Below are 144,179 nucleotides of genomic sequence, written 5' to 3'. Positions count from 1 at the left end.
AAGAATAGAAAAGTCAATCTTAGGGTTTCCAGAAGATGTATCAGTGGAATTGAGTTGAGGTGAGCTGCAAACCATCTCAACTGTAAACAGTGTTTATGGCGCACTGCCTCCTCATCCTGAGATGCTAGATGGAGGGCCAGAATTTCCTTGAAGCCGCCCAGAAGTCATTTTCCATGATCACCAAACTCCCCCCACCCCATAGCTGGCTTTTTGACTCGGCGACCGCTGAAGCCCCATGCTGCTTTGGCCAGTCGGTACCTGTCAGCCAGTAACTCCAGAGTGGAATAAAGTACAGCCCTTCTCGAGAGGACTGGTACCAGAATTCAAGTTGTATGTGGGGGCGAGTTTGACTATGTCAAGTCAAAAATGTTCTGCCTCGTACACCCACTCAGGCTTGTTCAGTCAGCGGTGACATTCCATGTCCCTAGAGCCAACTTCTGCAGCCCGGGAATCAGACAGTCAACGTCTACGCCTCTGGCCGCCACCCAACTCACACGACACCCAACCCCTATGGCCCCTACTTCAGGTGGTGAGCCCATGGGGGGAAAGACCCATGTTACTTTTATGGGCGCACCAGGCGCTGGGCAACAAGGCTGACCCCTAGGTTTGGTTCTAAAGGGTGGCCCCGGTGACGCGTGTCCAGGTAAGGGAAAACGCCATCCAAATTCATCACTCATCATTAAGGGTCTGTGGATTAGGCTTAGTCTGGTCCCTCACCTAGGACCTGCTTGCTATGGCTGAGTAGGGTGACCCTGCCAGGGGCATAAAGCCCCAGACAACTTAGTTTCTCCATCGTAGTAAGGTCAGCTATTGGAAGAGTGTATGTGTGTGTATATGCATCACACCCTTCATTTCAAAGAGTAGAAAACACAAGTGAGATAGCAATCGTCTCATTGTGAATCAGAGGCTCACCTTATTTGGTCCAGGGAGTGGTGGTAAAGTGTCCGCGGGCAAAGTAGCAGCATGGTCTAACCCGGTAGGTAACGTCTACAAATATATGCAAAAAATGAGGAATAATTTATGAGCGTACATATTAAAAATAGCATTAATCTTAAATGCCTTGCACAAACATTGGCCTTTCTTAAACTTTTTGACCTTTTTAAACATTTCAGGCTTCAGACAAAATATATAATTGGATTTGAGGGTATTCATAAGGGATGCATTTATACATATACCAACGTATGTATATAGGTGTCTGAGATAAAAAAAAAAAAAATAAATCATGCTCTTCAATATGGTAACAACATAGAATTGCTTTCGGAACTCAAAGTTGAGTCCTTGACCCGCAGGTTCCACATACTGCTTCTGCATCTGTAGTAACTTGTATCTTCAAGTTCTGTAATGTTAAATACTTGGTCTAAAAGTACTGGTACATCCCTTGTATTTGTATGTTGCATAGGTGTTTTTAAAGGACATGACCTACTAACTGATGTCAGGCACTGGAGTTTGTTTTGCAACTTTGTCAACGAAAGAGCATTTGGCTGTGCCTTGTGGTCTACAGCGCCTGTCAGACTTGAGTGACTACTTCATTATTCACAAACCTGTGCCCTTGGCTTGGACGGAGGAGTTTGACTGTGTCCAGCAGGAGTTAATCCCTGTCCTGGGGTAGTTGTAGACAGCGGAGTGACGGCCTGTACCCCAGAAGTAAGTGGTAGGTTTGAGGGAGGGACAAGAGCGGCACCGGGAGGAGGGGAAGATGTTCCTGTGGGAGGGGAAGAGGTCCCAGTGTTCTGACTAGGATCCACTGATGTGCTTGAGGAACTTGCACTCTGATCTTTAAAAAGAGATCGCAACTTTTTGTCAAGTGCTTGTATGTCATCTCGACCTGCCGCTTTGGTCTGAACCTCAGCACCCTCTGACTCTCCTGGCTGGGCTTGGCTCTGACTGGGCAATGGTTGAGATGCATGTGGGGTTGAGTTGATGGGTTGGGAAGATGCAGCAGCACTATTAAAAGGTTGCGGCTCGGAACCAGAAATAGGGCCTGTATTAGCATTTAGCTGGGGCACGGGCGCTGCAGGGACGGAGGCCTGCACAGCTGGTGTAGAAATGGAGGAGGAGGAGGCCGGGACACCAACGGCTGGAGCGATCTGCGAGGTGGCCGTCTCCTGGGAAGTGAATGGAGGTGGAAGGGAATCACTGGTGGTGGTTGCTGGAGTCTGAGAGTGAGTAGGTACAGCCGGAGGAGAAACTCTTCCGTTGGGGGGATGCATCTGAGGGGTTACAGTTGATACGAGCACCATAGGGTTGGTGGAAGTTTCAGGAGGCGGATGACCACTCTGCATGTTTGGGACCAATCCAGCATCACTGGATGGGACCGTGCCAGCTTCCTGATCACTGCTCGGAGGATCAATCATGCTGCTGCCTCGCTCTGCATGATCCTGCCTCATTTTGCTGAAAGCCTGCTGCAGAATCCCAGATGGCGCAGACAGAGAAAGGCCTGATGTCATCGTGGGCCCTGGAAACAGAATCAACGTGGTTAAAATGTGAGAAATAGGCATGAGATGATGACTGGATTCCTGTGGTATTAAAAAGTCAAGGTTTCAGTCACCATGCAGTTCAGTGATATAGTATCACTAGTGCATGCAGAGCTGTTTCAAGCCACAAATTATAGATAACAGTCGCCCTTTTTTGTTGTTTTTGTTATCTTCTAATCATACTTTGAGTATAATGAGGAGTTCCTTGTCTTGTTACACCTTTTCCTCATGATTTGAGCCCTGAAGCTAATAGTCCAGTGCATCTTATCTGCAGGCTTTTTTCTTCCCCCGCTAGCCACCAGGAGACAATCCACCAGTAAAGCAAATATGTATGTTTGTTCTATGTGCGAACTATGAAATAGATCTGAAAATATGTTCATCAATGGTTATGCTCAAAAAGGGTTTTAAAAATATATGAAAAAGTATAAAAAATATCTATAAATTGAATAAGATCTTGTATAAGTTTGTGGTGCAAAGTTGATAATTATACAGTGCTCCCTCGCTATTTCGGGCTTAATCTTTTGCATCCACATTGCTTCTTTTTTTTTGTCCTAAAAGAAGAAAAAAAGCTATATTGCAAAGACATGCTGTGAAGTTTCCCTGCATGCCAAACAGAAGAGTTAACTCTAAACGCAATGCCATGGTCACGCCTCGGAGGTCGACCTACTCCAGTGCACATATTCACTTAAATCTTAATGTATTGAACCTTATTCAGTAACTGTACTGTGTTATTCCTTCCCGTTTTCCAACTCTTGGGTATATTCATCGAAGACAAAGGGCCCGAGTTGCCCTCAGAGTAACGGCCCTCAGACGTTAAACTAGAGCGGAACCTGTAGCTGAACAAACATGAAAAAAAAAAAAAAAAAAAAAAAAAAATATATATATATATATATATATATATATATATATATATAAATAAATAATTGTGGCTCAAAACATACACACTATTTGGAAAAACGTAACGAAAAAATATTACTTAGGGCACTTGCAATTGAAGACACTATTGTATACTCGTACCTGGGCCAGGCTCATCACCAACAGAGGTATTAGCTGAGGACGGACCAAAAAACTGCTCTCGCAAACGGGACTCCGGTACAGGGCTTACGATAAATCTTCGTCCTGCTGAATGCACCACCTGGGCCGTAGTGCTGGGGGAGATTCCTGCGGGAACGTGCACAATGGAAGTAAGATGTGAAGTGGTAATGAATGCACATCATTGATATGGAAGAGATACAAGTCTGCATACCAGGCAACATGGGAACTGAAAGCTCTGGCTGCTGTTGAAGCTCACTCATCTGTTGAAATACAAAATTTACATGCGATTGGTGATGAACTTAAGTTGCACTTTGGTTGGACTCGCACTGCATACTTCGAGCGAAAACAGATTTTTTTTTTTTTTTGCTCACAAGTGGTATAATTGGATTGAGTCACAGCAACAACAGAAAAACACAGATATGAAATCAAATTTGGCTAAAAATCAGATACTTCTCAAATACTTGTCAATGTGAGTGAACAGATACTGTAAGTAAATACACAGATTAGATATTTAGTCTGTCAAAAATAAAAATTCTGTCAGACTTGCCTCCTTTAAAAGACAGTGTCAAATTGGTCTTTAAGGGTTGGTTCACTAGATAGTAACAAACAGATTTGAATCAGAAAATTGGTTTTGTGATTTAAGAGATCCGACAGCAATCTTACACCAACCAATAGAATAGTCTTGATGTAGCTTGTTCGGGTAGGGAACAAACAAAAAAAATGATACAAAGGTATAAAGCGGTTTAATGTTGCTGATGAATTTACATTTTGTTACCTTATAACATTGAAAAGTTACAAATACACAGCTTTTGTGTTTGATAACTCAATTTGAAGGATTATGACTGTCTACGTTCAACAAACACCGAATTGTATTATACTTTCTTGAACTAATCCATACATCATGTTGAGTCATAGCCACTCTGAATTGAACGGTTTCACATTAAAACATACAGTTCCTGAGACTGTATCGCACCCCCTGTATTGCGATAACATATAAAATCATCTTTTACTGCATAGATGCACACGTTACCGTTTACCTCCTAAAACTATAACATTACCTGAGGAAAGGCTTCTTTCATGCCATCTCCTTTCTCATCGGCCATTTCAATGACTTCACGAACCTGCTCGATGAAGGATTCTCGCTCACTTTCCAGAATGAACTCACTCTCCACCTGAAGCAGCAAACAACCATAAGTAAATTTCTGTGTCATTGTACCCATTAGTTGATAACAACCACAAGTATGGCAGAACCATTACCGTATTTCTCTGAGTACAGGTTTTTCCTCATTTTCAACCACCATATTAGGGGGGTGGACTTATAACCGCATAACTCAAAACAGACCATTTTTTTCCACATATCTGTTATGAATGACATTAATTTGAATGTGAAATAAGTAATGTAATTTAAAAGGCTTAAAATGATTATATATACCTCTAATTTGATAGAGTATGCATGTTTTAAGAGTGTTTGCACAGAACATTGCAAAAATACACTTTCATCAAGCGCCACCTAGTTGCTACCAATGATGGGAAGTAATGAAGTACAATACTTCGTTACCATACTTAAGTAAAATATGCCTGTACTTTGTTCTTTTAGAAGTATATTTTTTCCTGACCACTTTTTACTTTTACTCCCTACATTTCTTTCTTTCAAATATCTTTTTATTGATTTTACAAAACCTCAATGACAGAAATGTAACAGGATCATGTACAAATAACAAGATTTCCATGTGTCTTAACAAAAAACTCTAATTTCCCCCGACACCATACACTCATTCACGCACATGAATTGTATAAGTGTATGGCGAGAACACATAGAGACTGAGTATACCTGATTAAGAATCAACTCCAACACCTCATCAGAGAATGTGATCTGCGAGTCCTTCTCCCAGACAGCCTTGATGGCAGCCAGAGATGTAAATTACAATGTAATTTGCAGATTAAATTATAAAGTTTGGAGAGAACAAGTTTTGAAGTAGGATCAACAGACAGAAAGAAATCCAGGGGATTTCCTGGAGGTTTGCGGGGTAAATGCGCCATCACACTCTGCATATCGAGCCTGATCTGAAGAAACTCAAAGTGTGTTTATGCAATTCCAAATTTTTCACTCAGATCAGAAAAATGAGAAAACGTCCCATCAGAGTACAGATCTGCAAAGCTTCTCATACCCGTCTCAAGCCAGACACGGAACCCTGCTGATGGAGCAAATGAATGATTATCCGCAATGAGGCTTAAAAGTGAAAAAGCATGGAGACCAAGAGTCTTCCTGAATTAAGACCAAATTTTAAGAGAATGTTTTACAACTGGGCCACTGGAGGGAACTAAACACGAGATTGGGAGTGGAGAACCCAAAATAGCACGCAAAGATATTCCAGTACCAACAGCATGAGCTTCCATAACATCCCAGGCTGGGGGCGACGTCCCTAAATGAAAATGCTTCCAGTAAAGTAAACCCTGGATGTTAGAAGCCCAGTAGCAATTCTAAAAAAATGGCAAGGCTAATCCACCCGATTGTCGCCGCCATTGAAGGAGTGCTCCTTATTAAAGGGTGTCTACTATTCCGAACAAAAGACAGGATTAGTGATAAGAATAGATTTAAAAGATGATTTCGGGATCAGAACGGGAGAGACACTGAATAAAGTATAAATATTTAGGGAGCAACGTCATTTTCAATGCATTAATTCTACCTATCAGGGATAGTAATAATGTGGACCACTTTGATAAAAGCTATTTTGACCGCTCCAGTAATAGGAGAAAATTGGCTTTGAATAGATTCTTTCTAGTGACACATATGCCCAGGTATACAAATTGGTCATTCACAATGGTAAGCTCGTAATCCTTGTTATTTAAGCAAAAATAATTCACACTTGTGTCAATTTTTCTTATAACCTCAAATTTGTCCAAACTCCTCCAAAACCTGGAGTATTGCGGGTAGTGACTTAAGCAGGCCAGAAATATACAACAGAAAATCATCCGCGTAAAGTGAGACCCGGTGCTCAAGTCCACCCTTTCTAATGCCCCGAATCTCCACACTGTCCTGGATCCAGATGACAAACGGCTCAGTTGCTGAGGCAAATAACATGGGTCTTAAAGGATAGCCCTGCCTCATTCCACGCCTCAATCTAAAATATTCAGGGTATTGACCATTTGTTAAAACTGAGGCCAGCGGAGTAGAATGCAACAACTTTATGCAAGAACAAAATTTAGGGCCGAAACCAAACTTCACCAGAGTATAAACAAATAATCCCAGTTTACCCTTATCAAAAGACTTCTCGGCATCCATGGAGACCACACATTCTGCCAGGTGATTATGAGGTGTATAGACTATGTCAAACAAGTGTCTAATGTTATAAAAAGGGAGGCGGTTTTTAAATAAAGCCAGACTGATCCGGCAAGATAACAGTGACGAGCACCTTGTCCACTCGATGGGTCAGCAGCTTCGGCAAAATCTTGACATTGGTGTTCAATAAAGATATGGGCCTATAAGAGGAACAGTCCAATGGGTTCTTATCCTTCTTTAAAAGCAAAGAAACGCAAGCCTGAATGCATGTAGGAAGGAGGGCCCGCACTCACTAACATTGAACCCGTTTAACCAAAAAGAGCAAGCAACAACAACCCAAAGGGTTTAAAAATATGAGACCAAAAGGAGAAATAAAGAGAAGATGCATACAAATACAAGTAATAATAATAATAATAGAATTTACAAAAGACTATATAGGATGCCACAGTCACATAGTAAAGAGCAACAGTCATTGTGAAAACATTGATTAAAAGGTTGGGCCTATAAATATGAAGCTACAGTAATCCTGATCTCATCCAGAACACAGAAGTGTGGTGTGTAAATAATAAATGCATCTAATGCTGCTAACTTTATAGAGAAGTACAGTATTATCTTGGCTGGCAGGTCTTCTTGAACATCCACGCATCCATCCATTATCTGTAGCCATTTAGTCTCACTAGAGTCGCTGGCTTGCTGGTGCCTATCCCAGCAGTCTTCGGGCAGTAGGCGGGGGACACTCTGGACTGGTTGCCAGTTACTCGGAGGGCACACAGTGACAAACACCCATTCACACACCCAGTCACACAGAAGGACAATTTAGATCAGGGTGTTGTCAAATTTATGGCACGCGGGACGGTTCTGGCCCGAAAATGTTTAATCTGGCCTGCAAGGTGATTTTTTTTTTTTTTTTTGTAAGTATATAACTGAGCTAAATTTCAGAAGAGAGAACCCATGCGGGCTTGGGGAGAATATGCAAACTCCACAAAGAGCGGGCTGGATTTAAACTCGGGACTGTTAGGCGGACAGGCTATCCAATTAACTGTGTACATGGTTACCACTTTGTCGACAATGTGGCTCTTTTATTTTCATTTTTTTTAGAGGTTTTGTTTTAAAATTACCATTATCTGTGCAATCTCCTCTGGATTATCACCATCCAGATCAAATCTGAAGGTCACCATCTTTCTATTGTGCGTTTCTAGCTGGCACTCTGCCACCCTGTCTCCTGCATTTGAGATCTGCAATGAAAAAAAAAAAAAAAATTATATTCAAATAGTGTTACATCAAGGTGCTTAACAAAGAAATCTGACAAAAAAAAAAAGATTTTAAAAAAGATGCCTACACTTAAAACATTCAGTTTGGCTTTGGAACCCTTGTCATGCCGAGAGCGGCTTCGGACGGACCGCCGCTGATACCGCTTTAGAGAGCGGCCCTCGTGACGCCCTCCTGATGTTGGCATGCCTTCATTGCCATCACTAAGACCTGAGGCTGCGTCTGACAAACAGCTAAAAAATACATAAAGGGGGGGGGGCATTCATTAGACAAATTTACAACAAACAATCTTGCTTCGATTGTGAAAGTAAGAATCTGCTGCTCACCTTTCCACAGACGGCGGAGCAAGAGACGAGGTTCCTGCAGACTGCTCAGATGGTGTTGACTGACTGACAGAGGCCTGAAACAGAACAATTATCCATAAAGCTCATGGCCTCATTAACTTAGATGTTTTGTCTCGCAAAGACGTTGCGGTCGTTGTGGGGAATCGAGAATGAAAATGCCACCCAAATTAGTCAGCTGTTATCAGAATTACTAAATATTGATAATGAGGAGTTTGCAAGATAGTGTTACTTTTATCAGATACTGTAGAGACCCAGTGATCTAATTCATGGGGTGGGGGGTGGGGGGATTTCAAGTTCTAAACACTCAGCAGAAGCTATAAGGTCAGGGAAACAGCAATAATTTTAATGCATATCTTTCATACCTTTAACAATTAATCTATGTAACAACAAAGCAATGTGTGTGAGGATATATATATACCCATACACACACACACACACAAACACACACACACACACACACACACAAACACACAAACACACAAGGGATGGGAGGAGACACAAATCCCATGAGCCGAGATGTCGCGAAATGAATGCAATGTAATGTGCAAATAAAAAAACGGGCTCATAACCAAAAAACACATTTCCACTTCATCAACTATGAATGATGAACTTTTACTCTTTTTTTTTTTAAATAAACATTTATTTAGTTAAATATATACTGAGATTTTAAATAATTCTCTGCCCATTCATTTTGGTCGAGACAAAGTGAGGTCAAAACCACAGAAGACACATTTGAGTCAGGTGGTTTGTTCAAAAGTATGAACAGCAACTGTCCGAATCAAAGAGTGCAATCATCCGACCGCTCTCGCCAGCCAATTTTAGCACTCAAGTGCTGCTAGCTAGCGGCTAATTTATGCTTGAGGCTGTGCTGAATGCTGGCAACAGTCACAGTACAATAAAATACTAGCGTAATTTAGTTGTTTTCTTTTAGAGTCCTGAATTGGAAATTGAATGTGATTTTAGGACATTGCTGTGTTTATCAAGTCACCACTTGTGACTCTCCTGACGCGGTATGAAATCACCCATTATGGCGTGACATACTTTTCAGTAACAACTTCAAATTAAAGTCTTTGGTTCAAATTACAAGCAATTGTGTCCATACATTATTCAGTACGGGAATGTTTATTTTTGAGTCTCACCACAAATGGTGGCCTTTCCTGTCAGAGCACTAACAATAAGTGCATTCTTCCATGCACTCCATTGCCAAAAAACAGATGAAAGAAAAAGGGTCTTGTGCTGTGCAGGGTTGAGAAATCGATTAATAGTACAATGTGGATTCTGTCCTTTCACGTTGATGAGTTTTTATTTTCTTCAAACACACACACACGCTCACGCATACATTCCAGTCCCGCTGCAATGTTTCTGAAAGATTATTAAAAAAAAAACTGAAAATTAAGAAATTTTATCCAGGAAGTTAATTTCTATATGTTGTTAGCTCTGTGAACGCACTTTGTTCATTTCTTTTTTGGGGGGAAAAACATGTACAGTATAACTTGAACAACATTTAGGCGATAGTCTGCATGTTATACCAAGTTATTTTAGATATTCTAAATGACCCCTATACTAATGTCTGCTAAAATGAAAAACAAAACAAAAAAATGATTAGACATTTTGCTTTTTTTCCCCCCATACTGAAACTGTACCAAACCGTGACCCTAAAACTGAGGTATGTACCGAAATGTTACTTATATAACCCATTACACTTCCGTGTGTGTGTGTGTGTGCGTGTGTGTGTATAACCGATAACTCCTTCTAAATGACTTCTTTTTGTCTGCTTTCATTGAGAACTTAGAGAAACCTGATAAATGTTAACCTGAAATTAAAGAATTTGGACACTTTTAAGTTAATCAAGGTCTTTAAACAGAGTTATTAAAATTGTGGTCAATTTAATGAACTGAGTAGTTCTCAATCATTAGTTGCACCACCAATCCATGTTTATATATTTTTAATTAAACCTTCTTTAATGGACACATAGTAATGAGTTGGAGCCAAAACGTTCACACTTAAAAAACGAACGCCGAACCATACATACAGACCCGATGCAGTGAGTACCTGTAGCGGAGAGAGGCAAGATGCCTGATAGAGGAAGAATAGATGCTCTGCATTAGGCGGTGGAGACAGGATAAAAGAATTTGGACAAGTGGCCCAAGACTAACAGCCATGCAGGAAGTGAGCAGCATGGAGAGATGACAAACAAGAAGATTAAAAAAAAATGTGATGAGCATCACAGACAATCATACAAACAATGGACTGTGTCAAATGTATGACATATAGAAGGGGGAGTGGAATGAATTAATAAATGAATGCAAAATGTGTTCTCTGTCACCTGTAATGGTTGCATTCCAGCCTGTCCCTGTGGTAGGGAGGAGCTTTGAAGAACTGTGTTGTTCTCTGGTGGCTGCTGTTGCTGCTGCTGTTGTTGCTGTTGCTGCTGCTGCTGCTGCTGAGGAGGAGGAGGAGGGGACGACTGAGAGGATGGAGGGATTATCGCCTGCTGGGTGGGAATCTAGAAGGGCCAAAGATTAAAGATGAATTAGGCAAGTCCCCCCAAAGGTACTTCCTGAAACAGTCTTTTACAATTTAAGCTTCATATCGAGAAGTCAGATTTTATCTACCTGTATTTTTGTTTGTGTAAACGCAATGTCCTATTGAAACTAATTTCCGTGAAAATAGTTACTTGAAATCAAAACTTATTTGGAGGCTGTTAAGTTTAAAGCTTTTAAAAAAAAAAAAAGGCGAACCAGACATCAGATAAACGTATCCACAAAAAAAAAAAAAAAAGGGAAAATGGGGCATTTAATGTACCTTAGGCGGAAGTGATGGTTGGTAGTATACTCCATACTATAAGAAAAACAACACAAGACAGAGTAAGAGAGGGAGAAAAACGCAAACGAGGACTTGGGGATTCGGAGCTGCCTCCATCACTGCCATACGAGGCAGCACACAGAAGGTTAAATCGTAAATGTAACATTATTTGAAAACGACGTAGCGCAAAAACTGACCCATCTAAGTTAATGAACTCTAGTAGAGAGGAAAGATATGACCAATTTCCAAAAATGCAATTGTTTAAACGTTAACGTAACATTATTTGAAAACAACGTATAGCAAAAGCTGACCCATCTAAGTTATATGAAAGCTATTATAGAGCAAAAATATGCCAAATTTCCATTAGTGCAATGCAGTGCTGGTATAATTACTGGTATAATTACAAGTGAGTATACACTTAAACTATTGCGTTTACTTGCTTGACAATTATCAGCTTGGCATTAAATGGCCCGGGGGGAAAAAAAACAAAACTATATAAGCCTGTGAGTTACCTGCTGTGGTGCCACTGGGAGAGACTGGTTGCTCGCAAGAGTGGGGACAAGTTCGGCGTGGGCACCTGGCATCTGGGGTTGAGCCTTTAACATAAGAGAAAAAACATCAGCATGACCTACAACTAAAAATAAGATGACTATGAGCTGTGTCCACGCAAAGGAATGGGGAACGGATTCATACTTATGCTACTGCATGATCAAATGCAGCTGGTTGAACAGGTGTGGAACAGATTTAGAAGCGAAAAGTCCACACGAGTGGAAAATACATGAATAGATATGGATTGGTGCTTTTGATTCACCATCAATGGAACCAAACACATTTAGAAAATGACTCACCACTGACACATGCTGCTGCATTTGGTCATTTTGTGTCTGAGGGCATGGCACTTGGGGCTGAGGCTGTTGGCTGGGAGGGGTGCAGTAAGACATTCCAGGCTGAGCAGGCTGAGCTTCAGCGGCGATGACTGAAGAAGCAGATGCTCTGTCACCCATGTGTACGACTGTCACAAATGGGATTGTGTGGTTGACATGTTAATTGCTGATTGTACAACAGGTGTAATGTTGAGCTAGGAGAAATTCACATTACAGCCTGTTATTCTTTTATGTAACAGTATTATCACTATAGTTAAGTGTCAAAGTTTTAAATGAATGGGGAAAATTTCACTTAGCAAAGTTATTTTCTAACAGAATTCTGCTATAAAAAAAAAAAGTTTCTGAATTTTTACTGTTCAGATCTCTAGATTTAAAAAAAATAAATAAAACTGTGGTTCCGAATCGTGGGGAAGAATGCATTACTTTGCTTTAATAGGAACATTTAATACTTTTGACCTTATTGGCTTCTAGTCCTGGCGGATATGACAACATTATAAGCAAGTTATTACAAGTGATCACCAAGATAGGCCACATTTATGCGTCTAACAGTTATTTGTTGATACCTACCTGCGCCACTATGCTGATGTTGGTCAGGCTCTAGCTCCTCTGACTCTGGCTGGCCGGTAGACAAACTTTGACTCTGAATTGGAACTTGCCCGGTTGATGGAGAGGTATAAGAGACCCCTTGTGTCAAACCAGTCAGCTGGTGGGTGGTTTGAGAAGTATTATAAGAGCTGGGAAGGCTCTGTTGGGATGCTGACTGAGCGGGCAAGGGTGTGCTGTGTTGGTTCACTTGTGGAGGAGGAACATAGGTGGATGGCTGCGGCACAGACTGAGAGAGAGGCACCTCCTTGCTTGGTGGGTGGCTTGGTGGAGGTGCTGCTGTCTGTAGCTGTTCTTCTTCAATTTTCTTCTCTTGATCTTCTCTGACCTTTAAAGCGATCAGCAACAAAAGTATTACAACCCCTCTAAGGGAATTTGGGGTGTGAAAAATTTATAAAAACATCTAAACAAAAACAGTGTTTAAGACCACACCTGCTGCCGTTGTGTTCTCTTGCGACTTATGAGCGACACTCTGTCCTTGATGGCCTTGGCAATAGTTTTGTGGTCACCTTCGCATACATACCCTGACTCGACCTAAAGCAGACACAGTGTCATCCTCTATAAAAATCATATACGAGTTAACGAGTTTAATGGTTGTCTAATTTACCATTTCCTGAGCCACGTCATCTGGGACGTCTTTATTAAGGTCGAAGGAAAACTCTATTGCTTCATTGTCTTTGTATTTTCCCTTTAACTTCTTGATGTCCTCAATTCTCAACCACAACTTGATCGCTTCCATCTCGCCATCATCCTCTTCAGCCAACTCTACACGCACACCTGTGTCCTCCTGGAAGAAGGCATGATTCAGGAGGTCCTTGATTGAATACCTAAATAGAACAAAGGGGAAATATTAGAAGCTTATAAGGACTGTATTTAAGTAAGAGATTCTCCTCTAAATGCCAGTTGCTCTTTGTCGATGTGACACCTCTCATCCTTGTTCTGCCGAATGCATCCCTCAATGATCTCCTTCACCTCAGGAATGGCCACTTTATCGAAGCTGCCCGGCTTCACCCCCTATAGGAAACACAGAACACTGAAGGAGAATGGTTTTCTCCTAAATGTACTAGTTCCAATTTTGAAAGCTTAACCCATACCTTTTCTTTGAAACCAATTATACATTTTCAATATTACCTTGGACAACCAGGTGTTGCTTGAAAAGCAATTGTTTGGGTATAAAGGTCTCTCTTGCCAAAATTATACAAAAGGTTCAGGGCTATTTTTAACTGAAAACCTGAAGATCAAGCAGTACGCTATGGTTTTTACAGCAGGTTCATTTTTTTTCCTCTCCCTGTTATAAGTGACTAAAAGTGACTAAGGTAACCCGCCCCCTTCCCCCCAAGCCTATTCGATTAGCTTCAATGGATCAGGGCAGCTTAAAGCTCAGTAACTGTCAATGTTTTAGAATTTTAATTATAGGAAGGGTTTTTACGTTAAAATATTGTCACCACTAATGACGACCAACCATATTGCATCCGTGGGCATCCAAACAAAGGTTCAGCCTCCTTGTATCCAGGACTATTGCAATGGCTCAAGTATGAATCATGTAGCTGATGTATGAAAATGGGGAGGTCTTGAATTCTTTGGCTGTTACTACTTTTTATTGATGATCAACACAAAGATGAGTCACTCAGTACCTGGCAAAACATTTTTTGTTCAGCCTCTTATCAGCGATCAACACCATGCTTTTCCAAAATGCATCACATTTAGGAAGGAAGAAAACTAAGCACAGGGCTTATTGTTCATCTAGGACATTTACCGGTTTGTGAGTCAATATCTGGAATGACAACTAATCTTATTTTTTAAGATGTAACAATTCAACAGAGAGATGAAATACACAGCTTAAACTTCAATAGTATTAACCCAATCCTCGTAATTGAGGGAAGAAAAAAAAAAAAAACTACAAGAGCTAAAATGACTTGGACAATAATTCCAGAATGGGACAATTCCCTTCTTGGCACACAAGAAAGCAGAGCAAACTTGTGAGACTTGAAATGAAGACTTACGCTGGTCACTCTGCGGTAGATCTGTGCAGCATTCTGGCACTCTGAGTACGGGTACTCTGAGGTGGCCATCTCCAGCATGCACATTCCAAAGGCATACACATCCACTGACTCGTCGTATTTCTCCTCATACATCTCAGGCGCCATGAACTCAGGGGTACCTTAAATCAAAACAACCATTCAGAACTATTTTCCTTACTGACAGCGTGGGCTTCTCAACCCACTGCCCTTTCTCTGCTCCTCTAACCCATGAGGGGTTGAGGAAGCGGAGGATGAGAAGAGTGACCAGCCCAACGACATCTCCTGGGGAAGGCCCTGCGAGGTGGAAGTTGGAAGAAAGAGAAGAGAGAAAAAAGGGGGGAAGGCAAACAGAGAAAAAACAAAAAAGGGGGGGAAGCTGAACTCAGTTAAACTGTTGAGTAGAGAGCACATGTTTGTCTGTGTAGAACCTTCAATTTTGGAATTGGAAAACTTGTCTTGAGGTAGCTGCTGAGCAGAACGCCACAGTTTGGGCCAAGGTGGCAGTTCGAAATCTTTGAAAAATAAATTTGAGAATTGTGAAATAGCCAAAATACAACTTATTAAAACCCCTGTCAATGATCACGTCCGTAAAACAGAACTAGCTATGAAAGAGCTTAACTTCAAACAACACACACTTTGCATTTTATAAACACACTTACCTTTTGAAGTCTGACTTACCAGTTCACTACGACCTGCAGATTAAACATGTTATTCTAAGGCCAAGGCTGAGTGAAGCATCTTCAATAGCTAGTTACTATTCCCGGTATGACGTCTCTGAACATCAGCTCCTAGTTATAAACAGCTCACCCTCAATTTTAGGTCATACACAGAAAAACCATTTTGTTTATTTGAATGCATTTTTTGTTCAAATTGATGTGTGTTCCAGCACACTGTCAAGACTTACCAGGCCCAAAACAGTTCAAACTTTTCTTCATTGACCAGCAGTACCCTATTTATTCCAAACAGCAGAATGGGGCACAGCTGTAGCTAGAGCCTACATTTTAAGCAAAAGGCTAACAAGAGAGAAAGTGGGGGGAACTCCTTGAAATATGAATGACAGAGAAAAACAAAAACAAATGGGCAGTCCTGGAATATATTAACAAGACAAACACTAGTGGGGAAACCTGTTGAGGCAAACCGATAGAAAGATTTGTTAAATAAAATGTGCCTGATTGGCAAACAGACCACATATTTCCAAACCACAGAACAAGACCAGTCAGTCTAAGACAGAGACAGCGGCCATACCTTTAGCCATGGCCAGGTTAGCCTGCAAGAAGCCATAACAACTATTATAGTAATATTATCGTTTAACAGCGGAAGAAAATTAGGCGCTACTTACATTCAGTAGGTGCCTGAAAAAAAAAAGGCTATTTTGGATAAACATCAAAGTATTCTGTACAATGACCAAAGAGTGAAATCCTTGTGGTGATCTACCTAAGATTACCACAGTAATTGGCCTCCATTTGAGCTGTGGTTTGAGGGACAAATGAAACGTTGTGGTCTGTTTTTGAACCACATCTTCAAAAATAAGTCATCAGGTCAAAAAACACCCCCCACATTAGACACAATTTTCAAATCAACATTTCCTGACCCCAGAAATGGAACTTCCCCGCAGCAAGTGAAGCACAAGTAGTTAAAAATGATGTGGGTTCATACCTATGACACTCTTGGCAAAAGAGGCACGCTTCAGTGTAGCCAGTCCAAGGTCTCCAATTTTTACAGATCCTGTTGGGCCCGTGATGAAAATATTGTCACACTTCAGGTCGCGGTGGATGATGGGAGGTGCTCGAGTATGAAGGAAGTGGAGTCCCTTGAGGATCTGTCGACACCAGCTCCGCAACACCTTAATCTTCATCACCTTGAACCTCTTCAGATAACTAAAAGAAATTATGTGGAATTGAAATATTTGTACGAAACAGCATTTTGGATCAGAAAAAAAGACTTGTAGCAGACATTATGTAAGGATTAATTTTTTGAGCTCGCTTTATTAACTGAAATGAGGTACATACGTTTTGAGTGTTCCAGAAGTCATGAGTTCAGTAACCAGAACAATGCACTTCTTGCCTTTGGATGGACCCTCCCAGGAATCGTAAAACCGGACAATGTTGGGATGCTGGAGTCCTTTAAGCATCCCCGCTTCCTCCTTAAAGCGCTGCCGTTCAGCCTTTGAAAGTTTTCGGTCCTGTGGGAATTGCAAGTAGAATGCTTGATATGAGACCAAATACAATTAGACGATTCGTCATGACAACTGCACCAAGGCATTCCGGATGAAAAATTGATTACAACTTGTGTTCCATTATCAACATTTCAGCCATATGTGTACACACATTCGTAATTGAAAAGTCCAAAGGTTGAAGATAAGAGAGGGGGAGAAAAAAAAAAATCAAGAACATGTGAAGCAATTTCAGAGATGTGTCGATTTGAATATTGTACAAGTAGATTTGAATATTGTCATACATTCTAAGAACCACCTATATGTGGGTGATTGCCCTGAGCGGTAACTTAATTGCGACTGCGTCCACATAGTTGACTGAATGACTGAAATTTAAATAAATAAATAAATAAATAAATGTATCATCCCTAACCCATTTTTTCTGTTTTGACTTGAATTCTAGCCAAACCAAAATGTAAGTTGTACCATAGGACTTCTTAGAACTTACAGAGAATGCAAAAGAATAAGCTTTCTTTGAAAAAATAAATAAATAAATCCTATCTATCCATTTGAAGCCAAATTATTTATTGCCATAAATTAAAGCACTGGAATACAAGAGATTTGCACAACAACAACAAAGACAGAACTTGAACGGATATAGTATGGCAGTGCTCTCAAGGAGCTTAAAACCTCTTGTGTAGACCCAGTAACTGAGGCTTTACATTGTGACAAAACTGTGGATGAAAAGCAAGCATTGTGTAAGGTAATGGGCTTGATTCCACAAGTAACGACTTTAATATCTTTATTATGCTGCTTGTAATGTTATCAGCACATAAATAGGAACCCACAATATTACTGTCGGTAGTGCATCAAAAATCTGGAATGTGAATAACCACCCGACTCAAGTTTCCTGAGTAATTCCTGGCGTGACCTACATTTACAACATGTGGAACTTTAGAGTAAGTAATGGGAGTCCAGTAAGACTGGCCCACCGAATCCCGTGTTCCAAAGACCTCCCCTGAACACCCTCAGAGACTTGGCCACCTGCCAGACTATCCAGGAAATTCAACCCACAAGTAGAGGAGAACCCATCTCCCACAAAAAAAAAAACAAAAAAAAAAAAACTTGGGATCGTGACTGAGATCTTTGGTATTTGATTGCGGAAACTTTAGTTTGTTGTTTCAAAGATGAATGTTTGGAATGTCAGCAGGACAGTTAATAAAAAAAGTAGAGTATAAAAATGACAAAAGTCGAGTATAAAAATGAAAAGACCATATTAAATCAAGAGTTGGCATTCAGACCCACTGACCTACTTTTCAGATTGTTTATCTTGTAGCAAAGTAGTTCCTATTTCTCTTTTGACACCATGACAGCCATGTCGAACAACCACAGCACACACAGGCTTAGGGTTCCGACACTAAGCTTGACAAATACCAAAGTTAGCCCATTAATGGCTGCCATTCCAATGCCTGCACACTTTTACAGATGCTTATAAACAGAACCTGGCCAAGCCCAAAGCTGATGTTATAGTCTAATGAACCAAAAACATGAGGTAATGTTATGTCCTACGAAAAGATGATAATGCAAGGTAATGAGGCAAAGATTGGCAAAATGCTTATCCATGAATGACCTAATGCAGTAATTCTCCTATATGTCTTTCACTTTACTTCATCCGTGTTTCATCGTTATTACTTTTATCCCATTTTCAAGTGTCAAGCTTGACTCGTCCACGACCTCCACGCAGCTCCACACGTCAAAATAACGCTATTTCTAAAATTTTCGCAACACATATCTTCCGGAATTTCTTTATACACGGACAACATGGCAGACAAACTTTATGATTCGTCTGAAAAGAAATACTGTCATCTAAAATATCGTGAACAACTCCTGGTGAGCAACACGTTGGGAAGAGATGAGGAGTCTGTTTAGATCATTTGAATTGACTAGGATTTATATTGCTTTTTTCTTTTGTTAATGTTAAAAAGAATACAGGTTTGGGATACAATTTTTATAGTTAGTCAGCGTGTCGAGTAGGGTGGGGTGAAAAGTTTTCTCTTTCCTCGGGGGAGCTTGACAAAATATAATTTAGAAGCACTGAACTAATGGAAGCAATTGCCCTGTGGTTAGCAAATTTAGGGGAGTAAAGATTTTAGTGCTTTCAGGATTGTGTTCTACAAGTTTCCCCCTTCAATGTTCTTCAGACGGTAATCCAGCACATCTACAAAAAGATTTTGCAGTATTCGCTTCGTTCAGTGCGGGACAAGAGGAGAGAGTTGTAGCTTCTTCATGACAATGCTCTGAGCATCCCACAGTTCCTAACAGACGACATCAACATGCAGGAGTAACCTTGCTACTGAACTGTTCTAGCTCACAATTTTCTTTTTTCATTTCCCAGGCTCAAGTATATGATCATGGGACGTGCATTCAAGACATGGATGACATCAAGCTAGCAGTGACAAGAGTTGTAAAGATCCCAGCAGATGCTTCCCGTGAAAATTCCATGTAGATTACTTTAGGGGGAAACGGGTAGTTTGTAGCTTGGATTTGAAATCTTTTACAGAACCAGTTCATGGAACTTTTTCAACACACCTTTTTTGTGAGTAAAACAGTTTAAAAGGGTGTTATTGTGAATTGAGCAGTGAATGAAACCAAGTGGCAAAAAAGAACACTTGATTGCAAAACTTGTTTTAAAAAAAAGAAAGATAACTGGTCTGGGCAAGCGAATGATCAGGCATGGGGTGATGTCTGTATCACATGTCAGAAGCGTGACTTTGAAGATAAGCAAATCACAGCTGAACACAAGGAAAACTTTCACCACATATAAACTAATATTTTTTAGCCTGCCATTTGATTTGTTCTACTTAATGGCCACTGCAAGTCTCTTCTGAAGAGAGTGAACATCAGCAGAGCAGAAAATGCTTCTAGGCAGAGACCATCATAAATAACTCAACAACCTCTAAAAATAGATGAGTGAAAAAAACTGATCATGTCGAAGGCTGGCTGTGTCAGGTCCTTTCTCTGAGGTTGACACTGAGGGCTAGGATGGGGGCTTCAGGGTAGATAACATTAGGTAGGTAATGGCTCAGACAGGTCAACAGTTTTTTTTTGTTTTTAAGTGTTACTCTGACTGCTTATGTGCAATATTGCAAGGAGTGACGCAGGGTAATGGAGGTCAAAGATTAGTGGAGCGGTCAATCAAAATCAATATTAATGACATGGCAAACAAGGCATTCCACAATTGACACAATGACATGGCATCTGCTTATCACAAGGCAGCTAGACTTTTACATCAACGTCTTAAGGTTGGCCTTGGAAATAGTCACTTTTTTTTTTACTCCAAAATTCTGATTTGATTAATTTTCTTTTCTTTATTCCACTGCCCTTCAAACGTGATCCTTAATGAATAAGTCAAGAAAAACATTTTCCAGCATTTGAGTAAACAGCCACATCAGTATAAATAGTGGTCTGTTAAACATTGCATCTGCCATTTTGCCATGTCAACTGAAAATGACAAAATGACAGTAGCTCAGGACATGACCAATCACAGATCAGTTTGCGAACATCAAAACCAAAATCAGAAATATGGTGAAGCATGATTGATCATTGCACGAGCCCCAAAATGTTGTTTCTAGTCGACGGCAAGTAGCAAAATGGCTGCCCTTTCTAATGGATGAAGTAAGTCACATCAGCTGGCAAGATGACTCAAAATACCCAGCACATGGATATTGTAATGTGATTTGAGGAGAACAAAAAATACACATACATATATCAGAAGCAGTGAGGGCAAGCAAAACATTGTAAAAAGGAGACATGGAACAAATACTAAAATTTATGGTGTAAATGTAGGTCAGATATTTTGATTATTTGGGCTAGCAGAGGCGTCGCCTTCCCTAACCACCCACCACTGGGTTTCATCATGTCACAAGAAATAGCTCTAACCCAGCTGCATCTTGAATCAAGCATTGATCACAAAATGACTATCATTCTTAAAGACTACAAAGTTTGTTAGTTTTTTAGCCTCAATGATTAGTGGTTATTTTCATTTGCATGCCAAGTTCAAAATATGCAACATAGCATGTAGTTAGTGTTATAATCTGCTGACAGTTATTGGAGGAAAGTGTGTGTGTGTGTGTGTGTGTGTGTGTGTGTGTGTGGTGTGTGTGGTGGTGGTGGTGGGGGGGGGATTTTGAATTTCCAGTATTTTGGCTTTTAGTAGTAGAAATCAGACAGAAAAAAAATGCAAACAACAAACTGATGGACGTAGACCAGCTGGGCAAGGAACCACAAAAGCCTCTGGGGGGATGCTTGGTGCTCGCTTCCTCATTTTGGAATATTTGGCATTGGGCAGAGCATGTGAGGAAACAGGTGGGAAAGGGGCATGAGCATTGAGCACATGGATGAGGATGCACGAGTGTTGGATGGAATCGGGAGTTCCCTAACTTTTATTCTTTCCACTCCCTGACGGATGTGACCTACTTACTGTACAAACGTGCCTGCAATGTGAAATTCAAAACAACTCAGTGAAGTCATTGGTATGTTAATAGGGTGGCACTTGATAAACTTTTGCTTGTCAGAGTTTTTGCAGTTGTTCTGAATGGAAGACGTTAACAATTGCTACATTCCACAATGGGCCTTTAAAATGGTTTAGATTACTCCTGTCAGCTGGGGTTTACTGAGGTTAAAGTGTTAAAATATTCTCCATTCCCCGTTTAGGGTCTTGGTGCGTCAGAGACATTTTCAGCATGTGGCTGTGTAGAATAAGCATGAAACGCTCACACACCTGCTGCCCTTTGACCGTTTGTTAAAGACATTGCCGAAGGATCAACGGAAGCAAAACTGGTCAAACTTGTTGCATTAGCAACCACTGGGCCTTCATCTGGCAGCAAAGTCCCAGGACACATATCAAGCCGATTTGTTTCTGCATCACTGAATACAGTATCAACAGGAATCAAAACAGCAAGCAAATTTGACAAGGTGCTGCATGTTTTAAAATGTTTAATGCCCAAGAACTAGTTACACATTTTCCCAGTCAAAAAAAATGTTTCAAAGTAGAACATTAAAACCTGCAGCATAAATATGTCCTTGGGATGTGTCAGGAAGTAAAAACAAGGATATGGGTGATCATGTGACAGCTTTAACAATCATGTGAGAGGATTTTAGTTTCACATGTGCAATTGGAACGTTTCCAGTAAATGAAAATCAGCACAACCACAAATATTTTAATTGTGTTTTCATGCTTCTAGATCAGGTTATGCCGGGTGCAAATGTGACACGTGATTATTATTGAACCATGACAACATCTTGGAATATGGTGAGAATCAGTTTAGTAATGTCATCATGCCTTAAGAGTTAGTCAAAATAAAGATGTTCTTTACATTACATGCACTCTCACAATTCTTAACATGGCATTCAGATTTTAAAATGTGCTTGTGGAATATGAATGCAAAATATACACATTATTATTCATCTCAAAAGGAACCCATTTTGTCACTTGCAGTCAACTGCATGCACACACGCGCGCACACAAGAGCTTTATTGATTGGCCTTGGTGAAGGCCATAGTCGCTTGATATCCGCAAATTTTGGTTCTTAAAATATGACTGAGATACAATTGGAAATGTCTGACTTGCCACAACATTAGCAATCTTGCGACACCATTCACATACAATTAAAATTTCAAATTGCAATGCTCGTGCAACTGTTCAGTCATGATGCTAGGGTACAGGCAGGCCTAACCTGACAATCCAGCTCCAACTCCTCACAACCATGCCCCTTAAATACAATACTGTAATACAGCAAAAATATTATTTCTTTGCATATTTTTTACATGGATTTATACAATAGAGTGCTATTTCTATTCGACAAAAATTGCGGTGGCTTTGTGTGGCTGCGACAGGTTAATGGTATTTCAATGGAGTCCAATATTTAAAAAAAATAAATAAACGTTTTTCCTAAGTAAATTTAGTGTGGTAAAGGAACATCTTAACCCTTTGCTGGGCACAGTGTCCGCTTTCGGCCGATAGACTAAACAGGCAAAGCAGCCAAAAGCACCCATAATTGCCATTGTTTGAATTCTAATTGTCCGCTTTCGGGCGATAGACTTAACAGGCAAAACAGCCAAAATCGCCCGTAATTGCCATTGCTTAAATTCTAACGCACCCCTAAATTTCTCTAAAATCCTAAAAATTCAGGTGGTAAACAAAATGCCCCCACATACAGTATGTATATGTCTATGAGTTAATAAAACATTGGATATTTATCAGGAGAATATTGCATGTTCATTGAGTTTCCAAATACAGTGGGCCCCCGGGTTACGAACTTAATCCGTTCAGCGGCTACGCTCGTAACTCGAACTGCTCGTATGACGGGCAATCCAAACCTACGTTAATTCGTGAATGCGTGTAAAATCCTTAGGTAAAAACATCACAACTTTATACACATATTCAAAATGAGTAACATAATCTATTGTACAGTTAAATTAAATAACATATTCAAAGGAAAAATGACATTTACCTTTGGAGCGACGTGACTTGAGCTGTGTGGAGGCGGAGGGGAGCAGAGACCAACCCGCAAAGTTAACACAGTTACGCTGATATGCTATTGCTCTTACAATGTCCTCGTCACTGTTTCAGTCATGGTGTCAGTCACGGAGATGCTAAAACATATCACCGGCAATTTCCTTCTCTTTAATCCATAATAGAAGAAGCCTCTCTATTTTGTTGTCGAGCGAGGTCCGTACCCCGGCAAGGAAAGTCTTGCCCTTAGAAGATTGCCGAGCGGTTCCGTCCATAGTCACGAGCAAGGTTAACTATGCGTGCGCCTCCCTCTTTTTTTTTTTATTATCTCCTGCTTCGTTTCTATTGTCATCCTCCTCTTACTTCTTCCTTTACCGCTACTAGCAATTTTAGAAGCTATGTCTAACAGATAAAGTTTGCAAAGTCTTCACAACATTCCTTCCTTCCGTTTTTCACTCATTTTCTCTCCTTCCTTCCATCCCGACCAGCTGTGCCATCAAGCTAGATAAAGGCGTTCGGCCAATAGCATATCGGCATTTCTGTGATTGACGTGACACCGGCCAATAGCATCTCCGTGAGTGAGACCGGGTGACCCTAATCGACCAATAGCATATTGGCATCTCCGTGACTGACTCCGTGACTGAGACAGTGACTGAGACAGTGACTGTGACGTTGTAAGAGCAATAGCGTTCACGTTACTGTCACAAGCGTCAACTGCTGATTTTGTTGACGCAGCTAAGCGAAAATATATTTGCATACACAATGGCCGGCATGTCGGATTGTTCGTAAGACGAAAGGTTTGCTCGTAAATGGGGGACAAAAATCTCCGTGGTCCACGCTCGTAAATCGAATTGTTCGTAAAACAGGGTGTTTGTAAACCGGGGGCCGACTGTACTCAATTACCAAACATTGAAAGCTTGCCACATTAGTACTACTATAATGAATCAGTGGCTCCTAAAATGACTCATAACATGTTGCACAATTGCATTTAAAAACATACACAATGCAGATATTAAGCTATCACTGTTTGTTTGGTGTGAATTTACACTTTTTATTCAATTGTCCAATGTCATTTCAATCTTATTTATTCATGATTGTTATACTTTTGCATAACAATGTGACAACATGCCGTTATAAAATGGAAACGTACATGTCTGCAGAAGGAAATGCGAGTTATGACTTAAAAATAAAAATTGAGGGGAAAAAGCGATGCTGGATAATAAAAACATATTGGGGTGAAAAAGAATGAAATGTGAACTGAGACCTTTCATAAGGAAGAGAAAAAAAAAGTGGGAGGAGGAGAAATAGGCTGAAACAAGCCCAGGCAAGCCAGCCTGCTGTGCTTCACACAGGAGATTCTTCAGTGAGCAATGTGACCCACTTTACATTCACACAAGCAAGAGCGCATTGAGCATGCGCACCATCCATGTCATGTTGGGGGGAGGGGCGCGTGCCTGTAATCTTCACATTGTTAGGAAGTGTGCATGTGAAGCTATGGCTGCTGTATATTCACTGCAGTCGGGACAAGCTGAGAGCGTGACAGGAAAAGCCAACAATCATGTGGCGAATGAGGTCAAACTTTGCTCAGGGCCATCATGCTGCCTCAGCTGAACACAGAAGAAATATTTTTCTTCTTCAGAAACCTACTTTCATCCTTTATTTTTTATTAAATACTGCCTAGCTTTTTCTTTAGTCATGACTAATTAGTCCAAATATAATTCAAAGCTTATCGTACATTTGGCTCAATAATTAAAATGTGGTCAGTAATTAAGCAACAAGTTTAAATTGCTTTTGGAATTCATTGCCACAAATTCATCCCTTCTTAATATCCAAAAATGAGCTTAAGCACACCTGTGTTAGTAAATCAATACAGGTAGTTACTGTCACGAGGTGATTGTGTACGGTCCACCATCAGTGCAACAGTTGTACACTGGCTTCTGTCCAACACGTTTCCCAATTACTTTAGAGTATGTGATGTTTGTCATAACAACATTATTTTTGTTGACATATCTGGAAGGGGGGAAAAATGAATACTAATTAATCAGCTGATTAACATATACAATGGATAATAAGTTTGTTTCCTTTTGTAGTTTTCTTTAAAGGGATAATGTGTAAAATTTGACCGTTTTTCCATTACAGACAGCCGGAGATAATGCATTTCCCATTGTCCATAGCAATAACAGACATGGCAGCCATCGGAGGAGTGCCACCCCACATGTAATATATTTTAATGATAACTAGACCTACAATTATACTTAAAACATACCGTTGGTTGTTAAGAAGACATTGATTTGCAAGTTTTTTTAAATGTATGATCCTTTTCAATGAAAAACAGTCTAAATCACACAAATTTCCCCTTTAAAGCTACATCAAACGATCATTTATAATTTTGTTTTAATTGGGTTGGTGTTTTGAAAGGAGCATGTATTCTAATGCTGCTCACTGTGTGAAACAATCAAAAAGGAAATGCAAGTCAGTGTGGTGTCTCAGAGGAAGTGGCAGCGGATGTTACTCAGGTGACTGTGAAAGGGTATTGTGCGGGACTGTATTGACTCTACACCTATATATATATATATATATATATATATATATTCATATATATATATTCATATATATATATTCATATATATATATTCATATATATATATATATTCATATATATATATATTCATATATATATATATTCATATATATATATATATATATATATATATATATATATATTGTTCTTTTACAAAACTGGTGTACAAATGTTTAAATAATTTTTGACACAAGACAAAGATGAACCCTTTACAAATCTGAATACACTCAGGCTGTCTCTCGAGGCAACTTAACTCAAAGATCCTGTCAATTTATCAATTGCCAGAAGACCATTACCCCATCGCCGCCATTAATAGCAGTTGAGTATAGCCATCTCCATAATGCATCGTTTCAAATGTGAGTAAACATAAAGGTAAATAAATCATGTGATGTTCAAATCCATTTGTGCATCACATGACTATAAAACAGCTGTCAGTATTAATGTAGTGACATGAAAGGTGGGCCAAAATAGCTCACATGACATTTAAACATGTGACAATTTTATTTTTATATATATATATATATATATATATATATATATATATATATATATCTTTAATCTGATTTTAATTTGAATAATGGGGGGGAATATTCCAGATATTTCCTAATTTTTGACGTGGTAAGAAGAAAACAAGTAGAACCTAGATACCCAATTGATCATTTCAGTTGTACATTTTCACAATAAATTAACCTTACATACAGTATTAAACTGTCCACTAGAACCACAGAACAGATTGTGGTGGACTATGAAGGTGGTTTACTGTGTCATAAACTTTAACTGTCTTATGACAGAACAGACTGTAAACCAAGAACCCCTGTATATACAGGTTTTAGTGAAAAGTCATGGAAAAAAAAAATGCAGCTATCCAATTTCTTACCTGCAACTCACACCAAGCAACTTCCACGGTGGTTTCTGTATCCAGGCCCTTGTAGACGGTCTTGAAAGAGCCACGTCCAATTTCAATGTCAAACTTGAGGAAACGCCCATCAGGAGACGTTCCCACTGCTTTTGTTTCAGCCTCTTCGATGTCCTCCTGCACTTTCTTCTCTGCTTCCCTCTGCTCTGCTTCAGCACGAGCTTTGGCGGCGTCCTTGTCCTCTTCCTCCGCATCTAATTCAGGCACTACCTTTGAGTCGGCAGCATTATCCGTCTCAATTTGACTCAAGCCTGGCATCGACTGAGTCTCTACCACCAACTCAGCATCACAAACATCTTGTATGATAGCAGACACCTGTTTTGTAGGCACTACATTCACCTTGGCAATTTCCAGGTCTTTCTGCTCTTCCTTTTCCAGAGTCTCAGTGAACTCCTCTTTTCGAGGGGCACTCTGTTCAACTTGGGGCACACGGGCAACGGAGGCCTGTTGCCGCTGAACCGGAGCTTCTCGCAGTTGGCTGCGCTGAGTGGAAGGTATGGGGATCCTGCTAGGCAAGGGGAGGGCCAACGCAGTGGCATTGCAATCGCTGATGACACTACGGCGGAAGAAGCGATGTTCGGAGTTGCCGCGGTCACGCTCCATGGTGTGATGCCGCCGCCTCGCTTCGGCTGGACGGGATTCGGTGACCATCGAATCAGACCCAGAGCTGGGACCATTTCCACTCTTCGGAGGGGGAGCCAGAAACTTTACCATTTTATCATCAGGCTTTTCCGACATCCCACACAAAGAGTACAAGGAAGACTAGAAATGAAAAATTAAAATAAGGATACCTCCATGTTGGCTAAGGGCTTTTGGATAAAGCAGTGTTCTGTGATCTTAAAATTAAAAAAAAAAAAAAAGTTTAGAATTTCCTTTCTTGTATCTTAAAGTCTGTTATGCACGTAGTGCAGAGATTGGAGGTGGGCGGGTGGTGTTCTTTTAGAAAAGGTTTGAACACCACAGCAGGGAACAGTGTGTTGATGTTGGTATCCAAAACGCTTTAAGTCTGCAACTCCCATTCTGTAAGACACAGGCTGCAGCTTTTGTCAAGCATAGGGACTCGCTGGTGGAGAACAAACAAATACACCCCTCTTACAGACGCTTGACCTCTGAGCAACTGCTCACCATTTAAATAATCCAAATTTCCTCGTCCAATTTCACTGCAAGAGAAAATGAAAAAACAAAGAAATGCTTCAGAATGAAAAAAAAAAAAAATCCACACAAAATGTAAAAAGTATTGCAATACGACTTGGCAATATTACTGGTATACTGTATGATACAAATCTAGTCTAGAATGTTTTGAATGACAGCCATGTGCGTTAAAGCAAAATAGCGGCGACGCAACAGTTGAACACTTTGAACAGACTGTCATGTATTTTTGGGACTTCATTTTGCCACACAGAATGTGCTCACGCTTCTATATTTTATTGCGATTACACTGACTCATCACATTAGGTACAAGTGTGCAGGAACCATATCTTAAAATTTGCCTTTACTAAGATACAATAATATCAAGTTAATTGGAGTAATGGATGTGGTTGGACTTGGCAGCCTGGAACTGTTACTGCATATTCATTTTGTCTTAAAGCCTTTCTGATATCTTGTTATTTAACCATAATGAATGTTATCCCACTATAAGATTTATTAACAAGACTTGAGGGCTAGGCATAGATTAATTACACAAAATGGAATGACAAAGTGGAGTTACACAATTATGAGCTTTTAACGTTTTGATGACATGGTATAAATTTCTGTTAGTAACTGTTACTGCATTCTAAATACACCAATAAAGCTTGATTTGAGGAAAACCATGATTAGAAATCATAATATCCACCAGAAAAAGAAAAAAAAAACAGATTCAGGTCTTTCCCTAAATTCACTCAGTTCTAACCTAGAGAAGTGTCATATACAGACAATGTCAAGTGTACACAACATTATGCACCAGATTATTCAGATGAAGAGGTCGACAGTTCAATCCACAACGAGAAAAGGTGCAATTGAGATTATCACGTCGCATAAATTGCAGAACAACAACAATAAACCCGCATGGGACAAAAGGGAATAACGTGTACTTGAGATCGTATCTGTCACTGTAACCACCTGGGCATTGCATGTAGTCTGGCACCAATTTAAACACGCAATCAATGGCGATAGATTTGGCTAATTAATTCACCCACAGCCTACCGTACCAGAAGCACAACACGACACGAACCGAGAGGCACTTATGGCCGACCGCACGTTTGAAACGCAGAATAATAAACAGGGGCAGCGTAAACATTTACATATATATATATATACATATATATATACATATATATATATATATACATATATATATATATATATATATATATATATATATATATATATATACATATATATATACATATATATATATATATACATATATATACATATATATATATATATATATATATATATATATATATATATATATATATATATATATATATACGTGTGGTAAAACTGTTTATTTAGCGCTCACTCGCGTTGTGTACCTACGTTTCTTGAGACTCTATGTGACGCCGAAAACACCTTAAGCAATAACATTTTCAAAGACACAAAGCAAAGAAGCAGAAATCGGTTCTTTGTTAGCTTCCTAGCAGCGATGAGCTAGTTAGCTCCGAGAAGCTAATCCCGTCCCCCGGCGGCCTAACCGGTAAAACGTCACGTCGCAGATTTTACTCAGGATGCCCCGCGTCGTTTGGCTTTTTACATAGCCGAACCGGTGTACGTGAAACTGGACTCATGAACATGTAGAAAATAGACGGCGTTACCCGATTGGGGTCCAGTTTCCATCCCTGAATGTGTACCATTGCGTGCCGGCCGGGTGCGTTCAGTCGGTGTAACGCCGGCTGGAAAGCTACCAGGCAGACAGGCTGCCAGTGACAACTAGCGTCATTTAGTTAGCTTAGCGTGCTAACCATTAGCTAGGCGGGTCTTGCAGATGGCTGTTATAGCTAGACCCGCCCCCTTGTGTGCCCCTACCCCCCACCCTGGGCGATTCAACGTACAGCATGCAGTTTGTATTTGTGATCGAATATGATAAAAAGGATTTGTCGTAAAAACACGGTTCCTACAGTATTCGCTCTGCTGTTACCCGAGTTCGGTTTTACGAAGCAGCAAATAGACGGTGACCTACCTCGCATCCACAGCGCAACTGACATTCGCCGGAGTTGAAATGTTTCTCGCAGCGGACGTCGACTAAAAATGAACACATGGTCGGTATCAGAGTATTGTCAACAAGTGAGCGGTCAGAGGGCCGAGAAACTAAGACATTTTTGGGGGCCCTTAGGGAAAAAAAATCCCCCAGCAACGCAGTTCCTCGGAATTGACGAAGAAACAGGGTTTTCCGCTTGCGCATGCGCGACAGCCCAATGACCTCATAACCACCGCGCTTGCATATTCGAATTTGAACCAAGTCAACGTGGTAGTACGACGGAGAGTCGTTTACACGTTTTCGATTGCTATATTGACAACATTTGTTTATTCGGCATAAATTAGGTTAGTAATGCTCTTCGTTTCAGCAGATAAAATGCATGCAATCAATTCCGATTGCACATTGTACTTACAGCAGAAATTGGAAGATTGGGGGCACACCCGCTCTCTAAATTCTGATTCGATTTGATGTAGATTACTCCTCAAGACGGTTCCTTTCATCACATTCAAATAATAGTATACAAAACAATGAATAAAAATTAAAACGATATTTATGTACAAATTATTGATTATAATTAATACACAACCAACCCTATAGTCAAATAAACTTTAAACATAAACACATGTCAAACACATACCCAAACATAAACACTTACATGTCAAACACAAACCCAATCAAGTACACTTCATTGCTCCCTTAAAACCAGTCTCGCCCCATACACAATATTTCACAGAATTACCTATATCTTCATCATGATATACAGTATATTTTATATACCATACACAATTTGATGAGATTAATTTAGCCCATCAGAAAAAATAATAAAAGACAGAAGCAGAATGTTTGGTAATGAAGTAAATACTAGATAGTTGTCATGACGGTGAGCATGGTCGCTTAAAACATTAAAATAAAGGGGTCTTTCTATTTGTAGTTGAACACTGCTTTCTAGCGGTGATGTTTGGTAAAACATACTCCACGTGTCGTCAAACGTAACAGTTTCTAATTTTCGCACAAAAAAACACCACCTAAAAATGATCAAAATAACCAATCTTAAAATATTTAAAACAACAGTAAGACAGTAATCTTGAGTCAGTGCACACCAAACTTTTTGAAAATTAGATCTACTTCTTGGGCCCTATTAAAATTTAAACGGACTGTAGTCATAGATTCATGCTCATGTGTTTGATTGTATTTGCGGACTGTGCGGTGACTGAGGTCACGGGTTCAACTTCTGGGTCCGACCTTCCGTTTTTGGAGTTTTGCATGTTCTCCCTGAGCCTGCGTGGGTTTTCTCTGGGTACCCCTGTTGCCACATTCCAAAAAAAAAAAACATGCATGGTACGTAGGTACAGTATATTGAACACCCTACATTGCCCTCAGGTGTGCTTGAGTTATGAGAGTGAATGTTTGCTCGTCTTCGTGTGCCCTGCAATTGGTTAGCAACTAGTTGAGGGTAATGCACGCCTAATACCCAAAGACAAGGGATAGGGTTAAGGTTCCAGCACACATGACCCTTGGATGGATGGATGGATGGATGGATGGATGGATGGAAACACAAACACAAATACTCATAAACATGCAATACTAAACAGGTTATTGGACTTCAATCAAATTTAAGTTGTATAGCCCTGAATCACTGAAGTCTCAAAGGGCTTCAAAGGTGAAAAGAGGTCCTACAGAGACTTCTTTTGCAAAAAAGAAGTCATACAGAGACTTCTTTTCGTTATATGTATCCTACAGCATCGCCTGCTCAAAGCTCCCAGAAGGGGAAGAATGGACCACAGGTGGGAGCAGCCCCCTTACAGCCAGTTTGAAGTGGATGCTGCATATACCAAATATAGACAAATACAGATACACAATACAGATTACAGAAAAATATTGTGCCATATAGGCAGGAAACATCCAGTGCAAAGATGTCTTAACAGCAGGTGAAGCAATTGGGCAGGAACCTCCCCACAGTCCAGCCAGGTGGTCACCCCCCAAAACAACCAAACAAACAAACAAAAAAAAACAACAGCAGTTCATTCATTCATCCACTCATCCAGTTTCCTCCCACAATCCCTACTCGCCGGACACAGCTGGGATAGGCACCAGCACGTTAGCGATCCGAATGAGGATAAGCGGCCGTAGGAAAAAAACCCTTCATTTTTCTAGACAAATATTAGGTGTGAACTGATAGTGTGTGTGTGTGCGCGTGCGCGCGCGTGTGTGTGCGTGTGTGTGTGTGTGTGTGTTTGGGGAGGAGGCAGTTGCATGCGTATTGGATTTAGGACAAAATTGATTCGTTTCTTTGTTCGTGATATGATGTTAGTGGTAATACGTGAATTAGATTAGCTAAATCCGCACTGAAGGCCGTGTTACCAAATGCATGGCCGACATCACTATAAATAATAGCTGCAAGTCTCCTAAATGTTGCGTTTGTCTCCTTCTCGTGAACGCGCAGTTGAAACAAGCGTGGCGCGGACAGTGTCGGGAACGCGTATCTGAGCCTTGCTTACGTCACGGAAGCGCCTTGGCTGGCTGGCTCTCGTGTGGTTCTGGCATAAAAAAGATGGCATGATCTGATAGACAACTGTCGAGCTACTAGCATTTATTATCCGGTCATTTTGCCATCGGATACATATTGCATAGTTGTTTAAGGAGTCGTGGCATATTTGGTATGCTTACAGACGGCGAAAACGTAGTTTTTCGCACCACTGGCTATTGTGTTAGTAGCGAAGGAAAAAAAAGAAGACAGCTTCTGCTGGCTTGACCGCGTACGTGGAAGACACCAGCCTCCATATGCCACATTGAACGTGTGTTGACGGGAATGACAGGTATGTCAAACCCTTTAATGACAAACTAGCATGTCTGAAAAACGCATACGAAGCTGCCAAGGATAATGGTTCGATTATAAGGGAGTCTCCATCATGACGGACCCTTGTTCGGTGTCATGGGATTGTGCGAAATACGTCTCATTCTGCTTTCGACATTTTGATTGTGTGTTGGCGTTGGATGAATGACATTGTCCAATCAAGTGGTTGATCGGTGTTTAGAACCATTTGTACAATGATGGAGTTTTCCCTTCCTCCTCCTCGCTCCCCTTTCCTTTCCCTCCCTTGCTAGTTTACACGTATACGTCAGCACATCGTTATTTGCTCTCATCGCTTATTATAAAGCAAAACTAATCGTGAAAACGCACACACTTATAGCCAGACAACGTTTGTTGTTAAAAGTGGGGATTTTTTTTCCATTTGAAAAAGGTTTAGTCGTCACCGTTAGCCGGTAGTTTGACGAAACGCTAGCCGCTAGCAAGGCCACGCAGGCTGGTGGTTGGCACTTACATTTGGGCAACAAAATCGACTTTTACCGTACATTCTCCCTCACCAGCCAGGAAACATACTGGGGTTTATAATGATGACAGAAAAATAAATACATTTTGTTAGATAATGGAATTTGGACCATTTCCTTATAGATTGGTTGTCACGCCTTAAAAACAGCATGGGAACTAAGGGTTTATTGGCAAGATTTTTGCAAGGATTTGTTATGAGGTGGACATAAAGTTGCATGAGTTTGCATGAGGTGGACATAAAGTTGCACCTGAGTTTTTCTGGGAATGCAGTTGCAGTGTTACCGGTAATATTTACTTTTTTCTTCCAAGAAGAGAACAACCAAAGGAGTTAAGTAAAGGGCCTCTTTGGCATTCTTCACTTTAAGAGACCTATTTACGCTTAAGATGGAACGTTGTATTACACATGAATACAGATATAATACAATTATTTGCCAATGGTGTTCAACCTATATTCAATTTAATACACTAAAAAGACAAGATATTATTAACTTAGAATTTTATTGCTGCAACTCGTTCCAAAAAGCTGGGACAGGCTCATGTGTACCACCTTCCCTTTTAACAACATTCAATAAACATTTGTGAACTAAGAACACGAATTGTTGAAACTTTACAGGAGGAATTCTTCCCTCTTCTTGCTTGATATACAGCTTCATTTGGTCAATAGTCCTGGGTTTCCGTTTTTGGATTTTATGCTTCGGAATGTGCCCATATTTTCAGTGGGCGACAAATCTGGACTGCAGGCAGGCCAGTTTAGGATCCACACTCTTTTATTTCAAAGCCGTGTTGTTATACCAAGTACAAATTGTGGTTAGGCATTCTCTTGCAAAAATGAGCAAGGGTGTCCATGAAAAACCAATGCACGGTATGCACAGTACCTTTAAACATTGATAGTGCCCTCACAGATGAATGTTACCTGTGCCATTGGCACTTACACAGCAGCCCTATACCATCACATATGCTGGCTTTTGAAGTTTCCTAAATTCCTTTTAACTTAATATTGAGGAACATTTGGCTTGTGAATGACCAATCAATTTAGAGAAGCTCTTTTTTATACCCATAGCACCCACCTGTTCCCATTTAGGCTGTTCACCTGTGGGATGTTCTAACGAGGTCTTTGATGAACATTCCTCAACTTTTTTGGTTTGTTTTGCCTACTGTCCCAGCTTTTTTGGAACATGTTCCAGACATCAAATTCCCAAGAGAGCTAATATTAGCAAAAAAAAAAGAAATATTTTGTTTTTGTAGTATATTCAGTTGGGTGAAAAAGTATTTGCAAGTATTTTGTTTTTATTTTCAATTTACACATCCCAATTTTATTGGAATTGTGTTTGTAATTTATTTTAAAAGCAATCCATCATGTAGGTAAAGTTATAAGAGGCAAAATTTTTTATCCATATGCAGCAAATATATATAGAGATAGTCTATAGACCATTAGTCTCAGACCAGAACTTAATAAGTCACATTTTGGTGAATTTCACATTTTTTTAACGACATTTTGGTCTTGGTCCATTCACACATGCGGGAGTTATTTATTTATTTATTTAAAAAAAATACATTTTGACCAATGTAGTGTTGAAAATCGTTTGCTATGTTTCACAATGCAATGCTGAATAATGGTTGAAAAAAAAAAATAGTGATATTGGGGTCTCCTGAAAAGTGATTTTGGAGATACAAGGATTCCAACCAATTTGTTTGCACAAATGTAGATATCAACCTACTTAAGTGGCATGAAATTCTGAGTATGACAAAAATTCATTAAAAGAAAATAAAAAATAGAAAGACAAGCTCTACTGCTATCTTATTTGAGTAACACTTATTATACTTATACATGGGTAAGCTACTAAGCTTGTTAAGTCAAAATGTAATACCTGGTACTTGATATGATATGAATCTATGCAGTCACAATGTATACAAAACTTCACTTAATGGGAAAGGGCTCTTTATTCTTTGCAGATCAACGTCACGTTTAGCAACGGCGGCTGCGTCGGCTCCTGTTGGAAACAGAATATCTGCGTATTGTCACCTGCCAGAGAAAGAGTAGGGACATCTTCCATCATGAACATTGTGCCTTCTGCCTCCAGTTGAGCAACTATAATCACAAGCACAAATCAGCGTGAACAATTACACCCATCAGAGGCTGCCATCTCCACTTTTGCTGCTTGCCTTTAGTCTCCTTTATAGAACATGTATGGTAGTGCCCGCTCTGTTGGCAGAGGGGATGCCAACCATAGTGGAGGCAGGGATGCAGGCGGGGGAGGTAATCAGGGATCTGGTCGCTCCCCTCGGCTTCCTCGCTCCCCTCGCATGGGTCACCGACGCACTAACAGCACTGGTGGCAGTGGAGTAGGTCCTGGAGGAGCGGGGGGAAAGACACTTTCTATGGAGAACATCCAGTCCCTCAACGCAGCGTATGCCACCTCGGGACCAATGTACTTGAGTGACAATGAAGTGGCCATGGGAGAGCACCTCCCCAAAAGTACAGGCGTGGCCATGACCACCATGGGGCGGCAGCGGGTGACCTACGGATCAAGGAGCAGCTCTGGCATGGTGGCGGCAAGCACACCCAACATCTCCACCTCGGTGCCTTCGAGCACAGTATTGCCTGTGGGCCTGATGGCGGGTGACGCTTTGGCTTTTGGGGACCACCACCTGGCATCCACAGTACCCCATTCTTTAAGGCAGGCGAGGGACAACACCATACTTGACCTTCAGGCCCAACTCAAGGAGGTATTTCTTCTTCTAAGTCTGGTTGACTTTGTCTTGATTGAATATGGGTAAAATTGATAGCTCATCTAGCTTTAATCAATACAAAAAGGTATGAAATGTGCTGTTTTCTGACGTAGAGGTTCCAGATAGTCATTAACATGAACAAAGCCAGCAATATATAAAAAATAATCAAATTCACATTGTACTATAACCCTGCTTTAATGATCAATACCATCACCTGAAAATGACATTTTAGAGTGTGTGCTGTGCGTTCGCATTTGTTTGTCCGTGTCTTCCAATCATTCTCACTATCAGATAATTGCCATTGGTTGGCTTTAGTTGTCAATCAACACCAAAATTGAAAGGTCGTACCGGTATGTCAGTTGAACGGAGCTGAACACACATCAATACAATTACAATTTATCATCTGGCCATTGTTCAGGATAACCGTAACAAAACCACTTTTGTCTTATTATCATATATGTTTAAGCCCTTGTGCAAACTAGTGAAAACTTCATTGCACAATGTTTGTAGCTTAGACATGTTTTTCAGAGCTTAATCAGAGGTACATACCATTATTGTCACATCTCAACTGTCTTTATTTCTGTGTGTCTTAGGTTCTGCGGGAAAATGAATTGTTGCGGCGGGAAGTGGAAATCAAAGAGAGCAAGCTGAGCTCATCCATGAATTCCATTAAGACATTTTGGAGTCCAGAGCTGAAAAAAGAACGAGCACTCCGCAAAGACGAGGTGTCAAAAATTTCTGTGTGGAAGGAACAATACCGTGTGATTCAAGACGAAGCTCAGGTGAGTTTTAATTTTTTTTTTTTTTATTTTTTTTTTATGTTGCTTACTTTAATACTTTAGGCCATTGGTATCAAACTAATTTTCATAGTCAGCAGCTAGCTGCTAAACATAGCTAACAATTCAACTAGCCAATTCAACTCATACTTTTTTACTTTAATATCGATCGCCAGGCCAGCAACGTCCATTTTAAATGCCCACACATTCAAAGTTACATATGCTGCAGTATAGAAGGTGAGAATGATGGCATTAAGTGAAAATAATACATGTAATTGTCATGCATATTTGTTGTTGTATTATGTTTAATCATTATTGTTTAATAATGCAAAATAATTTTTAGATGGGATAGTCAGTAGAATAATTTCCTCTAAAAATATTATCTTGCTGGATCCCTAATGACACGATACCATCATATGGTTATGTATACACAATTAATCACTTTATTGAATTTCATTGTTGGAACGTATGTTTTGAACAAAAAATTGAAATTCACTGAAGGCACGGAAGAGAATACACCCAGGATAAATAGTATTCTTCCAAAAATGTTCTGAAAGGACTTGTGAAAAAAAAATGCTTGTAAAATGGTTAAAAGGGAAGAGAATTTGCAATTTTGCCTAGCGCTATAGCCAAAACGCAAAAAACAAACCCATTTAGCAAGAATAACATGAGTGTGAAACGCTTTAGTGTGCCACAGGAAATGCTGTGCTCTTGAGATTGACTTTCCATCTACATGCAAAAGTATTAATTTTCTACAGTCGGCTTAAGTGCTCTTTATATGGGTTTCTAGTAGGTTCAACACATCTAGTTAATCCTCTTTATATATATATATATATATATATATATATATATATATATATATATATAGTACGAATTTAGTGATATTCTTCTGCTCAATGGATGAAATAGGTTGCGAGCTTTAACTTCTCTATCTTTATGCTGTACTCTTCCCAGAAAAAAGTTGATTTATGTCCCTGACCCACCACCATATGATTGTTGGACTAGCCAAACCAAGATAAAATGAGGCAACCCTCTTTGTTGCGCTGGGATTCTTAATAAAAAGGCAGATCTCTTTAATTTACCCCCACTGAGTCTCAGAGGCAATTTGGACTGTTTCCAGTCATGCCCAAGCAGCTGTTGGCTAATCAGTGGGTGTTGTAATTTAAAGATGTCTGCTTTCACATGTTGTCCTCGCATATTGGCAGACTCATACCTTCAAGGCGTTTTGTTTTTTTTCCTAATTACAACTATTGTCTGTCATTGATGTTTGTTTACTTTTGTGGTTTATTTCAAATCCATGTTATTTAAGCATCTCTTTTATCTCCTATTCTCATTACCTAATAATTTGTTCACTCATGGGCGGCTCGGTGGAAGGGTGGTTAGCACGTCTGCTTTACAGTTCAGAGTCCCGAGTTCAATTCCACCTTGCTCTAGCCCTCCTTTGTGGAGTTTGCATGTTCTCCCCAAGCCCGCGTGTGTTTTCTTTGGTCACTCCGGCTTCCTCCCGCACTCCAAAAACATGCATGGCCGATGTATTGGACACTAAATTGTCGTTAGGTGTGATTGGTTGCCCATCCCTATGTGCCCTGCAATTGACTGGCAACCAGTTCAAGGTGTCCCCCGCCTACTACCCCTACTACTAAGACAGCTGCGATAGGCACCATTAAAAGCCAGCAAACCTGGTGAGGAGAAGCGGCTAGAGAAAATGGATGGATGTTCCTTCATTCTTTGCTAAATGTAATGTGTTACCTCTTGGCATAATATTTAAATTTAGTTCAACAATCTTTGTGTATTTAATAGAGATGTTCCAATCATGTGAGCAGAGAGCAGGGCCGATCACGTGGTTTCCAGCAGAACGGGATCGGGGCAAAAAGTTTTCTTTGTGAGCAGAGTGGCTGCTATCATTATTGCACTCTGCAAATGATGTATTGTTTACCATTAGGTCAGGCCGGGGTGAAAAGTCAAATGGATGGGGGGCGGGCAAATGAAAAAAATGAACTACAAGCCGAGAGCTGGCCTGATCAAATGGTGATTAAACAAAAAATAAATAAATAAATTGAAAAGTGCACTTAGTCTAGTGAACCTAATATTACTCAATGATTGGATAGAATGAATATAGCACTATTGTCTTCTTGTCTAAATGAATAGTTTTTCATTTCCAACAGTCACAAAAGACGAATTTCCTTTAAATAAAAATCCCCATAACATGTATATTAAATGAATGAGGCGATTTTAGTCATGACACCATCAGCATATTATCAGAGCAAATGTAGGCAGATTTTTATTCAAACAAATAAATTGTATCACCGATTTTCTATCAGTCACTCAAGTGAAATATTTTAAAAACATATTTGAAACATAAATTGGTATTTAGCGGGTTCAGACTTCACAGAGTAAATTTTTCACACCTACCTGATAGAATCACCTTTGGCCGATACGGTGCTTCGGTTCCCCCTGTAGACCTGGGGTTGGGGTCTTGACACCTCCAAACAGATCATGTCCTGTAGTTGTGCCATGCATAGGACATAATGCTAAAAACTCAATTGTCACGCTCTGGCTGGAGTTCACTCAGTGGATGAAAAAATATAGCTAGGCAATGTCAGAAATGTGCTCTCGTCCATAGAGTCTGAATATGCGATTACATTTTTTCCCTTTATCACAAGCTGCTCTTTTAGATTGATGGACATGCTCAAGAATGGTGATTCTGCTCAGACACATGTATAAAAAGAGTTGCCTTTTGTCTGGGAAAACTGTGTCACATACATTAAGCATAATGTTTTTGATTAAATCCCCCTCCTGTGACTGACTGGTGTAATTTCACAAGCTCTTCTGGCACAATAAAACAAGCCTTGACAGCAGCCTCGCTTGGGGGATTCAGCATTTCTGAACAGAGAATGCTGAGGTTTAGGACCTCATTTTAATCCTCCCACCTTTTGTAGCCTTTGTTTCACGTCCATATGTGTGTTAAGTGTTTCGTTCCATGATGGCACCTCATATTATACGGTTTCATTACCGCCACACTTTATTTACACAGAAGACACACAGGTTTTCCAGCAACCCCTGTGAATAGTCATCCGTTGTTTGAAACCCCTGTTTTTCAGTGTCTACCTTCGATTTTGTCATTTTTGATGGGTAAAGTTGACTTTTGCTGTTATGCTAACTAAAGACTTCTGATGAATAATGAAGTGAAGGTGCCTATCGCTGTGGCGTGCTACCGTTGCAATGTGGGAAATGTAGAATTGATGTGTATAAAACACCTGTGGTCCGCAAGTTGCAGTAAGCCTGTTCTAATAGTATAGTAGAACAGTATCATCCCGCCGGCCAGAGGAAACCTTCTTGCGGGTTGGATCCCGTGGGCCGTGACTTTGACACATGTCCATTAGATGAATCAAATTCATTCAACAAATCCCGCATTCTATGTTAAAGGGACACTGTATAAGATTTGACAGTTTTTTATTACGGACAGCAGGAGGTGCTGCATTTACAATTGTCCGTAGCTATAACAACCATGGCAGCCTCCAGAGTAGTGCCGCCCCCCATGTAATATAATTTAATCATAACTAAACCTATGAATATATTTAAAATATACTGCAGGTCATTAGGAAACACATTCATTTGCAAGTTTATGAAATGCACAATCATTTAATTTATTCCATTTTACTGAAAACACTAAATCTTATACACTGTCCCTTTAACGTTGTGTAAGGATGTGAATGTTGGGAGCGAGGGGAGGAGGTGAGAAATAAAGAGCGGGGGTTGAAACTGGGAAGGTGAATGTGTCTCTTTTGTTGTGCCTTGTGAAAAGCTTCACAGTGTCTTCAGACCAGTGCGTGACACGACCTTGCTTTACGACAGCCAAGTGGACCGGCATCAAAAGCAACAAACAATGCAACACTACACTGGTCTGATTAGGTTTCACCACTTGCTTTGTTATTGCTCTGCAATGTAAAACCACTCAAAATTGCGTCACTGTTGGGATGACCCGACTGCTGGTATACAGTATATCGAAAAGCAACATGACCTCATATTACCTCTGCCAAACCATTTGTTGATGGTTAAGCTTTTGACTAACCTTTGGCACTTGTGTGCTGAGATTTTTTTATTTTTTTTTTTTTTTCATGATGCACTCAGTACTCATTTTACCTTTGGAAACTGTTGGGTCCCCGGGACTCGCAATATTAAAAAGTAATGGGTCCCAACAGAAATGTTTGGAGTTCCAAAAATTGTGCAGTAAAAATGACGAAGGTTCAAACTGCATATGCAAAAACCAACAACCTATATTATCAAATGTCACAGTAAAATTTACTGAAATAATAGAATGAAATTATATGTAGCGTCTGTCATCATCATCTTCATATTGCAACCACTAATATAACTTTGAAATTGTTACCTGAATGTGTATTGCTTGACTTGTCACTATTACTAAAAACATTGCTGAGTTGATGTTTTGGGCCTAAAGATAGCACCTTTAGGAGGCTTGTTTTCTTTAATGAGATCCTGCAGAGAAAATCACACGATAGCGAGATCTCGGGAAAAAATAGACAATGTGACCTGGCGGACAAAGTTGTAAAAAATGTTTGGAAGTGGTCAAGTTTCAAAGTTATATACATATATCCACAGTATTGGTGCTTGAAGTGCTGTCAGTGTTGGTTATGACCAGTAATGTGCGAACTGATGAACAGTAAATATGTATCATTTGTTCGTAGTATGTTCAAATAAAAATATGTTATGTATTCTCAAATCATTGTATTCAGTTTTTTCTTACACTTTCTTAAAATAATTTGCAAAATAAATGGACAAAATTGTTTCACCAACCGATATGTGAATCTTAAATTTGATTTCAGCCCTTATAGTGGGCAGGCGATACTCTCATGCACATTGTTCAAATAACAACCTAAGCTAAATTTAGCTCCATCTCTTTAGACAAAGTTTGCCTCTGTTTTTCTCTTCAACATGGTTCCTTGACACCAATGTATTACTTCTCTATAATCTTGTCATCCCATTATCCCCTTTTGCAGCATCTCCAGATGACCGTGCAGGCACTCCAGGATGAGCTAAGGATTCAGCGAGACCTAAACCAGCTGCTCCAGCAGGACCCAGCTAGTCAAAGCCGGGATCTGGCCCTGGCATCGGAACCGACTGAGGAGAACTTTAGGCGGCTGCATTGCGAGCATGACAGGCAGGCCAAAGAGCTCTTTCTCCTCAGGAAAACTTTGGAGGAGATGGAGCTGAGAATTGACACCCAAAAGCAAACCTTGGGGGCCCGAGATGAATCCATCAAGAAACTCTTGGAGATGTTGCAAAGCAAAGGTGTGTGTGGAAGCTCTAGAAGCTTTTGTTTTCCACACCACATTAGCTAAGAATTGTTTACTGTGAAAGAAGTTGTTTTTTGGTGTCCACCGCTATATGTTTTGAAGATATTTACAGATACCTGGGAAACCAAAATACTTGTCTAGTTGTTCATTTTAGAGCTTTTATCTATTCATGGTGTGAAATTGCGTTGCTGTGTGTCAAAACAACAAAACGTGCAAGTCACATTTGACAGGCTGGGTTTATGTTATGCTGCTGTAAATCCTGAAAATAGTGTCACCTTGTGTTTTTGCCTGTAATGTAGTTTTGAGACAAAGTGACAAAGTAGTTTTGAATTTAATACATCATTTGCCTAAATTATCCCAAATTTCCTCTCATGTATTAGCAGCTTCTAGTTCACAGGGTTGCTATTATGTAATAGCACTATCACAATGTGTTCAGGTCCATCTGCTAAGGCGTCAGAGGAGGACCAGGAGCGCACCAGGAGGCTGGCCGATGCAGAGATGCACCGGCATCACCTGGAAAGTTTATTGGATCAGCGAGACAGAGAGATAACTGCGTTGAGAGAAGTAATGTCATGTATTGAATACTTTAGGAAGTTCAACATACAACTGTACTTCCACATTTGTTACTCAGAATAATACTGACATACTATCAAAGTGTTGATCTTGTTTCATACCCATCTGAGTACGTTTAACAGATCTTAGGAGGTATTCATATTTTTCTACACTAATAAGTGCCAACTGTCTCTTAATTTTACATTATGTAAAATACACCACGTATTTACCCAAATGCGGAGAATGTATAATTGGGTTAAGGCATATATTTATACTAATATTGGTTCTTTTTTTTATTATAAATGATGTTTAAATATAATTTGCATTTTAAATATACTGTAGTTGACATAGTTATAATGTGCTACAATATTGATGGTATAAAAATATTTTGTTTGCTTGTTTTGAATTATGGTTCCCCTTAACAATAGCAGTATAAAAACTTAATGTTGTGATAAAAATAAATAAATAAATAAGGCAATTAAAGCCCTGCAATTGGTTGGCAACCAGTTCAGGGTGTCCACCAGCAAGCCTTGTGAGGATAAGTGGCTATAGAAAATGAATGGATGACGCAATGTGTAATGTTCTGTCTTTTTCTGATTTTTCTGTCTGTCAACAGGAGTTGCATCGCAGATATGAGGGAACACCAGAGTCCACGAAAACTAAGGCTTTACAGACAGTCATTGACATGAAGGTGAGTTTGCATTGAAAAGAATATTCCTGAATTCTATGGATCCTGTAATGTCACTTGCCATCTGAACATGTTCATCACCTCCAGGATGCAAAGCTCAACTCGATGGAAAGAAGTCTGAGGGATTTGGAGGAGGAGTTGCTCATGATGAAGTCAAATGGCCTTCTGAGCTGTGAGGAGCGTCAGGAGGAGATGAAGCAAATGGAGGTCTACCGCAGCCACACGAAGTTCATGAAAAGCAAGGTAAGATAAATTCTGAGGTTCTTAGAGGGGGAAATGAACTTAGCAGTTTATAAGAAGAGTCAGACAATTCTATGAATTTTCAACGTTGAAAACTTTCCATAGGTGTTTACAGGAATTGTAGTAAATTTCCAATTGAAATGGGATATTTCCCTCCTGTTGCAACCCTAATAAGGAACTGTTATTGAGTTTTGTCTCCTCTTGCCACCCAGATGGAGCAGGTAAAGCAGGACCTCTCCAGGAAGGACACAGAACTCCTTGGCCTGCAGACAAAGTTGGAGACACTCACTAACCAGTTTTCAGACAGCAAACAGCACATTGAAGTCCTAAAGGAGTCTCTTACTGCCAAGGAGCAGAGGGCTGCCATTTTACAGACAGAGGTATAGCGCAATCACATTCAAACCATGGGATAGAAAGAAATAAAAAGAACCATTACCTTCCTGGTTAGGTGGATGCCTTGCGTCTGCGCTTAGAGGAGAAGGAGGCCACTCTGAATAAGAAGAGCAAGCAGATCCAAGAAATGTCCGAAGAGAAAGGCACGCTCAGTGGAGAGATCCACGACCTCAAGGACATGCTTGAAGTGAAGGAGCGCAAAGTCAATGTGCTTCAGAAGAAGGTGATTTCATCTTAAAGCTTATCATCTTAAAAGCTAAAAAAGTGCAGATTCCACACTGGTCAGTCCAATCTTTATCCTTCAAGGGCCGCATACAGAAAAAAAAGCTACAAGGCCATTCAGATTTTCTTCATTTTAAATTTATTAGACACTTCATTTTCTAGCGCAGTTTTTTTAAATACCATGAAATATATACAGTGGTACCTCGGTACTCGACCATAATACGTTCTGAGGTGGTGGTCGAGTACCGATTTGTTCGAACACCGAAACCAATTTTCCCATAAGAAATAATGGAAAGTATGTGTGCACAAGTAAATGTGCACAAGCAGTACATGATAAAGATAAATAAAGCATTATAAACCATTTTGTATAATTTACTTACGTTTTGGAGAGTGGTTGATGGCATACAGGAATGGATGTGGAGAGAACGGGAGGGAGGGTTACTCCTTGGAAGGGGAATCCCCTTCCATGATGACGCTAGGTAACTGCGACGCGAGGTTGGACACTCGTACACCACTTTCATATTTTGCTATAATTTCCTTCTTCAGTTCAATAGTGGTCCTCACTGTTTTCCTCTTTGCCTTCCCCTTATCACTGTCTTTCTTTGGACCCATTATTAAGGGCTAGAGCAACACAAAAAAGTTTAAATCCGGGAAGAAATACTCGAACAAACTGCGTACGTCTTACTCCGCTGGCGGTCTGAATTGAACTGGCGCTTACCCGCTGGCCGAGAAGGGCCGAGGAGCGCGTTCGGGTCGGCTCGGCTAGTCGAGAACCGAAAATCTGTTCGAGGTCCGATGCATTTTCTACTTGAATTTTTTGATTGAGCACCGATTTGGTCGAGTATAGAGGCGGTCGAGTACCGAGGTACCACTGTATTATAATAATAGTTTGAGAGCCCCTTTTCCACATTTTAATGATGCCATGGCTGATTCAGTATGTTTGCTTCAAAGATTGAGAACCTGCAGGAGCAGCTGAGGGACAAGGAGAAGCAGATGAGCAGCCTCAAGGAGAGAGTAAAGTCTTTACAGGCTGACACATCCAACACAGACACTGCCCTCACCACACTGGAGGAGTCTCTTGCTGAAAAGGTAACAGATGAATGCTTTCTTAAACATGTGATCTACAGATGATGAAATAAACACTGTCCCAAAAACAAAACATTGTTTGTTGTAATGGAACATATTTCTCCCAAATGTACATTATTATCATGTTGGGTATGTTCGTCTGATATTAAAAAATAGAAATGACCTGGCTTAGTCAGCTTTGACTTGCCTGTCCACACCTGAGCTTCAACTACAAATAAGCTGAAGTTATTAAACGCGATTAGAAAATGGATGGCTGGATGAATAAAATTGCATTCAGGATTCTTTTTTAAAGCTTTACACAATCAATTTCAATAAATGGATGTCTGGAATATGTGTTTTATTTTCTTTACTGTTTTTGGTAGGAACGAATCATAGAGCGATTAAAAGAGCAGCGAGATCGAGACGACCGAGAGAAGACAGAGGAGCTGGAGTGCACCAAGAAAGAGCTGAAAGAGCTGAAGGAAAGGCTGAGCTTGCTGCAGGGAGACTTGTCGGACAGAGAGGTGATAATCATTTATTTCCAAATTCAGTTCATCACCCACGTTATTTTCATTATGAGTCACAGTTGCTGTGTTTGTCTAAAAAGATGAAAATGCTTTGTTTCTGTTTTGGTTTGTGTGCTCAGACATCTCTGTTGGACTTGAAGGAGCATGCATCATCGTTGGCCTCCTCCGGTCTGAAGAAGGACTCCAAACTAAAAAGTCTGGAGATTGCCCTTGAGCAGAAGAGGGAGGAGTGTCTCAAACTGGATAACCACCTTAAGAGAGTAAGATGCTCATCTCGCGAATTGCATGACTTTCAAAATCACTGTTGTTGCTCTTGTGGGTATACTGTTTCATATAATGATAACCTTGCAGGCCAAAGCTAAAATGCATCAAATCCTGCTCATCACATTCCTTTCTCATTTCTAGGCTCAGAATGCAGCCCTGGAGGCCCAGGCCAACACAGAGTTGGCAGAACGCATTAAGATTCTGGAGCAGGAAGTGGCCCGCCACAAAGAGGATTCTGGGAAAGCACAAGCTGAGGTGGATCGCCTACTTGAGATCCTCCGGGAAATGGAAAATGAGAAAAATGACAAAGACAAGAAGATCAACGAGCTGGAGGGGTGGGTTTTTTGTTGTCTGAAATTTGTTTCCATTGATGTTGCAGAGGATTTGCTGATTCAGTAGCAAGATGTAAATATCACGATAGACAGGTGATCAATATCAGTTAAAAATAGGTTTGATAGAATATTTGATTCAAAAAATAAAACCCGAAACCCGCTGACTCCATAATCAGGTCAGTATGTCAACAAAAGAAAACCTTTTGCAACATACAAGCCTTCTAAAAGGTTAAATATGTTCTAAGATGTTGGGTCGACTGAAAAGAATGCGTTTGTGAGGGGTTTTTTTTTGTGATGCTACAATTAAATTTTATGAGCGGTGAAAAAAGGTAAGCGCATACTTGAGTGTCAGTCATAACTGAGAATAAACATCTAGATGCACTTTCACTTCTCAATAGCATCTCCTTTTATCTTGAGCTTTGGTGGCGCCGAATAAATTGATGTGTCTGCTGGTGAGGTAATACAGACCTGTTTCACCGGAGGACTTCAAGTGTGTCAAGTCAATTTTTAAAAGTTTTCCCATTTATTCTTTCCTTCTCCTAATTTGTACACACCGTCTTTTAATTCTTGCTTGCCTTTTCAATGGAAATCCTTCATCCTGACAGTATGAACTCCAGGTTAGTACTTCTCCTTTCCAATCTTCTCGTGTTTGCTTCATCTTTTACATATTCATCTTTTACATCCACCATGATTAATCCTTTTTTTAAAGTACATTTTTTCAAACTTGATGTGCTTTAATAAACTCTAGGAAGGCATCACTTGTAGGTTGGCATAAAGTGTGCATTTTACCACATAGTGCCAACACGGGAAAAAAATTAACACACAGTTGAGACTGAATATAGCGGCACGCTACAAGTCCTTTTTGGAGAGCCAAAACTTGATTGTATTTTGACCTCCAAATATCCACACCAAAGTAATGGTTACATGAAAAAAATGTAACCTTGTGTAATTTTGATGTAATGTTAGACACTGAAATATAAACTGAATTCATTGGTCAGCGTATTTGACACAGAAAGAGTATTGACCACAAAAAACCTTATCCATCCATCCATCCATGCATCCATTTTCTTCCGTTTGTTCGACATTGGTTCATGAGGGTGGCAGGCTGCGTCAGGGAAGTCTGCATTTCCCTCTTCCCCAACAGAAAATTCCTATCTCAAATTTTTGCTTGAAAGTAGTTGGCCAAATGACTCCTCGTGTTACAGAAAATGCTGTGAGTTTCACTGTATTTCAGTGGCACTGATACATTATTGTATGTTACTGTAGACAGGGTTTTGACCTAAGCACCAAAACAAGGACTAGCTATGATACATTATTTATTGAAAATATTATTCAGTTAGCTGAATTAGGATAATCGGAATAAACCTGATATTACCAGGCAGGATGTCTAGAGGAAGACCAAAGAGATGGTTCAAAGATGTAGTGAAAGAGGACATGAAAGTTGTTGGAGTGAGAGAAGTGGATGCAGGAGACACGCTTAGATGGAGGAAGTTGATTTGCTCTGGCGACTCCTGAAGGGAAAATATGAAAGGAGAAGAAGAACAACCTTGATCTCTCATGTCGCACTATGTAGTAGCACACTGGTTGGTAAACTGTTTTTGAGCCAACCAATTATTGAACCTTTGCCGACTTTTCCTTGCAAGGGAGGGAAAATTCTCAAATTTGGCTCCATTATCTATTTGTGTACTCTTCCTGTACTAGTTCTCCAAGAATAACTCAGCTGTTTCCTTCTATGTCTCTATGATGCCTTCTGTAGGCAGATGAAAGATCAGACAAAGAAGGTGGCATCTCTAAAGCACAAGGAGCAGGTGGAAAAAAGCAAAAATGCCCGATTGATGGAGGAGGCCAAGAAGCGTGAGGACAACATGTCTGAGAGCTCGCTACAGGTGAAGGTGAGGTTTCTATGTATGCACATGACACTCAGCACAAAGGATTCACATGAACCTGATTTGATTGCTGCTTGCTGGGTCTATAGGACTCTTTGCGTCAGAAGGCGGAGCGTATTGAGGAGCTGGAGGAGGCCTTGAGAGAGAGTGTTCAGATCACCGCTGAGCGAGAGATGGTGCTCGCCCAGGAGGAGGCTGCCAGGTCCTTGCAGGAGAAACAGGTACAAGCATGGCTAGTGCAAAGAACCTGTTTCCCACCTCACTGTTGGTTGGAAGAGAACCAGCAATGTGGTCATCATCCATTTTTTTCTAAATGACATCCTTCTTCCTTGCTGGCCGCCCCTTCTCTTCTTTCAGTTCTTTTGTCATCTTTTTCTCTCTCCTTCTTCCACTTTGCGCTACTCACTGCCTGTCAGAAGTTCTCACTCAATGCAATGCATGAGTCCAACCTCGCCCACTTAAAGTGGTCTAAGGTATGAGCCCAGTATGTAAGTATGTATGTGTGTGAGAGAATCCCATTCAGAGGTGAAAAAGCATCATGAACAGCAACACCTTCTGCACACATGCAGCCTAAAAGTAACTCAAAGAAGTTATTTCTTAAACTGTGTCCCCTCTGCTCATATACACTCCTCACAAATGATTATTTTTATTTTTGGGGGAAACTCCCATAACCTCCATTATTAGCTCAAAAATTCTCCTTGCCACTTTAATAGTGCTCAGGCATCAAAGTATGATGTGAAAATATTGCTTTGGTGCCCTAATGACCCTTGATGAATGCAGTGAGATCGCTGTCAAAAAGACATATGTGTGTTTAACCAGTCATATGGGTGTTTAACCATTCGTATGCGTAAGACTCTAAATTGTTTGTGTTTGAATTTTTTTTCTGACTATGAATCAAACTTGCAAGTGCAAAGTATTTTGAATACAACTCTCATTCGCACAACTATGTCTCTTCACGAAACATGACTTCACGTCTGTGCACAAATCTCTGTGGATTGCTGTCTTTGGATGGATGACCCGAATTTCTTTTGGGGTTTGAGCTTCCATCCATCCATTTTCTATTGCCGCTTATCCTCTCTAGTAGGGTTGCACGATTATGTCCAAAAATAGTAATCACGTCTATTTATTGCCCTTTAAAAAAAAACAAAAAAACAAGCAACATATAAAACAGGCTTCAAAGATTTATACATACAGATAATAATAATAATAAAAAAATAAATACATACAGTAAATAATAGTTAAAACAAATCCCCCCCCAAGACATCGCAAAATCTTGACAGGGCAACACAGCCAACTTACTTGCTAAGCGCAAACCAATGAAAAAGAATAAGCCTACTTCGAACCAAGCAAATTATTTACTTTTAAGCAAATATTAATCAATTAGCAGTCAAAATGTCATTTTCGGTCATCTCAAACCGAATATATTCAAATCTTTTGCGGATCTATGGGATTTTCCAAAATGGGTCTCATTTGACATTTTGAATACGAATGGTTTAAAACGAATACATGTTTTTGACAGTGCTTTTATTCCATACTGATACCAAGGAAAAAGGGTGAAATAAATACTGGAGTTAGTGTTTTCTCCCATCTTGTTGCTCACATTGGCAAATACAAACCTTTTTAGGGCACAGTTGGGGAATACTGTATTGCATTGTGTTGGACTTGTTGCTGTTAAAGTGTCATGTTTACCTGTTGTTTGCATTTAAAACTAATATTGCTCATGTGTCACCTGAGATACACATGGAGTTTCTAAATAAACAAAAAAAAATGAAATTTCTGGTTGTGTTAGGAGTACATACAGTACATGTACTCTCTGGCCACAATGTTTAGTAGCCTTGCAAAATCTGAGAAGGAATGGTTTTTTTTGTTGTCTTTAAGGAATTGTTAGCAAAGTATTAAGTTATAGATGCTAGATGGTGGCTCCAAACTTCACAGAAAGTAGCAATTTATGAGACAGAGGCCGAGTGCTTCCTTAAAATTGGTTATTGTTATTCTCAATTGATGTTTCATGAAACAACTATACATAAAACAAAGAATTATGTGTGTATTTAACCAAACACCACATTAATGAGAAAAATTCCAGAGCAAAATGCCAACACGCTACAAAGGGACATACTCTGGCCAATGGATCTACCATTGTTGTGGTGTTATAACCCTTTAAGCAACGGATATTGAAACACAAGCCACTCGAAGGAAAAAACGAGATTTTTTTTTTTCACTTGAACCATGCAGTGTAACTCCTATTGTTTAATGGTACCTTTGCCTTTTTTAACTGATGACACTGATCATTAATAATTCGAAAATGATTCAGCTCTGCTTTTAGATTCAATTGGCTTATGTCAGTGTACCTAATAAACTGCCTCGTGAGCGTATACAATCGACAAATAACAGGTAAATACAACTTCTACCATCACTGAATGCTACTTCACTCACCCCTTTGACTTTCACAATAAAACAGCTGCGCCTGTGTTTTATTAGAACATTTCATCATGGCAAAAATGACATAATTTTCTATATTTTCTTTTAATATAACTGTATGTGTTTCAAGATGGAGGAATTGCTTGGCGCCATGGAGAAGGTGAAGCAGGAGCTAGAATCCATGCGAGCCAAACTTTCCTCCACTCAGCAGTCTCTGTGCGAAAAGGAGGCCCACCTTACCACCCTGCGAGCCGAGCGCAGGAAACACCTGGAGGAGGTGCTAGAGATGAAGTAAGGACTCACAGTAGGGTGGGCTATTGATTGACTAATGTCATCTATTTCCGGCCGTTCCTGCTATTTTGCACTGAATGATATACACTGTCCCTCCCAATAGCTCTGCTGATACAAAAATAATATATTATATATTTTTGCCAACATGTATTCATTCATTTTAACACGTGTTGAGGCAGTGCGTCTCAGTTATTTTTTTGCCAAGCAGCCCCTAAAAAAGGGAAAAGATTTCACATGCCCCCTGATTGCCATGGTGACAATAAATACAATCATTATCGATTTAAAAATGGTATAAGTATACCTAAAATTGTATTCGTTTCAACATTAACAAAATAAAGAACCTTATAAAGAACCTTTCAACAAATGTTAACTTTTAAGGCTAAATGTTAACTTTTAACCCCGTTCCTTGTGGTCATCCCCCATCATCAACTCGAACCCCCCCTCACTATTTGTGTTAAAGGGACATTGTATAACATTCAGACAGTGATTCATTTTAAAAACCCACCATAAATTTCAATAAGTTATAAATAAATGTGTTCTATCAAATCAACATATTTTTATGTACAGTACAATCGTACATCGAGTAATTGCTATTCATATTACATGGCGAAAGGCTGTCATGCTTCTTTTAGCTTCGGACAGCAAAGGAGGAAAAGTGACCAACGTAATTTAAATTACGTTTTGGATGTCAGTTTGTCTTGTGTGCAGCCGAGCGAGTTTCTGGTTTGTATGCCAATCGCAAATAAAAACGGAAAAAAAGGAAATAGAAGGTTTGTATGCCAATTGTAAATGAAAGAAGTAGTAAATGGGTTGAGGGGTCCGCTTCACGCAGCACAGGTTTTATGACAATGCACAACAATCTGTTTGGAAGCTAGGATGACTATTATTCTATGCATTTGAGTTCACACACCAAACACAAAAGAAACGCAAGCAAAGACATCGTGATACAACAAGAATTTACTCTTGAAAGAACGGCCAAAATGAGCAGCTGTGGCTTCCTTGTATTGCAAACAGCCAGGTGCATGCTCAGTGCTGTTTGTCTGTTTTAATCCTTGTGTGCCTGGATAGCTGTCCTGCATTCTACTTGACTGGTAAGAGTTGTGTTTGTGCTTAGAAAAGTGTAGAAGTGTTAGACTTTCGCCATGGGGCCTGTATTGTCCAGTGCTTGTGTCAGTCATCATGTCAGTGCCAATGGACCTCCCACCTCTGGCTGTGGCCTCTTTGTTTATGTCCGCGGAAGCCCGGGGTAACTAAGCGGTGTTGATATATTTGCCCCGATTTTGTAGAGTCTGCGCTTTTGTGCGCTGCGCAATGGATAATTGTATTCGTATTTGCTTGCTCTCACTTGCTTGGTGTATTGCTTCCTAAGTATGGTCTCTGAGACACCGTAGTGCGCGTGCTAGCAGTACACAGCAACTCTTAATTCTGCACTTAATTCTGTGGCTTTACCCTTTCACTCCCTTTGGAACAATGTGTCCCACAGCTTTTCAAAAAAATTGCAGTGGGTGTAAGAATCGTAACAATAACTTCAAATGGCATTTCAGCGGTTCATCACACACTTATCTCCAGATTTCTAGTGGCATTTAGCAACTTTTCCACACACAACAAGCCAGTGCTGGGGCGACTGTCAACAAAGTAGGTTGCGTTGTACAATTATAAAATTATAAAATAAATGATAAATAAAAGAATTAACAACCTAATACTGCGGTAGTATATTGATAATATGTTACTATATATTACACTAATCACTATGTATCGTATGCGTTTGGTGATAATTTTCACTTCTCTGGAACGTTTTTTGTACAAGTATTGTGGTCAATAGAATATACAGTTTGAGTGGTATTTCTTGGTGGAAATGGAAGCGGGAATTTTGTAACTAATTTCCCAAGTATTTTATACTTATAAGGTGATACATGCCATATGTTTGATTTATTTTAGGTAAAAGAAAAAAGTAAGAAGCGGTAGTGAAAGAGTCAAGGAAAGGGACTTTATTTATTTATTCTTTTCATTCCCTCCTTGACAGGCAGGAGGCGCTGTTAGCAGCCATCAGTGAGAAGGATGCAAACATTGCCTTGCTGGAGTTGTCCTCCTCCAAAAAGAAGAAGACCCAGGACGAAGTGTCTTTGTTGAAGCGAGAGAAAGATCGACTGGTGCAACAGCTCAAGCAGCAGGTGGGTGGGACAAATTTTATTTAAATGTCAAAACTCATACAATATATCGGAAAATTACTTTGTTTTTGAGCTGGTGTCAAATAACACTCCTTTAATGCGGGGTCATCTCCTCCTCATGTTAAAGGCTTTTATTATTCCCATTTTGCTTCACAGTTAATTATTATTGCGAGCTCAAGCAAGGGTGGACAGTGAGTCCACTTTGAAAATAGTCTATTTTTTGGAGCAATCTCTGCTGCAGTCATAATTTGTATTTGTATAATATGTCACAACAGGTATTTTATTTATACAGTATATGTTGCATTTGGAATGTCAGTAGAGAAAGGTAGGACGTTTTTTTGGTTTAAAAAAAAAAAAAAAAAAAAAACAGAGCTAAAGCTCCCAAATTTGTCCTAAAAGATGTTAGAACAGTTTCCCCCTGAAATCAAAAACTTTACTGGGCAATTTACTGTATAAAAACTGTAATATACAAATATTAATTAATATAAACGTTTTGTGTTATCTCCCTCAAACTAATTGAATTTAACAGGAGTGATGAGACGAATAAAACACTTGACGTATAGTGCAGCAAACAAATTATAGTTTTATGAGTTATTTGTTTATAAGATGAAATAACTCAAAGTTTAAGTTGATCTTTTTTCTCACTTGCCGTTTTCTTAAATCAGGTTGCTTTAATTAATAATATGTGGCAGAAACTGAAAATAAAATGTCAGACTTGGGTGCAAAAATAAAAAAAGGACCAAGACACACCGATATACTGAAGTAATTCCATGCCGATATTAATAAATATTGGATTTCTAACTGCCTTTAAAAACTGTACTTTATGAACTGTATTTATTTTTTTCTGATTTTCTCAGACTCAAAACCGTATGAAGTTGATGGCGGACAATTATGAGGACGAACACCTGAAGACAGCCCCCGACCAGACGAACCACAAGCCCTCCCCAGACCAGGTTGTGTACTCGACCTCTGATAGCGACTGGCTTTATCTTTTAATTCTTACAGTACAGGAACTGCTTCTCTCAACAAGATAACCATATGTGTTGATGCTCGGCCATTTACACAGACTAACCGTATATTTCTCTCTTAATGCTGCACCTGGCCTGTATTGTGGGCTAACAGGATGATGAGGAGGGTATTTGGGCGTAGCCAACATTGTGTCCGCCCCCCTCTCTTTCTCTCTCTCTCTCTGCCATTTTGTTTCCAAGGGTGAGCTCATTTCAAAAAACCAACATGTCTTGCAATTTGTCAATGCTCCATTCAATCTTTTACCAATTATTCATCTCGCTTTGTCTTTGTTGTTGTTTTTCATCATTTTCTTGCTCTCATTGTTGATGGTTGTCATTATGTGTGCTTATCTTTGATTACGTCCTGTAAGTGTGTCAGCATGCGCAGCCTGCGTGTACAAAATGGACTCTTATTGTATCTGACAGAACATCATGGTTATGCATGTCCTATCGAATGACGTGATCCTGACAAACGTACCAAAAATACCATATTAATATGTTATATTACATAATCATAATATGACAAAAACGTCAGTCCTTTTTCATTGTGACTGTTTTCATATTTCAGCTTCTTTGGTTGTTTTCTCTCAGCCTAACAGCAGGAGGCAGAGAGTAGGCAATTTTTAAACAAACGAGCACATTCAATTAATAAGGAACATCAAGTGGGAAGCTGAAAGCATAATTGAACAACCCATCAAAATAAAGTGGTATCTTATCTTTATAAATGCCCAGTCAAAGGTTGAGGTACGAGAAAGTCCCGAAGTGAAAAAAATAAATGCAGCGGGAATGGCACTGAAATGCCTTTGCCCAAGGAGAACCAGAGCTGCCAAAAAATACAAAATGAGAACATTCCCAAGGGTGACCTTTGCCTCCCACCCCCGATGTCACTTACATCCAACCCATGACTTGTACAGTATGTGCAATAATTACAATTTTTGATCATTCAAAACTGTACATTTTCTTTTGTAATGCTTTTGTATGATAATCATATTTTTATTTGAGTTACAAAAGCACAGCAAAAAAAACATAGCAAAAAAATAAAGTAAACATACCGGTACCTGTGTCTTCATTCAACAGGACCATGCTCAGTGTATTGTGACAAAGATGATTGGTGTTTTGTTGTCATCATGTTCCCCACATAAACCCAAGTATCACTACAAGACTTAACATCTCTCACCCCACAGATGATAACCCCTGTTGTAGCCCTGTGCCAGAACCGCAGCAAACTGAAGCTCTATATTGCCCACTTGACCGACCTCTGCTATGACCGCGACCCGAACATCCTCAGCCAGCTCACTCCGCCTGCCCACTACCACCGTAGCGACCCAGACGACTGGGAAGAGGAGCTCCTGAAGATGACCGCGGATCAGGTAGAGTAAGAGCAAATAAATGTGGGCATCTGATGTTTGATGTGCTCGGTTAGGTCAAAACAGCCATATGACAAAGTTACTTGAAATTAACATAGGAATAGAAAGCCCCCCCCCCCAAAAAAAAAAAAAAAATCAACAAATTCAATGTTGATGACTCTGCCCTTCCTTGTCCAGTTGGAGAAGGAGCTGGAGCTGTGCGAGAAGGAAAGTGCCGAGCTGCAGGAGTACGCCAACTGCGTCCTGCAACAGATTGCCGACTGCTGCCCTGACATCTTGGAGCAGGTTGTCAACGCGCTTGAGGAGTCGTGCTGACCCACGGGAGCGGCCAAGGTTTGGTCCTCACATTCCCCCCGCTGGCCATAGATCATGTTTTACCTCCAAAGTTTGGTTTCCTTCCATAAATGAAAGTGCTTTCCTGTCGCATTTTGACAATGTTTGACTTGTGTCTTGACAACTAACTGACTGTTGAGTCACAAGTGAAAGAAACAGCACAAAATTTAACATAGCACAACGTTATTGCACTTTTTGAACACAGTGGAACGTCTGTTGTCAACAACATTTTCTATAGCACTTGTGCTCATTGGTCCGCCAGCCAATCACAGGCTACAGACAGACAAAGAAGCGTTCACACTCAAATTCACACCTGAGGACAAATTACAATTTTCAAAAAGACAAGCACGTTCGCTTTTAGAAGCAGGAGTACATGAAGAAAGCATGGGGAGATCATGCAATCTGAATCAACAACCTTTAGGGGTAAGGCAGGCTTAATAATGGCTATACAACTGTACTAAGTAAAATGCAATTTAAAACAAAAAAATCCCAAATTTGAAAACTGTCCAAAGGAATAATGCATAAATCATTTACGCCTGGGGGTTGAAAATGAGGGAAAACAATCTCTGAGAAATCTGGTAAGTTATTTAAGATTATCATAAGCATAGTAAAATTTGCACAGATTGAACATTTACAAAAGTCTCAAAGAAATGATACAAAAAACAACGCAGATGTGCTAACCACTCCATCACTGAGCCGAAAAATCAGTCTCAAAATATTAAGTGCAAAACAACTATGCTTGGAAGTTAAATACAGATATTATTATGCTTAAAAGTTAAATACAAAAATACTGTACTGGACTTTAAAAGAAAAAAGAAAGATAAGCCTCTTTTAACATTTTGAATATTTAATCAAGTTATTCTTTTGCACTGCACTAAAGGAAGACATGCCACATTTTGAAAATCCAAAGCCAAGTGTTTTGAAGCCAAACAAATAGAACACAACCAGTAAGATTTTAGCAAGGTATGCTGATGCGAGGCAAACTTTTTGGGTTGTATTTCCCCCAAAACTGCTGTTGTATTGCTAATTGTCTGATAACTCTTTGGAGGTTCCTCTGTATTGGAATATCATACTTGAGCACAAAGTGTTACAGTTTACTGCAATCTCAGTGTATTGAATCAAGCACAGTTCTATCGCATGTTGATCAAGCTTTAAATGAAAAGGGCTTCTTTGGTTGGTCACATGGGGCAGGAAAGCACTCAGGCTGCGGGGGGAACCGTGGTCAGAATTCCCTCCTTAGTGGACTGCAAGCTGAAGTTGGGAGTAGTGATTTTTCTCCAAGATGTTGACCTTCAGAATTAGGTTTTTCAAGTTTTGTACTGCTCAGGGTACATTATGAGGGGTCCTGCCTTGAAGTCCTTTTAAAGGTGACATATTATGCATTTTCCCCTTCAAAAAAAATGACATTTGGTCAAAATACATAATTGATAAAGACAGCACATTGTCATTCTCAGGGTGAAAAAATTCCGTTAAGATGACGACCAAGGTCTGTGTTTGGGAATATATTTTTTCTTTTTCTTTTTTGTTTTTTTAGGGAAGGAGGGACAATTGTAAAAAAACTGAATTTACGTTTTCATTAAGTAAAGCAAACGTTACGTTACATTTTTTAATGGGAATAGAACAAAGTATTGGTATTTCAGTTCATTTTAATGGCAAGCATGGATTTTTTTTTATCTGAGACATTTGGTCAATAATCACGGAACAAATCAAATTCATGTGAGGATTCTACTGCATTTCTATACAAGACCTTAAAAATTCACTTTTCATAATATGTCTCCTTCTGAATAAAGGATGAGAGAGACAGAGAGAGGGGCAAAAAAATGCATTTTTTACACTTATTTTGTCAATGGTTTTGCACATGGCGTCCACTTGTTAAGAGGTATGCAATGTTTGGTTTTTTTTTTTTTTTTTTTCTTGGAAAACAGTGGCCTTGGATCATATCTGGGGGGAGGGGGGGTCATTCGCGGACCTAGCCCACGGGTGTGTGTGTGTCTTTTTTTTTTTTCTTCCTGTATCTTTGGTGCTATCAAAGCATGATCTAAGAATTAGTCCATGTGATGTATATGGCGTTGATTTCAAAATCCAAATGGATGTTACAAGGCCCAAAATATTCAGTTTGGCCCCCCCAAAAGAGGCTCCCTAATTTTGTTAAATGTTCTCATCAGGGCTCTTTTAATTAGACTTTCTAAGATCCGTTTGTAAATAAAGTGATATTTAAACGTGCCGTGACTGAATTGAGATAAGTGGGCCATGTCGTGTGTACTTCTTTGAGATTTTAAAGAGAAGACCTAAAAAAAAAAATAAGCAGTGCTGTTGTCTACTTTTGTCACAGAGACAAGATGTGCTTGTGAGTAAGTGCTGACTTAGGTTTTGGAAAATCTTCTATAGAAATATATGACTATAAATGCATAGATATGTATAAATGTTAACTGTATAGCTATACATTGAATGTTTGCACAGAATCCCGAGGTTGAGTTTTTGTCACTGGGGAAAAGAAGTTGTTTCCAAATCATGTGCGTGTGTGATTGGGAAGCCGTTTTGATCATTGCGTTGCTAGTCATTGAGTTTCATGAGAGCCTTTTTCAGGTCCAGTGGACCCTCAAAAGTCCCGGTGCCCCCAAAAGTGGTAGTTTAAACTTCAAATCAAATTATTACCTACGTTTTGCTCGTACTTTTTTGTAAGGCTGCAACAATTAATTGGATGATGCGATTCCAAAATGAAAACAAAAAAGGTGAAGCTTTATACATGTGTTGCTGTTGGCCAGGAAAAAAAAAAAGCTTGGCCCTCCCTGCCTTTCAAAGCTGGATGGTGACGCGAGTGAACAAAAATAATACCAGCATTTTGCACAGTACAGTACAATGTTTGATAAAACAAAAATAAAAATACTGTTAATACTGTTAATCAATTAATTGAGGGCATATCGGTTGAATACTTGTTCCTGAATATATTCCATAGCGGCTGAATATATTCCATAGCGGCATAACATTGAAAGGTACTAGTAATGTCAAACGGAAACCAAAAAAAAAAAAAAAACTTTGATTTTTCAACTTCCTTTGTGAATATTTTGACTTTACTGTATTTTTCCCCACTGACAATGAACATATTGCCTGTGTAGTTACTGTAATAATAAATTTACAGTAATGTGCAATCTGGTAGTGATTTTTTTCTGTGCAAATCAATTCACTGTTGGACTTTGGTTGTTCCACTGAACTGTACTTTGCAGGAGGCCTGGGAAGAACGTGCCTCTTATCTCGAAAACAACCTTCTTATGTTGAAGTACATACTTGCTTCATGAATTGGATGGTGGACTCAACACAACCATGACCAAGTGTATATGTGTTTCCAATGTGTGCGTGTGTCCTTGCATTTGCCTTAATGTCTCATCTCATAAACAAGTCTGTCAAGGAATTCAAGTGACTTTATTTTTCAATTTTATATTATTCAAAGAATTCCTTTGTTTTGGCATTTGTAAAAGAAACGTGTTCTGCCTTGGATTTGTTTGTTGCAAAAAGAAAAACCCGGCCATATTTGTGAGTTGTTTGGATTTTGTATGTATGTATGTAAATAAATAAATTATAAGCCTTGCTTCTTTGGTTTTGTTGAAATATACATACTGTATATACATTCTCATTTATGTGTATAAGCAACACAAACTCATACACTCGTTATGTTCAAAAACTGCACATGTACAGTATGCAAGTGAAACATTTCTGATCTTTATTCATAAATATCACTACAGTAGGAATATAAAAGATCTTAAATTACTCTTCTTTTTTTTTAACAAATACTCTTGAGACTCAATGAAACGCCTCACGACAAAACTTCACTGGTGGACAGTTTTTTTTTTTGCTTCTCTGCATAAAGTCATTGTAGCAATCAGTCACAAGGCTGTAGTACTGTGGCACAGTGAATTTTCTTTTCTGTGGTGTCTTGGAATGCTGCCACTTTCTTTTACACAATGTAAAAACAACTTCAATTTGAAGTACAAATCAATTCTATAGAAAAAATATTGCTTGTCAAAAAAAAAAACATCAGACAAAAAAGGGAGTAAAAATTCCAGCAGCTTTGACAGCCTTAAGAATGAAACCTACCTATATTTATTATTAACATCATTTTATTAAAATAAGCAGAATTTGTGCTGGAGTTGCAAAAATATGCAGTTATCATCTAAGTACTAAACTATAGGCACTGATGTGTGTAGGGGGAAGGTAGCTAAACAACTGTACACATGATTAAGTTGCTCCAGTCTATCCCAATTGACTTTGGACAAGAAGAGGGACACACTTGGACTGGTTGCCAGCCAATCACAGGGCAGGTATGCTGTACCCAAACGACCTGACATTCACATCAGTCTTCAATTAACCTGATGTGCACGATTTTGAAATGTGGGAAGAAAACCCACGCAAGAACAATGTAAACTCCACATAGGAAGACCGGAGCTGAGATTTGAACCCTGAACAATTGATTGCAAGGCAGATGCGCAAACAACTAACTCACCATGCTGGGGGCAAAAATATACATTTTTATAGTGCTAATAGTCATTAGGGTCAGGTGAATCAGGGCACACCCTGGACTGGTTGCCAGCCAATTGCAGGGCACGCATAGTTGTGGTCAAAAGAATGGAAACACTGAAATAAAATACAGCACCACACTAAAAGTCATTTCAGATCATAAAGCATCATCCACGTCATTAAGCTGACTGAGAAAATAGCAAGATGTGCAAAGCTCTTGTCTTCGGCAAAAAAGGGCCCAAGTTGAAGAACGTAAATTATAAAACATTGTTTTGACTGTCATTAGTACCAATTAGTTCCATGAATGTCTTCATGACAAATATTAATCTATAATTGAGAACATTTTGAAATAACAGAAAAATTCTGAATCGGAGGGTGTTTCCAAAATGTTGACTAGTACTGTACAATGTAGACAAAGAACCAAATCCACACCTATGAACAACTTAAATGTTACAAAGAAGCCATGTTGTTTTTGGAATGTGGGAGTGAGCCAGAGTATGGAGCAAAAAAACAAGTATGCAAATCCGATGGACCCCAGATTGGAACTCAGCACTTTCGAAGTGCGTGAAGGTCTTTCACCTGACGCGCTCACTGTCCGTCATCTGCCACAAGCCCAGGTTGAGCACCTTGAGACAAGGCAGCTGCGTGATCCTCTCCAGGCCCCGCTTGGTGATTTTGGTGCATCCGTACAGGTCGATGCCCGTCAGCTGCGTCAGGTGGTCTGCGATGAGCTCCAGACCCTTGTCGGTGATACGCACGCACTGCCCGATGTTGAGCGTCTTGAGCTCGTGCATCTGCCTCACCATGCGGTTAATGCCGTCGTCGCTCACGTGGCACGAGCACAGCGACAGCGACTTGAGCCGGTAGAGTCCCTGCGCCATGTACGCCAGGCTCTGGTCGCCGACCTTGTCGCAGAAGGACACGTCCAAGCCGGTCAGGCGCAGCGAGCCCATGGCCAGGTGCATGATGCCCGTGTCGCTGATGTTGTCGCACGAGCGCAGGTTGAGCATGCCCAGCCGGCTCATGTGCGACACGTGGATCATGCCGGCGTCGGAGATGCCGCCGCAGAAGCTCAGGTTGAGCACTTTCAGCCCGCCCAGGCCCTTGGCCACGTGCTTGAGGGACAGGTCGGTGAGCTTCTGGCAGTCCTGCAAGGTGAGCTTCTCCAAGGCCAGGCAGCCCTCGGCCGCGCTGCGCGTCATGCCCGACAGGTGCCCGATGCCCACATCCGACACGTGGCGGCAGCTACGCAGGTTGAGGCTCTTGAGCCGGTGCAGGCCCCAGGCCACCAGGAGAAGCCCCGTGTTGGTGATGTTGCTGCAGCCGCCCAGCTCCAACACCTCGAGGTTCTTCAGGTATCGGGCGATGCGGCCCAGGCTGGAGTCGCTGATCTGCTTACACAGGCTCAGGTTGAGAACCCGCATCGACGGGATGACCTGCACGAAGGCGTGGCCCAACCCGTTGTCCGTCAGGCTGAAACAACCGCACAGGTTCAGGCTCTCGATGTGGGGCATGCCCTGTATCACGTAGCTCAGGCTGCGTCTCAAACTGAGGATCTGCACCTTTTTGATGCCCCTGGTCTGCAGACTGGGGAAGAGGGAAGGGTTGGCCCGTCGGAGATGTAGCTTGGCTTCCACTCCCCGCCACACCGACTTGTGATAGGACGCGTCCCTCCACGCTGCACACACTTGGGCCACCCGGCCTTTGTCCTTCACGTCTAGGTAGCTGAAGATGATGGCCAAGATCTCGGGGAAAAGGCACGAAACGTGGGTCTCCATTTCAAACATGAGGGAGGTTGCGGGGGGGCCAATGCGGCCGTTGCTAGAGGGCCCACGAAAAACTTCAGCAATGGCGCGTGGAGTTCGATATAAACCAGTCCATCTCACACACCTCGCGTACCCGTTCGAATACAAAAAGGCAGCAAATGAGTCCTGAAGTTGGGGCTTACATTTACCGATACGGCCAGCAAAGCTAATGCCACTAAGCTAGTTAGCATACGGCTGCTAAGCGGTCCTACAGCCTTCCTCGAACGACGTATCCTTTAGTCCAGCTCATCGCACCCCCGAAAAAGCTTTTGGCTAGCGGCAATGCATTAAAGATCCATTTCTGGTAATCCTGGTTGTCCTCGTTGTGGTAACTCGCGAGGCATTTCCAGTCGCCGGCCCGGAGCTCTCGATTAAAGTCTCTTAGCTTCAAGGCAGGCTAGCCGCCCAACCAGCGACACCGAGTGGACGAAGGGGAAGCTACACCTTCGCGGTTGGAGAGCTGTCACAAGTGGAGGAAGTGCACACGTACCTATATGGTAACTTTTTACTTAAAAAAAAATATGTTAGCACATTTTTATAGCGTATTGCTCCTTTAGAATGCGTGTTATACGACGCGGCATGACAGCAAGATTGGCCGAAAGTAGTAGTACTATGCAGTAATAGTAGAAGTATTTAATGCTAGTAGTCGTCAACGGTAGTTGTACTAGTGTAAGTAGTAATAGTAGTAGCACCAGTACTTTCTATTATTTAGTACTACTACTACTTATTGTAGTAGTAATAGTAGTATTTAATGCTAGTAGTCGTCAACGGTAGTTGTACTAGTGTAAGTAGTAATAGTAGTAGCACTAGTACTTTCTATTATTTAGTACTACTACTACTTATTGTAGTAGTAATAGTAGTATAGTTTTAGTAGTACTATTAGGTGTAGTATTAGTAGTACTACTAGGTGTTGTAACAGCAGTATAATTAATTCCACATGTAGCACTAGTAGATGTAGTAGTACTACTAGAACATGTCATCGTGCCCACTTGGGCCCTCTCCAGGTATTTCTGGTTCTCTCTCACAAACTATAAACTGGCTGCCTTATCACTAATAGTGGTGGCGTACTACTACTGCTAGTACATGTCATCTTGCCCACTTGGGCCCTCTCCAGGTATATCTGGTTCTCTCTCACAAACTATAACCTGGCCGCCTTATCACTAATAGTGGTGGCGTACTACTACTGCTAGTAGTAGTAGTACTAGTTGTGGTAGAAGTAGTACTGTTATTAGTAATTGTTGTAGTTGTAGTACTGGTAGTAGTTGTTGCGGTAGTAGTAGTAGCAGTCCTGGTTGTCATTCTAGTCGTATTAGCCATAGTAAATGTAATATTAGTGGTATTAATACTAATATTAGTATTGGTAGTGTTACTTGTTGTCGTATAAATATTATATTTATTAATATAATTAGCAGCAGTAGTAGTAGTCTTGTTCAGCTTTGGCGGCTTGCGGCAGCAAGCTAGCTTTGTTTCCATTGTAACCTAAAGGTCAATAAAAGGAACTCATCAATATGAATGATGTAGTGTTTTAATTAAGACTAAATTTAGCCCTTGAGCATAAATTTGAAATTAAACGTTTAGGACTGCATGGATTTTAACTTTGTTCAAGCAGGGAAGGACAACATCTGCACCTTTAACCTAATGGTTCAAGAGGAGCATGGATAACTGTGTGATTAGAAAATCGCGGGACGCGACGTGGACTACAATGGGATTCAAACATGAAAGTGGATGACATATTTCAAGAAAGAGAGACAGCACTGATGATACAGAAGAAAAAAAAAGACTGCAGCAAATATAAATGAAGCTAATGATACCGTGGTTTGCCTAAGAGGAGGAGAGATATTGCAAAAATGATCACCGAATAGCAATTTTCAGTAAGTTCAGCAAATCAATTCCATGTGCTGAATTTGAATGTACAACTAAAATCTGCTGTACAGTCACTCAGTTACATACTAGCAACACCCTGTTTCTGTCGTAGTTAATAATATTGCATGATCTGAAACTTTGTCACTGCTCAAAATTGTCATCCCAACTCCATTGACAGCAACTAAGTCACAAAAAATATTTTCAACACCAAAAAGGATCAAGACATTTTCAAGAAACTCGTGCCCACTCTGGTGCCCCACTCAACTTTTAATGCGAGAGACACCACCGAGTATTAGCACCCCTAAAACTACTAACTGTACGGATAAAAACGAAACAAAACAAAAAAAAAACAACAAAAAAAAAATATGAATGAATGAATAGAATGAATATGTACATTATCTTGTCCTAGTCGTTTGACTTCTGGTTCCAGTCATTCTTGCATTTGTCCACTAGAGGGAAGCAGAAATCTGACGAACCGAAGATATCTTTTTTTTTTTTTCAGCCTTAGGGCAAAAGTAGAAACCCCTTTCAAGTCGCCCTCGCGCTACCGAAGCGCTAAATGGGCACTAAATAAAATCCAGTAGGTATAGTTGTACCAGAAACGTCAGCAATTGTTGTACGATAAAGGTGGTAGTGATTTTTTTTCAGACAACAAAGTGTTTTTCAACAAGAAGAAGAATGGTGGAAAAATAGTTGAAAATGAGTGATGGTGTTTCCCCTGTGGCTTGACTACTTGTGTCTGCTAACGACCCTCCTCTGCTACCAAGCTCAGACAGATGGCCAATTAACTCCAATTAGGCCACTCTCAGTGCATCTTCGTTAACCGCTCACCACAGACAACAAGAAGCATTTGTAACCCTTTGGCCATTTAGCTTTACTGCACTAAAATCAGTGGTGGCCTAAACACAATTGAAAGCCGTGACCTAAATTTGGTATTCATCTATGAAATTGTAAACCTCAATTTGAAAAGTTGAATTGGAACCCCAAGATTGGCCTTAAAACCATCACTTGAAATCTTAATCCCTTTGTAAAATTTACTTTTGTTTGAGACTATGCGTCGAAACCCTAGCCATTGTTTTAACCCTTAATCAATGCTTGAAATAATAATATGAAACCATAATCTCAGCTCTAAACCCTAAAATTGTTGTAAAATACTAATTTGAAATAATTTGGCTCTTAAACCCTTAACTGGTAACCAATGAGGGCAAACAACCTGGAACTGGCAGAACGTTACTAATGCAAGAATGAAGCAGAAAAAAATGCACATACAAAACACACGTTTAAAAAAATGTAGAAAAAAATGGATGCAAATATACAACAAAAGTGCAAAAAACACCTAGATTAAAGGGTCACTGTGTAAGATTTAGACCATTTATCATTACAGACAGCAGGAGGTGCTGCAACTGCTGCATTTACCATTGTCCGTAGCCATAACAAACATGGAAGTCTCTGGAGAAGTGCCACCCCCCATGTAATGTAATTTAATGATAACTAGACCTATGAATATTTTTAAAACATACAGCTGGTCGTTGAGAACACATTTATTTGCAAGATTTTGAAATTTCTAATCATTTAATTCATTCCTTTTTAATGAAAAGCGGTCTAAATCTTACACAGTGCCCCTTTAAAACAGCTGCAAACAAAAAACGCAAACACATTAGAAGAAAAATGCGGCAAGAAAACTGCTGCAAAAAGATGCAATCACAAATGCACATGATGCAAACTTAAAACAAACTACATAAATAATCAAATATTTTGACATTAGTTGTTCTCATCTCTGTTTTTTTGCATACACCTTCTGTTTAACGTTTGAACCCATGTTATTTTTGTAATTGCATTTTTTTCTCTGCATTATTTACAGTAATTTGTTTGCATTTTTGTTAGCAGTTGTTTTGTTTGTTTCCCTCATTCCTACATATGCAGTTTTGACTGGCAAGAGGACGGTATCCCAAAGTGGAAAAAAATGATATCTACACTTGCATATTGTATTTGTATTATGCGTAAAGCTTTAAAATATAATACATATATATGGTTTCTATGGATTGTGTCTGTTGTAGGGGTGTTCTGAAACATAACCCCTGCAACAAATGAGAAAATTAATTTCTAACTTGTATTGGCCCGCCATGTATTGAAATGAATAGCCCTCAATACAAACCAGTGGCATAATCTCTTCCAATCTCTTGATCCGCCATAGGGCACGATGGAGCAAAATGACTGACCTGGGATCAGAGCTGAGAGGGTGTCACGCAACGTTAATGTAAGCCAGCCTGTGTGTGTACGTGTGTGTGTGCGTGTGTTGTGATGCCATGAGACTGAGGTGAAAACACAAGTTGACACTGAGTCACTAAAGAGTGGAGCAAGTGCGAGTAGGGGGTGACATTTGGATGTGAATGTGTGCGTGCTGCATGTGATGCTGTGACACCGAGGTGAAAACACTAGTTGACACCAACTCGCAAGAGAGTGGAGCAAGTACGAGTGATGAGTAAAAAGTGGGGTGAGTTTTCTGTATGTGTGTGAGAGTTGATGGAGACAAAGATGACACAGCTTCAATTTTAGAGCACAGACTTTGAGTGCTTTTTAACAATGCAAGCTAGCTAAAAAACAACAAGCAACTCCCCTTTTCCCCCAAAGGGGAAACCCCCAAAATGGGCAATTAGCAGCACACCTGCCACCTTTGTGTTTTGATAGAATGAGTTTTTTGTTTTGTTTTGTTTTTTTTCGCTTTGAGGGCACGAGGGGATTACAACCCCTGCCCTCATTGGTCGATGTCATGGCAGGAGCGAATCACGTGTTTTGCAGGAGTGCTTTGAGCTGATTGCGTGATTGTCTCGTCTGTCCTGTCCAAGCTGTTGACTGTACTTCCAGCAGCAGTCTTCCCCTCACACTCAAGTGAGAATGCGCAGTGGGAGGGACACGGTGAGGACAAAGCAAAGCATTGGGAGGATGTTACAAGTTGTAATAAATTTAAATTTCTTGTGTAAACTCTGCTTCCCTGGGCTCCACTCTTGGTCGACGTTTGAGGGCCGTTACACTGAGGGCAACTCCGGCCCGCCGCGTTCCCGGATTACGGCCAAGGGATGGAAACGGGAAGGGATAACAGTACAGTTACTGCAAAAGGTTAATTAATTTAAGTAATTATGTGTACTGCAGTATTTTTTTTCTCAAATACTTAAAAATATAAATATTTTTCACATTTTAAAAATTCCGGCACCCACATACACATGCATGAACATTCCCGAGGGGGGCGGAGGGGGCTCATATTTTACAAATTTCACTTTTCATGTTTTTTTGTCCCCACTAACCGTGAAAAATGAGGGAACACAACAAGTTGACAGGAAGTGGCAAAATGGCCGCCTACTGAGATAGATAAAGAGATGTTGTTTTTTTTTTGTGCTTAGCTCATATTCCACAAACGTAGTATTAATCAAACTAGCGGGGGTTGCATAAAACATATTTGTAAAGAGATTCCCTTTTAAGATGTGGGTGAAGTACCATATGTTTTGTTCTCTTCCTCTTCTCTCCTGCACTCCCCTGAACCACCCTCCTCACGCTCTCTCCAGCTGTACATTATGTAGATGTCAATAATTCAACACAAGATTGAGGAGAAGCGCACGCTTAACAACAGGTTACAATCCGCTCTGTAAAAGGCATAAAATCTGCATTTGTGAATAAAAGATGACTGTGAGGCGTTCAAAGCAGCCGGGAGCTGTCAAGGCTGCCATTTGTTTTGTGACAGTATCACAGCAAAAAGTGACACTTCAAACGCAGGCCTTTGTCTTTATCTTGGCAGGTTTTCAATCTTTGCTCTATTCTGGCGCATACAGGCTGAGGACGGCACGCCATCATTTGCTACCCATTGTTTTGTAGATGCTCTTTTATCTGGCGGAAAGCCTTCTGTTGTCTTCTCTAACTTTCTAGTTTTATTTAACATGGTTGTCACATGTTGTGAGCAACGCAAGGTCAAAGTTGACACGCTGACGCAGTCAAAGCACAAATGTCCAGCTCTGCGAAGAACACCCGAACGCGCTCTGTACTGCTCCTTCTGACATCATTCGTATGGAAAGCCGTTTGAGCATTTGTTTCATATCCTTCATATCCAGCTTAAGGATCACCTATTAGTTGTCGTGGTTCTCGCTGGTAGAACTATTTAGGGCACTTGAAGGAAGGCACAATGATAGAAAAATGATAGTGTCTTACAAGTACAATTTTTTTCTAGGGCAAATTGAAGCTGGATATAAGGTCCTATATAGTACTAGTGCTCTCTTCTTCTGCTTTTATTTATTTTTATTTTTTTTTACAAATACTTGTAGGACAACTTTGATATACCAGTAGGACCGTTACATGTTGTTAGTGAAAACTGAAAACGTTGCACTACTTTTCAAAAATTGATTAATTAAATGTGTGTGGCTCGATGAAAGAGTGGTTAGCACGTCCGCCTCACAGTTCAGTCTTGAGTTCAATTTCAGCTCGCTGTGGCCTTTCTGTGTGGAGTTAGCTTGTTCTCCCCGAGCCTGCTTGGGTTTTCTCCGGGCACTCCAGCTTCCATGGCATTTGTATTAGAAATACTAAATTGTCCTTAGGTGTGATTGGGTGCATGAATGGTTGTTCGTTCCTGTGTGCCCTGCAATTGGCTGGTGATCTATTCAGGCTCCCCCCCACCTACTGCTCAAGGACCGTTGGAATAGGTAGCAAGCCTGCGACCTTAGTGAGGATAAGCGGCTCTAGAAAATGGATGGATGGAGTCTTACCTCTTGTTCTCTCTGTATACTTACTCACGTTATATTCAGGCACTAAGTTATCATAATTATTATCTTATACAGTAACATAATGTATCAGAAATAAAACAAAAGTACACGCTCGTTCTAACATTTCCAAATTTTGCACAGAATTGGGCAATATAAGTTGCTTTACACATTATTTGTGCTGTTTTTAATTCAACTGAGTCATAAAATTTGAGCGTGTTTAATTTAATGGTTAATGAATTTGTTGGTTCAATATATTTTGAATGGTTGATAAATCGTATAGCTTTTTTCTTTTTTTTTTTTGCATCCTAAAGTCAGACACGTTTTCAATATGTATCATCATCTTCACAGTAGTGACGCACTAGATGAGAGGATTCTTTTTAATGTCACTACTAGGATTGTATCCTAGTATTTTTTTCATCAGTAGGGCCACATTTAGTCCACTAGTTAAAATTGAAATTTTCCATACGTTAAGTGCTACTAGTGTTAGTAGCAAAGAACTACATGTTAAATGGTCAAATTTTATATCATATCTGGTTTACAATACAACTGCCATTTTGGCCTACTAGTATGAACTTAAAATGGTAAAAATTACTACTTATGACTACATGAAGTTCTACTTGTTAATATCTAGCACTTGTAAAGTCATTCTATTAGCACAAGGATGTCAACTACTGCACTTTAGCATACTAGAGGAAGGATCTTATATCCCGCATATTGTCAGACTTAAGGCCCAAAGTGGCACTAGTATTCGAAAAAAGTCATTGTTTAGACACAGTTATTCTTCCAGTGCTCTGAATGGTCCTTCTGGTGGACATCGAATTTGCTACATACATGTGTCCAGTTAAGACTTTTTCACTTCAGATTCAATACCATTATTATAGGCAAGAACAATAGTCTTGCAACAGTAGGTATGAAAAAATGCAATATTCTAAATTAAAACCTGCATGCTTGATTAGATGCTGCTGGATAGAAAAACAGGCATGAATTGGGGGATAGACTGTTTGTATTATGAGTGCTAGTATCAGAGGTTTTGAATGTATGAAGCTTGATGAAATCATTAATGGATCGGCACACCTACTAATAGACAGTTCAAGTTGGGTATCAAGAATATTGAATAAATGCTTACACAGCTTTCATTTCTGATCCGTTCTATCCCCCTTCCACCTCTCCTTCCTCTTTTCCATCTGTCCTTCACCACTTTTTCTCCTACTTATATCCATCCCTCCACCTTTTCTTCATCCCTAGTTTACTCCTTCTTCTCTTTTCCTCTGTTCTCCAGCCTTCCTTCCTCTTTTACACCCCCCCCCTTTCCTACCCCCCCCCCCCTTCCTACACCCCCTCCCCTTTTTTGTGCCACAGGCCCGCAGATCCTTCCTTTGTTCCTGACATCTGTTTTGCTGGGTGATTAATTGAGATGAGCATGTGGGGTGAAGGCCTGCAAGGGAGTAGGAGGTGTGGGGGGGACTAGCTAAGCCCCCCACCCCTCCAGGTAATGTGTGTGTATCATGTCATGATGAAGAGCATGGAAATGGAGGATAAAGATGCTAGTATTCTTGTTTTCTTGAAAAATAATAAATGCTTTCCCAATTTCCAATCTGCTAGATTGCCGAATTATGTGGCAGACACACACGTAATTGCACTTGATAATGAAACAGTTTATCTGACTACAGTTGACCCATCCATACTTGTGGTCTAGCATTCGCAAATTTGCATATTTGCAGATTTTTTTTATTATTTATTATACCCCTGCTCCATTTTTACAACGTTTCCATGTAAAATGTATATTTAATGTTCTGCCATTGGCTAGAAACCAGTCCAGGATGTCCCCCACCTACTGCCCAAAGACTGCTGGGTTGGTAAATGGACTTTCACTTGTATAGCGCTTTTCTACCTTAGGTACTCAAAGCGCTTTACACTAACTAGTCATTTACCTACTGATGACGCAGCATCAGGAGCAACTGGGGGTTCAGTGTCTTGCTCAAGGACACTTAGACATGGTCTTGATGGTCAGGGGATCGAACCCACGACCTTTCGGCTGGGAGACGACCACTCTACCACTAAGCCATGCCGCCCCCTGGGTTGGGTACCAACTAGTCAGCCACCCTAGTAAAAATAAGCGCTACAGTTGATGGATGTAAGGATGCATAGTCAGTGTTTGTCAGCAAACTATGATATAACAGGAATTGGGTTGTTTTGCTGAGACATTAAATAGTAGACTACAGACTAAAAAGAGATGTGTACACATATATACATGGACATACGTGGAAACATTTAGTAACAAGGCACAAGTAGGAACGTCTTCTATAGGAGTGATTTATGACCCACCGAGGTCACAAATGATCCAGAGGGACAGACGCGTGTTTAAAGGTCACACCGCCAAGTCAGTGGAGGTCAGGGGTTGGCTCCCGTGGTTATAAGGCCAGGGGTGGGAGAAATGTGCTGAGAGATGTTCAAAATTCAGCTCTGTGTGCCATGATGATGGCAATTTACGGGTGCAGGTGGGAAAGATCAATGATGGATGGACTGACAGAGTCATTAGTCATCCATCCATCTTTCTTCTGTAAGCACTTATTAATTTCACTAGGGAGAACGGTTTGGTTTACTAGTAAACTCGGTTATGAGCCTGGTTGCAGAAGAAACTTAAAGTTTAGTCAAGGTACCCCTGTCATTTCTTAATTCCTCAACTCTGCCTTTTGTACCTCTTCACGTCTCTGTGAAGACGAAGAGGGAGCTTGATCTCCACCATCCACCTCCACTCCCCTCCCATTTGTCACTGCCGGATCAATACATGCACTGGGCCTGCATTTGGGGACAAAAGTGTTGGGACACATGTCTTCATCAGTTTAGGCAGGGGTTAGCTTCCTTATGACCTTTCAGAAAATGATAGTTATCAAATGGATCGATGGGCCATTGTGCGTTTGACAGTTATTTTTAATGATTGAAATGAAAAGAAAATTTGTTTATCACTCCATCTGACTGGAAATCTGCTCTTCCATGGATCGATAGATTGATCTGTATAACAGATGGTAATTCAAAATTGTGGCTCTTCTACAGGCAATTGAATTCGTCTAGATAAGGAAAGTTGCTTTAAAATGCAAGAAGAGCACACAAACAGGAATCATATTTTTGATATTTCATGATGTCATGGACAGGAGGTTTCGTGAGTTGACTGCGGCAACACAAAACAAAATGTCTTTGGTCCTTGCGGTTCCAAAAGTATTTGGAATGTCTGGACATCCAAATGGAGAGGGGGGTTGGGGAAAAAGACACCTCCCCCTTTTTTTGTCTAAAATAACTGAACTGCTGATATCTCCTATACACGAGCATCAATACGCTATCCCAGCCATCCAAATCTGAATAAGTATGCATTGTTAAAGGAATTATTATTTTTGCCACAGTGTGACTGCATTCCTGCTCCATGCTTTGCCGTGAGTGTAACACTATTGTGTATCCACTATCACCTTGGTTTTTACCGACTTTTCCACCTCCCTCCTTTGCTTTTTTATGAGCACATCAGTGTCGAATTAAATGTCTCACTATGGAGGAGATGGTAAGGATGATGAGAATGATTGGTGTTTCTATATAAAACATGCAAAATGACCTCTTCTGACAATTATTTTTGATATAATACATTTTCAGTACACACCCTCCTTCCTGCCCTCCCCTTTCTCGATGCCTCCTTCCTTCCTCCTTCTTTTTAATCTTCTTTCCCTACTGTGCACCGCCTCTTTTAATGTCTGCCGCGCTGACATTCGGAATGATAAATATATTTACTAACAGGCACACACCAATGGTACAAGAGATGATGCTCGCTCACTCACTCTGGGAGGGGGGGGGGGGGGGGGGTCAACAGGCATAGACAAGTGTGTGTGTGGGGGTAGCAAAAACATGAAGGGGAGGATGCAAGGCTTTGTCTTTTCTTCATCATTTGGCTGCTTGTGTTTGTCATCTTCCCTCTGTGGTCGCCTGTCAGCGGTTGGCGAGAGACAGAGAGGAAATAGTAGAGAGGTTGGTGGGTAGGGGGGTTAGAAATGTTTAAGTGCTGATGGCAGCCCCTGGTTACTGCGGGGAGCGGGGTGTCGTCTCTTATTCTGCCACAGCGTGCATCTGACAGGCAAGTGATAGAGAGGCAAGGAAGTGAGGGAGAGGAGGAGGGGGAGGCAGCTTCACAAGTCTGTGATGGCGTCTGTTTTGAAGGCGAGAGAGCAGCTCCCCCTTGAAGGGGAAGAAAATGATTTAAAGGTTCTATTGACCTCATCATGAGGCTCCCTTCTCGCCCTCCTCTTGCTGGAGATAGATTGACTTATACAACTCCCTCGGTGTCAGGCCTTCCCTGGTGTTTCCACGGCGATGGGGTCAGGGGTGCTCGCTCGTTATTGGCTGTTGTCTGTAATCATCGCACATAGCGCTATGGCTCCTCCTGTTCCTCTCTTGACCTGGCTGCAACAGAACGCGACCCGCACAGGCTAGAAGGCCCAGATTGTCTGCAACTATAGTTCAAACATCAAAACTCTCTACAATGTTCAGGTAATGCCTTGGCACGTGAGGAGAATTTGTTCTGGGACCAAGCTTGGAACTCAAAACACTTATACCTTAAATTAACCTTTCTCACTTTAATGAAGTTTAATGGAAATTCTATTAATACAATCCATTTGTGCTGGTTATTTTGTCTTAAAAGTGTATTGCGATGTATCGCGATGCGTATTTCATTATATTGGGCAATGTTTGTTAAAAAAAAAAAATCGATGGCATATATTAACAATGACTGAAAAAACAGAAGGAAATGATTACAATCGACAAATTCTACTTATTGTTTTTCACAAGTCACACACCATTGACATCTATGATCACACATGAAACATTCTTTTAAATTAAAAGCAGCATGTCCACAACTGAATGTTGGATTGCGTCACTTCGTATCACAATCCATCCGTTTTATCGTCTAGCACTACAATCCGGCCTTTCCCTCAGCAATTTTATAAACCAAAGAACAATATTATTGTACTTTTTAGGAGCATACATTAATGACATAGTTCAACAGAATTAAAAACAATTGTGTGTTTTATCACACATTTGTATGTCTGACCTAATGTTCATTGAGATGTCTTAATTCCTCCACCATCCTTGTCATTCTTTGCATAGGTTAAATAAAGTATATTACTGTTATATTGTTTGTCTACTTGTGTTGCTGCACTAATTATGTTCAAGCCATTGTCTGTAGGATTATTACACAGCAGCATAGATGTCATGTGGGGGCATTACTGTACCTTAATTGCAATATTTTATTTCTTTTGGTCACTTCAGTCAAACAGTGATGTATTTGAACATTGCTTGAAACTCAAATTTTGGCTTGCCCAGCAAATAAAGCTACGAGAACATGTTTTGATAGTGTCGGGTGTTATTTTTTTTCTCAGCATGAACAGGTTGGAAAACAGAACATACTGGATTTTGCGTGTAGTTTTTTTCTCTTGTTCGAGTCGGAATTCATATTTATATTTTACTTAGTACTTAGGTAAATTTGGATTCTCCTTTCTTACTTTCTAAATAAGAGGTTCGATATAGCTGCTGCTTTTGCCTTTTTTTTAACACAAGTATCCTTTTACTTAACTAGAGCAAGGGTACCTCTACTACTGTATCTTGAACAGCACTGTTTCATCGTCTTTACTGTTTCCTCCTTTTGCTTTATCTTCCTTCAACACTGGACTGGTGTTGTCAGTTTGTGGTTGGTTAATGTGTCATAGATGCTCCCACAACTGCTTATCAAACCATGTTCTGTTCATATAGACAAAAGTATTAGAACCATTCTAAAATACACAGGAAATTAACATCTTTTTCAAAGGAAGTCATGTAAACAAAACAAAAAAAATAAGCCACTATCCAAACTCTAGTCAGTATAAAATCTTTACTAATTGTCAGTTAGCAAAACTATGCACAGTTTATATCTAAATATTAGTAGTATGGGTGCTTGTTAACAACAACAAGCATATTTTTTTGTAAGCATATTTACTTTGGAAACTAACATTTTTCTTGATTTTCACATTACAGACAAAACCAGGAACAATTGTCTATATATATATATATATATATATATATATATATATATATATATATATATATATATATATATATATATATATATATATATATATATATATATATATATATATATATATATATATATATATATATATATATATATATATATATATATATATATATATATATACTGTATATGGTTCCTTTTCTGTCATCTTTAATGTATTTTTTTAAATTGAAGGGATGGAAATGGAAACTTGCTTGTGGATAATCAGATTAATTGAATCAACAGAAAAACACATTTTTATAAAATACTTGTTAGTTGCAGCCCTACTTAAAAGTAATTGCCTCACTTTGCTCATCCTCAAGCCGACGACCCCCTCCTGAGTAAGTGAGCGGGGACGGAAAGAGGGGAAACGGCTGGAAAAAAGGCCAAATTTATTGTCGGGTATACAGTGGATGGAGCGAGTCGCATAGTTTGTTACGGTGTCGTTGTGCAGTATATGCGTGCGTGTATGTACAGTATGTGTGTGTGTGTGTGTGTAGGTGCAGGTACACACGTGCGCGTGTTTGTGATTATTCCTGTGTGCATGCATGCATGCATGCATGTGTGTGTTTTGCAGGTCGCAACCATGCGGTCCAAAGCAACGGCTGCACACTGACTGGAGGTTGAGAAAGAAGAGGAAAGAGATGAAGATGGAAAGGAGAGCTGGACTGACTGAGTATGCACCCACACTCCCTTTTCTTTCTCTCTCTCCCATGATGAATCAGCTGTCACTCAGGCACCAGTCCAATCTGCTGATAATGAGAAGTGCATCAACACCCTCTCTCACTCGCCTCACTTCCTTTTCCTCGCACCCAACCTCTTTTACACACACACGAACACGCACACACACACACACAAGGCAGTTTCATTCCTTGTCTTCAACAGACACAAACTCATTCATCTCTTCCTCACTGGTCCATCTTGTGATTCTCCCCCTTTTTTCCCCCCTCTCTCTTTTTTCTCTTCCTTCTGCTGCTCTTGGACGCCCGCTGAGCTAAGCAGTCACTAGTGGGACCGAGGAGGCAAAAGGAAGGAGGATAAAGCCAGAATAGAGGCAGAAAATAAGGGGAACAGGCGCTGGGGAAAAAGCGGAATGAGCAAGAAGCAGCTGAATGAATAGCAGCAAGGAAGAGATTACAAAGACTGAAAAGGAGGAGAGGAAGGACCAAGCCTGGCAGAAGCCTCTACTTTTTTTTCTCTCCCTCTCTCTAATCATCCTCGCTCCCTCCCGACAGTCAAAGGGAGGAATGATAACACAACCGCTATTTCTCAGTCCGGAGTCCAATCAAGTGTGCTCCACTTCTTTTGGCTCCAGGCAGGTTTGGTCTACCAGGGGCAAAGGGGAGTAGACAGAGGCTGACCTCTCACCTCCTCTGACCTCCGCGCCACCCCTGCGGGACCCACCGCGAGAGAGGAGGAGTGGAGGCAGGGGCGGATGACAAGCAGCCAACAACGAGCTTTTTAACCTGACCCCTACTTCCAGTCGGAGCGGAAGCATGTTCGGATTAAAGTCGCCGCACTTCTACCTCCCAGGTATGTCTAGTTTTTCTCCTTTGGACACTTTTGTTATTCAACAATCTTGTAGAATGACCAGGGGGCACTTGTAGAATGAGTGATTGGTTCTTATGTTTTCCCACTGACATTTGTGCATGGTCATGGGGCATCTTTGGACAGCCGTAACTGGATAACGGTGCTTGATGTTAGTAAAATTTGATAATGTCACCATTAGTATTAGCAGCATGCTATGTAGTTTTATAGTAAGCCATTTTTAGCACTTATTCGATATCCATGTACTAGTGCACTCTTTGTTGTCTCTAATACCGGTCATTGCACTAGTAGAATGATGTAAGCCTATTAGTTGGGCCTGGTAATATCACTAATGCAGTACAGTAGTTCACTCGGAAGGCTTAATGATGTATGTCTGGGCCAAAACTGACACTAGCACTTAAAAAAGTATGAATAATAAGATCATTCTACTAGTCAATCAGTCAATTAAATTTTATTTGTATAGCCCCGAATCACCAAAGTCTCAAAGGGCTTCATGAGGTCATGTCGAGACTTCTTTCGAAAAAAGAAGTCATACAAGACATCTTTTCGGTGTAAGGTACACAACAGCATCCCATGTCAAAGCTCTGTGCACTGAACAGCCTTATTGGTGGTGACCAAACACGCACTAGGAGTGCACGAGTCACATAGTAGTTGATAAACGCTTAATTGTCTTATTAGCTCAGTGGCATAGTGGTAGAGTGCCCGTCCTGAGAAAAGGACCTCGGGGGTTCATTCCCCTGCCGGGTCATACCAAAGACCATCAAAATGGGAGACGTGGCCTCCCTGCTTGACACTCACCTTTTAAGGTTTTGAATTGGGGCATTAGATCATCAAATGAGTCTCGCTCCCTCAGGGAATGGGTCAAATGGCAAGAACAAATTTCACGACACGTTGGTGTGTGTGACAATCAGTGGTACTTTAAACTTTAACCTTTAGCAATGAGGAGAAAAAGTAGACCAGTCATAAAATGTCTTAAGACTAAAGTGACAAAAAAGTATTGTAAGTCAGTCAACCAGTGCACTAAATCGTCTTACAGTGAGGCCAAAAAGTGTTGTAGTTATAAAATGTCTTACTAGTAGGAACAAAAAGTTTACTAGTCATAATATGTACTAGCAGAGGGCTTTTAGTAAAGCAATTTCAGAATTTTTAGTATTTACTATCTTTGATTTCCAACTTAAACTCTCTACCAGTTCACTTATAGTATTTCCTTTCCTACTAAGTGTATGACATGTCTGCGTACTCAGAAGTCAACCACAATACAGTATTCACTACATGTTGCAGATTAGTCAAAACTGGCACTAGTTGACATCTTTGTGTTTCTAGCAATAATGGTGATGTCATAAAATTTGACTTCTTAATATCTAGCGCTTTACTCGTATGATTTACTCGAGTGATGCGAGGATGTCAACTTGTGGGTAGTGTTGTCTCACTAGTAAGATGTATATAGTTGTCCAAAAAGTATGCGTCTAAGGAGTTGAAGGCAGTAATGGAAGGAAACATTTGACCAGTAATACATCTGTTGTACTAGTGCATACTAGTCTACTGTGGTTTTTGTTTAGAGTTGTCTTACTATTAAGGACAAAGAACATACTAGCACATGGACCTTAAGCAAGACATGAAGGATATCATAAATATTCAAACGGCTTCCCATAGAGCTGTGTCAAACTGCTTGTATAAAGGAAGCTTAGTGTGCTGTAATGGGCTTGCATTTAGAAGCCACTCTCTTGAATTAAAATGAATAAATTTTTGGACTCACTTGCTAATAAATAGCTAGTACTGTACCAGGGTCTGGACCGGGAATGACATACAGTAGAACGTCATACGTTATGTCTGGCGTTGATCGTTAAGATTCATGTATGTATGTTCACTAAGAAATTATTAACTCGTCCAAATTTAACAGCGTCTTCCTGTGGTGTAGTGTGAGTACAACTACAGTGAACACCACTATCTTTTATGTCTCATTTTGTCTTGAGATTTTCACAGCCTGTGAGTATGGTTGTATTTTCTGTTTACAGTTTATGCATGGCCGTGTCACGTGTCTTATAATGGCAGTTGTTTGATGCCCACATATGCTAGTTTGTGTTAGCCCCACTATGGCATTTCACTAGCTTTGTTAGCATTACCATTGTTGGCCTTTATGATTTGATTTGAACAGTCTGGTGTTTTAAAATACAATGTTTTTATTCTCTTTAGTTTTATGTGCAATTTATACAATAGACTTAAACTAATCGTGACAAACCGCTTGAAGAAAGCACACTGAGCCTCTTATTTAGCTGGCTTGCAAGCCGGCTTCACTTCTTTAGGTCAGTGGTCAAAGTACACAACAGGCTCCAACGGGCTCCTTTTTCTTGACAGTGTGCTGGTGACCCAAGGAATACTTAATTGTTAAATGTTGTGTTAAATATGTTTAAAGACGCTTTCATGTGGTTACATACAGTAAAATGTGTGTAAGAAGTTAAACTATAAAGTAACAACTGTACTACCCAAAGAATATTTGAACACTATGTTGGAGGTCTATAAGCGTGATTCAAACAAAGAACCTTAAAACTGAGGAATACGTGCTAACCACTTGGGCACTGTGCTGCGGGTAGAATGTCAGATACCTTTATGTTAAGAAAGACACATGGCAACGGTTTTAAAAAATGCATTATACTGTATCGTTGCATTATTCAGCGAGACTTTAAAGAATAAATCATGTAAATGTAGAGGAAAAAGTAGAAGCAGATTCTTACCACCTGTCAGAGTGGCGCTGTTGATGCATTAAACACTAAAAAACAAAAAACTAAAAAACATGAATGACTTTGTGAAGGTTTTTGTGTGTTCTAACAGTGTAGATGAGGACAGTTGCGATGTTACAAATGGTTATAAGCAACTATGTTCAAATACTTGAGTTCAATTCTGGTTATCCTGTAGTCTGTGGCAAATACAAGTTTACATTGTTGCATGACCATGTGATGATTCATATATCAAATCGTCTTTCCTCATGAAACTTTGAAATAATCCATTTCATCAGTCCCCCCAAACAAGTTTTTGACCATGTTTCTTTTTGTTTGTTTTTTCCTTTTGTTAAAAGAAAATTGCAGACTAATATTGTACTATGTAAAAATCTAGAGTGTAATGCCACTGTAAATAGTTTGGGCATCATTGCGCATCTCCTGGTGACAGTATCGTCTTCTACTATTAGAGTAATATTTGTCATATTTTGTAGAGGATGAAAAATAGATACCTCTAAGTTTTATTATTTGTTTTTTACATGTGTTGCTTCCCATTTCATGTTGAATTATTCATTGCTTCAAAAACCGCAACTATCGACGCTAACCAATAGCATGTCAATGACATTATTTGTTAGCATGAAGGTAAAGCTTTTTTCATAAGCCATCCATCCATCCACATATTTTCTGTAGCCGCTTATCCTCATTGGGGTTGCAGGCCTGCTGGAGACTATCCCAGCTGCCTATGGGCAGTAGGCGGGGGACACCCTGAACTGGTTGCCAGCCAATTTCAGGGCACACAGAGATGAACAACCTTTCACGCATCCAATCACATCTAAGGACAATAGAGTGTCCAGTTCACCTGTCATGCATGTTTTTGGGATGTGAGAGAAAGCTGGAGTGCCCGGAGAGAACTCACGCAGGCTCGGGGAGAACTTGAAAACGCCATACCGGAAGTCCATAGTGAGTTGGATCTGATCTCGCGTCACTGAACTGTGAGGCGCACATGCTATTCACTCTGTCTTGATTTTATGTTTATACAGTTGTCTATTGTGACGTGCGCTTAATTGAGTTTACCACCATACAGCACATGTACAGTATATCAAGCTTACACTTGCACGTCAAAACGAGAAATCCGAATGATGAGTTGTATTTCGAAAATCTTTGGGTAGGGTCTCATCTCAAAGCAAAAGTGTATTCTGTACTTCGACTTTAGCGAGTGTCTTTGGCACCTCTGGATGTGCACTATGAGAGGTTCTCACACAAGACAGCCAGCGAGTGAAAAGCGAAAGCAGGGTGAGAACAATCATCATGACAAAGCGAGAAGCAACGAGTGGAAACTGGTGTTTGAAAAGAATGGTGAGAGAGAGAGAGATAACTGAGAAGGACCTTTTCGACAGGTTTCCCTTTCACCTCAGCCCCTTTAAGTTGTAATTGATGATACTTCCGCTCCCCACCTAGTACAACAGCAGGGTTGTACCAGGTGGGGTGCGGAAGTGTGTTTGTGTGTATTTGAATGGGGGTGTATAAAGTGGAGGAGGTGGGGGGCAGATTAAACAATGTACCGCTCCTTGTGAATCTTTTATGCTGCTTTTTGAATTATACATCTGCTGTCATAAATGATTGAAGCGCTGTGATTGTTGAGATTTGTCATTGTTTGCATTTGTGTTTGTGTGTGTATGCATGCGTGCGTTGCATGTGTGTGTGTGTGCATGTGAAAAAAAAAACATGCACAACACTTTTGCCTGCTTTCATCATGTTTTGATATAAGCTGTTTGACAATCCATGTGATATACTTCATATCTAAGTATAAGGTCAATGTACTAGTGCACTCTTTGGCCTCACAATTAGGACAAATACATGGCACTAGCAGGACGAATGAATCTTACAAGTAATGTATTTCCACTACTTGTGTCTGGATGTTAAATGAAGCTTAAAGGGCTTCCATATCATTAATATCTATAAGTGTCCAACGTGTTATCAACTTTGCGTTACTAGTGATGTAAAATTCTAACTAACATATAGCTCATCAGATACAGACTTGACGTCATGCGCAACCCACCTAGAACCGCCTCTCAAAGGCATGTGCCTCATCTTCATACATTAGTTTTCAAGTGTTTTAATGGCGCTAGTAGTACACAGATGTCTAGGCTCGCACAGGTTTGCCTTGCTAGCAGCATGGAGTTGTCCTAAAACGCTCAGCCACTACTCCCGCCTGACTCTAGGCAGCATTGTTGCTGTGGAGACAGACAGTCCCTCTATTGTCATTCCTCATTTGACAACATTGGGGGTGAGAATCAAAGTGTCAGTGTTTTATGTGAGTCAGTGTTCTTGGCACTGTTATTAAAGGTGATAATAGATCAATCAGGTGCAATCGTACGTATTACTTGCGGATGAATGTGTCAATCAGCACTTGCTTTTGCCCAAATAGTGGTAGGAGGTAACCATGTACTTTGTGAATGTCATCGTTCAGCTGATTTTTGCTTTAAAAAATATGACAGTGGGGAACTTTGTGGTAGCATCGAACTCCAAATCAACTAATGTCACGACAATCAGCAGTTTGGCAGAATTTCCAATTCTTCAAAAAAAGGCTTCAAGCGTATTTATGTCACTCCCAATTATATGTAGAATGACATGTACTGTATTTAGGGGTGGATGTTACAATTTTTTGGTATTGTTCTATTTCACTCCTCCAGACCGCCAGAGACGATGCTTGAAGCACAGAATAAGTCTTTGCGCAAGAGCAGGACGAGAATGCGTACCATCATACATCAAATTTGACTCTGGGTGACAATGTGTTTTACATATCACCCAGTGTCATGATCTGTCTGTGTTTTGTTGTGGGTTTTGGGTTGTTTAGTTTAAGTTATAGGTTCACTGTGTTTTCCCCCGCGTGTCATTACTGTAATCAACCTCACCTGTCGCCCGTGTGTGTCCTCCAGTCAGCTACCCCACCCCTTGTTGTTCCCAGGTGTCTCGCGTTTTCATTAGTTCTGTTAGTATTTAAGCCCCAGTGTTTTGCCTCATCCCTTGTCGGGTCTTTGTACGTCTTCCCCTCGCCGTCTTGCCTCGCGTTGCCCTGATCCCATCCTTCCCGTGCTGCCTCCCGTTCCTTGTCGCCCCCAGTAAGCTTCAGTTTAGCGTTTTTGTTTGTACTTTGTATTTTTCCGTTCTTTCAACCCTCCTTTGTTTGTCATTAAATCACCTTCACTTAAGCCTTACCCCAGTCAGTCCTGCATTTTGTTGGTTCCGCCTTTCCCACATCCCGCTCCTCCTCAAACCGCCATGCCCCACCGAGACACCCAGAAGTCTGTCTCTCAATCTTCTCGCGCGTTGTTTTGCATGCCATTTGTGTTCCGCACTTTTGTTTTTGTTGCTTGTAGCATGTTGACGGTGTCAGTCGGGGCTGCGTTTTTTCTTTCCGCCCTCCTGTGGCTATGACGCTTATGTTGCTTTATCCTCATACGGTCTAGTGGTTGCGCAAAATTTTCGTGCTGCGGCTTTCTTTCACGTGGTGGTTCAATTGTATTATCCTGCTATCAGTTTCTTTATCGCTGTTTTTGTTGCTACCTCGTTAATACCTTGAAGGCTGCATGGCCTAGTACCGACCCTCCTAAAATTTGCACAAAAAAACAAAACAAAATAAAACAACAATTATGTTGAAATGATGTACCATTACCAGTAATACTCTTGGTACACATAATTCCACATGGAAAACATGACATCATTTGAAAGAAATGCCTAAGAAATGTAGAATTTCCCTTAAAATTGAATCAAATTGATGGCAATATTATAGTCTTCTCATTTGTATTTTCTAATTTGTGATTTTCTATTTTGTGTATTTTCTAATAAGTGCCAATACCATTATCAACTGCCATGGCGCGTACTGATACCTTGAAATAAGGTCCCATATCAGCTCAATGTCAATACTTGGTATCAGCAGTACCTCATCCCAAACTACCTGTATAACAAATGAAATTTCATAAATGCAAAGTAAATAAATAACTGTGTATATACCATCTTATTCTTTGATTTATTAATATCATGTCTTCCAGTTTTTATGATAATGCCACAAATTAAATATGATAAAATAAAAAAGAGAATATTCAAAATAATAAGGCCTGAAAAAAGTTAATACAATGAAGTAGCAGTGTACAAGGAAAAGAAAATCATATTTGTGTTAGTTTGGTTTTTGATCATTTCTTCATCATTTTTAGTTATTATTATTGTTACTCATTATCAGTTGGAAATTTTATTTTATTATTTTATCCTTTTTAATTCCTCTCTCGTGTCTTTTGATTATTACTATTTAACCCTCTACACATAATAAAGCAAAATAAAATGAAATCGCAATATGTAGAGCACAGGAAACAGAAAATAAAAAACAAAATAAAATTGCTATTTGCATTTGAGGGCATGTACTGTATGTACTGTATATGTGCATATGTGTGTGTTATTTCATCTGTAGCCGTTGTTGACGTGTGCGCTGGGGGCTCATCTTTATTGGCTGCTGTGCTGTTTTCAGCTTCTGGCTCGCCCTGTTCAACTTGACCTCTGCATTGATTTCTATGATATGTGTTAGTGCTGCAAGGACACCGTGGCGTGTGATTTATGGCTGGCCATGTGAAGGTGCTCACACACATACACTCCCACACACATTACACAATACTCATACACAATCTCTACACCGCCTGAGGCTTACACACAACAAATATTCTACTCGTTTGAATGCAGCCGGACTTGAGCAAATAGCAATTCTTCAGCATATTTTGAAGTAATGTATGTCTTGCTGTTTGGAACTGCTAGAGTGTGGTTTAACAAGCAAACGGCGGAACAGTGCATAAATCCTAACGGTGAAGTTCAGCGAAAACCGGGCGAAAGTGTCCATTTGGATTTTTTGGTGTGGACTTTGTGGTGCATGGCGAGGAAAACAAGTGATCAGGCCATGTAATGATAGAGTGAGGATGCCTTACGGAGGGGTGCTGACTCTTGCTGGTTTTCTTTGGCTTCTTCGCCCTCTGTTTTTCATTTTTGACTGCTCCAGGTGCCAGCTGGCTCGTGAAACTCTGAACGAAGACAGAAATTAAAGCAATACTATGTTAGAATTTGCATGTGCATTGTTCCGTTGTGCAACATACAGTAGGTACAACAAGTCAAGCAAGTCAAGCTAATTCTATTTCTACAGCACTTAATCTCAAGCCCATAGTTGGCAAAGATTTGCGACATCGCCTGATCTAAATACGTCAATCTGGCAAGGAAAAACTCAAAATCCCGTTTTATAGAAAAAAGAAGAAACCCTCAGAAGGGACTACAGAGAGAGATCCCTCGACTCTCCCTGATAACCAGGCTGCAACATTGACTATGCCCATCGTTGTGTACAGTATATGTCATCACATTATATATAGTGTGATAAAGTAAAGCCAACTACAACTCTCAATCGTTTGACCCTATGAACACTATATACACTATATAACACTAAAATACACTATATATAGAGAGAAAGCATGTTTGTTATTTGAATTGAGTTTTAAGAAACCAAAGTAAAATTGAAATAAAATCCAAAACTCTTATAACCCAAGCCAACCGATTTTCCTATGGCGCTCAAGGAAGAAAAAAAAAAAAAGCCTCACTTTTTTAACACTCCATTCCAGGATAATCACTTCGGATATATTTTTAATGACTGGACAAGCTGAAATTTGGCAGTTATTGCTCTGGAATTACATTAGGTTATCCTTTACTGTGGCTTTGATTTTTTTTCTTTTTTTTTCTGTTTTGAATCCTCAGTAGGCCATTATAAGCATTTTATGGGCGCAAGAAAAGATGGTGACGAGTCTGGTGTGAGTGGTGGGGAGCTGAATAAGATGGGCACTGCTTCCAACCACGCTGCTGTCAGGCTCTCGTGTGGTGTTAATTGAATGCGCTCGTGCACATTTATGTGCGCGTATGTGTGCGCGCATCGATGAAAACAGGGTCACAGTGTGCTTCACCTCAAGGGCGCTGTTATTAATGAGATGAATAAAGCTCCATGACAACAGCTTGATATTATAGAGGAGATTAAAAAGAATTCACTCTTACACACAAGATATAATCCATGAAAACAAACAAACAAAACATCTATCCTCCAAAGACGTTAAAATCGTAAGAATAAATAGGAATGAATAAAATGGCGTTTTTTTTCAACCACTAGTGAGCTGTTGTCACTGATGAACTCTTAATTATCAGCGAGATTCACTTACAGGCACACACTAATTACACACGTGCACACTGCATTGTTTACATCCAATCACAATCTGCACATACAGTGACTTAGTTGGGAAATCTCGCATGTGTGAAGCACGAACACGCTCACACATATGCACACACATGCAGGATGCGTGCTCTGTGAGCTGCAGATTAGGAATAAATGCCAGCAGATTTTGACCTGAGGTGTTGACTCCTCATAGTCTATAAACACACAGACTTGCAGGCGCACGCACACACACGTGCATCCTGTATTTGCTTATGTACATTCACCTACACACAAGAAATAGTATAAAAACAGTAAAAAAAAAACAAAACAAAACAAAACCTGATGCTCAGTGTGTGATAAGCAGATGGCAGGAGGCTTAGCCAAGTGAAAGAGTTGCAGCTTTAATTCGGTGTTGTTAATATTATTTAAAGGAAGCAATTTCGCTGATATTTTGCATTTATATTTTATATTTTTGTACTATTTTTTTTCCAGCACAATACAGAAGGTTTAATGTCAAGGTGTTTCGATGGAATGGTGTTGAACAATATAAAACAATTCTTTCAAAACAAAATTCACAATTTAGCTGTCTCATCTTGTGTTGCAAAGTAGAGCTGCAATGATGAATCTATAAATTGACTAATTGATTCTCAAATTGATCAAATATTTTCATAGTTGGTTTTGAGGCTTAGTTCATTTGATTTTTTTTCTTTTAAAGGGAAAGTCAACACAATTTTTTTTTTTGAAAATTATGTTCTATAACAACACCATTATTTTGAACATGGTACCCTGATTAATAGTTCATTTGTGGAATATTAATTAAGGAGCAAAATCCAATCAGTTTACAAACAACATGTGAACACGCTCAGAAAACAGCTGAGATGTGATTGGTCATTACCTTAACCCTGATTAACTGTAATATTTTCAGAGTATTGTGTTAAGATTAGTGTCTTATATAGAACATACAATTAAAAAGAACATGTTTGACTGACTTCCCCTATAAATTACAGAAAATATTCTTTGATTTCTGCTGTCCTTAAAGTAAGCAGACTTGTTGTTTTTGTTGATTTAAAGTAAATTTTGTCAGTTTTTTTTGTTCTGAAGTTACAGAGCAAACTTGTAACCAAATCTTAGTTCATTTATGCTATTGAACCGTTAAATTGAAATAATGTTCTATTTTTGGAAATAAAATCATTGTTTTTTTTTTATCTGATTCAATAAATAATCAATAATAATCAATAATAATCGACAGATTAATCCGTTACCAAAATGATTGTACATTTCTGCCCGATAGCTGCTCTCTAAAAAATGTAAGCATTTTTGCGGCATGGCAAGACACTGAACCCCCAGTTGCTCTTGTTGCTGCGTCATCAGAAGGTAAATGACTAGTTAGTGTAAAGCGATTTGAGTACCCAAGGTAGAAAAGTGCTATATAAGTGAAAGTCCATTTACCATTTGTCTGACTGTTTCCATTTCACTCTTTTTTCTTATTGCTTTTGAGGATAGACTCATATATTTTGTATGTGATTTAACTACCAGTCTAATTTTTGCTAAACGGTTTCCTTACACTAGTTGTATTATCTGACCACTGGTGTGAGTTTTAAGACACACAGTATCATAAAGCAACACATTCCATGATGTTAGTTGCAGTGGGCTGCTCTAAATAAGAGTTTTCTTATCACACATTATTGGCAGTGCTAATGCTTCCTTACAGCCATATGGTATGAATCCTGTAAATTAAGAGTGGTGCTGAAACCACAATTCTCATCCACATTCAGTTAATTCTTGTATCCTTGGACCTGCACAAATGCATGAAGGCCTTTCGACCGCATATTTTGCTGCTCCACAGAGGGTTGTAGTTGGGTAACGGCAGCAGACGGGCGAGTCCAAAACCAGACTGGAAGTCGAGATGCTCAAAACATAAGCTTCGTCAATCATTAAATGTCGATGTATAGCATTAAAGTCGACTCGTCGACTAATCGGCTTAAACCCCAGTGCACGCGTTCTGACAAATTTGAGCATTTGCCTACCCTTGCAATCAGTCAGAAGAGGCCCGATTCTTTGACATCTGTGAAAGATTATCCTGCGGTGTGGGATGTGTTTAGAGGGATTTTAAAATCGGTCTGCACGTACCTCGCTTCAGGCTCAACATGCACATTCACGCGCACAGAAACTGCGCTCTGGAGGAGTTAAATGGGGAATGGGAAACTCAACTCGTCCGCCCCCAGTGGTGTTGCACCATCTGCATGTTCATGAACCATGTCAGAACCTAATTGATTGAGTGTGCGTGAGTGTGTGTATGCGCACATGCGCGTGTGTCTGTAAGAGCTGATTAACAGCAGTTTGGGCGTTCAGGTTATCATCAGACTTAATGAAGTCTGCTTTATTCTCGTGGGGGTAACTACATTCGGGTGGAGATCACTTTTCAGTCTCAGGCACTTTTTACCAAATCACAATAAAACAATCATCTTGTGGTGTTAAGTGCTACGTAGAGAGCAGAGAAACATACTGAATTGGTTGCTTCAGTGGGTGTCCAAAACAGGCCCAACCTGCCTTACCAAAATCACAAATCACAACAATGGTGGGAATATATATTTTAAATACCTCTATATAACCTATTTTATAACACTTTTGTCATACGTACCAATTAACATTGTAAAATATGTATATAATTTTTCTTAGCTCCTAAATATAAAACAAAAATACATTTTGGTGTGTATTCTAATGATTTAGTTCTGGTATTACCATGAGAAGATTTTAAAACATTTAGCACCAATTAATGACATAATAATATTACTATGATTTCTAATCAAATTGACAGATCACACTTTAAAAAATATATATATTTACTCCTCATACTTCTTTCCACTGAATGCAATTAAATCAACATAAATTATGAATAAAACAATATCTAAAAATGTGAATGTGAACATGCGTACGCAGTGGTTTCAGAATAGAAAAGTACATGAAATGTTTAATAAGTAAATTTACAAAAAATATTATTCATAAGCCACAGATTTTTCCCATTCATTCATATTTGTTGTACTCCTGTCCCCAAAAAATCATTTTGATTTTTTTTTTAACAAAAAATAGGATGTTAACCTTCTTGAAGTTGAATTTCTCTTTTCTCTTTTTTATAATAGAATAAAATTTCACGCAACCTATTAAAATGAAAAATATTGATAAGTCTTTGTAGGAATGCAGAAACAGTAAAAAAAAAAAAAGAGTCCTAGCCAATTAAAATGAATTTATTAATACATTTAAGATCGAGCCAGAATTAAAAATAGTAGTAGAATGTTTTAGAGAGTGCAGACACTATAAGAACAATACCAAAATCATTAAAACTATGATTGATTAAAATTGAATAAAAAAGTAAAATTCATATTAGCTATTTATGTTTAACTCAAAACTCAGCCTACATTTTTGAATGTGGCTCTTCTTATATTAAATGTTAGAATTATCAAAACTCACACACAAAAAAAAAAACACTTTGAAAAAATGTTGTAGACTGTAAGGATAATTGAATTCCTTACACTTTTTAATCTACAATCCAGGCCTGACAAGAGAAGGTGGGGGATGTAGTGCAAATTACAGTTTATTACGTCCCAGTTTGAGAACATAAACAGGGCCAAAATCCGCCAACGTCGCCACCTTCTGTTGCACACGCACGATGAGCGGCAGAGTTCACGCTCATGCGCTCCAGGGGCACGCCTTTGCTCGGGCGTGTACATCGCCTCGTTCCGCTTCTGCTTCCATTTGCATAATTTGCATAATGAGGCTGGCTTTAATTGCCGCCGCCCAGGTAAGGGATCATGTGGTTAAGTGGGAGATCATAATTATGTAAATAATTGGCCTGACCACAGCAAGCTGCTACTCCTGCCACCCATCTGGAGGAGGACAGATACAGAGGAGGAAGGGGCGGAGTTTGGGCTGAAGGAATGAGGACAGGAAGAGAAGAGGGTGGACATCTACCTTACAATGAATTCTTGTTTATCGGACACACCTGCTGTGTGTGGTTGTGTATGCGTGTGTGTGAGTGTGTGTGCATGTGTGTTTGTAAAGGTGAAGGGAGTCCTCAAATAATTGGAGTACCTCTGTTAAAAAAAAAAAAAAAAATGCTCCAAGCTATTTTTTTTTTTTTTGCCCCGGATACCCACTTATTAGTGTACACATCAGAAAAAATGTCATCACAATAGCAACTGTTAATGCGCTGCATGACAGTAAAGCGTGCTGGGCGAACGCTGTGTGAAGGCCAATTTTAAAATACAGCTTAATTTAACAAATAATTAATCATCACAAAAGCTTTGTTACCCTTTTATTTTGAAGTCACATTGTTATATTGTGGTTCATGAGACTGCGTTGTTTTGAAATCTCATTCATTCGCCAATTCGGGCTGCTAACATATGACTTAATTACGCTGACATTGACATTGACATATGGCACCTGTTGCCAGTGTTTACCGGTGGCTTGGCCTCCATTATAGCTGTTGTTAAGCATGAATTTGCCGCTTTCTAGCAGCAGTAAAGTGCGCCACACAGGCTGGCGTGATTGACTCGCCACACAGCCGGGCACAGTTGCTGTTCTTACTGATCACATTTGAACAAACCACGCTGACTTCAATGGTAAATGTACTATGTCAGCTCACAAAGTTATCTCATTGACCAACATTTTGGGGAAGTGATATGGAGGAGGAGGAAAGTAAAGTACTGGTAAGAACATTATAAATTTAAGTTTAAAAAATGATTATCATCAAAATTTGAAAGAAGTTGTTCATAATCAAGTGAAAACATGTTGTTTGGTCTTCTGTGTTAATTTTTTTCTTTACTAATAAATAAGAATAAAATGAATAGAATAAAATTGTCTTAAAATACTTGATATCCTATTTCAATTTTCTGTAGGACATCAGAACACCAAAAAAAACTAATAGCTGCATCTCAATGTAGTTTATGTGTGTGTGCGTACAGTGTATGTGTGCGTGTGTGTGAGTGCATGTACACTGTACACACACTCGCACATACAGTACATACACAAAGTACCGTATTGTGGTCTAGAACATACAGTAAACCAGGTTTCACTGAAGTCTGAAATGCTTTAAAAGTGTGGCACACACACAAATACAGACACACACAAACTCATACTCGCACACGCACGCATGCTACACAGATGGTAAAGGCAGCGGCCCTTTCACACAGACAAAGGGAAGGTAATTCTCTCTGCAGGACGTGGAGGGAGCCGAGGCGGGAAAAGAGCACCAGCACCCCCCACCCCCCTTCCACCACACACACACACACGCACACACACCCACACACAATGTAATTGGCTTGAGAAGGACACACGGAAGGAAAGTGTGTGTGTGTGTGTGTGTGTGTGTGTGTGTGTGTGTGTGTGTGTGTGTGTGTGAGTGGGGAGCTGGGGATCATAAGAGAGGAAGAAAATAAGCAAGAGATAAGATGCAAAAGAGAAAGTGCAGAGAGGGGTGGTGGTAATAAACAGGATTACTGCTTATCTTTACAGCACTGTGTGTGCATTTGTGTGTGTTTATGCACGTGTGTCTGTGTGGTTATGCTGCTCTGATGTTGCAACATGCTATATGTACTGTATGCCAGGGGTGCCCACATTTTTTCTGCATACAAGCTCATAATAAAATGACCATATACCTATAGGTCTGAAACTGGCTACACGTTATTTCAATCATATGACAAATTTCATAGTAATTGATGGCTTAACATGTTCATTGCTTTTGCAGGACAGCCATTTTAATAGCCTAAAATGGCGAAGGCTGGCAGTGAATGAGTTAATGCTGTGAGAGCCACCGTCATTCCTTTCGCGAGCTATTGGTGATGGGGATCAATGCAATAGGCGCAATCGCTGTAGACCAAATGTGTCAAAGTGCCGTCCCGCAAGAAGGTTTTCTGTGGCTCCCCAGAATGATATAGATTTATTATTAGAAATCCCACACAGAGCAGCATGTACTGTATGTACAAACGGCCTACAATAATACTCAAAGTTATGCGGGGCTATTTAGGAACAATTTTTTTTTTATTATATGACGTTTATGGGTGCATGAACAATGAACCACAATATAAAGGTACCACGCTCAGTGACAGTGGCTCTCTTGCCTGTAAGAATATATGTCAACAAATTGGGGGTCGCCCACTACCAGGACTAGACTGTGTTTGAAGCCCGAGGTTCCGTTGTAGTAGCCAATCTGCCTCGCGTGCGCAAATGCCGGGTTAAACTCACAGGTCCACCCATGTCTGTGACTCGGCCCAGGTTGCGATCTTCAACCTGACCGGGGCGGCAAACTGAGTCTCATTTTCATTGGTCGGGGGGGAAGGGAGGAATACATTTGCATAATCAGAGGCTGGGCTGATCGTATGCATCTGTGTGTGACTGTGCGGTGCGTGAGTGTATGTGTGATTGTTCCACGCAAGCAGCAAGTGCATCTTTTGTTGATTTTTTTTTTTTGCGGGGGGGATTTAGTTGCAGGCACATCCTCACCTGACGCGAATGGCGTGTGCGCTCCCCTGTGCGTGTGTGTGTGGTTTGCATACAAATGTGTGCATGCTTGTGTGTGTGATGGATAGAAGGCTTTATGAGAGAGGAATAGGCTAATGACCGGGTCTCCAGAGGCAGTAAAGAATCCTGCAGCTATTACTGCCACACTTCATAATAGCCTCTGTGCTTGTTCTCTTTTACATGGCTGGGGGGAAGGGGGGTCAGTGTTACCCATCCTAACAATACACTGCACTGTGTGCACCCTTCCTGAATAACACACGCACAGAGCATGATCCATCAATCTCTCGTGCACCTGCAGGAAATATTTGTACTCTTGTGTACGTTTACATTTTGTCAATCACTCTAACTTTGTCCTCACACAATAAGCGCGCATACACACGCACACCCAGCAGTCAGTCTGTATAGGTCACAGAGGATGGAGGTGAGACACCTACCTACCTCAGAGATTGTCTGACTGCGCACAGCCAGACCATCAATCATGTCGGGCTACACAGGTCCCCGTAGGCACACACACGCATTTCCCCTGGTTTGAGCACAACACCCATGGATTGGGGGGATTACGAAAGCCTCACTGGTGTGTTTTATTGCCTCCTTCCTTCCTTTGTTGAAAGGCCATGTATGTTAATCTTGGAGTGTTTTGTGTGTGTGCATGTGCATGTTTGTTACAGGCAGGTGCATTAATTAGGAGGAAGCAAAAAGGCACAACTCGCATATGACGTGTACTGGAGAAGTAATGGTACAAGGTAGAAAGTCACATGTACGAAACCATGCAAATTAGATTCTATGCGTTGGGGGTGGGTAGGAGGGGCTTAAGCTCTGTGACAATTTCATTGTGTGTCAAAAATATGTTTTATTTACAACTAGTAATGTATGCTTGTTGGCCTATTTATGTCAGCAATGTAATGTGACAGCAGATATATCAAATGCTCTTCCACTAGAATACAGGTATGTCCAAACCCGGTCTTTGAGGGCCACTGTCTTCCATGTGTTTCCGTCCTCCCAACATACCTGATTCAAATGATCAGCTTCGTCTGCTAAGCTTGCTAATGCCCGATAACGATCCAGGGGTCCCCTCCTGGTAGGACATCCTCAGAACACCTCATACGAGAAGCATCCTGGAGGCATCCTGCCAAGGGTGTGGTTCTGGGCCACTGTTTCATGGCCGGGGCGAATACCACTGCTCCTTCTGAATCCGAGGTTGGACTTCCTGAGAGACCTTTATCTCCAGAACCCTTGATTAAACCTTAGGTGGAAGCTGAGAAATGTGATTCCTCTTTCTTTGGAACACAGCCTCCGGTCCCCCTTCTTAAAAAGCTCTGCCAATCCAGAGGTCCCCGATGTCCATGTGATGTTGTCGAGGCGTGTCAACCAGGAACGCCCTACAAAACTGCTGCATGAAAAACAGGATGGATAAAAGTTATATTAATTTAAAAAGAGAATTAAACATTGTGTATTTACAAACCATATAATCACTAAAGTCTTCTTGCAAAATGCTAACAATGCACCTCTAAATTTGGACTCGTAGCAGTATTAGAAAAACGTGTAAAAGTATTCAAAATCCGCAATGTTTGATATGAAATTGTGAGGGAGCTCTATACTGTATATTCTTTGCGCCCGTTTTTGTGTGGTGGCGTGCGGTAACATTTTTGTCTAGTCAAATATATGTGTCTTGCTCCAGAAATGTTTGAAAGCACTAATTTTGAAAATGTGAGCTGTACTGATGAAGGAGAAGTTGCCCAGGTGAAGACAGAAATTACATGAAGCGCCTTAGGGGATGAAGCCACTCTTGAAAGGCCTGTGCTGCACTTCTTACTCAGCTTCCTGAGCACTTTTTCACCTCCATTGTTGATGAAGCTTTTTTATTTGGTTTCTACAGTCTGCAGCACTTTTGCCTTCATTTGATGACTGTAGGAGAAAGCTGCAATTTGAAATGGCACAGAGAGTAATATGGAAAAGTACAAAGTATCATTTTAATGGCTAATATACTGTACAATTAATTGTTAGCAAATGGGAAAACACAATTATCTGCTCTAAATAAAGGTAAGTGATCTGTTTTTCAGCAAGGCTGGGTGAAGACCCAGAGCCGCTTTCATGTCAGTGCTGTAGTGTACAATAATTGCCGGACTACTATCATGCAAAAACATATACTGTATATCCCTTACAGATGTAATACCGCTGACATTATTTCAGAGCTAAACACATAAGCAGAACTGTATCTAGTTTTATTATAGGCACTGATTATTGTTGGCTACTGATAAATAAATAGTTTTTGTCGTGATGGGGATGTGTCCATGTGCCACACAGTGGTACATAAAGTATATACAGAATACAGTATAGCTATACAGAATATTCCTTGTCTGTCCGTCCATCCATCCATTATCTGTACTGGTTATCTTTACTAAGGTTTACAGTGGGTATGCTAGAACTTATCTCAGCCGACTTTGGGCCTCTATGAGTGAACTTGCATTTTTTTTTTTTTTTTGTCTTTATGGGCAAAAATTCTATTGTCACCTTTGGCCCTGCAGTATATGGTGCTCACTCAAATGTGATCAGAAAGGCCTCTAAAAATTAGTTGATTTCAGTGTGAAAAGTAAAAATGTTATATGTAGTGTAATTCTTGATCCTTGTATTTTTTTCATTAAGGCACTTTTGAAATGATTCACTTTTGGAATTGCGCTATTGAATTTCTGGTGGTTTGTCACAATGCAAGTGCGTTAATACAAGTAGCAACATGTGATCTTCATCATTAAAATGAGAAAGGAGAACAGGTAACAATGTTGAGGTTGACTTTTTAAACAAAGACTCTCTGGCCGGGCTTGTTGCTATAAACACCCACGATTGTCACAGCCACACTTTCTCCTTTGTTCAGGTGCACGTTCAAAACACACAACTTTTTTCTGCTTTTTAGTACAACCGCCAAAAGCGCAACAAATTTCAGAACCATGTGGGGAAAAATGCAAAAGATGGTTTAGGGAGATAAAAAGGAAGTGCAGGGGTGGGGCTAACCCTATCCCTTAAAGGGAACCCATTGTAACCAATACAAATAGATAACCAGAAGTTGGAAACCAGAGGTCCTACAGTTTAACTTTTCCCTATGACAGCTCTCAGGTATAAGGTGGATATGTACTAAAAAGTAAACCAAAAAATACATGAAAGTATGGTTCCTTAAAATTCTGCAATGTATTGGTCAGATATACAAGTTGAACTAGCAGATGCGATGACATGATGACATGAACCTCATGTCTCCAATGTCCTATAGGTCTGTGTGAGCTATAGGCCCTGCCTTTGCATGCATATGGGGAGGTGGGGGGCGTAGTCACATTTTCTCTCCCTTCTACATCCCTCGTTCCCCCCAGGGAGCATCAGTGGAGCAGGTGCTAGCCCCCCCCCCCTCTCTCTCTCTCTTGTCCTTCCCACATCTACGAAGCACCAGTGTTTTTTCACAGTGAACAGCGCGATGGGCTAATGCCGAGGACTGCTTTTGTTTCTCTAGTCTTTTAGGCGGTAAGTTGTCTGTTTCATGCTTTTCATCAAAGCTAAAAAGCTGCTTGTCCAATCAAGCTCTCAATGATGCCTTTGCACAGCTTTGACTTATCTATGTTGACTTGATGACTTGAAGTGGATATTTATCAGGGCAACATTTTTCTGTTGGAACCACTTTATTGCTGTTTTCTTTATAGCATTGCGCTTGTGTTTTCTTTTATTTGCGTCGGAAATGGCTCTTCTTTGGTAACACATTATCTGCTGTCCACATTTGCTTTTTAAAACCAAATGCTGGCTACTTTAATCTGAGGCCTCTCAATGATGCCAATGATGCACTATATTGCAAATAAAAGAATGAAAACATTATGGACAAACGCAAAAAAAAAAAGAAAACCATTACTGAGAAATTACTGCAAGGTTATCTCGTTCAAACACAAAAACATAGGTCAGCATTCATTAAAACCAGTAAATGTGAAGGTAATGTCTTATTTTAGGTTAAATGTACGCAATCTCAGTAAGTTATTTTACTTTATAATGATGTGCCATCATTTCTGCTAGGTAATTTGATTTGGTTTGAGTCTAGGTTTGCAATAGATGCACAGCTTTTAGTTTTCTATGAGGACTTGAAGACTACTTATTTGTCAATGTTACACTTACCTATTGCAACCATTTCATCACATTTGTATTTATTTGTTGTGGCAATTAATCAATGTGTGTAACTCAGCAATATGTTATGTGCGTGATTGAATAGGAAAATGGTATTGACAGATGTGCATGTACAGAACAATAATTCACTTTAATTTCTGTTTGTCACGTATATACTGTATACTGGCAATAGTATATTGCAAAAAGAAAATGTGTTCAAATGAAATGCTGCAATGGGTCTATTGAATGATTTTATCATACTTGTCCGTCTACAAATGCAGTGAAAAGCTTTTGAACTTTGTTGACGTTTTTATTGGGAAGTCAAAGTGTACTTTGTTCACGGCTGACGGTCAGATGTTTGTTTGTAACTTGTGCGGCAGCTTCCGTTTGACACTCTCTTCTTCCTGTCCAACCTGTTGCTGAGTAAACAAATGCTCCCATTTGAGGTAAACCAAACTTAACGGATGTTAAATGGGTTTCACGCGACCTAAGGTTTGGCCGACTTGACATGTGGGTCCAAGTAACCAGCTAAAGTAATTAACTAGCCAGATAGGTAGATGGATGGATGGATCAATGGATCGATTGATAGAAAGCATTTGTCCAAATGAGAAGCATTTTATTAAAGTTTTCTTGATATGAGTCGCTCTCTGTCATGGAGGAATAGGATTCAGATCAGTTGGTTCATCCTCCGACTGTGTGATGCAGGGTGTCATCCCGCAACACCCACGGGAGTCAAGGGAGACCTTTAACAGTGAATGTATTGTTGGCGTCAAATAGACAGACGCCATCGGGTGCATTAGCAGCAGCCAAGCGGATCACTTGGCTATTGTGTGTGTGGTTGTGTGTAGTTGTGTGTGTGTGTTTGTACAGCCTGCAGGTGGAGTTTGGCACACATGCATACACACAACCTCGCACACACATGCACACACAAAACACACTCGTGCGGCTCCATGCACCATCTGACCTGCCATGGACCAGCTGCTCTGCAGGGGTTACCGAGTCAACCTCCAATCTCTTTAATGATCCCCTTCTCATGTTGATATACTAAAGTACCCCCCCCCCCCCCCCCCCACACACACACACACACACACATCCTTCATCCCCTCCTTTGACTGTGGCACTGGAAGTTGTATGTGTTTGTTAGTCATTTACTGTATGCTTTGAGTGGCAGTTTGTTTTAATTGACATACCAGGAAAACGAGTTTGGTGGTAATTTGTTGCTGGGCAGAATTTCGTAGGGCTTGGCTTGCCTCAGGTGGAGCTGTCTTCACTGCCAATATGTTTTTAATTGTGGTGTTAGTGTGCAGCAGCATCTCCTAAATATAGCTGGCTGGCATCGGGTGGCATTGTTGGACCTCTAAAAATCAGCACTCTTCAGGAGACCAAAAAAGTGCCATTGTTGTTCAACCATTTAAGAGTTGCTAAACTTATGGAGCCATAAAACAGTAAAACCTTATCATTTGGTTGTTAACCAAATAATTTCTCATGTAATTTAATACGTTTAGCAAATGACTGAAAATCACATGTGCTCAAGACTGGAGTAACATACGGCCAATCACAGCTGACCTGTTTTCTACATTATGACGTGACGCCGGCAAGTTGAGCCGTGATTGGTCATCACATGAGCCCTTAGTACGTGACGTCCTTTTTCCGTGGGCAGCTATTAGCAAAATCTGTTTCTGAAGGTGTTGATTGTACATGAAACTTCATGTAGTTATCAAGTGAAATATGGAGAAAATCTGAACTTTTTGCTGCTGAAAGTAAAAAAAAGTAAAAATGAGATTTGGAACTCCTCTAATATTGTATTGTCAAAAACAGCAAGCCACACAATCTAGATTTGTAAAAATATTTTTCAAAAATAATACACATGCACACTGGCCAATAGTCAATATTTTAGGGGGGAAAAAACATTTTGGTTTTGGCCTGTGGAGGATAGATAACCTACAAAAATGAAGTGCATTGTTCAAGCTGCTGCTACTGGTGCTGTGAAGATAAGCTCACTTTAAAACCTTTGTAGACTTCAAAAAATGATGATCAACCCAAGGCACAACTCAGATGGAGAGGTGAAAACCTTCTAACTTCTTGGTAACTATATCTGCTATTACCTTACCAACAACACTCAGCGCATCAACAGGAAGGTTCAACCGAGACACATGAGGAAGCTTATAAAATTTGGAATTCCCCACGAACTACTCCGCAACCGGTACAGGCGCATAGTGGCAAGCACCCTGAATAACATCACCACAGTCCCATTTGGGAACTGTACTGTACCAGACAGAAAGGTTGTCCAGGATGTCATTAAGTGCACAATACATCAGTGCTGTAGCCTCTACACTGCTAATGAAAATATACAGTCGTGCCAGAGACTTTTCAAACAGCCAGCAACAACAAGCCTAAAGCAACAAGGATACAACTTGGGCTGGTCGTCATTAAATCACAAGGCACATATAGACAAGTAAGAATTCAGATGACAATTTAGTCCAATGTGTTTAGTTTGAAGGTTCTTTTTTTTTTCTTTTCAAGAATTGTGAAGGATTCAGGAGCACTTGCCAAAAACCTACGCAAGCAATTCCCTATACCAGTTGATGTTGTGCTTACCGCGGCGCACACCTTGGCCAGCACGGCAAGCTTTGCCCCCCCAGCACCTGCTTACGTGCATCTGCTATTTTGTGTGTCTTGGGGCGCCCTCGTGTTTGTTCAGATGGTCGAGGTCAAGCCGGCGCACTGTCGACACCTGCCGTGCGTGGCAGCCCGGGGCCACGGGACTATGGGGAGGAGGGGGGACTGAGTTTGTCCGACCCCGTCTACAAACATAGACAAATTGAAATGATGAGGCCAATTGCTCGATAAGGCATACAATTCCTGCACTTGCTCATATTTCAACTAAGACAAGTAGCTAGAATAAAAACGGTTATTTGTTCCAACAGTGCAATCAAGTTGCAAAAATATTGCGTATAAGATGAATTTTAGCTCTGGTTTTGAATGAACACTTAGGCTGAACATACTGTAGTTTAATTTTAGTTATAATACTCGAAGAATAAAGTATTTATTTGAAGTGGTAGGGTAATCCTGTTTGTCCGTTTTTTTCCAAGTGCTCTGTTGCCATCAATAAACAAATATGACAAGCACTCATGTCTGATCAGTCGTCCCTATACCGCTCAACGCCACTAGAGGGGGCGTTGCTCTGTATGTAAGGCAGTGTGATCTAATCAACATTTCCCAAATATTTTGTGTTGAGATTTGCACTTTATTTTGAGTAACAATAATACCGGCGAAGCTCGGCGTTGCGTATCAAACACAATCATTGCATCCACATGTCCATGACTGACTGCTTCAGAGTCCTAATTGTCTGTGCCTGCGCTGGAGGTGTTGCTTCTTACACTCGGTGCTTTTTCTGCTCCATTTATCGCAGCAGCACAAATTCGTGCTGGCTGTTTGGTCCCCCGGGGTCGCATGCATATATTTTGTGGAGCGCAGTGTGTATAAACTCAACTGAGTCAGCTGATTTGTGTGTGTGTTGTAAAGGAAGATCACCTTTCCTTGTGACTGTCTCGCTACATGTCTTTTTTTTCCCCTGACATTTATGTGCACTTACGGTCCTGTTTATGTGTGGTGGAGAAGAGTCTGTGTGTAAGTGTGTATGTGTGTTGTGTGTTGTTTATGGATACTGGGGAAGTGTTAAGTGCTGCTGTGTGAGCGAAGCTAGTAAAGCCATTTAGCAGCCCCGTGAGGAGCACTGAATGCTGGGCTGACGCCACTCTGACTGCTATTACAAACAACTTTAAGAGGCCGTAAAACATTTGGCTACTTTTCCTTTCATTCGCATGCACTGTGTATGTGTGCATTTGTTTGTCTACATTCATGGATGTCCGCCAGCTATTGTAACTGCTATTAGCATCAGGGGTCAGAACAGCAAATAACAACATGGAACGCATGTCTACAAGCTAACCAGAATAGAGTTGGGAAATATTGCCAAGTGCAGAATTTATGTCTGGATGGTTACACATGCCTGCAAAAAGCGTTGAGGGTTTTTTTTTCAGTTGGCATTGAATAAATTATGTTGTGTATCATATTTTAAGTTGTCAACTAGCAATCTGCACAACTGTTTGACTTCTGCCGACGGTGGAGTCTTTACATACTTAAAATTGACCCGACTTTCAAATTTTTCACAGTATGAGCCATTATGTAGACTTATATTGCTTTGATTTGCGAGTTCAATTTCGGGAAAAGTGCTGCATGGTGGCAGTGACCTCAACGCAGCTTACAAGCAGTGTTTTGTCAGTGAACGATTCTACAAAAACAAGACTTCAAATTGTTTTTGTCACTATTTGGAGTTTCCTGACAAACAAAACCCTAAAACAGAGAGAATTGGATGATTGGCATTCATAACAAATAATACACATTGCAAAAGACATCTTAGCTTAATGCTAATGAACAATGCAAAATGATTTCGCTGCAACTCTGTTCTAGCCTTTCAAGCAATCGGTATTTGAAAACAAAGAGTGGAACAACACAAGTTGAAAGCTACAGTATGTAAAGAAAAATCTAATTGCTCACTGGCATGTGTTCTATTAAAAATAACATACTGAGACAGACTGAACAATATGTCCGTCATGTTAATCCATCGTTCAAATCGTCGGCACATGTGTCACCTGTCACTGATGCAAACAGTTTCTTACCTCACCCAGTTAAATGATAAATCTTTAAACTCCCATATACTTCAGAACATGGAAGTGCGAACACAATCTAAATAGGTAGCATGCATACATAAATGCACCCAAGACAGGCTAAGTGCTAGAGCATTAGAACGTGGCAGCCACTATTGAGAGAGAACTGCCCTGCATTTCAGTCAAAGGTTTGATGCACTGAACTGCAGGCTATACACAATTTTGCTCAACACATTTGTTGTACAGACTTAAAGTCAAAAGCAATGGTTAAAATTATTAAGAGATGTTATTTATATAATAGATGTTATTTTGCTTTTTGAATATGATTTGAATGAATAAATTGGTAGCACATCGTTGACCAAAGCATTTTGGGATGCCTCCAAGGTGACAGCATTCCAATAATCAATGGGGACATCGCAAAGTGACAATCTCACCGGGCTCTTAGCCTGGAAATGCAAGATAGAAGTTTTAAAATACACCCCAAAATGCATTAGCTTGTGAATTAAGCTCAGAAAAATCTTGTTTTTTTACTTGTAGTGTTTGTGACTGATGAAATGTTTTCAAATGTGTATTTTGCTTTATCCAATCGTTCCTGAAAATGGTTTTGGAAAGAATGACTCTTGAGGATGAAGGCATTCAAACACCATTGTATGTGTGCCTCCTAGTTGGCATGATTGCTTATTGCAGTCTACTGCCAGGGCAAAATGCTACAGCATATGTGCCGATGGATGCATGCTGTGCATTGTGGTGTGGGTTTATTGGGTTTTATTATATGTAGTGATGGTGAAATGAAGCTCCCGGAGGCATTCAACCGCTTGAGCCAAATGGTTCGTGAATGGGTTCCTTACTCAAAGCTTCGTGTGCATACAAAGATATTTACTGGCAATGTTTATAATTGCAGCTGGTTCTATGATTGTGAATGTGTCTGGTGACGCTGTGCAAAATATACTTATTATGATAAATTCCCTGAAAAAATATGTTTTTACGGATTTCATCGTCTTTTTTGTGTGGATTATCCAAAATGTGTGATATGGCTGGTTGTGCATTGTTTTGATGTTTCAATAGGATTGCAGGCAGAAAAAAGTGAAAGTGCTTGTGGAACTCAGAAGAGGATGTGGAACATGTTTGTGTAACGTGGGCAATGATGTCAAAAACAGGGAAATATGTTATCAATTTTCATTCAGAAATAAAAGCTTTTCAACAGCAGACCCACCTAAATAAAGTTATTCATAAGCATATCTAATAAGCTTGAATTAAATGAAACAGAGTAATATTTGATGGGGATTAGGGGCTGTAGTTTGACTCCAATTGCAAAAAAAAACGTTTTATCTCACAAATGTATCTTGTTTTGATCAGTCTGATTGCTGGTTCTTGGACTATCAACATTTGCAGTTGCAGAAGGTTGTTCATGAAAAATCCCCCCCACACACACACACACACATAGTTGGACTGATATCACTTGTGTCGTTTTTGAGTCCTCGTGCAAACTAGCCAAGCAGCAAATGATGAGCCCAACAATAGCGCTTGTCCTCAAGATTTCAAGCTTGGCAAAGGTAATAAACAAGCAGAGTGAAATTAGAGTGTCGAGCCACACACACACTGACGTAATGAACACACATATACACACGCACACATGCATGTACGCAGGCACACGCAGTCACTAGCCGACGTGCCAGAGTGATGATGCCTCTTGAGTCGCAACCTCCTCCTCCGTCCTAATAACCCATCCTTACACACACACACATACACACACACACACACACACACACTGGCTGCTCTTAATGAGCTGACACAGTAGGTTGTGCACCCCCCCCCCCCCCCCCCCCCCCCAACTGTCCTCGCAGAGGGGGAGTCAGGTAAGTGGTTGTGTGCGTGTGTGTGTGCCTTTGGATGGAGGAGGGAGGGAGGGCACCGAGGCCTGGACTTGTCCTGCGGTATGACATCATGCTGAGCTTTGCTATTGTTCACTTAGCCACAATATTTGCACTGTACATGTGTGTGTACATGTGCGTAAGTGTGCGTGTGTCAATGCGTGTGTATGAATGGAGAAAAATTGATCATAATTATGGCTAAGGCAAAGGGTTTTTATTAGTTTGTGTTGTTTGGCGGCCACAAAATTTTTAGACATATCTGTCATTGATCCATCCATCAATGAATTGATTTTTACAACGATGAATGTTAAGTCTTGCGTGTTCATTGCATGCTGTTGTCATATTTATAAAAGAAATACAATAACATCCACCACACAAACTCTCGCACACAAATCGCGTTCCATCATCTCCGCCAGAACTTTAACCAACTTGAAGGTGGTCTTAAGGCTAGTCCTACTTTCAGCCACTAAATGGTCAGGTGTGCCGGGACTTGTAAAAGACGATACACTCAGCCCTCTGGAAGGCCAGAATGGCGCAGCGCAGTCTGACAAATTCCTAAACACAATCAACTAGACTTGCTCAAGCATGAAAATTAAGATGTGCCAGTTTTTAAGCCGGGCATGTGCACTGTCTATGACAACATTACCCTTCAGCTTGAACCAAACGAAGAAGAAGGAAAACTGATGCGAGAATATACAAATTCACACCCCAAAACTTTACAACTGTCATAAAGAACCAGTCAGAAGTCTACTGTGTTGCCTCAATTAAAATGGTAGTTCTCCAAAACGTAAACATTCTTGTATGATGCTTGACATTTTTGTTTTTGTTTGTTTGAACCTCCTGCTGGCTGTGGCGGCAAAGGTTAGAGGTGAGGGGTGAGAGGCCGCTGTCAGGAACCTACCCCCCCCTCCCCACTTCCCCCTAAATACCTTTCCTCAACCCACCTCTCCTCTCATCCCTATCCTGAAACAGACAGGCCTGACTGGAAGAGTGACAAAGTGATGGATGGACGGCGGGTTATTACACGCACGCGCATTGCACACACACACACACACACACACACACACACACACACACACACACACACACACACACACACACACACACACACAAGCCTAAAGGAAGGAAGGATGACTACAGTACACATTTTGAGAGAGAAGACTGAAAAGCTGTAACGAGTGACAGAGACGACAAGGGAGAATGAGAGGAAGGTGATAGATGGAGAGGGAGGGAAAGATGGGGGGTACTAGTGGATGAAGAGGAGGAGAGGGAAGAATGGGGGTGGGTGAGAGGAGGTCACGTGACCACGCAGCAGCTGCAAGGCTGAGAGAGAGATAGAGAGAGAGAGACAGAGAGTGTGTCACTGAAGAGCACAGACGACAAACAGGCGGAAGAGTAAGCAGGAGGGTGAGTGTTTATGTGTTGTAATTATGCACACACGCACAAGCTATTACGAAATGTGCATATGTGTAAGTGTGTGTTTTTGTTGTGGTGCTGAACTAACATCATGGGAATACTGCAGCAAGATTGTGTCGAGCAAAAGAAAAGAAAAAGCAAGCGGCGTGTTGTTGTTGGCTTTAGTGAAACGCGCTCCCGGTGTGCCGAGATAGAAGAGAGAGAAGGAAGAAGTAGGGGGAGGTGGAGAAGAAGGAGGGATGCGAGAAGGAGAGTGGATAGAGAATCTCCTATTATCTCAACCTCAGCAGAGCCTCATCAGGGTCTTTTTTCTCCATCACTTTCTTTTTGTCTAACGCCGTTCCTTTCATTTCGACTTGTGCTCCGGGGTGAGAAGAAACAAAGTACAGTTGGTGTACGGAAGTAAATTTGACAGCTATCCAAACTGAATATCTGTCTACTGGAGTATGGAGTGCAAGTACTCTTGCCCGCTCTGATTGTACATTCTCTGCGTGCATTTGCCTGTATTCACATGAAAGGGTGTTCAGTTGTGGGTTGACAATCCATTTCTCATGTACTGGCTATAGTATGTGTGCATTCATGCTCTCCTCTACTTTCACTCCAGTTTTTTTGAGCTTCCTATGTGTTTGTGGAAGAACTTTACACTGGTAATTGTGGAAAGAAATATAAAGTACAGATTGGACTCATTTACTAAAGGCAAAATTCCCCAGACTTTTTTTCATACTAAATTCTAATCAACTATAGATCAAAAATCACCTTTTTTAAGCAGTTTTGGTAGTCCAGGACAAAGAACTTGAACAATTTCATTTGTGCAAATAAAGTCAAACTTCAAAAACGTGTCAATTAACTGCTTATCGTTTTACATTTCTTTTTTTTTGTTGATAAATTCCTTCTAAGTTGTTGAGCAAAATGTTCATTTATCAAGAAAAATCCACAAGCATAGAACCATTTTGTCAAAAATTCATGAGTCTGAAAACATCATATGTCACTTAACTAATTGTGTTACTTTTTGTACAAAACCCTTCTACTTGTTGAACAAATGTTATTTTGGGGGGGAGTTCGTTGCCTTGGAAATTCAAAGAAATTAAAAAAAAAAAACAGTAGTCCAAAAAATGTCTTCAGGAAAAATGTAAAGAAAACAAATTTCTAACTGTACAACTGACCAATTCTTTACAGAACAAGAGAATACCTATATATCATACTTCATTTATTAAATCACTTTTAGTCTAAAATACTTTCAATTTACTGGCAAACTTTTTTTTGTTGTTGATAGTGAATTGCTGTAATTCGTTGGTGAATTGCTGTAATTTGCTTGTAATTTTTGGTGGGTTTTAGTGAAAAAGAAAGTAAATGTGCTGTAGGATGGATGGATGGATGGATGGATGGATGGATGGATGGATGGATGGATGGATGGATGGATGGATGGATGGATGGATGGATAGATAGATAGATAGATAGATAGATAGATAGATAGATAGATAGATAGATAGATAGATAGATAGATAGATAGATAGATAGATAGATAGATAGATAGATAGATAGATAGATAGATAGATGGATGCTAGGTTGGGAACCTTCTCGGTCTCGTCTCTTCTTGTTCTTGTGTCAGCAAGAGCTCATCAGGGGTGCTCAGCATGTTGTGGCATACCATAATTCTAAATCTGGAAGTCTCTGCATTCTGTAAACTGGAATACACTGATTAAAAATATGTGATGAATATAATTTAGTGTCCCTTTAGAACGAGACCGCACTATCTACTGGCCTGGATTGCATTTTATAACCATCTGCGTTTTTTCAAAGAAAACCATGCTGTTTTGGAACACTTAATATGATGTCCAAATGTGAACCACTGTTTATTGCTTATGTGTGCGAAGGATGAATGTGTTTTTGTTTGTGTGGTAGTAATGAGGTCATGGCTGTAGTGAGTGAGCAGGGGGGTTGGGTGGTTGCTGTGGTGTAGGGGGCTGCTGGCTAATTCCAGCTGTAATTAACATTAGTGGGTCAGTGAGAGGGTTAAAGGAGGGGTCGGGGGGATTAGGACAAAGGTTCCTCCAGCCTGTGTTTGCACTAAGTGTGCCCACTAATCAATAGATTATACATTCAAGATCAGCCTAATTGGCCCAGGGGAAATTTGTGTTTGGACGTCACATGAAAAGATACGCGCAATTACGTTGCATTAACAGACATAAAAGCATCTACATGTGCGCTCGCCTGCCCGTACTCCCCTGCTTTTATGCAGGAGGCGCACAAATAGACTTCTTATTGCTATTCAGGGATCTTCGATGCAATCAGGATTGTAGAGTGCTTACCTGAATTAACCACATGGGAGAGGGGCTGCATTCAGTTAAGCAAGTAAAAATAGCATACATACTATATACAATAGTACCTAAACATATGTGTCGAGTTTATTGCGTGACCAAGATTGCAACTCAATTGACTCATAAATGTAATCAATTACCCCCAGTGAAATGAACTCTTTCATTCTTCCCAAATTTACCACAGTTTGTTTTAATAAAGAAAAAATGTGTGCTTTGCATAGAAGCATACAACATAATCAAAGACAAAGTAAAAGTGTTTTAACAGTTTATCCAGGGGGGTGAATTCCTGACCACCATGCGATATTTGAAAATCACACGAGAGAAAAAAGTAATGACGGCATGCTTGTCAGAAACGCTAGCTTTTATGCTATAATAGGAAAAGTGAAAACTTTAGTTCAGTTTGTCCTTCTCTCTTTAAATTTACTGTCACTTTTTTAATAAAATTCTGTTTTGTTAAGTTTTTTTGTATAGTCAAACACTAAAATGTTCAATCAAACTTCTACCAATAAATGTTCATCTATTTTCATCTGCTAGCATTTGCTAACATTAAGTATAATGCGAAATACCATTTACTGCATAACAGAAATGAACATAGATGGGAATTACAAGCCTTAAACACCCTTTAATTTACCACACATGGAGTGGCACCACATAACAAAAAAAGCATGAAGCAACTCTCACTACGTACTGTATTTTATTTATGCTTTGTGCTAAGCCAGCTCTCTGCCAGCTTCTTCACAGCGACACACTTTGTAACAATATGCCTTCATTTGTAATAGCCATCGCTGTTCCAATGGCCTTTTTAATGGTCAAAGGGTGGCGCTGTGTCAAACAAAGCACTGACCCTAATAGCAAATCACGCACATGGTCGCACATGCATCCATTTCCTCAAGGGAGTTGGCCGATGGCGTCCTTAAGACCTCGGGATTGTCTGCATGCGAGCGGGACACGCACAAGAATAGGGTTTCTTCATTTCTCACGCTGCTACCAATTCGGCACTAAGGATTCAGGTGACAAAGTGAAAGTATTGCTGTGTACATGTGAATGACAACACAACAAGAGAAATCCAAACATCCGTTGAATCTATCAATATTTCACAAAAGATGATAAATAACCTCCACTGCCCCTGCTAAAAAAACTATTTACTCCTTCCAATCTCACTTTCTTGGATGTTTTGCAAGAGGTGAAGCCATGAGACATTTTGACCAAGCGTTGCAAAGATGAAACGGGCTGGATGCAATTTTAGACTGCCATTGAAAAGTTGTTTTTGGGGGCAGGGGGGGAATTGTAGTAAATCTCATTCCTTGATGGTGTCTGGGTTCATGTTTTTTTGTACAAATTTTAAACACTTTGCTCTGCCTCACATTTATTTTGAGTCTAATTTCACTTGGTTGCGGCAAGCTATTTATTTTGACGGCGTAAAGTTGTCTAAAGAAGAAGACTTAAAGATGCACTTAAAGACTTAAAAGTGTACGTCTTAATTCGTGGTTTTTGATCGATGTTGTGAGATGGATAATGAGTTTATTATTGTTCAAAACCTTAAATTAATTGTGTAAATGCTAACAAAACATGCCTAAGGGTGTTTTTGTGGTGGTGGTGGAGCATGTGAAACTTATAAATTTAACATAAGAATACAATGAGTTATGCGGTTTTAATAATTAAAAAAAATAATAACGTAGCCAAGTCATAATGAGTAGATTTGTATTTAATGTTGTTCAAATGATGTGAAATTGTTCAGTGTCATGTTACAAAGCTCAAGGTGCTTCTCCACATGCAGGCATGAGCCATGAGTCCACCAAGTCGGCATCATTAGGAATGGTCTCCACAGCGACACGCACCACGGCCACCGTCAGTCCCCTCAGCCCTCTGGCCAATGGGAGTGCGCTCGCCCAGTCTGCCAACTCCGGATTCGCCGCTGCCCTGCGCAAACTGGCCAAACAGGCTGAGGATCCTCGAGGTGAGTGAGAAGAAAGTTCATCGCCGAAAGTTGGAACTACTTTATCCATTTTGTTTTTAGAACAAATTTCTTATTTTAACATATTTAGTAACTGTGAGATATTTCATTTATTTTTTTCTTATAATTGATTTATAACAAAAAAATAGAGTACACTGGCAACGTAACGTAAGAATTTAATTGTTTCATGTCCATGCTTGTAACTCAAATCACTCTTATCACAAATCAATTTTTCTCATTGTTATGAACGGTCATGCCATTAATATAAATTTTGGGGCAAAGCGCATTTTTAACAGATGCTATTTTGCTAGGCTAAACATCACCTTACGCCCCAACTTCCTGTACTAATGCGAGCCAATTCTTTTAAACTGATGGTTTAAAATCAGACGTAACAGTAGCAATCATTCACTGAATGTGTGTGCGTGTGCCGGGCGACCTATTCTGACCGCTCTGTCTCTCCCATTATCCCTTTCCATTCATCTCCTAATAATGAGAATCTAATTAAGGCCAATTATAACAAGCTCTCTTCCTCCGGCTTCCCGTCGCTCTTTCTCTTGTTCATTGTCTTTTGGTAGCCATTCTCCGCCCTGTTATTGTCCTCCTCTTGAGTTTTTGTGTTTATTCAGTGTTACCTTAACCAACTTTGTGGGTCTTTGTTTTTAGCACCTGCATATGGTGTGTGTCTTTTTTGTAGCCTTTTCTCACACTGCCATTGTGACTTCACCAGGTGTCCCAAGGGATTTATTAACACACCAAACGATTTAATCCGAGCGCCAGTGAGTGAAAATTTCACAACCCCCCCCCCACAATTCCCCATTTTTAGCAATCTTTTCAACACTGTCCAATAATGAATTAACATGTTTCTTTAATTTTCTGCTTTTTTTTGTTATCATACAATGAAAATTGCAGTGGACAAGTTAATTTTTTTTTGCTGGTCCGTCATTCGTCAGAGCCTCATCCCCTTTTCGTCGTTCCATCATTTCTTTAGCCATGCGAAATTGTAATTATCGGTCCGTCAAAGTGTTTTTGCCCAACTTTTCGCCACCACTAGAGGGCGACATTTGACTTTTTTTTTTTCCATGGTCCATCCTGCCTGGTAGTCAGCTGCTGGTCTACTTCTGTATGCACTCATATTAATATTTTTTTGTTTTGTTTTGTTTTAGCACTTACACTTAAAGTTAACACCATGTCGTTCGTTCTATTGTTAAACTGCAATTGAAACAAAACACATTAATATAAGTGTAACACGAAAACAAAGCCAGCTAAGGGTTTTAACCCTAGGCTGTAATACACCATCTCATTTAATTCAGGGGACAAGAGTGCCTTCGTGTTTTTGTTTTCTCCCTTTTCTTGAAACCTTTTACTTTGAAAACTGGCCGGAATCTCTTGGATTGGTTTTGGTGACTTGAGCGCCAAAATTTTACTCACAAATAAGTAAAATGAATAATAAACAGAACTCTTAGGGAAGGGGGAAAGGCCCAGTAAAGAGACAGGTGATAAGCCCCATTAATGGTGAGTTTATATCTTATGTGGACTTGATATTCGCCATTCACTTCCCATCGACTATAAAATTGTCAAGCGTTGAAATGTACGCAACCCCCCACAAACCTACAATTGGGTACCCCTGGTCTAAAGAATACCATAAAAATTTATAGCGTTGAACGAGCTGTGATATACCTTTCTCTGATAAAAATATGAAACGTTTTGTTTTTATTATTTTTTAATCAGATTTTTTTCTGTATTTTTCTTCACTGTTGATCATTGTCCAAAGAAAATTTCACCTTGCATTTTCCCCTTTACTAATAACACATTTCCTGAATCTTGATGAAAGTTAATTTAAATCTTTTTTTTTTCCATTGCTATCCAAAAAAAACTATATTTTTCATGTCTTAAATTTCTTCTCTTGTAATTAATTTAGTTTAATTTTCTGGTGTTTCTTTTATATATTTTTATATTTTCTCTATGTATTCTCTAATAAATAACCTAGTTTAATTTTGTGGTTTCTTTTGTATGATTTATAAAATAATAAAATACTTTATACGTTTTGCCTAATCAGGTTTTAGCCTTTTTGTGTTGCCATGCTACGCAATGTGTAGCATTGTTAGCAGTGTGGAAATGTTATTGTTATTTTTCGGCTTTTTTATTTGCATTTTTCATCGCTGCAAAATGAAATTGTTCTCTTCTCCCTCTGGTCAATTGAAAAAAAAAACTTCATTTTTTTTTTCCCTGCATTTTCTTTCAGTTGTAAACAAATTTAAACTTAAACTAAAACTTAAATCTTTTTTCCCCTTTTCGTTTCATCCAAAATATGGAAAAATAACAATCTTCTAGTTTAGTTATTGTTTAGTTTTAATTAGTTTTAGTTGTTGTTTAGTTAAAACAACAAACCTTAGTGGAAAATGGAAACGCATACTATCAACGTGTTCACATCTTTATACTGAGTTTTTACCATTGGCAGCACTATCATAGTGACTAGCACATATTTCTCAAATGTCTTCGGTTCTGTAGTTGTAGTCTCAGCTCCAGCCCTTCTTTGTAAAGTTTCGCTTGTCCTTGATTTGCCTCCACCCACATTTCGAAAACAGGACATTTATCTTCATTGAAGACTAAATTGTCCATAGGTGTGAAGGTAAGCTGTGCATGCTTGTTTGTGCTCTGTGATTGTCTCAGCTCTTGCCCAAAGTCAGCTGGGATAGATGAAGCACTATATAGAAATAAGATGGATTTTGTTTACATTGACATGTCCTGTGCGCCCTCGCTCAGGTTCGGCCCTCAGCGGTGAGTCGTCGCCCGTGTCTTCGCCCGCCACCAGCCACAGCTCTCCAGTAAGCACCCCCAAGCGGGCCCCACTAGGGCCCCTCTTAGCCCAATCCCGGGGCCACGCCGTTGTCCTAAGCACCCCTCCCGTGGTCACCATTGCTCCCACCAAGACCAGCAGCGGCCTGTGGAGGGCTGACGGACGACAGGTAAGGACGAAGATATGCCTGAAATTGTTGTTGTTGTTGTTTTGGTTTTTTTAAATCTCAAATTCTCAACCTATATTTCCCCACTGTAATACGATAAATATAATATTTGTTCCGGCAAACTGCTCAAATGGCTGTTTGGAATCAGTTTAAGCTTTTATTTATTAATTCATTTATTTGTTTATTTATTTATTATTTTACAAGTCTGTTGTTTGTTTTCCTCACTCGTAAGACAATTCAAAATACTAGTAGAATGTTCCAGCGCACTAATAAAATCACTGTGTCTTATTCGTAATGTGCACTGAGTTTTTCTACTAGTGAGGAAAGGGTGCAGGCTATGGAACTTGTGATGAACATCAAGGATATTGAAAAAAAAATGCTCAAACAAGGCATTTGAGTTTTTTATTTTGTTGTAATCCTTGATATCCACTTTAATTTTGTCAGACTAGTAGGACTTCTTACTAGTGAAACAAAACCGTGCAGTAATTGACAATGTGATATGCTTGATAGCATTGTGATAATCACCATCTGCCCTTTCCACTTTGTTAGTTGTACTAGAGGCTTGTTAACTATTACACAGTTTTACCTTTCTGGGAACATGCTCAACTGGTATGCCAGAGATGACCTACTACTGTTAAGATATGTCATAAAGTAATAGAAAGCAGTCATAAAAACACCTTGCAGGGACCTCTTGCACTTAAGGGGGCCATTTTCTTAAATCCTATGAGTTCTTTTTTTTTTTTAGGGTTAAGACTTGCTTTCAGAGTATACTAGGTTTGAATTGGATTTTAGTTGATGTTAGCGTCAGGGTTCGGGTAAGGCAGGTTGTGATGGTTAGGGTTTGGGTTAGGGCCTAGGAAATGTATTAGGTCAATGATATGTCTCAGCTGCAATAGAAAAAAAATCTCTTGTGTGTGTGTGTGTGTGTGTGTGTGTGTGTGTGTGTGTGTGTGTGTGTGTGATTGTGTGTGCGTGCGTGCGTGTGCATGCGAATGCGTGTGTGTCCGTATGTGTGGCTGACCCTCCACAGTCCACCCAACAAGATATAAAGACATGAAGTGGGACTTGTGTGCATCTGAAGATGTTTGCTTATCGACAGGCGAGGCACCAGGGGCCCCTGAGACAATACAAAAGACCCCCTGCCCCCACCTTGGTATACCACCGTGGATCAGAGCTGCTTTTCTCCCTATTATTAAGCTATGTGGCTCTGCCCAACGAAGGGCAGTGTGTGTGTATGTGTGTACGTGCGTGGGGTGGGGGGGGTGCTCCTATTCAGACGGGCATAACGGGGGAGGCGGGAAAAAAAAGAGAATAGGATGTGAGGGAGGGAAGTGATGGTGAGGAAGAAAGGCCAGGAGAGTAAAGACAAGCTCACGAAAGGTTGCTGAGCGAGTATCGGGTATAAAGTGCACTTGGTCCTACACTTTGTCAATCAGATCCCACACAAGCCCAACAAATTACAGCCTGCTCTGCCCGATTGAAATGTTGCAAGTGCTGACTAAATCTGGACGTACAATACTTAAAAAAAATGGTATTGGATTTTCTCAAGATATACATTTTTCTTTTTTTGTGTGTGCCAACAAGGCATGGGATGATATCAGAATCTGACTGTATGATATCCTTGAGCAAAAATATCACAATATTGAAATTACAGTTCTAAAATGCTTCCAAAATATGGTCTCTCTGTGACTGCACATGCTGCATTCACGTAACACTAGTAAACAGCAACTCTAAATTCTGCACAATGCGTCTTTAAAAACAACTTGGGGTGTCCAATGTTTGCATGTTTTTGGAACGTGGGAGGTGACCGGAGTAGCCGGAAAAGACCATGCGATCTACACACAGGATGAGTGGAGCAAGCTGGAATCAAACCTGGGACCTCTGAGCTGTGAGGCAGATGTGCCAACTGAAACTACATGGCAAAAACAAAGGAACAGTAAAACACTCATTTGGAAAAATCACTGAAATTATTTTAAATTTACCTGAGCAACAGAATAAGAAATGATAAGAAAAAACAGCACAGAAAATGAATGACAAAGTCATAAAATTGACAACTTATAAATCAATTAAAATTACATGAACTGAAATTGAATTACGGGTAATTACATTGAAACACAGACTTTACAAGAAGATTATAAGCAGAGGAAAAATAATATGACAAGTAAATTAATAAAATTCAATACATGTGCCCAGTAATTGAAGTAATAAAAAGCAGTACAGAAAATGTTTGGCAATAAAAAATTTAAATATGTTCATAATCAATTATTTAACCTCTAGTATATCTATAAAATGAAATATAATTGAATTACAGGTAAATGTAGTTTATTTAATTTACATTTAAATTGGAATAAATGAACTGTACCAAATATGATAGGCAGTTTAGAAAATATATTACACACAAAAAGGAGAATTTAATCACTTGAGAGCATGAAAATCATCATAGCAAATATATAAATCCATTCTCTAGAGCCTGCTTATCCTCACTGGGGTCGTACATAGAATAGAATTGGAACAAATAAATAGGCTAGGAGCGACATGCTGGAAGACCGGTTTGCACATCTGCCTCACAGTTCAGAGGTCACAAGTTCAATTTTCCACTCGCCCAGGCATTCCTGTGTGGAGTTTGCATGTTCTCCCCGCGCTTGCGTGGGTCTTCTCCGGCCATTATGGTCTCCTCCCAAATTCCAAAAATGTGCATGCTAGGTATATTGGACACTCCAAATCGTCCTTGAGTGTGATTGGGAGTGTGAATGGTTGTTTGTCGCTGTGTTCCCCGCAATTGGCTGGGAACCATTCCGGGGTGTTCCCTGCCCGCTGCCCGAAAACTGCTGGTGAGGATAAGCGGTTATAGAAAATGAATGGATGGGTTATAAATAGTTTATTAACTGTCACATAATGTACTGTATGTGGTTGCCACTGTAGTTCTTTGCAGAATGAAGAGAGTCTACTCATGGATCGATTTGAATGTGCTTTCCATGAGTGCTGCATTCAAATATATTCAAACATCATGCAAAGTGCACAGATGCAAATTGCACTTTAGTACAGCGGATTGAGCGTTTTTTTGGATTTGTTAGTGGCTTTGACTGGGGTTTGTCAGTCCATGCTGTTGCTACTGCAACATTGAGAACCTGAGAATTTTGCAAAGCACAGAGTGATTTTTCTTTAATACTTGTATTTTATTCTTAAAACTGTGTATTGTAATTCCCTGTACAGCTGTCGATGATCATATATGCTGTGGTGTCTGCTGAATGCGGTTTAGCCTCTCCTTGCTCAACTTTTAACAGTCACTCAACTATCACAACTACAACCTGTAAAAATGGATTCTACATCATGCATCTTTCTTTTGACTGCTCGTCCCAACATGTTTGAGCCATAAAAACATACAATATCTGCTAAAAGCCTTCGGTGGCTGTAATGCGTCACACAAGGTTGTAAATACAGTTTTTTGATGCCGTGATATCGAGGCGCACTATAGGGCTCACCCAGTCCACGAACTGACAGTCACTCCTTAATTTTCTGCTATCCCTCTAACCACATCTGCACTCATTGCAGACAACAAGGCACTCCAAAACGGCCGCACCAGGGACTGGCTGTCAAGTCGTTCACTAACTACAACCCCCGGCCTTCTTTATCCTTTCTGTGGCCAAACTCACTATGATATACCCACATTAACAGCTTACAACAAGGTGCTCTAAAATACCGTAGTTTAATCAGAAAACAGTACCATCAAAAATTTGGAAACACCCTGTAGTTTAGTGTTTGTATTTCAACATTTACTTTTGATTGAACATTTCCTGAATTGGAAATTATGCTGTAATTGACTGGCAACCAGTTCAGGGTTCAGTCCACCCAAACAAAGCTGGGATAGGCTCCTTCATTCCAGGTGTGGTCAAGATGGATGGATGGATGGATGGATGGATGGATGATGGATGTATTTGTATATTTGTATTTTTATGTTTTTAAGAGTCCAAAGAGAGCTGGCATTGAATGAGTTAACCAAATTCAAAGTAGACACCTTTTTCCCAGAACATCTTGGTGGGGTTTTTTTCCAATCAACTTTATAATGTGGATGATGCTTTATGAGCTGGAACTGCTTCATTTTCAAAAGTTAGCTTGAATTTCTGGACCTCTTTGTGTGTTTGAGAACATTTGAATATTTCCAAACTGGTGACTGCTACTGTATTTTTCTTGCCTGGTTGTTACGATTGCTCTGGATTACCAGTGATGCAAAGAAAGGTTTGATTTTTTATTTGTTAGTGGAGTATGGATTCATACCGGATGCCCCAGGGTGTCACTTGGCAACATTTTAGCTCCACCCACCACAACAGGACCACTAAAATAGTGCACATTTAATATTTAAACATGTAACAAAATCTATGTATTTATTATTATTATAATAATAATTATAATATTATTTATTATTATATTTGATTCTCATGTTGAAATAAAATACAATAAAATGATTGTGTCATTACTCTACTAAGATATTTGGCAGCTAATTGGCTTGTGTGGGTAAAATGCAGTGGAAAATTTGCAGTTACACCACTGACGGAGCAGTCACAGATGAAATGCAGCACTGTGGCGAGCAAATCCTGCAAAGTGAAGCACTTTGAGTGTGAGCGTGTGAACTGAAGGCGTGAGCAGTGGACACCGATATTAGGATCAGCTCGTCCACTTTGATCTTGACCCCCTCTGACATACCAGAGCCACTTTTCCACTTGACTGAGCCCTAAGGTGCAAGCACAAAGATTTAATGCACAACTTTCTTAGTGCTCAATCTTTACCAGTGGAAGGAAATAAAAAATACTTGGTATCAACACTATACTTCATTTGAGTATTTTTATTTTACAGTATGTAGCCTTAGTACCTTTTGCCACCTTTGCTTTACAACGTGGTAAACATCCTCGTCCAGGTAGAGCAGAGCATTCCGAGGCTCAGCGGAGGCAGGGAGCGGGCGTCCGCCGACAATCTGCAGCACGACAAGAGGACCCCGCCCATACCCTCGACACACCCGCTGGCTCACCCGTTTGGACTCACGCCCGGCTCGGTCATGCAGGACCCCCGAATGCAAAGCCTCAGGCAAGAACTCAGGAGGAATATTTATTTCCAATGAATTCAGCTACATTGAACTACAAGTTGATGCATTCATATTAAAATAATAAAACTAATAGGAATGTTTTATTTTTTTAATGCAGTGGGTATCAAAAGTCTACACATCCCCGTTGCATTTTTTGTGAGTAAAACAAATGAGAGCAAGATAAGTCATTTCAAAATCTTTTCTAGCGTTAATGGGACCTATACAACTCAAATGAAGAAAAATAGTTTAATAACGTGACTTCGCAAAATTGTAGATCTTTTTATAACTGGCAAAGGGATGTGTTAAAAATTACACATCATATTTTAGCACACCACCGCAACCATTTACAATGCCTCTGATTAAACCCAAATTAAGTTCAGCTCCACTAGTAGGCTTATTGAATTTATTTTCAAAGATATTCATAATACATGTCATACCATTTTTTTAATTACTGTAATTAACTTTAATAATTTTAAATTCTACTAATATAAATATTATTACTATTTGCTGTTATTATTTGATGGTTGTATATTAATAATAGATCAATGAATGTCTCTATATTTGTAATATGCAACTGATATATTTTATCAATGCTATCATTATTGTTATCTGATTAGCGAGGAAAATCACACATTGGGTCCATAAAAGAAAAACACCTCTAAATGTTTTTCGTTGCCTTCTAGAATGATAATAATAATTACAAGAAAAGGTCATCCAAAATCAAATGCCTATCAGAACAAACGAAATTATAGTTTAATTTACTATATAGTATTTAGACTAAATTGAGCATGTACTGTGCAGTTTACCTGGGCAGATGCACCCTGCAGTTCCCTCGGGCACCATCCCCGAGGATTACCTGAGGGCGCTGCGTCCCTTTGCCACACCCGACGACCTACGGCTGACCTCTGTGCCTCTTGGTCTGGACCCCTCCGCCGCTGCTGCCCATGCTGCCGCTGCCGCTGCCGCCGCTGCTTACTACCACCCCGCCTTCATGCACCATCCGTTGTCTTTACCTAGGTACAATTTACTTTGCAAATGACATGTCATTAGATTTCACTGTAAGACCTAATAAGTTGACTTCAATAATATGCTAATGATGCAAATGTATTGCATTGAAAAAAAAAAAATAACACACAGGTACTGGTTTTGAAGCTACAGAACAAAGGGAATAGAACATTCAGAATAAGTTGATTAAATTTAATGCAAGAAATACTGACAAATGTTGTAAATCTAAGTCCGTGCTTCTAATGGCGTTAAGGCCAGCAGAGAAGGCTTTGCAAGCACTGCATGACGTTTGCATTTGCCTTATCTTTAGGATGGAGGAATCCTTGTGTCTATCAGCGCTACGGTCGCAGTTCTACTCTGTGCCTGCTGGGGGAGCCTTTCCTCCTCTGCACCCGTCTGGCCTGCACTTGCACTTGCCTGGAGCCCGCTACCCCGGAGAGCTAAATCATAGCATACTAACCAACAGGTAATACTCTACGTGAATCCACTTTGTTTTCCTTCCTTTCTGCCCAATGATATATGTTTTTCCTACAGTGTGGACTCATGTAGTAGTTGAGGTATTTTTAATACACGGCCAGCTGTGCTACCTATACATCGCACAAATGCACTTGGCTGCCCTCCATGCAAAGTGTAAATGTCAAATGTCAAATTGATGAGATGAATGCATTGGATTGCATTCAAACATCACTGTGCTCAAAAGCCACGTTATTTTTTTTCAAAAACTACAGTATTTCTCTTTTTCAAAAGGGAAGGTTTTCGTTTAGTTTATGTATTTATTTGAAACATGTGGGAAAACACATGATCACACAAATAAAAAACGAAAACATTTGCGTAAGTTGCAAGGCAGACACCATCAAAATGAGAAAAAAAATAGAATAAGGAAACCACAAGTCCTATTCACATGTCTGAAAAGGAGTGGGAAGAAGTACAATATATTTGATCCAACCCCCTTTTAATAACCCCAAAATCCCCTAGCCATAAAACATTTTACCATCACTTATTCCAACTAATACTCTATTAGTGGAACCACTCTTTAATTTCTGAACACTCGACATATACTGTACCTCCACAATGCCAATACAACAAACACACATACCTTGACTACAACACAAAAATACCTCAGTTAAGAATAACTAATTAAAAAACAAGTTATCCAGGTCATAGGCATATTAGCTATAATGGAAAATCATTCTAAATTATACAATACTCATTATTTAATGTTATCCTTTTGTTATCTTTATCATACAAAATGTAATAATTATGTCCAGTACAGTCAAGTTTACTTTGCCGAACATTTTCAATTTGGATTTGAACATTTCATATATCAACCCATCCATCTCAACCATGTTTGGGGGAATGTGGGAGGAAAATCAGAGTGCCTGGAGAAAACCTATGCGGGCATGGGGAGAATGGGCAAACATCGCACCGGAAGGCCAAAGCTGGAATCAAAACAATGACCTCCACATGAGAGGCGGACATGCTAACCAGTCTAGCACTGTGCCATCCTATTATTATTGTTGTTTATAATTATGTACATTTATTTTTAAAAATCTATGCTTTGTCATTATTTAATTTAAAACAGTAAAAGTATGATTTTAGCAAAGTTAATTGGCTTGAGAAAAAAAAAAAATATATATATATATATATATATATATATATATATATATATATATATATATATATATATATATATATATATATATATAGTAAATAAAAAAATACTTTTCAAGATAGGAACATGTATTTACATAAACTAATGCAACAAATATACAAAACCCTTGATAATGCTGGGCACCCTGATTGCCTTTTCCAAAACAACAGTGCTTGTGTGCAGCACAATACACAGGGGACATCTTTAAACAGAACACTGTTCATCATCTGCTTCTGTAATGGCTTCTGCATATCTATTTTTTTCATTACTGCATTGTAATGTGTGTGTGCATATGAGGGTGTGTGCGCGCTTCTCCTGTGGTTTCCCATTAAGTGTTCATCTGTTCTTGCTCAGTCATGCTGTGTATGGATTATTTCCCTCATAGTAAGCGGAGTGTATGTGTGTGATTTTGTGTGTGTGTAAATGTTTGTGTGAGGTTCACCAGTGTGTGGTTAATATCTGCCTCATGCTGGGTGTTGCATCTCTCACCCAGCCCTCCTCCTCTCCCATGTGTTTATCTGCGTGCATGCGTGTGTGTGTTTGCACGCGCACCTTCATACTTGTCAACCTCCCCCACAGGCTGCAGATGGAGAATGAGCTTCGCCAGCAAGAGAAAGACAGGGAGGAGGAGAGGGAGCGAGAGCTGGACAGACAGAAGGAGAGGCAGAGGGACAGACAACAGCAGATGGTCGGGGCGGCGGAGGGCCACGGATACCTGGCCCAAAGGCCGCCACAGAGGGCGCCCTCACTGGAGGACAGGGCCAGACTTGGGGAAAGGCTGACCCCCAACAGACCGGGTACACACACGTATATATTTGCACTCATTTGACACGGACTGGGATGAGGTTGACCAAATTCCGCTGGTAAAATGTGAAAGCATCACTTACAAAAACTCATTTATACACATCAACTCATTTTGATTTGAGGAGCACTTTAAGAACTGCAATGTTATACATACAGCTACATAAATTCAATATTAACATAAGACAAATCAACTTTAAAATGTGTTCACTTGCTTTTCAAATGTCTGTCCAGATAAAAGCAAGGAGTCAGAGCCCCCAGCTTTTCCTGCACATAAACCTCTGCCCTTGAACCATCACTCCTCCAGGGGCTCCATCCCCCACCCGGTGCCCAGTCTGGTGCCTTCTCACCTGGGCAAGCACCACGTTGTGCCTGGGGGCGGTGGCATCCATGGAGCTCTGGCATCTGCCGTCATGACTCAGAGGGCTGGGGAGGAGGCCTGGATGAAAGACAGCAATAGGTGAGAATAGCCTAGATAATAGATTGTTGCCATGGGTGCTAAACAGCCAGTACTTGCCAGAAATTCTTGCCGCTGCTTCAATGTTATGTTCCCTAGTCCCGAATCTTTTCATCAGTGTTAGCGGGATGTCATTGTTGTTGTCATGTCATTGTTGTGCCATGTTTTCTCCACTTGAAATTGAAAGTCTTTGTGGTTTTTATTATGTTTTAGATTGGCTCACGGGATCATTTGAAAATGCTAATTTTGGAGATGAATAATAACTTGATGCATAATGATATTTATCTGGTTTCCTAATAACTCAGAGAAATCATTAATATAATCAGTGTCTTTACATAAATAAATATCGGTATTAAAATAATTTAAGGTAGTTTGAGCTCATTTATAATTTTAGAAGCATACTGTGTATCGAACTGGGTTGCACTTCACACTCAGCAGCAGAAAAGAAGCTTTCAGTGTCATGTCACCTGCACCAGTGTAATGCTTTCTACATTTTGTGTACAATCCTCCTGAGTTATGCTGTAGGTCAGATTTTTGGTGGGAAACGTATGACAGGAATTATGACAAAAGCCTGTCAATTGAACAGGAGCTCCTTTTTAGCCACTGTAAGTCAAGAAACCACTGTTAGCGTTTAAGACAGCAGCCCTGCGCTGGTCTGAACAGGTTGTCCATGTGTCTATCTAAACAGAACAGGCCATATGAACCAAAGCACCAAAGATGTCCCTCCTTCCCTCGGTGCACCACCGCCTCTCATCTCTCCTAAAGTCCCGCAAACCACATTGTGGAACCCCGCTTCTTTCGTGGACCGCCGAAAGCCCAGTCCGCCGATTCGCCCCCCTCCCGGCCTGACCAGGGCTGACCGACCCCAACTGAGCTGGGGGGAGAAGATGGAAGAAGGAGTCCGGAGGAGGCAGGAGGCTCCCGAGCGGATTCCCTCAGCGAGGGATGATAGCGGGCGCCACACCAACAACTTCCATCTGAGGCTCTGGGCGCCCCTGTCGGACCCCAACGCCGGCAAGGAGCGGCAGAAGGACAGTGCGCTGGTGTACGATGTGGCGCTCCAGCAACATCGGCGGCTCCTCAGCAAGCTGGACCTGGAAGAGCAGAGGAGGAGGGAGGCCCGTGAAGGAGGTGAGCATAACAGAGGCAGAGACATAAATAGGGAACAGTTCTAACAAACAACAACTGACCATCTTCTCCTTTTCGGTAGGTTATTACTATGACTTGAACGAGTCATTCGACGAGAGTGACGAAGAAGAGGTGAAAGCTCATCTGAGGAGGGTGACGGAGCAACCACCCCTTAAACTCAATACATCCTCCGAGGTATTTGACTTTATTGTTAATCTAAAATATCCTTTATTCTCTGCAATTCTTGTTTTTTTGGTTCATTAGTCTATGCCAGCAACATATGGTGACTGACAGAACACCCAAATTAAGTCGCTAAAATTATTTTGAGAAGGCAGGACATGAATATATTTTTTCTGTATCCACTGGTATTCTTATATACATATTTTTGAGAATTTTTATTTGGAGGTATGCTGCGATTTTTTAAATGACACAACTTTGGCACAGAAAACCTTCCAAAAAAACTCCAGTTGATGGTTTGATACCCTAAGCCACACCCCTTTAAAGGGACCGTGTGTAAGATTGAGACCGTTTTTCATTAAAAAGGAGTCAATTAAATGAATTCAAATTTCAAAAACGTGCAAATGAATTCGTTCTTAATGACCAACAGTATGTTTTAAATATAATCATAGGTCTAGTCATCATTAAATTATATTACATGGGGGGTGGCCTCTCTGGAGGCGGCCATGTTTGTTCTAGGTATGGACGATGGTAAATGCAGGACCTGCGGCACCTCGTGCTGTCACTGCTATCACTTTAAGGCACCTCAACATGAACACTAGTCTGTACTGTCATTAGAAACACCTTTTTGTTATTTACATACTCTTCTTTTATGTTTTAATGATCATTCTGTTCTTCTTTGTACCCCTCACTGAAGAAAGTGGACTTCATGCGCACGTGCGGCCTGGTTACATTGGCTCATCGCAATGAGCTCCTGCAACACAAGAGGAGGAAAAGGAGGCGAATGATGAGAGAGCGCAGCACCTCTCCGCCCCCGGCCTTGCGAGGGAAGCGGAAGTCTCCGCCTTTGCCCGCCGCTGCACTGACGACGCCTTACACGGCCGAGCAGATGGACGGCGCCCCTGAGCTGCAGGAGAAGAAGGACTTCTTGCGCGCTTTCAAGCTCTCTCACGTCACTTCTCAGCAACGAAGAGGTGTGCGAGTTACATTAAATTGTTTATTTCACACTCAAAGTTCATAAAACATGCTCAGTTGAAATTGGTGAGTGAAAAAAAAATCAATAAATGGCATCACAATCAAACGGTGAATGTGCCAGACCGTTAACACCTTTTTCTAAAAAGTAAGGATTTCAACCGACAACTTTCAAATTGCTACTTATCGTATATCATTATAAGGGGACTTAGTATAGAATTTGAATATAAACATATCTTTAAGATGGATGGATGGCTGGATGGATGACATGCTGTGTTGCACGATAGACAAAGAGAAGACTGAGGAGCTGCTGAGGGCCATTGAGAAGAAGATTGTGACGTTGGACACACTCCGATACAACTCCACACCACCGAGTAGCAGCAGCCCCCCTGCTGCCACCTCCTCAACTGGTGAGACCGTACTATGCTTGCAATCATTTTATGAGTTCCACCTAATGTGCTGCACACACATATTGATCATCAGAAGTATAAGAATTTCTAGTCACAACTCCTTAACTACGAAGCAAAACAATTGTGTTTGATTGGGGTGCTGGAACACATGAATGGAATTTCAATTCATTACAAAAGGGAAAAGAATTTTCAGATACTGTGTGTATTGAGTTGTGAGCTAGGTCACCTAAGTAATAAACAATCTACTAAAAAATCTATTTTACCTTTGCAGGGAAGTCATCATCAACCCCGCCTTCCTGTCAGTCAAATGGGCACCTTTATCCAGACTCGGCCAGCCCCTCCCCTCCACATTTACATAAAGCGAGGCATGGCCCCCACAACGACATTCTCAGGCAGCAGCCCCCACCCTTGGCACCCTACCGTGACAAAGCGGCATTTCCAGAAGCGCCGCAGTCCAACAAGAAGCCCCAGTTGGTGCATAACGGTCACCTAGTTGCTCCTCTGAAAAAAGAAGCCGGCACGGGGGTGAATGGTCGTGTCCGGCCCTGGGAGAGTTTCACATCCGATGCCTTTGCTCAGCATTTCCACCAGGCTGTGCTCCAGTCCACACATCATAAAGGTTTCGCACCCCTACTTCTAGTGAATCGTGAATGTTTTGTGCTATCTAGTGGCAGCAATGTCAACAGCATAAACTAGGTAGAGCTCATTCATATAGTCTATTTTGTTTAAGAGTTAAAAAAACAACAACAACAAAAAACTGAATCTGAAATATGAAAAGGAAGTAAAAAAAAAAGTTTTCCCGTAATATACTCTATGCAGCCCCACATAGAACATATTGTAAAGAAAAAAAAATGTCTTAATTTCAATTCAAATTTAATTAATACAGATTCAAATAAAGCACAGGGCATTCCCAATTTAAATTTGTAATCTGTCAATTGCTTTTAAATTTGATGCCTGAACAAAAGCTAATGTGATAAGGCAAGTTCAATCTGGATCTGAACCGCATTACCTACTTGAGTCAAACAATTTTAGTTTGCTTACGCGCGGGATACATGTACAATAATGGCTTCATGTAATCAAGAATACAAAAAAGGAAGAATATTCTGAGATTTACAACAAAAAGGATGTCATTATGTACAGTGCACATGTTCACTACTGATTTGTTAAAAATTTGAATTACTTCAGAGGATCACAAATTTCCCCCAGGAATGAGACGGTCGTTCATTTGTGCCCTTAGCCGCTTTCAAGTTCGTCACCAGAGCAACCTTGTAAGGAGTTCTCTTTACCGCTTGTTTAACGCCTGACATTGAGTGATGCTCTCTACTCCCCAGGGGTCTCAAACCTGGCGAAGGCTGACAGCTCGCTGAATCGCGACCTTCGATCCCCGCACGAAACCGCACAATCCAACCACGCCACTCAGCACATCAACGGCCATGGCGCCCGTTCCTCTCGAGCCAGTCAGGGAGAGCAACAGACCGACGTGGTTGAGGATGAGCATGAAGACTCATCTGGGGAGGAGGATGAAGACGATGAGGAACCTCCAAGGAAGTGGAAGGGCATCGAATCTATTTTCGAAGCCTATCAGGAATATGTGGATGGTGGGTTCAACGTAGGGAATTCACCTTGGATGAAAGAATTTCGCAACGTGTGCTTGGTAGAAACAAGCGTCATTGGAATCTGATCCGGCAATTCGCAAAGAATCTGACTACAATTGCTATTAAAATCAACGAGGGACAATCCAGTTTACATTTTTCACGTGACTGTCTAATCTCTGCATATCTGAATCCATGGAAATATAGATATCATTTTCATTATTTTTTTAATGTGGATCTGACCTTGGATACATCCTTTCATAGCTTTATGCAACATTTTTAGACCATTATATCGAACACTTAAAGCTGTCAAATTCGCGTAGAAATGTAAAGGGTCTCAAGTATGTATCAAACTGATTTGAATCCAGATCTGAACCAGATTGAATACTTTCTACCTGGATCAACTCCAGATTTTTACTGCAAATTTGACAGCAAATTAAATTTAATGTGGGGAACTGAAAAATTCATTTGGATCTGATCTATAATTATAAATCTATTATTGCACATTTGGCAGCAATTTGCCACGAATCTAAAATGGAAGGTATTATTTTTCAAATGAAATCTGCTACTTCTGAATTGATTGATGTGTTTTGGGAGTAAAATATGTTTGTTTTTTCAACCCCCCACACAGAGCGAAATGTTGAGAGGCAGATTCTTCACAGTCAATGTAAAAGACTGGAAGCGCAGAACTACAATCTCAGCAGAACCGCGGAGCAGCTCTCGCTCACCATGGCGGTAGGAAGGACAATTGTTTCTTGGTGTGTCTCGACAGGCATAATCAGCTTAAAGGCTCCTTTCTCAACTCTTAATTTTTGCCTGCAAGTCGAAGCAAAGCAGGTTGTGCGACAGCATATCTCAAAAAGGTTTGAGAATCAAGGTGCCACAGTATGACTAGTTGAGTTTTAAAATGATGTCAAATGTGTGAAGGCTTTAGTAAAGCAAATTTAAAATAATCTACCTTAACTTTTTACATTACAGCAATCAAATCTACTCTTTCTAAATACTCAAGGCTAATCAAGTGTTTGGTTGACTTATGTTTGTTTTTCAATCTCTCCCAGGACCTCGTGAGCCAGAGACAGCAGGTACGAGAGGAGCGCGAGCGGCTCCATGCCCAGCTGGAGCACTTCAGGAGGTGCCTGACGCTACCCAGCATGCACTGGGGAAGAGGGGGGCATGTCAGTGCCCACATGCCCAGGTGACCTCAGGGCGTCATGTGTCCAAAGACTACCAGCTTTGCACTTAGATAACTTAAAGTCGATCCTCGGACCCAGACCCAAAATTCAACCGCCGTTGCCGTGGTTACCATTATTCCACCACCCCGTACTTTAAATAAGACTTTGCACCGTGCTACCTAGCTTTCCTTGTGTTTCCCAATCTTTTTAAGCCAAGGTACATATTTTATATTTCAAAAATCTCACAACACACCAACCAACAAAAACGTCACAAAAAGGGAAATAATGACCTTGGATGAATTCTACCTGGTGGAGACACATTTATTGTATCATCCACAATCTAGTGAAAGGTTATGTTTTCAGCAGTAACAAATTAATATTTTGTCTGTAATTACTTTGACAACTAAATTATTTTTCAAGTCCAATTAACTCATTCAATCACAACCTTTTTTTGTGGTTGTTTAATAAGTACAGAAATTCAATCTCAAGTGTTTTTTTTTAATTATTTTCAAGAGTTTGGCTAAAAGAGGTTTTGAAATGGCTGTCACTAAATGAATTGAGTATTAAAGTAGTAATCGATTACCGTAGGCAAGTACGAAAGCAGTCTTTCTCAAACAGGGCCGTGATGAGGGTGCGCTGTGTTATTGCACATCAATAACTCAGAGTCAAAGTCTGCGGGAGTTCTAAACTTTTTCAGTCGCCGTCAACATTAAATTAGCACAATGTTTTATACCTTTTTCTTCAGGTTAAAATATTCACAATGTTAATGTTTACATTTATATTGTTTTTTCAGCATCAAACGGTTGGTCAAAAATGTTTCTAGTTTGAATACGGATGAACTTTTTTTTATATTTCTGGCACTTTGATGCACTTTAAGCCATTTTTTCAGATTCAGAATAAGCTGTAACCTGTATAAACCCTGTAAGAAGTTAAGATTTGCTAAAAGTTTATTTGAATGGCTTTTTTTTCTTTTGTTAATGTTAAAAAGGATACAGTTGTAGGCACTATATACAGTACTCATACAATTTTCATAATGATCTCATAACCACTGCAGTAAGTAGGAGGAGCGCGGAATGTTTTCTTTTCTTGGAGGGGGGGGGGGGCTTTGCAAAAAATAATTGAGAAGCACTGTATTAAAGTAAGTGATTACTAAGGTAATTAAGTACTAAAGTAATGGACTACCCCATGTAATTAAGTTGGAATTGATTACCATAAAACTGCTAAAGTACAAAAGAATTGATTCCAAACTTTCAATTCTATACTTAGAATGTATTCAGTTAGGTTTTTTTTTTTTATTTTCAAGTGTTTGGCGAAAGGAGGCTCAAAAAATGACTGGTACCAAACGAATGAAGTACTTAAGTAATCCATTACTGTTGCAATACTAATCAGTTATTTTTGGGTGGTACCAAGGCAATCAATTACTTTAGGACTTCATTACTCAAAGTAATTGATTACTTGAAAACCAAACAAATGTCTTAAAGTCAGTTCATGACTTTAAATAACATTCATTCCCACTTGCTGTCGAACTGAAAATTACATCACCTGTGCTGAAAGTTGGGTAACAACCAACAACAACTCAGTTGTTGATCATGTGATGTTAAAAAAAAAAAAAAAAAAAAACACGGATTGAATAATTCACCATTACAAAACTTCAAATAGAAGATCGAACAGAAAATCTGAGAACAATGAGGTGAAATTGGATAATTTCCGGCAGCACATTTAATATTCTCACTGTGCAGTGTTTGGGAATCACTGGCGTAACCTGTAAACAATCCATTGAACACACATGACCAGGCTGAATGGTCAAAGCGCACCTCAGGCCTTAAAACTTGAATGGGATGCACTTAAACACAAAACATTGGTGGAAAAAACATTCACAAAACAGGAAACGCTTCATAGGTTTCACACTGGTACTTGTGGTAGATTATTTTTGTGATTTTATTTCGCAAAACAAAAACAAGAGAGAGACAAGCCATATGCTGTGTTTAAAAAATGCTGCTGGTCAGGAAAAAAAAAATGAAGGATGTTATTGCGTAAATGTATTATTTGTTGGGAGTCTGGTTGTAATGACAACCATATGATCATTTATTACCAATACTACCTTTACATGCCTAAACATGTGGATAGAACTTGAAGAAATATCCATACTGTTAGCATCAGCCATTTTCTTTTTGTACAAACTGAATTGTTTTCACCCAAAATGTATATTATCCCTTTCATTTGAAATAATACCATTACAGATGGATAACATCAACAACAAAAAACAAAATCCTCATTTCTTTGAAATTGTTATCTAATGTATTTATAGGCAGGGAGTGTAAATTTGCAGTGAATTATTTATTAACATATTGCTGTACATGAAAATAGAAATTTACATTAAAATGTTGCTTCATGATTGCATTTGTAGTGTTTTTAATCAAAATGACAATTACCATAAATACAAGATTGACTTATTTATTCTACTATGTGTTTATTTGTTGTCATTGTCTGTCAGCTGTGTGATATTTGTTAGTAGTTTAAATACATTGCGTAATTATGACAACCTTGAATGATAGCTTTCCCCATCATTAACTTCCTCACATTTTGAAGAAAGAAACATACCCGACTAAATACTAAGGTCCATATTGCGGGGTTCGATCATCTTGCGTGAGTATTTGGCCATGAGCACAGAGAGCACATATTCGCATAAGAGGAAAAAACAAAACAAAAAACAGTGCAATCGCCAAACAAAATGTTTATTAAAAAGTGTATACACAAGTTAGTTGTGTATCTTCTGCCATCTAGTGGAATAGCAGTTAACTATACAGTACTGTATATCCCATTATTTGAAGTACAGTATCAATTTAGTCATTTAAATTCCCCGTGGCCCACTTGTTTATTTCTAACTGCATGCTAATTGAGTAAATACGTGGCCCTTAAAGGGACAGTGTGTAAGATTTGCACCGTTTTTCATTAAAAATGAATGAATTAAATGATTGTACGTTTGAAAAAGCTGCAAATAAATGTGATCTCAACGACCAACTATGTTTTAAAAATAATCGTAGGTCTAGTTATCATTAAATTATATTACATGGGGGGTGGCACTTCTCCAGAGGCAGGTTTGTTTGTTAAAGCTACGGACAATGGAAAATGCAGCACCTGCAGCACCTCCTCTGTAAAAGCGAGCTAAATCCTATACAGTGTCTCTTTAAAATGTAAGAACAAAACTTAATTTCAAACAAAAACAAAACACCACACCTGCAAAAAAATAAAATCACATTACAAGAGGCGAAATTACTACATATAAGGAATCGCAAGCACAACTGGAAGTGATTGTATTTTTAAATGTTCTCGTTTGAGATTTTTGATTTGCAGTTGTTTCCTCATTTGTCATGTGTTTGTGTTTTGTTTACATTTTTGTTTTTACCTGAAGTTGTGTTTGTTTTGTATTGCGTTTTTTGTTTTCAATTAATTCTCTCTTTTGAGATATTTGATTTGCCATTGTGGTTGATCTTTTTTAATGTGAGGTGTTTTTGTTTGCATTAACTTTTTTTGTTTGCTTTTTGGGGGGGGATTCACACTCACTTCAGGGCCACCGTAAATACATGATGTAATGGATTACATCAGGGTGTCCAAACTCGGTCCTCGGGGTGGAAAAAAAAACTAAACTCGGTCCTCGAGCGCCGTTGTCCTGCATGTTTTTCAGGTTTCCGTCCCTGACACACCTGATTCAAATGATCAGGATCATCAACAGGCTTCTGCTGAGCTTGCTGATGACCTGATCATTTGAAACAAGCGTGTAGGGAAAAGAGGTACCCAGAAAACATGCAGGTTACTGGCCCTTGAGGACCGGATTTGGACACCACTGGATTACTTGGGACACAAAAATAAGCAGATACACGACATGAAGTTTCCTTCCACCCATTTATTATGCACATAATGTAGTGCATATACAGGAATGTGTGACCAATCAGTCGGTCTTCATGCACGAGCGTATCGCTCAATTCTCTGGATCAGTATAAGAAGATAGGCGTTCTCTGTAAATAGAAATAAGAAATGCCTTCACAGAGGATACAAACAACATGACTAAAAACTATAATTGCGGCACATGCAATTATACAGCATATTGCGCATAAATACACATTATTTATAGTTTTGCCCGAGTAAAGGAGTTGCTGTATCAACGTCTGTCTTACCTGATGCAATCATAATTTCTTGACTTTTTGTGCTGACGCGGAACACGAGAAGATCATCTTGAGGGTCCAGATCTCTCACTGCGCTCCTGGCCATGGTCGTGAGGTGACGAAGGATTTCCACGTACTTGCCAGCCTTGGAGCTGTCAAACGTCGACCGGATAGGAATACCTTGGGGTTTAAGCGAAGTAGTTTTCAACCAACCCGGTCCGCGTTAGTGTTGCAGGTTAGCTGGAGCTGCAGGGCTCCCTGGATGATTGGTTGCCAGCACAGAGCAACCACTACACAGGACAGGACCCTCGAGGGACCGAAACAAGATTTGACCTCTAAACTTTAAAACTGTAAGACATGTGAGCAAACCACTAAAATGCATTTTGCTGCCCAAATACAAACATGTAAATTGAACACTACATTCAAATTCCGTGTGTGCGCGGTCGCGTTTTGTTTTACCTTCTGCATTGGCAACTATGGTTCCTATCACACTTCCATGGGCTTCAATTCTCTGGAGAGTTTCCTCAAGTTCAGCCTGAAAGCGAGTTAAGACAATATAGCAGGAGAACGTCAATATAAAAATTCTTCAAGTACGCTTACCGTTGAAATGTATATTATTAGTTAAATTAAAAATAACAAAAAAGACATAACATACTTTAGAACTATTTTAATTACCATATTGGCGCACAGCTTCAACACCAACAAGTAATGTTCTTTAATGGTAAATTTTGCCGCTTGTTACGTTACGACAGTTAGTGGTGAACGTCAACATTCTTATGACATCGATTATGAAACATTACGTGATATAATAGTGACGTTTCGTGGGCCGAACAGCGCATCGGTCTGATGTCATGTGTAGCGTTTGTTTGCGATATTTGTGATTTGTGTTCGAATGTTATCTTTACCTGTGTGTTTCCGTGGCTGACTGGCTGCACGAGCTAACGGTATGTCACGTGTCAGAGCGGCTATCAGCAGTGCTACGTGGCAGCTATGCATGAACATTAAAAATAACTCGTAACCATCTCGTTTATCAATTGAATTGCATGAGGTGCACTCTTTTGTGAATGCCAAAACGTGTGTTACCATTACAGAACATTTTATATCGGTGAGGTTTTTACTTGTGAACGCCAAACACAGTACAGTTCAACCCATGCATACAAGAAAAAGTGTTAAGGAACATTCCACACAAATGGGAAATTTGTATTAAAAAACACATTTTTAGTCAGTTTAACTAAAACCGTGTGCATTGTCCCCTAGTGACTTTGCACTTCATCTTTCATGTGCTCACGCTTTTTCTTTCCATTAAAAAACAAAAAACTGTATTAACGAAGAGACGGGCTGTGAAGGTTTCCTGCATGCCAAACAGACAAGTTGACTGTAATCACAGACGACATGGGCACCAACCACTCCGACGTCGAGTGGGAGTAGAGTGGAGCCCATAGCTGACCAAAACCTGAAAACAGAGAATCCCAGTTCACACTTGAAATTCCAATTTATTAAATTAGCATTTGAAAAATCTTCCCAAAGCTCGCTTTAGTCCTCGCTGCACTATTTCAGCCACGCGTTGTCACTGCGTGTCCTGGTCATTTGTTTCACACCAGAGAAATCCTAAAAGTGTTAAAGTGTACATTGAAATGTCCACTATGTAACTAACCTTTGTGTTTAGAAGCCCCAACACTTCATGGGCCTGAAGAGAGCAGAAAAGATAATCACCACACTCACTTCATGGTCAAATAAAGACAGTTAATATGATTTTAGTGATTTTCTATCATATTTCAACATCACAGGCAGATTAAAACAATCAAGTTTGCTTTAAGATTTGAATAGCCTATAACCTGCTTATATGCAACAGATATGTTTATTAAGGCTGCTTCTTTAAAGACATTTTATACAAGCGGATACAGAAAATGGATGGATGGATATCATCATTCTATATGCAGTGTTATCCCCACTTTTAGAGGTCAACATTGTTTTGTGGGTGCCGGTGTTGTTTTCTCTGCAGGAGACCATCAAAATAGATTTTAAGACTATTGATGGTTGCCGACCCCCGGTGATCACGGGGGGGGAAATGGAGAAGCTTTCAGACTGGCCAAGTCAATCACCAGCCCGAAACACAATAGAGCCTTCATTTTACCTCCCGAAGAGGAGGTTGAGGGACAAAACACACAGAAACTGACAAAAATTGAAAGAGACTGCAGTAAGAGCTAAACCCCCAAACATTATTCACAATTGAATAACGTTTTTATGGCTGTTCCAATACTTTTGCACTTTTGAAAAGCGGGTTGTTTAAAAAGGTGTATTGAGTTGCAAATACCATAAAATAAAAAGGTAGACTTCTAAACTGTTGTCGCATATTCATCTTTTAGTTGAAACCAAAGTGCCTTCAGTGTATTAAAAAAAACAATTGAGGACACTGTTCCAATACTGTTGAAGGATGCTGATTGTAGTGACAAGATTAAATGGTGCTTGTAAGAGGAAAATATTCCATCCTAACACAAAACTCGAACGTTGATGGTGCCAAAGACTTTTAAACAGCACTGTATATTTTTACAGAACAATATCATATTGTGTTGGGGCACAGCAAAGACTCAACTAAATGGCAGAAGGGCCTCTTCTGCACAATTGTTTACATTTATCAATCAAGTAGTTGCTAGACTCAAGTGGGCGCTTTCAAACAGTTGCAACGGAATACAAACATCCTTCCTTGACCTCAAACGACAGTCTAAAGTTTTCAATGTCGTAAGAAGAAAGGTCAATCTGCAACTCGCTTGCGCAAAACCACTTGCCACAAATCAGCAGATTAACAGTGGAGTAGAGTACAGAGTCAAGTGTCGATCTTTGATGACGTTGAAGTGGGACTTTCCGCATACGTCATTCGTTGCTTCCGACTTCTTAGTTAGCCCGGCCGTGGTGTTCTTTATATTAGACGTTATAAACATCGCTCTGTCGCTGCGTATTATTTATCTATCATAACATGTAGACGCCAAAAAGTACCAGAAACGCCGACAGGTTGGGATATTTAGACGTGCTTGACCGAGGCGACGCTCACGCCGAGAGAGGCTATGTCAACAACGCGGCCCCTTCTCGGTATGAAGCGAGTCACCGAGCTCGCGTGCGTCGAGCAGCCGACCAGCGGGCTCCCCGCCTCGGTCGCGAGGCAGCAGCAAGACACCCCCACGGTGGATGAATTTACCGTCCTGGAAAATAAGGAAGATGAGCTGAAATGTGCCCGGCCTCGAGTGGAGTATGTTTTTAAAGTGACGTTCACTATTATTGGGCTGTTGGACCACACGGGACAAGCGCACGGTAGCACTGCTGCGCGTCAGATATGGCTTCAGCTCCGAGGAAACACCGAGGACGTTTCGAAGGCAAAGGTAAGAGGGTCTTTAATACTATGCCCCCAACTAAAACGGCGAGTCCACGTGACTGACTGGTGTAAACATGTGCAATCGGGTCGTATGAACAAACAGGTCACAGTGCCCTGTAGCGCATAACTAGCGGAGGTCTTGCTCCATCTGTGTACTGTACAATAGCTTCCCCGAACATGCGTACAGAATTTCTCACTTCTGCATCTTGTTTCTTGACGTGTGAGTGTGGAAGGGTCTCCCCTATAAGGACGCTGCTTACGTCCCTGTTAGCTATGACTGCAATATCAGCCACACACTGCACACGCACCGTTTATTTGGTTAAATCAATGTGTAGCATTTTGGTCCGTTCATGGAACCCCCCCCCCTTTAAAAAATAAAAAAATAAATCAAAAAAGTCGAGCAGCTGTGCTCGAGGTCTTCGGGGATGCCTCAGGAAATTATCCAATGTTGCCTAATTAATCATGACTCATGAGGGAAAGTCAACTCAGGATGGTTATTGACAGTGTATTCAATCCATTACGACTTCACCGGCCTATACACGGCATTCTGAATAATATTGTGTCTGTGAAATATGAACTAAACAGTGAACTTCGCACGTGTTTATTCATGCCAGAGAATGGGGACTTTTGCCTCGTGCTGTTGACTAAAAATGACATCGAAGGTGATTAGGGCTCAATTGACAACCAATCACTGTTCATCTTGTGAATGTCACATGGGCAAATTCAAACCTCAGGTAGCCATTCAACCTCATTTTTTTTTGCATAGAAGTGTTACTTCACAGAGGCATTCCGCTCGCATCGTATTGTGCTTTTTTATTAAATATGTAAAAAGATTGGCTTGAACAAGAAAGTTACTTTCAGTGAACATAGCCTTATACAGTATAGAAAAACTGTTTATTCACGTATTGACACTGTAGAACACAGGTGTCAAAGTCAAGGCCCGGGGGCCAGATCCGACCCGCCACCTCACTTTTTTTGGCCCTTGAAATGCGGATGTGACTTCAGGTTTCTGACTAAAATACCAAAATTGCAAGTTGTCTTTAACTTTTAAAAATTTGGTGGAAAAAAACATTTTTTTATTCTCCAAATGCCTTTTGAACAGTTTTTGCCGACTTCTGATATCAAAACTTGGTAAATGTGTGATCAACACACTTAAAATGTATTTGAATTCACAGTCATTCCGACCCTTTGACAGAAACTATCACTACAATGCGGCCCAAAATAAAAAAAAATGTTTGACACCACTGCTGTAGAATAAATAGCTTGTGACGATATAATCACTATTACAACATGTATCTAATTTGTTTGTGGTGTTTTTGTTTTGGTGATGTGCAGTATGTTTGTAATGTATAATTTATTGCCTTGGCTCAATAAAGATTGGGAAACAATGAAGTACAGCAACAAGAGCATACTTTTAAATTCATTTATGAATAGGGTTGGCTTATGTTCAATTCAACCCCAGAAGTGTCCAAACAATATTTTCAGTAGTGACACCAGTGTCTGAACCAATCCTAAACAGAACAAACAGGCACAGAAAAGACAGAGCAGACAAAGCAGACAAAGGAAATGCATTTTTGTAACTCAATCAATAGGTCTTATGAATTGATGAATACAAGACATGTGCCTGATTCATTTGAGGCATAGGAGGCATAGGTGTTGAACCTCAGTCTTCAAGGGCCGGTATCTTTCATGTTTTCAAATTTTCTTTCCCCAACACATCCGATTCAAATGATTAGTTTCATTTATTAGCAAGCTCTGCGGGAGTTTTAAAGGTATTCTAATCATTTGAATCAGGTGTGCTTAAGAAAGAAGGTTTGAAAACTGCAGAATACCGACCCTCAAGGACTGGAGTTTGACACCTGTGATTTAACACATTTATGTTGGAACTAGGGAAGCCTTTGTTAAACTTAAGTCAACCTGTGTGTGTGTGTGTATGTTGGGGGGAGGTTTGTAAACTGTGCCCTCGTCCAAATTCACGGTCTGCATTTTTTGGAGGATCATTCACCATCAGAAATTGGTAGTTTATTACCTAAATGACCACTTTGCCAAATATAAGACTCAACTGTGTATGGAATGCATCCTTATTTGTAGGGTCAAATTTTGGTATTTCCCATTTTACCATGTATAGAAAGCACAACAGTTAGCCATTAGCCCAAACCTTGTGGCATCTTCACGGTCTCTAACATGCTCTGCTACAAGAATCACTTCCTTCTTGTAAGCTAATGTAATATTCCTGTGTGTAAACAAGCATGGACTCGGATCCTGGTTCAGTCTGCTCTCTTCTTTTATTGAAAATAATGCGGTAGCAACCTCGGCTAAACACAAGTAGCTTGTTAGCTGCAACCAACACAGCCAACGGACTGCCTCTAGATCGTCCTATTACCGTAATTACCATAAGAATACATCTGATATAGAAATGCGCATCTGTACATCATAAATCTTCCTCAAATGTTGTCAAAAAAGTCTCATCTTTAAGTTACACTTTAAAGGAAGCACCCATACTTTTGGCCATTGGCCACATTTTTGTGAGAAAAAAAAAAAGTTAGTCCTAAATTTGGGGAATTACTGTATTATACCACCAAAATGTTGTCAATTAAAGTCCCACTTCGTAAGACATAAATACATGCATCATATTGTCGCAGTTTGGCAATTACTACAATCAAGAACACATTTTAAATTCCACAAAGGTCAAACTCATTCTTTAAAGGCACTCGTTTCAGTGATTGTTTCGTTTTGACCGACACGCCCAAGTATGTGACATCAGGTTCTCGATCGTCACTAACACCTTCCTTTCTGTCCTGCTTAGTCATTGTTGAGTCATTCAGAATCCTCAGCCCAGAGTCTGTTAGTGACTTTATCAGAAATGGGGACTTGCGACCCATAGTGACTTTAGTTACTATTTTTTTGGACTTGCAATTGAACTTGGCCTCATCCACAAAAGACTGGAGACATGACTCGGACTCCTTTTGGAACTTGTGAGCATTACGAGTCACTTTAATTTATTTAACCTGGGAAATCCCATTGGGATTAAAAACTTCTTCAAGGGAGCCCTAGCCAAGAGGCAGCAAAAAGACAATTACAACACAATTAAATTTACATAAAAATGAGTTAAAAGCAGGCAATAAAAAGACAATTACAACACAAAATGACATTCAGATTAGTAACAGGTACAATTTATGGAGGTTGTCTCAAGTGCTCTCAGTCTGGATTTTGAAACCTTTCAATGAGAAGTTCTGTTAATTTCCAGTCCTTTTGCAGCTTGTTCCATGTCGAAGGGGCAGAGAAGACAAAGGCCCTTTTTTTCCCAACTGTGTGCGAACAAACGAAACGGAAAACAACAATTGATCAATTGAACACAAACCTTACGAATCAAAACTTTTCTGTGTGAATAAATTACAGAAGTAGGAGGGCAGTTGTCCAAGCATGGCCTTGTAAATAAAAGTGTAAAAGAGAGTCAATCTCCTTGCGGATAAAGACAGCCATCCTACTCGGAAATACAGTTCACAGTGGTGAGTCAAGGCCATGCAATTAGTGATAAACCACAAAGCAGCATGATTAGTTTAGTTTTGTCATCATTAAAGACTCTATGGCATGGTTTGCTCTAATTTCCTCTACCATTAGGGCTGTGTACTAGGTATGGGACAAGATACAAATCCCACGAGATGAGATATCTCACGAGATTGATTCCACGAGAACAAGATAGATGAAATTTTTGCAAAATATTTCAGATAAATTTAATTTCAAAATGATATATTTTTATTGAGCTGGCAGCAGTAAACCAAAGTTGTGCTGCTGCAATAACAGAGACTTGAGACGTGACTTGGACTTTTGGGTTAAAGACTTGAGACAAGACTTGGACGGCATTAGAGAATTGGTCCTATCTGTAGTCTGTATATACAGAGCCTAACACCTATATTAGATCACTACTCAATGTAAGGTTGCTGTTGCTGCCCTCAGTTGACAGCATTCACAATTTACAAAATATTTTTTTTCATCTTAGATGTGATTAATACACAAGAATGGAGAAGCTCTTTGACCAAAATTGTATTTTTTAATCATAAAATAGGTTATCAGTTAAATTAGAAGTGTACTTTTCTGTTTTACCATCCATCCAAAAAGGGTATTTGTATTCCTGAACTGAAAAAAAATGCTTGATTAAATTCATTCATTACTGTAGCAATTCATAACATGTTGAGTCACTAAAACAATTTTAAGAAAGTGCAAATACAAAATATTGCAGTTTTAATTTAATGATTACCTCGGTAGAATTGACATTAAAAAGGCCTCGATAAAAGATGTTTAAAAGACAATATTCTGTAAATCGCACACGCCGCGTCGAGTGATGTCATCCTCCTGTACAGATTCTGAAGATGGTTTTGCGTGGACAAGCCAGCAAACTCCATACCAAATTTCATAATAAAAAATTAAATGAATTAGAAGAAAATCCACAAGTGCACTGTACAACTAGCAAGGCTCCAAAGTGTCATCATTTCTGGTTCATTGGTGCTGCTTGCCCTGTGGGGAATGTTTCCCTGGCATATTTCAAAATTTTTGGGATCCTCAGTTAATTTGTTGTGTTAAAAAAAAAATCATTAATTGCGTCATGAATTTTACATTGTTTTGTAAAGCGTATTCAGAGTTTAAAAAAAAAAACATCATGTTACTTCATGATAGTGGATTGTGTTTGTTCCTCCCTTTTTAATCAGTGAGGAATTTGCTAACACCCTTTATTCACCACACCTGAAAGGAAGCTACCGGCCAAACCAGCAGATGACTCATTAAGGCATTTCTAGTACCTGGAGATTCCCTGAATGAGTAAGTGGTAGACCGATGTAGTGTATACTCTTTCTGAGCTAGTGTTTTGCGTAAACCTAGGTATCACCATTGAACCACATAATATGTGTGTTTAATTCAGACCTTCTCAATTATGTTTTGCCAACCCCCCTGGAAGAGGGTTAGCGTTGACTCTAAATAAGATTATTATCGATAAAATGTATACCTAAACCTGTATCATTTTTAACATTAACAAAAGAAAAAAGCAATATAAATCAACTTTTAGCAACTGTTATCATATAATGTTATTTTTTACAGCGTTTATATGGGTTACAGCTTAGTCAAAAACTGGAAAAAAAAATAACCAAGTGCGTCAAAACGGCTGATACTAAAACTAAATAAATGATGAAAATTCTTATTTTATTTTACTTCACTTGACAAAAACAAAACATTTTCCCTGGTGTCATCCACTCCCCACTTTTTGAGAAGTACTGCTTTAATTGAAGATTGTGCACATGTCAGCTGTCCCTGCAATTTCTACTGTGTTTGAAAAATGTCTGAAGGTTTTGGACTGTCAAAAATGTAGTGACAAAGTTGTTAAGTTGCCAAACTTAGGTAGCCCGCTGTCATCTTGGTAATGAAAGGGATCTTAGACAAATCTACCCCCTTGCCCCTCAAAACAAAAACATCAATAACATCAAATGGGTGTTTTCAGCCAGCGTGTGAAAACAATTATATTAAGTGTGCTATAATACTTTAGACTTTTTATAATTCGCCAGAAAAAAAAAAAAACTTTTGCATCAAGACATCTGGATATGGTTTGCAATTGTGCAAAAATATTGACCATTTCTCTCAACATTATTTCTTCCTGTTTTATAGGAGTATGTGAGGGGGCTATGTGACCCAGAGCTGCAAAAAGAAGAACGCTATCCAGTGGACATGCATTGTATCTTTGCTGGAGCCCGGGGCCTGTTCCTGGACAGACTGATACGGGACACAAGTGCTGAGGTTTTGATCCCTGAGCCAGGACGCCTGCGCTTGCTGGGCCGTGCCGAGCCTGTCGTGATGGCGCAGAGCAGAGTTCAGCAGTTTGTGGCACTTTTCCAGGTAAGGTTAATATCCAACAATTTGCTGCAGATGTCAAATGTCTTTATTACCAACGAAGCAATGTTCATTCTGCCACTTTTAATGAGCAAAATCATTTTAAGCCAGAATTACTGTCTTTCATTTCCAAATATCTGCCATTTTGCCTGTTTTTTATGCAGGAAAAACGGAGCCTGCTGAGTGACAGAGAGCAATCAGTGAAACGCGCGTTCAAGTCTTTTGTGGAGGAAAGGGACGATAAGTACACCATGGAGCTTCTTCTGCTGCCCAGTGCGCTGAAAGAGGAATTACTCGGCCTGGTTCACAGTCCTACAGGCTCACAACACACGCACCCACAGGTTTGTTTTTACAGTAGTCACAGTAATAAGATGACACGGATGTGTGAAAGAGCTAGATTCAAATACTATGTACTACCATTCACAAATAAAAAGCAATAACAAAACTACTACTGTAATAAACATTTGGGAACAGTCGGATTATCACAGTGAGTCCCCCAAAGGGAGACAATTTAGATCCCAGTGCTTTACAGCATCTTTTTTCATTTTTTTAACACATTAATCTTGTTGTGTATGCAAGACCAAGTTAAACCAAAACCCCAAATTGTGTTGTCTCTCAGGCTCTCCTAAATCAGAACCTACATCCCAGCATGGCGGAGATAGAGCAAGATCGCTCACAGAGTAGCACACCTGTTACAGAGCTCTCCATTCGCATCCTTGACACCAGCTTTGAGGACAGAGGGACACGGACGACGCCTTTTTGCGACGGCGCCGGAAAACTAGGTGGAAGTATCGGTTTGGGTCCCGAGGTCATCCTGCTGAATGGCACCAGGCCTTCACACAAGCGACGCTCTTCAGAGAGTGAAACCCGGGACACTAAAAGACAGTATTCCCTTGAGCGGAGGGACGAGTCCCCGGAGAGGTCAAGGGACAGGGAGCGACACCGGGACAGACAAGGTCACGGGGCCAGTAGTGGTTATCGATCCAAAAACGCTTCTTCTTCATGCACAATCTCCTCCTCCTCCTCTTCATCCAAAGCACACACTGTTGCTGGGCCAATCATTCTGAACCCTTGTGAGGGTATCACTGAAGAAAGCGAGGCAGTCAGCCCAGAAACCAATTTCCGTTGTTTGGTCAATTTCTTCAGGTGAACAACACAGTAGTAAATATGATCACATCTAATTTAAAATGCATTTTAATGTACAAAGGTCATTTTCTTTTGAAACCAAATTTCCTTCAGAACCATGGGATACCAGCAGGACGTGGTGGAGCGTGTCATCAAGGATACGGGACAAACGGAAGACACCTTCCTCATACTTGAGAAAATCGTGGCGGAAACGAACAGTTGTGAGGCGAAAACAAAACTAGGAGTTGAGGACGCCAAACTGAACAGCGTACTCTCCTCAGAACGTCCTTCGTCGTCCTCGACAATGACGACATCTCCGGCCATCGAGAGGGGGTGGGAGTCTGAGAGGTCCAAAGAAAATATTAAGCCCAATCAGCATGGTGCCAGTAGTAATGGACTTTGCCACCGAAGGCAGTGCAGTGGCAGTGAAGCCGGCACTCAACAGGTAACATCCATCTGATGCTTTACGGTTCAGGTCGGTTCGGGGAAAAAGGGAAACGATTTCTAGTTTTTCCATTAAATCTACATCTAAATAGCATCGTTACCGCTAATGATCATTTGGTGTGCGGTATATATTTCACTCAAGTCTGGCTGGACTTGCATTAAAGCAAAGAGCAAGCAGTTTTGAACATCAAAATAACATGTTTATTATTTAAGTGCTTGGAAAATGAAGTTGATTGGTTGATATGTGAGATAGGCTTTAATGTGGCTCAAGGGCAGGCGCTATAGAAAATAGTTGGTGCAAAACCATTCTGGTTGGTTTAGCAGTTTTTTAATTGTAGTTTTGTGTCATACCGTGAGTTTAATGCTACATTTTTATTGCGGAAAAAACAGGCCATTACTATCAAGAGGAGCTCCAGTGCCCAAGGTGGCGCAGGAAACTACGATGTCATTATCATTTCTGATGACGACGATGTCAGCGCGTCAAACAGCAAAACAACAGACACTCAGACATCAACGCTTACAATGACACATGCTGACACCCAGACCGAATCCAGAATGGAGTACTTGGCACGAGGAGGTGGGAACGTGTTACAAAGGGATCACTTGTCACGAGGTGGGGCAAGAACTTTGGGCGCATCAATGAAAGTTGAGAGTGTGACAGCACTGCGCAGCACACCCCAGTGGCTCACAGCTAGCACCACCTCTGTGGCTTCCACTGCCAATGTATGTATTTCATGAACGCGATGGCTTTCTTATTTTGCCTCTTGTTTTATGTCGTGATAAATTTCGAGATGAAATGAACATCGTTTTTCTCGTTCTTAAAGATGTACTGGAATAACAAAGGATTGAATTGTTTCCTCAGTCGGCTCCTACCACAAGTCGGCCCTCCGTCTACCAGACCCTTGCCCACACGGGCTGTCACGGCAGCGGGGCCAGGATTCCTCCCGCAAGCAACCCGCCGGCGCCTCCCGTGACGGGTTTGGCTCGCTTTCATCAATCGTTGAAGACCCCATATAAGCTCAAGCTACCCAATGAGCCAGGACTACCAGATTTGCACCACATAATCATAGATGGCAGCAACGTGGCTATGGCGTAAGTTTATATGAGGAGATACTGAATTTTCTCCGTTGATGGCCTGGCCTCAATAGGCTTAGTGCATCAATTCATTGCCAATGATGTTTTCCATTTGAACAATACAGATCCTTCCGCGCATTTTCGTTCTTGTCACACTATTTGTTTTTTGTCCCCTTCTCTTTAGTCACGGCCTAAATCGTTTTTTCTCCTGTCGAGGGATTGCGCTCGCAGTGGAGACGTTTTGGAGGCGGGGCCACAGGGAGATCACTGTATTTGTTCCTCAGTGGCGTCAGAAGCGAGACCCACTGACAACAGGTACTCAAGGCATGTGTAGCACATATAAATCAACAGACAACAAAATGGGCCAAAAAATATGTTGAATCTGTTTTTGGCCGGGGGGCTTTTAAGTTGTACTTATGGATTAATATTGAGCTTTATGTATGTATGTAGTTATTCACTTATTTACTTACTTATTTCCAAACATAAATTCAAGAACTATTGTGCTATTTTGCATTCATAGGATTATCATTTTTTTTCGCTTCTGAGTCCATGTTTTGATTTACGCTTCCAGAACAACATTTTTTAAATCAACTAGAAGATCTGCGACTGCTCTCTTTCACCCCCTCCAGAGAAGTCTGTGGCCAACGAATTGCCTCGCATGATGACAGGTGCATACATGCAACAAACACTCACCTTTTGAATTAGCATCATGTAGTGATGTTGAAGCAGTTTTTTTAAATATTAAGCAGGAAAAAAACTTTTGAATGTGACGCACATCCATTCAGTAGTGTAGATAAATAAAACAAATCCATTTTAAAAAACTGTCTCAAAAATCAAAGGAAATCCTAAATGTTAAATTCCTGCATCTGCCATTAGATTCCTGCTCCACTTAGCTGAAAAAACAGACGGCGTCATTGTCACCAACGACAACCTGAGAGACTTTGTCAATTCGTCAAACACATGGCGCCGCATCATTCAAGAGAGGTGAATGATCATCTGCTCAAATCTCTCATGACTGGAGTGAATGCCATTCCACGTATGGCTGCAATCTTAAATTCAATTCTCTCTGTCCTTTTTTTCCCCCAAATCACACAGGTTACTGCAGTTTACTTTTGTGGAGGACCACTTCATGATCCCCGATGACCCTTTGGGTAAAAACGGACCTCATCTGGACATTTTCCTTCGTAAAGCCAACAAGTGTGTCCTTCCTTAATTTTAAAATGTGACGTTTCCCCACATCATGATGACACATTTTGTGTGATGTATGCCAGACCCCATCCAACACAGCACACCACCCACATTCCAAACACAAGATAAAGGCATTGCTTGTCATACACCTTACCAGTCAATAGTTTGGAAACACCTTCACTTTCATATGGTCTCCAACACATTCAAAGGTCAAGAAAATCAAACTAGTGTAAAAACTTTGAATGAGCCAGTTTGACATCTTTTCTTCTTCCCTCACTGTGTCTGTCCAGGCATTTTCCATTCGCTCCTCCCCCTCTGAGACCCCCGGACCTGCGTCCATCCAGCAACCATCAGCATCCAGTCTATGTGCAGGCCCTCCACTCTGCTCCGTGGAACCCCACCGTCACTCCTCATCCCTACCAGGGCCGCCGTCGCACCGCCTCTTCCTCGCCGTCGCCCCCTCCCCAACGCTCGCCGGGGGAGACGTCTGAGCTGAAGAGGCAGTTGTACGCCATTTTTCCTGACCAGAAGCAACAGATCGAGCGCATCCTCAGCGACAACCCGTACATGAGAGACTTGAACGCCCTGTCAGGGTTGCTGCTGGGATGAGTCCAACAACTGGCCCAACAACCACACTTCAGACATGCATACAAGGGGACCCGCAACACCGTAAAACAACTATTTATTTTTGTTTCCATGGTCTTTCAGCCTGGTCAGTCTTATTTTGTATTTTTACTAATCCTCAAGCTTATTTGTTCATCCGATATGACCCCCCCCCCCCCCCCCCCCCCCCCCCCCCTTCAGTTAAAACAATTTCATCAAAACTGTCAACACAAAAGTTTGAGGGGAAAAAAATGGGGGAGGCAGGTCTACAAATTTAGGACAACCGTAGCTCATGAGAAGAAGACTGGTCCCAGAACTTGGTTCTTCTTACCACAAATGCATCTGTACTACCTAATTACCTAATGACTGCCATTCGAATAATAAACCGGCACAGTGGCTAATCTAGTTCATGATTTCCCTGCAGAATGACATTTACGTTTACAATGCAGTTCATCATTTGAAGACAACATACATGCATCTGTATATATTCATAGTTTTGCCAAATATGAAACTACGCACTTGGCACATAATGAGCCCATTCGTGTCCTTTCAAAACATATATTTGGAAATAATACGTTATACTACACAGTCACCTTTAAATTCAAGG

General features: G+C 40.2%; 6 protein-coding genes across 20 annotated transcripts in view; 3 read left to right on the top strand and 3 right to left on the bottom strand.

Annotated features, from left to right (window-relative positions):
- LOC148422170 (serine/threonine-protein kinase WNK1-like) overlaps positions 1-30,224 on the bottom strand; it is a 36,716-nt gene extending 6,492 nt beyond the window's left edge. Inside the window, exons 1-22 of one of the 5 annotated variants that reach the window (XM_088416398.1) lie at positions 30,042-30,224; positions 26,840-28,038; positions 16,725-16,897; positions 16,372-16,592; positions 14,698-14,855; positions 13,620-13,708; positions 13,302-13,521; positions 13,127-13,228; positions 12,659-13,022; positions 12,056-12,219; positions 11,720-11,803; positions 11,208-11,243; positions 10,729-10,908; positions 10,455-10,553; positions 8,385-8,458; positions 8,129-8,291; positions 7,908-8,024; positions 4,568-4,681; positions 3,721-3,769; positions 3,492-3,635; positions 1,542-2,455; positions 913-987 (exon numbers count right to left, since the gene is read on the bottom strand). In XM_088416398.1, the coding sequence (XP_088272524.1) occupies positions 913-987; positions 1,542-2,455; positions 3,492-3,635; positions 3,721-3,769; positions 4,568-4,681; positions 7,908-8,024; positions 8,129-8,291; positions 8,385-8,458; positions 10,455-10,553; positions 10,729-10,908; positions 11,208-11,243; positions 11,720-11,803; positions 12,056-12,219; positions 12,659-13,022; positions 13,127-13,228; positions 13,302-13,521; positions 13,620-13,708; positions 14,698-14,855; positions 16,372-16,592; positions 16,725-16,897; positions 26,840-27,616 (4,317 nt within the window). In that variant the 5' untranslated portion in view covers positions 27,617-28,038; positions 30,042-30,224. Of the gene's footprint in view, positions 1-912; positions 988-1,541; positions 2,456-3,491; positions 3,636-3,720; positions 3,770-4,567; positions 4,682-7,907; positions 8,025-8,128; positions 8,292-8,384; positions 8,459-10,454; positions 10,554-10,728; positions 10,909-11,207; positions 11,244-11,719; positions 11,804-12,055; positions 12,220-12,658; positions 13,023-13,126; positions 13,229-13,301; positions 13,522-13,619; positions 13,709-14,697; positions 14,856-16,371; positions 16,593-16,724; positions 16,898-26,839; positions 28,039-29,676; positions 29,817-30,041 lie in introns of those variants that run through there. The other 4 variants (XM_088416399.1, XM_088416402.1, XM_088416401.1 and 1 more) reach the window with 4 other exon arrangements.
- A 2,364-nt stretch (positions 30,225-32,588) lies between these two features.
- Positions 32,589-59,550, top strand: LOC148422169 (ELKS/Rab6-interacting/CAST family member 1-like). Of its 6 annotated transcripts, none has more exons than XR_015865866.1 (22): positions 32,589-32,875; positions 35,344-36,117; positions 36,714-36,902; positions 41,915-42,206; positions 42,648-42,775; positions 43,380-43,454; positions 43,539-43,694; positions 43,904-44,071; positions 44,140-44,307; positions 45,258-45,395; positions 45,755-45,895; positions 46,018-46,158; positions 46,304-46,497; positions 47,100-47,111; positions 48,251-48,386; positions 48,470-48,601; positions 48,797-48,853; positions 50,929-51,089; positions 53,113-53,260; positions 54,115-54,210; positions 54,380-54,466; positions 55,449-55,597. XR_015865866.1 is itself a non-coding variant. In XM_088416775.1 (22 exons), exons 2-22 carry the CDS (start codon positions 35,575-35,577, stop codon positions 55,944-55,946), a joined length of 3,399 nt encoding a protein of 1,132 aa, XP_088272901.1. In that variant the 5' UTR covers positions 32,589-32,875; positions 35,344-35,574; the 3' UTR covers positions 55,947-59,550. The 6 variants fall into 6 exon arrangements, 4 of the variants coding, with proteins under 4 accessions (XP_088272901.1, XP_088272902.1, XP_088272903.1 ...); XM_088416775.1 differs by lacking the exon at positions 54,380-54,466 and adding an exon at positions 55,809-59,550 and having other exon boundaries at positions 55,449-55,634; XR_015865867.1 differs by lacking the exon at positions 48,797-48,853.
- A 111-nt stretch (positions 59,551-59,661) lies between these two features.
- Positions 59,662-62,679, bottom strand: LOC148422168 (F-box/LRR-repeat protein 14-like). The gene has a single exon (XM_088416779.1). The coding sequence runs from the start codon at positions 62,261-62,263 to the stop codon at positions 61,052-61,054; it is 1,212 nt and encodes a 403-aa protein (XP_088272905.1). The 5' UTR covers positions 62,264-62,679; the 3' UTR covers positions 59,662-61,051.
- A 12,878-nt stretch (positions 62,680-75,557) lies between these two features.
- LOC148422167 (genetic suppressor element 1-like) lies at positions 75,558-128,134 on the top strand. Of its 4 annotated transcripts, XM_088418358.1 has the most exons (17): positions 75,558-75,647; positions 76,287-76,504; positions 108,153-108,332; positions 111,093-111,295; positions 116,205-116,371; positions 117,171-117,386; positions 117,685-117,840; positions 119,605-119,822; positions 120,061-120,286; positions 120,972-121,414; positions 121,494-121,606; positions 122,286-122,562; positions 122,848-122,970; positions 123,242-123,589; positions 124,302-124,568; positions 125,194-125,297; positions 125,621-128,134. In XM_088418358.1, exons 2-17 carry the CDS (start codon positions 76,468-76,470, stop codon positions 125,759-125,761), a joined length of 3,219 nt encoding a protein of 1,072 aa, XP_088274484.1. In that variant the 5' UTR covers positions 75,558-75,647; positions 76,287-76,467; the 3' UTR covers positions 125,762-128,134. The 4 variants fall into 4 exon arrangements, with proteins under 4 accessions (XP_088274484.1, XP_088274483.1, XP_088274486.1 ...); XM_088418357.1 differs by lacking the exon at positions 75,558-75,647 and having other exon boundaries at positions 76,083-76,504; XM_088418360.1 differs by lacking the exons at positions 75,558-75,647; positions 76,287-76,504 and adding an exon at positions 95,457-95,479.
- Positions 128,135-129,623: 1,489 nt separating this feature from the next.
- LOC148422166 (dynein light chain roadblock-type 2-like) lies at positions 129,624-132,641 on the bottom strand. Of its 3 annotated transcripts, none has more exons than XM_088417668.1 (5): positions 131,552-132,641; positions 131,225-131,350; positions 130,357-130,432; positions 129,910-130,077; positions 129,624-129,750 (listed from the first exon to the last, which is right to left on the bottom strand). In XM_088417668.1, the coding sequence occupies exons 2-5, from the start codon at positions 131,252-131,254 to the stop codon at positions 129,695-129,697; spliced, it is 330 nt and encodes a 109-aa protein (XP_088273794.1). In that variant the 5' UTR covers positions 131,255-131,350; positions 131,552-132,641; the 3' UTR covers positions 129,624-129,694. The 3 variants fall into 3 exon arrangements, with proteins under 3 accessions (XP_088273794.1, XP_088273793.1, XP_088273796.1); XM_088417667.1 differs by having other exon boundaries at positions 131,186-131,350; positions 131,552-132,640; XM_088417670.1 differs by lacking the exons at positions 131,225-131,350; positions 131,552-132,641 and adding an exon at positions 130,573-130,782.
- A 115-nt stretch (positions 132,642-132,756) lies between these two features.
- Positions 132,757-143,749, top strand: n4bp1 (nedd4 binding protein 1). The gene is made up of 12 exons (XM_088417666.1): positions 132,757-133,271; positions 138,917-139,144; positions 139,303-139,479; positions 139,758-140,284; positions 140,378-140,708; positions 141,098-141,430; positions 141,570-141,799; positions 141,966-142,096; positions 142,353-142,449; positions 142,658-142,765; positions 142,877-142,978; positions 143,260-143,749. Exons 1-12 carry the CDS (start codon positions 132,960-132,962, stop codon positions 143,576-143,578), a joined length of 2,895 nt encoding a protein of 964 aa, XP_088273792.1. The 5' UTR covers positions 132,757-132,959; the 3' UTR covers positions 143,579-143,749.
- The last annotated feature ends 430 nt before the right edge of the window (positions 143,750-144,179 follow it).

Source organism: Hippichthys cyanospilos, chromosome 6 (genome assembly GCF_059441005.1).
Source record: "Hippichthys cyanospilos isolate Australia breed blue-spotted pipefish chromosome 6, RoL_Hcya_1.0, whole genome shotgun sequence".
In the NCBI taxonomy this organism is placed as follows: Eukaryota; Metazoa; Chordata; class Actinopteri; order Syngnathiformes; family Syngnathidae; genus Hippichthys; species Hippichthys cyanospilos.
The sequence above is the reverse complement of the archived record's forward strand: the minus strand, read 5'-3'. Positions and strand labels throughout refer to the sequence as shown.

Coding starts and splice junctions, on each gene's coding strand:
- LOC148422169 (XM_088416775.1), top strand. CDS start 35,575: ATGTATGGTAGTGCCCGCTCTGTTGGCAGAGGGGATGCCAACCATAGT. Junction 44,072..44,139: donor CTGCCATTTTACAGACAGAG/GTATAGCGCAAT, acceptor CTTCCTGGTTAG/GTGGATGCCTTGCGTCTGCG. Junction 48,602..48,796: donor GGTCCTTGCAGGAGAAACAG/GTACAAGCATGG, acceptor ACTGCCTGTCAG/AAGTTCTCACTCAATGCAAT.
- LOC148422168 (XM_088416779.1), bottom strand. CDS start 62,263: ATGTTTGAAATGGAGACCCACGTTTCGTGCCTTTTCCCCGAGATCTTG.
- LOC148422167 (XM_088418358.1), top strand. CDS start 76,468: ATGTTCGGATTAAAGTCGCCGCACTTCTACCTCCCAG. Junction 121,607..122,285: donor AACTCAATACATCCTCCGAG/GTATTTGACTTT, acceptor CCCTCACTGAAG/AAAGTGGACTTCATGCGCAC. Junction 122,971..123,241: donor TGCTGCCACCTCCTCAACTG/GTGAGACCGTAC, acceptor TTACCTTTGCAG/GGAAGTCATCATCAACCCCG.
- LOC148422166 (XM_088417667.1), bottom strand. CDS start 131,254: ATGCAGGAAACCTTCACAGCCCGTCTCTTCGTTAATACAGTTTTTTGT. Junction 130,078..130,356: donor CATAGTTGCCAATGCAGAAG/GTAAAACAAAAC, acceptor TTAAACCCCAAG/GTATTCCTATCCGGTCGACG. Junction 129,751..129,909: donor AGAAATTATGATTGCATCAG/GTAAGACAGACG, acceptor TTCTATTTACAG/AGAACGCCTATCTTCTTATA.
- n4bp1 (XM_088417666.1), top strand. CDS start 132,960: ATGTCAACAACGCGGCCCCTTCTCGGTATGAAGCGAGTCACCGAGCTC. Junction 139,480..139,757: donor CACAACACACGCACCCACAG/GTTTGTTTTTAC, acceptor GTTGTCTCTCAG/GCTCTCCTAAATCAGAACCT. Junction 142,097..142,352: donor GCGAGACCCACTGACAACAG/GTACTCAAGGCA, acceptor TTACGCTTCCAG/AACAACATTTTTTAAATCAA.